This window comes from Amphiura filiformis, chromosome 11 (assembly GCF_039555335.1).
Source record: "Amphiura filiformis chromosome 11, Afil_fr2py, whole genome shotgun sequence".
NCBI classification, from domain to species: domain Eukaryota; kingdom Metazoa; phylum Echinodermata; class Ophiuroidea; order Amphilepidida; family Amphiuridae; genus Amphiura; species Amphiura filiformis.
In genome coordinates, this window is record NC_092638.1 from 5,020,254 (window position 1) to 5,140,512 (window position 120,259).

Sequence of the window (120,259 nt, forward strand, 5' to 3'; positions counted from 1 at the left end):
CAAGCGAGTAGCTGCAACAATTCAGGATGTGGAGCAGGGTACAGTTACGGTAATGGTAGAGTTGTCACAATCCAAGATTGGGTTTCCCCCAGTTGCAGATTAGCAGGTGAACGAAGTTGGTCATGGATGGCGTTGATATGGAAAGACAGGAGCTCTGGTGTCCAGACATATAGGAGCTTCTTCCATGAGGTGTCAGTCTGCATGGCCGAGTCCCATCTCAACCACTATCCTTGTATTAGCACATCCGTAGAGGTAAACTAGCATATCTTCTTCATTCACTTCTTTCATCAGATTAGTGAGGCATTTTCAGTACTCTTTCTGGCTCTTTTGGGTTTTCTTGAAAGGCAGTCCTGCCCGGTCAGTTTGACCTTGACTCATCTCATTAAGATGAGGTGGCGCCCTCTCTGTTCGAGTTCTTTAACCCCATTCCACCTGTTCTTGGTTTTCTTAATTCTTAAATTAACGTATTTTGTTGATTGTATGTTTGTTTATGTGTAAGATATTGTCCAATCATCCTCTACTTTTCATTAAGATTCTAATTTTTGTAAACTCAAACAAACAGTGTGTTTTGTTGTGCTTTCTGAAGTGAATTCGGATAAAAGGTGATTTTGGCCTTGAGTCTTTCCGACTCGTTAAATCTTCAGCGGGGTGTCCGTCTACTTCAAACCTACCAAAACACTTCGCTCGGCACTGGTTGCGCATAAGGACATGGTTCCCCTGGTAAATGTTGGGGGTTGGGATGTTATGATTTTTGTGACTCAAGCCAGTTGCTGAAAGTATTTTAAGCAGCTAATAAGCATTAATTACGATTTTGAGTAATTAGATAGGTATAATTTTGATCACCCTGTATGGTATAAGCAAGCATCGCACTATACATTTTCCGCTGATCATTTTCAACAAGCCCTGTTTGATTTTGAACCCCTCATATTGTGAAAATGCTCCTGAAAAGAAAAAGCAATTTAAAACTATACAACATGTTCATTAAAAAGTTAATTGGTACACCCTGTATATTTTCCTCGCACACCCTGAATATTGATGTCAAGTTTAGGTCCTCGTAATTAGAGAATAAAGGTATTATTTTAGCCGCTGTAAGTAGTTAAGTAAAACAACGAGGCCTCCTTGTTTTACTACAAAATAATGATGTTTCCCGTGTTATATGAGACGATAGATGCACGACAGCGGCTAAGAGCAATACCTTTATTATCATTTCAATTCAAATGAAAAACATTAATCGCGTGCCACATTTACACACAATTTTACAAGGAATTAACTATAATTACCTAACTGTGTTATATCGTATCATATCATACACCTAAGAACCAATAAGATCGCAGGAACAAGTGTTTAAGAATCTGTGTTCTTCATGGTTTCCAGCAATGTTTGTTTGTTTGTTTCGCTCCGTGTGGAGACACGCTTGGGTCCTGATGGGACCAGGCTCAAACAAAATGCTCAAGCCAGGCTAAAAATGTATACTTTTACATACCTGTAATTGGTACATAAAAAGTTATAGCCTTTTATCTCAAAACTGATGTTTTCACCTCCTTTTGACATGAAGTTAACGGCAAAAGTATCATTTTCAATTTCGTTTTTCATTCAAGGAAATTGACAAAAATCACAAAATCAAAGTCTGCTCATCGACATCAAAGAAAGACATTCTTGTGATCAGAACATAACATATCACATTTTATGCATTTTTGTGATTGCATGTCATTTCTTTGTACTCTTCCGAGGATTTCCTATTTTTAGTCGTTCCAGGTAAATTCGGAGGCATTTTCGGTTTCATTATTATTTATTATATAAAGCAGGTTGGGATGTAATGAAATTCATTCCGTTTTGAGTTGACTTCTGATGTTGTTGACAAGGTGTCTTTTATTCAAACTCCACTCCACTCGTCAAAGAATAGCCGTCGCTGATTTGGTAAGTTTATAATGCTTTAAGTTTATTTTTCAACCATCAAATTAAAAAATGGATCAGATTTGGTGTTTTTTTTAAAATAATTTTTGTTCAATGTGTATTTTTGACCGTTAGGCCTATTTTACTTTTATTTGTTCGTGTAATATGCATCGCTTTTTAAAAGATTACTATATTTCACTGTCATGACTCTGCATACGGTATGTGGTATTCTACTGACCCCATTATTATCAATTTGGTTTTTGAATATTATTTAAAGATTTGTTTTTCCTAAATTGAATATTACTTAAAGATTTGTTTTTCCTAAACTGAATATTATTTAAAGATTTGTTTGTCCAAAACTGCAATTCGCAGGGAGCGTTATTCGAAATATTTCTACGAATAGCTCTTTTAGAACAGTTTGTTTAAAGTAGAGATTTTGGTTAGATAACTTTGTTTCATAGTTTAAAGTCAATTGAAATGATGTGTTGAATTTCCAATTAAGACAAGTGTGTGATATGGAATGAAAATGTTAAGGGTAGATGCGGTATTGTTGGCGTAGCTAGGGGTTATGGCGCCCGGGCCAAGAATACATAATGGCGCCCCTCCCCAAATTTTGAAACAATTGCTCGCGGAGCTTGTAAAAATGTGCACTATAATTAATAATAAGGTGAAATAGATTAATTGATATTTTGGCTGCTTCGACCAACAATGAGTTGCGTTCCTCAATGATGCTAAATGATTTATATGGTGTGTCTTTGGCAATATAGCAGTGGCGTAGCTAGGGGTTGTGGCGCCCGGGGCAAAGAATACATAATGGCGTCCTTCCCAATTTTTGAAACACTTGCGCGCGGAGCGCGAGAAACTGTGCAATAATTAATGTTGGTTATAATGAAGTTGAATTTCGGTCTTAAATTAATCTTTCAAATGACTATTGTGTTGAAATGTGCGCAAAGCGCGCGAAAAATCGACTTTCATCGCTTGAAGGGGTCGCATAATTGATGCTGAATTGGTCAATTCTGTGCCCCCTAAGTTGAAGCCCAGGGCACGTGCCCCCTGCCCCCATCGCGTAAGCAGAAAGCATAATCTTGGACAACTATCATGACTATCCAGTTACCACGATAGAATAGCTCTATTCCGTGTGGAGGGTAACTGGTTAAGTGACCAAGATTCATGTCGCTGCCTCGCTACGCCACTGCCATAGAGTCAGCAAATTAGCAGACAGCGAATTCCTGTAAAGTTTGTGGGTTTATACCTGTACATAGCGCACTATAAATCACTTTCAAATATTTTGTAAAGCTTTATGTTTTCAAATTTGACAGAAGTAAACGTTTGACACCATGGACATGATATCGATGGAGAACGGTATTGGGGATCATTTTAGCAATGTTGCTGGTGGACTTGGTGCTGCAGAAGAGAGTACTGAAGATGTTGAAGGCGTCAAACTCTCAGACAGATTACTGTGTTGCATGCACATCTTTAACTTCATTTACCTGGTAAGGGATTCTTTCTTTCTTTCTTTCCTTCTATCTTTCTTTCTTTCGTTCTTTCGTTCTTTCTTTCTTTCTTTCTTTCTTTCTTTCTTTCTTTCTTTCTTTCTTTCTTTCTTTCTTTCTTTCTTTCTTTCTTTCTTTCTTTCTGTCTGTCTTTCTGTCTGTCTCTCTGTCTGTCTGTCTTCTCTCTTTCTCTCTCTCTCTCTCTCTCTCTCTCTCTCTCTCTCTCTCTCTCTCTCTTTCTCTCTCTCTCTTTCTCTCTTTCTCTCTCTCTTTCTTTTTCTTTCTTTCTTTCTTTCTTTCTTTCTTTCTTTCTTTCTTTCTTTCTTTCTTTCTTTCTTTCTTTCTTTCTTTCTTTCTTTCTTTCTTTCTTTCTTTCTTTCTTTCTTTCTTTCTTTCTTTCTTTCTTTCTTTCTTTCTTTCTTTCTTTCTTTCTTTCTTTCTTTCTTTCTTTCTTTCTTTCTTTCTTTCTTTCTTTCTTTCTTTCTTTCTTTCTTTCTTTCTTTCTTTTTCTTTCTTTCTTTCTTTCTTTCTTTCTTTTGTGGAGAATATGGCGTTGGCCTCTTCAATTAGTTCATTCTATCTTCTATAATTATTTATTTTCAGTTGGATGGCGTGTTATTAGTGGCAGTATCACTGTATGGTGTTTTCAACGTATATTTGAATGACGACCAGAAAATTGCAGCTTATTTATTGATTGTGAATGGGGCGATCATGTCAGTTACCGGTATATTAGCCTGCTGTGCCGCGTGTTGTAAATGCTACAATAACTGTTGCATCGCTATAATGGTATGTAAAACCAGGAGGTTGGTAAAAATCCCAGTGGAAAATTGTTAAAATCATGCTAAATCATCCTATTCACCTATAGTAGACACCCCTATAATATCAAATTCTGGGTCCGCGGTTGAAATTCAGGGTAAAACCCGGGAGTGTAAAAAATTGCAATTTTACAGATAACGAGGCGAATGGTTGTACTTGTAAAACCATTTTTATTTTGTTTATTTGTGCAAATTTTTGAATTTTGTACTGTTTAGCTGAAAATCAAAGTGTTTACCAGGCTAAAAATAAGATGCACTTAGCAAAAATGGTCGATTTCTTCCGAGCTGTCGGAGAGGTCACTTCCCCCACCCCCGAATTCCCGGGGAGCATACCCACCCAAAAATGGATGATGTGCCCTCCGGGCAAAAAATATCTGAGGTAATCAGAAAAATATGAGCTTTCTTTTTCTTTTGATACCAAAATCTCATTTTTGATGAAGAAAAATAGGGGATGCAGCTGTCGATCGGTTCAAAGACCTTTAATTATTTTGTATCTAATATTTAATAGCAGGCTTTTAAGCTGTTAGTTGCACCGACCATATTCGTTTTATTTACTTGGTTTGTAGTTGTTTCATGGAAACTAAAGAAATAATTGCTTCCCAAAATATTCAAACATTATTTACTATTTCCGTTTGTTATATTTTATCTTCTTTTTTCTTCCCGAAAGTACTGCCTGCTGACTACCCTCGTTATCGCAATCAATGGCTACGCAATTTACGCTTTCAACGGAGGGGATATAGAGGCTGCAACCGACACCTCGGGAGACAACACCATCGTCTACCTTGTCGATGTCTTTGTTACAGCAACGTGGCTGTTGAACGTAAGTTACACATGCATATTAAAGATTTATTGACATGTCGAAAGGGGGGGGGGGCGATTTTTGGCAGACTATTTTGAGAATTCACCACCCCGGGGGTACACATGATTACATGATTATTGCACAGCCCCTTAAAGCCACATTATAACATTTGCTGAGGGGGACGCCCTCAATATTATTCAAAATTTTGTTTTTTTACACGATTATATTGTACTTTATTAAACCAACATACCCTGCAAAAATCAAGACCCTAGGTGCTGTAGTTTTGTCAAAATCCGAGGTTTTGAATAAAACGCAGGAACCGTCGTTTTACGATGGAGTCGAACGCATACGCGATGTTCATAACACAGTACGTACATATGGCGTGAGGGACGGTGATCTACAAACAAAGGATCATACCGTAACATGTCCGAAGGAGTGATACGTATTGGTGACATCGGCGCTGGAAGTAAATTCCAATTTTCTTTGCTTTGCCTTAGATGTCCGGCTCAAAATTAAAAATGGGATATATCTGACAGTAAAAGCTAACATTTTATGGCAAAGAAATACTAATCTATTTTGTATGAAAATGTTATAATATGGCTTTAATAAGTTGGTGACGTTCTTGTTTCTTCTTTCTTCTTTACAGGCTTTTGGTTATGCATCTGTCATAAAGACAAACCCCGCGGCGCGTAAATTCATGAAATGCATCTGCTTTTGTTTTGGAGGTGGAGAGGAATAAATAATTCGCATCACTCGCACTTGTAACATCGCGTCGTCATGGCCGTAGCCTTGTCCAATGCCCTCCAAGTTTCCTCCGTTGTATCAGCACTTGAACCCTATCACTACTTGTGACTCACCGTGAGGGCCACTGACTGCGGCTACCAATGAGACTACGAATCCTGACAATTTGTAAAATGTTTGCTTTTGTGTAATCAATGGATCAAAATTTCAGATTTTCAGCGGTACCTCCCTACCCAAACCAAACTTGAGTACCCCCCTCCTGGATGTGTTGTTGGTCGTCTTCTTCGTCTTCTTCGGATTCATCTATCCTTATAGTATAAAGGTCCGTTCATACTACCACCGCATTTGCGATGCGTTGATTTGCGATGCCGATATATTGATTACTTTTGCCACAACTCAACGCAACTCGTCGCATTTTAAAGTTAAAATGTATTTAACTTTATTGCGATATCGCAATGCAGTAGTTTTCAGTACGATGCAGTGCGGCAACGCACCGCATCGCAAATCAACGCATCGCAAATGCGGTGGTAGTATGAACGGACCTTAACACGATTGTCAGCTATCACACTAATATACACATACTTTTTAGCTATTTTTAACATACATTTTGGTTTCTTTAACAAATTATTCATTTTTTCTGCTTTTTCGTGGTAACGTTTAGGCCCACTATTCTATAAACTGTATATTTGTGTGTAAATTGAGGGCGCTATTTACATATATTTTAAATTAATTTAGTCAAATAAAATGAGTTATTCCTTACATTTCATGATGAAGAGTTTTTGAAAATTTCCTTGCTCCTTTTGTGATGTTTTAAAGTCATTATACAAGTGTCTAACCCTTGTAAAGATGCAAACAAGATTAAGGTTAAATAGCGCCATCAGCGTTCACCTTTACTTTCAAATGACTATGGTTTTATATGTCATCAAGCAACCGTGATACAGGCAGGATGAGAGAGTTCTGGAACGGGTTACTAACATCAAATTCCTATAGTAAGAATTCCAATTGAATGAACGTAGCTTTTTACAGCTGCACTCGATCCAACCGCGATCGTATATTGCGTATTTCAAACTACAACGCGAACGCACAACCTTGGATACAATGCTATCCAATCACGAGTGCGTTGGCATGGTTGGATTCACTTCCGCGTTACTCACGCACAGTCGCACACGCTGGCGTACATCGCACAGTGTACGCAAAAAATCGTCACGCTATTGAAAGCTGCGTTCATTCAATTGGAATTCCCACTATAGGTGTTATTATTGATGAATGTTTGACGTGGAAAGCAAAAACCAACTCACGTAATATTGGAGTATGAATAAACTCAAATTCTATCATATTTTGTATTCTCTATGTTGTACTCTTGTTTTACCTTATATCATTTGAATTATGCAAAACTGATATTGGGGGGGTACATGTAAACGCACTTGGATAAAAATATGAAATTACAGAAATGGACTATGGACTCTAGCTGGCACCTATCTTGAATTGAGGGTATTTATGCACAAATACAGTAATAATGAATTACCGGGCGTAATTGATGATTTCTTTAGATTACGTTTCAATATTCATAATTACCAAACGAGAAACGCTGGTTAATTCAATTGAATGAAGAACAATAAAACATTTGCAGACCATGCCATTTGTACTGCTGGTCCAATATTATGAAATTCATTGCCAAAAATTAAATAAAACGGTCAATTCACTGAAACATTTCCGAAAAATATCGTGACTTGATTTCAAAATATGATTAATTCTTGAGCATTGAGGTGGTGACTTCCCCTGGCCTTAATGGCCTTCTGGTCATCCCCTCCATGATTTATTTGTTTGGTTTTGTTTTTGTTTATGTGTGTTATTTTTTTAATTTATACTTGTGTTTATTTGTTGTCAATTAAGTAAAAAAAAATCTTGAATTAATGAATGTAAAAATAACTATTAAAGAAACTAAACACAACAGCACTAGACAGCCATTCGACGATGGCAACGCCTTTAAGTGTTTTATCACCCAGTCAGATGTATTTCACACTGCCAAACAAAAGTCACCTAATTTTGGTGGACGTTAAATGTATACTGATGAATATTGATGGGCAACATTTTCCAATATGTCAGCGCTCAAATCGGACACAATAGATGAATAGACACTGTAGTCCGTTTTCGGGAGCCAAGTAATATGCCACTGGTATATCGACATGCTTGAGCGAACTGCATACAACCACTACACTCGGTCATTTCAAATATTGAGTTTTAGTTTTGGTTTTGGTCACGAGGTTTCCTATTATCCTGCCTAAGCTCTTGAGTGACGTCATTGTCGATATCTTTGTCTATACTCTCTTAAATTGGCCGATTGAAATATTTCAATCTTTTAACGATTGATGATAGGAATCAATCTAAATAGATTGAAAAATAGTAGTTTGAAATGTTTTTTGTTTTGACTCTAACTCTCTTTGTAGACTGATTTCACTATCTAATCAAGTATTACTCAATGTACTGCCAAATGACATGTGTTGCATATGTTTGGAATGAGATTTCAAACTCTTTTGGAGTGAACATTTTCAATCTTTTTTTCAACTGAAAAGGACTTGTCCCTAATTTGGGACAGCAAAAGATTGAAAAACAATGAAAATCAATCCTTTCTACTGAAAATTCAATCGAAAAAGATTTGCCCCTAACTTTAAAGATTGAGAATCACTCTTCTTTGATTGTAACGTTTCAATCGTTTTGATTGAATATTCAATCGGGCAATTTAAGAGAGTACCCTTTGTTAGAAACTTAAAATTTGCAGCAAGCCGTTTCTGTTTTCAATGTTATATAATCGGAAATCAGGTTTGAAGTTCCCTTGATCAAATTATACAAAAAGAAGTTTAAATTTCGAAGTGCAATGTTCACGAGCAGAGAAGTCGAACAAGTCAACCCCGGAAGTGAACCTACATTTGAAAGCGTGATTTAGGGTATTCAATACTTACGTCACTCATGACAGAGTCATTCTCATTAAGTAAAATTCTGTCCTCCACAAGGTAAGACGGGGAAATTCGCATGATAATGCAATAAAACAGGTGATAGGTATAAATGGTTGTGAAATCGATCCAGATAGCTGTCCCTCTGTCATCTTAATGACAGAGAAATGGCCTCCAACATGGCTCCCATTTCAATTGTTATACCGTTCCGCTTTGTTTATTGCATTATACACTTTTCTATTTATATGCGTATCGCATGCATAGGATCGATATGGCCATAGATGAACTCCTGGATGGGGCAGCTTTAATTAGCATGAGGCCACATTGATATGTAAATAGCGTATTGTTATTTAAATTTGTGCCCAGACGTATTGAGGGCGACAGTCATGTTATCCAGACGGAGAATGGCTGCATATGCCGGGCATGTCAATTTGCTGAGTGAAGGCTGATCATCACCTTTCTGTATAGGTAATAAGCTAGTATATTTCGTGTACCAGTTGGTTATAACAAAAAATTAGTATCATATTAAATATATTAAATGTATAAACTTTGAAATTTACATGAATTTGAAGAGCAGAGCTTCGAAATCTAGCTAAGTCAGGTGATGTGAAATGCTGCTGCGTAACCCCCTCTGCGTGGTAGAATTATATTCATAAAACATTGAATTTAACAGATATCATGGGAAGCCAACCACGATTTATCAGCATTTAAAATATATGTTAATTAACAAAGATAAATAATAAAGAGTACAAATGGCAATTAACTAGTAAACAATCCTGAAATCTTAAAATGTTGCCACGTGATTTTCCCGACCACATGATATGTCAACGTGTGACCACTATTCAGATTTACCGTAAATATTTAGAGTATTGTTACACGGCTTGCACATACACTGTGCATTTCTTTACCTCCGTATAAAATCAATAATTCATGCTGGGAGCCAAGTAACATTCTGCCTGCTCAGCGCAGATTGGTATTTTATTTTACTTGAGAGCATAATAGAAATACATAAGACGAATAGGGCGCCATGATCGAAGGTCAGGTCGGGTATCAAAGGTTATTATAACTTAAATACTACTTGTATTTCACACCTTGCCTCTGTCACATTATTTCCTTCATATTATTGACAGCAAGTCCTAATTTTGACTTTGCTATTGCAAAATGTCATTTCATATTAAATTAGTAGACTTTCTTTGAAAAAACATATCACTGTGCTTATACCCGTCCGCCATTTCATTCATTGGATCGTTTTCGCCTGGTTTGTGCCCAGATGTATTGGGGGCGCGCTATACTCTCATTGAACAGGCAAAGTTCGCAAAACTAACAACGTTGTTATTTGCCAAACTCAATTAACATGATCCAAGGGGTCGAACATGAATTATTCATAACGAGCTATAACGGATCGATAACTGGCCTCACTTTGTAGCTAGTAAACCAGCTGAATTTTTCATAGATTTTGCGTTGCTAATAGAACAACCGTGAATTTAGTGTCACCCCCTTGATATGGCTTCTAATATTTAGGTTGGTTTAGATTGACTTTTATTTATTACTAATGACAAGAGAAAGAGAGAGGGGAAACGGGCGGGTGTGTGGGGTGTGTAAGGGGAGTGAGAAAGAGTAACATAGAGGAGAGAGCATCGGAAGTAGGGAGGGGAGAGGAGAGCTCGAGAGTGGAGTGGAATTTAGTGTGTAGGGGAGAGTAGGTTGTGCTTTCCGGGGACAATAAACTAATTCATAATCAAATCATCTCCATCATCATGTAACGTTTATGTTTCATACAAAACAAACAAAGCCCTCCCCCTCAATAAACGCGCATGATTTCTAGGTCGCGGGCCGTAGAACCCGGGCTGTAATTATACGGTGACCATATAACCACAAATAATATCATTTTATACTAATTAACATAATTATTCATGAAACATAATGAAGAATTTGCCCTTTTATCAGCATAATATAATGCACTCGTTTATACTTAAAAATACACATGATATATACTTGTCATTACTTAAAAATGTTGAAAAGATTAAACTCTTTGATAAAGCTTTGGAATATACGATCCAATTTCCATTAAAGAACGCCCTAATATATTGTACGTATCATTTTATATCATGATCACACACCTTGGGCTATTCCAGAAAATAGGTGCACACCCCCTATAGAGGAGTAAATTTTCAATCAAAGAAATGTCCGGATTTCCAAGTTTGTTTTCTGAAAACGACTAGATTTCCAGTTGCCAATGTTACTGGAAAAAGCTTGGAAATCCAACCAAATGAAGGAAAAATCACGGAAATGTTGAAAATGAGCTCTCATATTGAGGATTTCTGATTTTAAACTATTTTTCTGCCGGATTTTTTTGCCTTTGGGCACTTTAAAGTCTGGATTTCCAACAGTCACGACTGGACAAAAAGTCTGGATATCCGAACTCCTCTATAGGGGGTGTGCATCTATTTTCTGGAATAGCCCCTTGCATCAGAATACTATAATATCCCACCTAATTACAAGCACCCCTAATTAGGGCCTCTGTCTGCACTTTACTGAATTAACCACCACTTAGGCCTGGGGCAAGAGGATGGACCCCTACTCCAAAGGCCCCAAAAAGTCCCCTTTTTGACCCCAAAAGTCTCATTTGCCAGTGAAGGGAGCCAAAAAATAAAGCTTTATTTATGCCTTTTGGTATAAAAAGTCCAAATTTTGAAGAAAAAAATCTGCCCTCCCTCCAAGTCCACTTATTCAAAATAGCCCCCAAATAAATCCTGGTTACGGGCCTGTTGCCATCTTCAAGTGTAGGCATACTCCAGGGGCGTTTAATTTTCGCTTTGAGTCAAGTGAACTAAAATTGGGCCAATTAGATAGAGGTCTTTGAACTTTGCCATCATTTTGGCCCATAGTCTACCCACCTTCCAAGTAAAAATATTGAATCTGTAAATAAACACTGAAGATATCTTACTCTTCCCAGAATCCTTTGCAACTTGATATATCACCTCATTTCATCAAATGACACTCCCATTTCTTCGTACAGGTTCCCTTTCTTTTCATTTTGAAGACAGACTGGTTAAATATAGATCGATAGTCAAGAAATAAACATATTTTGCAAAATCTGAATATGCTTTGTTCATTGAGGCGCATGTTGTCTATACACAAATCCGAGAAGCGTTCACTGTATTTGGCCCTCTATTGACGGAAACACAGATGTACCAGAGCGGGAGATTTAAGTCGTAATTCAATACTCATAGTAGGGTCAATTTTGGACCTCCAGTGACCATCATTTCTAAACAGCAATTTTTGATGGATTCTTGTACTTTGGGGTATTTTAAACAAAATAAGCTCCTATGTCCCTCACCAAAGTGTGGGCATTAGCTGGGAGAGGCCAAAATCCAAAATGGCCGCCGGCGGCCATTTTGAAAAAGTGAATTTTCGGTATCTTCTGAACGCTTTGGTCGTTTGAAGTCATTAAGGTGTCATTTTCGACTAATTTTGTGGTGAGAAATCCATTAAAGGCATTATTTTACCCATTTTTTTTTTTCTTTTTCATCAAATCCAAGATGGCCGCCTTTGGCTGTACTAGAAATACATTAAATTATACAGTACATTGAGAAACAACTCATAAAATGTATTACAAGTGCACTTAATTCATCGTTTGTATTATAAATTGAACACCGATTCAATGTTTGTAACATTTATTCACAAATGAGATCGTCTGCTACTGAAAACAATCCAAAATGGCCGCCCATAGCAACCAAAATCCTCATAGCAACGCATTAAAATAACAAAAAATCAACGTTTTTGACATATATGTGCATTTATTATACCTATTCTTAGTATATCAAGGTTGACTGATTGTAAGAAAGTGAAAGAATGGTCATAGGGGGTTGAGGTAAACAAAAAGTTCAAAATGGCTGCCCTTAGCAACCAAAATCATCACAGTAATGCAGTAAAACTACTATAAAATAAGTGATTTTTGACCTTAACATGCTTAATGTGTATGTAATTAGTCTTATCCTAGCAAATCGAGGCCTATTAATTAAATGAAGATACCAGTTTGATCAAAGGAGGTCAAACAAGTCCAAAATGTTCAAAATGGCCGACCAAAGGAGACCATAGCAACCACATTTTACCTAGCAACGCAATAAAATGTCTATAAATCATGCACTTTTTGACCTGGTTGAGTATTCAATGTGTCTTTTTTTAAGTAAATCATATCCTATTGATGGAATGAAGATAACAATTTGGTCAAAGGTGGTCAAACTACTGATAAAATATCCAAAATGGCTGACTAAAGACGGCCATAGCAACCAAATTCCACATAGCAACGCAGTAAAATTACTATAAATCATGTACTTTTTGACCTGGTTGAGTATCAAATGTGTCTTTCCTAATACATGAAAGCACATTGATGGAATGAAGATAGCAATTTGATCAAAGAAGGCCAAACATATCCAAAATATTCAAAATGGTCGAATAAAGGTGACCATAGCAACCAAAATTCAAATAGCAACGCTGTAAAATTAATTAATGAGATTGTCTGCTATACCTCGTAAAATTTAGAAAATGTATATATATATTTTATATTTTAAAAGTCATTGGCCGTTTTGAACCATAAGGGGTTGTTTCTGACTAATTTAGTGATAAAAAATCCATTCCAGGTACTATTGTTAGTGTTGCGTGGCGTAACGCTTCATAAAACTACAATAAATCAGGAGGCAAAGACGACGTGGTTTAGTTGCTATTCTGCCATGATGGAGACTCCAAAGGACCCAAAGAGGGCGTGATTTATTATAACATACCCAGGGTATCGGATCTCGTTACATCTCCTTTCCTTTAGAAAAAATGAGAAAAAAAAATTCTATGCTCAAAGTGATTCTTTTTTTCACTAAGCCTGTTCAATTGTCCATATTGTCAATTTGACTGTCCATGTGGTTGTGATTAAATCAACTGTTCATTAATACCTGCGATTTTTTGTTAAAAGTCATTAAAGTAACACAAGTACGGTATCTCCAGAACAAGGATTACGATTTTTGGATATTTTCCTTCAATGAAAACAATGACTTTGACAAATAAACAATATGCCAAAAGCTCTGTTCTGATAGTACCAGTTCATACTTGAAAAATTATTGTCTCTTTTTTAAACAGATGATTGGCGACAAAGTTTGGTATGCTGTGTAATTCCCAGAAAGTTTGTTCATCGTTGCTGAAGTCTCATTGTTCAAATTGTCCATTAAAAGCGTCGACGAAGTTCAATCATAGAAATGATTTGTTACCGGTATTAGATTATGTCACACATGTTATTTTAAACTTAAAGTTGCTCTATCTGTCATTTTTTTAGCAACAAACTTTTGATCTTCAATTTTGATTTTTGAAATGTTCACAATATAAATGTAATCTGTCCATGTAATGATGTATTTTCCATGCTTGAAGAAGGCAGCAATGACCAGCAAGTCAAGTCCCATTAAAAGCAGATCCTTTCACCTCTAAACAAACAACATCCACTGTGTTGCTGGGCTTCTGTTGATATTTCTTCGAGTCCAGGTGCATCTCATCTCTTGGAGCATCTTGATGACCAACTAAGTCCATTTGCATCCTCACGGTTTTAAGGGTCTTGGATTGCAAAATTTAACCACAATAGTATAGCTTCCTCACGGTTTTAAGGGTCTTGGATAACTATATACATACAGGTTACAGTTCAACTCAAGGCGGTTGAAGATTGACTCGTCATCAACAAAAGTTCAAGTCTGTACAGCTCACTGTCACTTGCCAAATAATCTATTAATGTTTGCAATCTTGCTTACATTAGCTCAGCAAACAGTTTATGATACACGACGACTTACAAACGTCAGTTCTTCCAAGCTGGTGTCCACACTCTAGGACGATTATACAGTAGACATTCTTAAAATTTGGACCAGATTCACATTCATGCATTCGCCGCCGATATGCACTTCCATCAATTCTCTAGAACACAGCCGTAGGCAATTAGGTACGACAGCTCGTCACCTCAACTTTCGGCCAATCGGCTTCTCACGGAAACTGACGAAGTTCGTTCAGAAAGCTTATATTTTACGCCCCGATGACCAGATGAAATCTTGCATTTTCATAGTCTTGACGACGTCCACGGCGACTGGACTCGTTTCTGAACGGGCGGGAGTCCTCCACAATGTCAGAAGACCACTCTGACACCATGTTGCGTGATGTAACGCTTCATAAAACTACAATAAATCAGGAGGCAAAGACGACGTGGTTTAGTTGCTATTCTGCCATGATGGAGACTCCAAAGGACCCAAAGAGGGCGTGATTTATTATAACATACCCAGGGGTATCGGATCCCGTTACAGTTAGGTTTTCTGGCCATCTTCATCATTAAATCCAAGATGGCCGCCATCGGCTGCACTACTAGAAATCCACTGAATTTTGCAGTATGCATTTATTTAAATGAAACCGATAAAACCATGTTTTGAGTGCATCTTATTCACTGTTTTCACTATTAATTCAAAAGCTATTCAATTCTTGCAATATTTATCCACAAATAAGATCGTCTGCTACCTCATCCAAAATGGCTGCCGGCGGCAATTTTGAAATTTGTAAACAATTTTGTATCCTTTGAACGCCCAGACAATTGTCCCAAAATTAGTTTTACCAAATTTTAGAATTTCTAATTAAGAAGTAAATCTTGTAGCCCATTATGAAGATTCTGAGCCAAAAAAGTGTGTTTTTTTACACTTTTTTAATGTAATTTAACGTTTTCAGTGAATTTTGATACTAAAAATAGATTATTTTATTCTCCTCCCTTTTGAGAAATATACTTTTACACACACACTACATTTATAATTAAAATGATCAGCCTTAAAGTTTTACCTTTTAGTGGGTTAAGCCAAACCTAAGTGGATGAAATATAAATCAAAACTTCGGGCACTGATTGGTTTCCGTAGTTGAAATATGGAATACGAGCTTTGTAAAACCTGGAATGCAAGCTGAAAACGTTAATTACATTTAAAAAGTGTAAAAAACACACTTTTTGGCTCAGAATCTTCATAATGGGCTACAAGATTTACGTCTTAATTAGAAATTCTAAAATTTGGTAAAACTAATTTTGGGACAATTGTCTGGGCGTTCAAAAGATACAAAATTGTTTACAAATTTCAAAATTGCCGCCGGCAGGCATTTTGGATGAGGTAGCAGATGATCTTATTTGTGGATAAATATTGCAAGAATTGAATAGCTTTTGAATTAATAGTGAAAACAGTGAATAACATGGTTTTATCGGTTTCATTTAAATAAATGCATACTGCAAAATTCAGTGGATTTCTTGTAGTGCAGCTGATGGCGGCCATCTTGGATTTAATGATGAAGATGGCCAGAAAACCTAACAATAGTACCTGGAATGGATTTTTTATCACTAAATTAGTCAGAAACAACCCCTTATGGTTCAAAACGGCTAATGACTTTTAAAATATAAAAAATATATACATTTTCTAAATTTTACGAGGTATAGCAGACAATCTCATTAATTAATTTTACAGCGTTGCTATTTGAATTTTGGTTGCTATGGTCACCTTTATTCGACCATTTTGAATATTTTGGATATGTTTGGCCTTCTTTGATCAAATTGCTATCTTCATTCCATCAATGTGCTTTCATGTATTAGGAAAGACACATTTGATACTCAACCAGGTCAAAAAGTACATGATTTATAGTAATTTTACTGCGTTGCTATGTGGAATTTGGTTGCTATGGCGTCTTTAGTCAGCCATTTTGGATATTTTATCAGTAGTTTGACCACCTTTGACCAAATTGTTATCTTCATTCCATCAATAGGATATGATTTACTTAAAAAAAGACACATTGAATACTCAACCAGGTCAAAAAGTGCATGATTTATAGACATTTTATTGCGTTGCTAGGTAAAATGTGGTTGCTATGGTCTCCTTTGGTCGGCCATTTTGAACATTTTGGACTTGTTTGACCTCCTTTGATCAAACTGGTATCTTCATTTAATTAATAGGCCTCGATTTGCTAGGATAAGACTAATTACATACACATTAAGCATGTTAAGGTCAAAAATCACTTATTTTATAGTAGTTTTACTGCATTACTGTGATGTTTTGGTTGCTAAGGGCAGCCATTTTGAACTTTTTTTTTTCCTTATCCCCCTATGACCATTCTTTCACTTTCTTACAATCAGTCAACCTTGATATACTAAGAATAGGTATAATAAATGCACATATATGTCAAAAAACGTTGATTTTTTGTTATTTTAATGCGTTGCTATGAGGATTTTGGTTGCTATGGGCGGCCATTTTGGATTGTTTTCAGTAGCAGACGATCTCATTTGTGAATAAATGTTACAAACATTGAATCGGTGTTCAATTTATAATACAAACGATGAATTAAGTGCACTTGTAATACATTTTATGAGTTGTTTCTCAATGTACTGTATAATTTAATGTATTTCTAGTACAGCCAAAGGCGGCCATCTTGGATTTGATGACAAAGATGGCCAAAATGGGTAAAATAATGCCTTTAATGGATTTCTCACCACAAAATTAGTCGAAAATGACACCTTAATGACTTCAAACGACCAAAGCGTTCAGAAGATACCGAAAATTCACTTTTTCAAAATGGCCGCCGGCGGCCATTTTGGATTTTGGCCTCTCCCAGCTAATGCCCACACTTTGGTGAGGGACATAGGAGCTTATTTTGTTTAAAATACCCCAAAGTACAAGAATCCATCAAAAAATTGCTGTTTAGAAATGATGGTCACTGGAGGTCCAAAATTGACCCTACTATCATGATTGTGTATTGAAAATCACTGTTATGTACAATTCCCAGGTACAATTCTGTATAGCACACAATAAATATGGATTGTATGCAGTAATGGCGAAATTGGATCAACCCATGTTGCACTAGATAGCAAATGAGCAGGTCCTACAGAAAATGAAATGGAAGAAATGCATTATGGGTGGAGTGAGGCAAGTGAGATGAAGCACATTTAAAGTCCATGTTCAAATTGATGCAATTTCCTTCATATAACAATGTTATAATTCCTCCATATCCACGCCCCATTGTCTAATAATTGTTATTCTTTTGAATGGTCAAACCTAATGGGTTCTTCAAAACCAACATCTTCATTTTCGTAAAGAGGTTCTAAAACTTCAATCCAGTAGTCGAGTGATTTGCTTTTTCTTATACTGTAGCTGTTGTCAAACTTCACAACATCTGCAGATGAAAGTAAATGTGTCGATTGTCAACCTACTCTCTTAAAGGTAAAAGAATATTTATGCACTCCAAAAGAGTGAAAATCAATCCATAACAGTGAAATTTTCACTCCGAAAGAGATAGAGTAAAATTCTTTTAGGTATGATATAAGAGACAACTCATTTTGGAGATGTCTTATTCACTCTTCTGGAATGCTTTTCACTCTTTTTAGAGTGTATAGGTACACACTCTTTTGTTCACACTTTTACATTAAGAGAGTAGAAATGTGATGATACCAGGAAAGAAAATTGTGTGTTTGACCATAGACTCTATGGTTTGACCTCCCGTGCCGATGCACAGGTTATAAGATACAATGAATGACATACCTCTAGATACATTGTCATCCTGACCACTATCCTCGCCACTATCAACATACAACATCATCATCTTCATGCCCATCACCATCAGTTTCACCACCATCAGCATCACCATTATCATTGATATCATCATTATTATCATGTCCATTATCATCATTGTCACCCCATATTTAATAGAATCACCCATTAATATTGACATCATCACCACCACCATCATCATCTTATTATCATGCCCGGCATCACCACTAACATCACCATCGCCGTTGTCATGATTATTGTCACCATTATTATTTATCATCCTCATCATCTTGACCATCTTCACCAGCACAATATAATCACCCTCACCAGCCACCATCATCCAGCACTTGTCATCATCATAATCATTGTGAGCTCCTCCTTCCATCTTCCTACATCTCCACCTACACCACTACCTTATCAGTAGCATTATCCACTACATGTCCAATCATCTCCTCCTCTTAAGTCTTCATCATCCATCTTCTCCTCCACCTTTTCGTCTTTTTCTTCCTCTTCCTCTTCCCCCGTCTCTTATGTCAAAGTAATCTTCAAATTAGCCTCCTTAAGACTTACATGTGCCAGGTTGTGAGAGAACCAGCTTGCCATCCTCAGGTACACCCAGATAACAATGATACTTTCTTTTCTCCAACACAGGGGTAGCTTTCTTACTACCAGATTCATCTAATTTCTTAACAGTAAATGCTATATCTCGCTCCTGGGTCTTAAACTCATATCTGCAAGAATAAAGAGGTGTATCATTGGTAACTCGAAGGGAAATGAAATTGGTTTTAAATTTATGGAATATATATTTCAAGTGAATATTTTTCTGTCAGAATGTTGCTCATCTGGAGCTGGTGTTATTTAGAAGTTGATGCCGGCAGAAGGACCGGCAGCTGGCGAATACGCCACCGATTACTGGACTTTAAGCAGTTGATTACATTTTCACTCAATTGAAGAAACACTGATATCAGTAATGAGCTAGCTACAATCTCGGTAAAAATCACATGCACACAAATCCCCAAACTCACGCGCATCGCGTTAAGATCACAATGATCAGAGACTTGTAAACCAGAAAATAGGAAAGCTTTTGACCACGCCGCACATCTCTTCGTAGTATTGCACATATCGGTATGGTTCCAAAAGTTTCAAATTTGAGCTAAAGAGCAACAATTGTCGCCGTTTTACTCAAGGTGAGGCTAAAGATCCCCAAAAATGGACCCTTAACCATGCAATCCACATACCCGTACCACCTCCTTTACATGCGAGTACCTCACCTTTCCCGGTACAGGTAGAAAAAACTGGATTTCATGTGAATTCATCAATCTTAAGACCTAATGCAGAATAAACCAACGTTATAATTATACATACAAGAGTAGACTATCAGGTCTGGTTACTTTGTACTGGAATTCCAGACTAACACCCGGTTCTAACACTTTGTTAACTAGGGTTCGAGATGACACCACACGACCTTTCAAGTAATAGGATTCTGGTACTGGAAGTGATGGTTTTACCATGGAAATATTCTCTTATTTCCATGGTTTTACCTAAAAGCAGGGAAGAGATAAATGAAGATCAGAACGCAATTAAAATCTGGTAGATAAACCATATTCACACGTACCTCGGTAAATGGAGTAAATGTTTATGGCTAATGTATTGTTTTTGACCACTATTTATTCTCCCAATCGACCTTTTTGCTCTGGTTTTTGTATTATATATCACTACTACTCAGTGAAATGAATATTGAGATATTGTTTTCATTGCGATTTATTATAAAGTGATATCTTTATTTTTAAATTTATTCTTTCAACATTTTTGGTCATCATGGGACCTCATACTAACATTGTTAAAAATTCCTCTTAACACTAATTTCCCTCACTGTAACGTAAAGAAATCATGCCTAAACTAGTGTTTGAAATCATGTGTACCACAACTTACTAGAGTGCGGCCCGCCCATCGTAGCGTTTGAAATCATGCGATTGAAACAAAAGCTTTGAACATCCTTATACCTAGAACTTTGATAAGTTTCAATGGTATGAAGTGTAAATAGCCCGTCCAATAACAGCTATAAGTTAATACTTCATTTTGAAAAATGAAATTCCATAAATAAACTTACTATATTTGTGCATTGCGGGTCGCCTTTCTCACCCTTAACTTTCCCGCCATAACAGGCTGGCAGTATTTCAGCTGGCACCACGCTAAGCAACGCTTCCTGGTAGTTACCTGAAGAAAACATAATGTTTCTAATTGTTTGTGTGATTCATCATAATTATTAAAAAATTAATCTCTATTATTATCTCCAAACACCCGTTACCCATATACCCGCCCTGACCTTTAAAACTACTATGATATAGGCCTGCGTCTCTTCTTAGTGATCAAGACCCAACTTGGTCCTGATCCTGGTTCTGATCCGATGAGGTGCACCTGTTAGTCACATGCACACTCTAATGCTTTCCGATGCCCGCACTGCGCCCGTCGGTACTTCGCGCACATTCCTGTTGATACTCCGTGTATGCGCTAGCTACGTATGCGATAGCTCCGCGCGTACTCGCTCTGCGAGCACGCGATAGCTCCGCGTACACGGTAGCGCGCGGACAGACGGACAAACTCTCTATGATTAGTATTATGATGATACAATGACAAAAATAATGCATGTTTGTAAACTTTCTATGCATCGGTTGGTTTGTCTATTTTAACCTAATTTTTTGGATGCTGTTGTACATTATTAAACAGTGTTTAACATTGGCTTATGCATAAGCCATGTAAGCTGGGCCGCCGCTATAGGGGAGGTGGTGTGACCCACCCTCCTGCAAGGCCCTGCCTCCCGGCATTCATAGAAGCTCAGATTTGTTGGCACTAGGCAAACAGCTAGTGTTGTCGGCAAAAATCATGCGCTCGTCGGCAAATTGCAATGCGTCGTGAAATGCTCGTTTCAAAGAAGTTACTATTGAATCAAAATAGTGGTCCGCAGATTCCCGGTTTGTAAGCACGGGCGAAAACATGACATTTGGAGTCCGCAATTCACAATTTCAGTCGGCATAGAAGGATTTCAGTTTGCAAAGGAGGCCGTACTACCTCCTTCCGACTGGTCTACCAACTGGCTTGATAAGTAAAAAAAGGTTTTGAAAGATGAAAATGTAGAGGACGTCGAAGTAGATTCTCCCGATTTCTTCATTACCTAATATGGTTCTTAGCTGTCATGCATGGAACCTTAAATGGTTCTACAAAGAACAGAGATGTGTTCTGAAAAGGCTAGAACGAACCATTTTAGACCTGAAAAGGTTTCTGGAGAGGCCAGAAAGAATCGTTTTAGGGTTCTTTCAATTAACAAGAACTTTTTCTCTTGGGGGTTCTATATACAGAACAGCCAATAACCCTTTTTGTAAGAGTGTTAACAATAAATAATTAGTATCTACTTACTACCGACAATGATCATTTTCTGCCGAGTCTGTTCCCTAATGAATGGCTTTACAGCTGCCCATAGTACATAAAACATCTTAGGACAATTGATGAGAACCATCCTACGTAGCAGTTCAGGATAATGCAATTGAAACATACTCAGTACCTATGCAAAGAACAGAAACAATTTAGAGCACGATTGGAACTCAGTGCCAGGTATACAGGGTGTCTCTGAAAGGACTGCATTTTTTTATTATTATTTTTAAATTTAGGCGCATAAATGGAAATTTGTCCCATTAGAGAACCGAAGGGAAACGGCTAAAACAAAAGGGATATTTATAGACAAAAAAGTTCATTGGCATGTTATTTTTTGTTAGTTTTGTTAGTTTCTTAGAGGGGAAATTACATTCATTGACTTCAAGAAAGCCTTTGATTCAATCAACAGGAACATGATCTTTTCTGCTTTGCGGAACTTTGGTATCCAGAGCATCGTAAAGGCAATACCAATTCACAAAGCGCCGTAATGGTAGATGGCAGCATCTCGGATCCCTTAGTGACTACCGGAGTATTGCAGGGGGATGTTTTAGCTCCTATTCATTGTTCTCATCGACCTCCTGATGAAGATGGCTACCGAGAGCGGGCGAGAGGACTGACAGTGGTGTTGAAACACGTCCGCGTCGTTCCAGTCGAAACCATCATGTATGTCACCGATTTTAAATATCTTCGTTCCATGATTTTCCCCTGCACCAGTGACCTCTCCCGAAGAAGGCGCATGCATGGTATGCATTTTGGAAATTGGAGAAACTGTGGAGAAGTTCTCCATTGCAACAATATCACACCACTTGTGTTACAGTATTGCTCCATGTCTGTGAGTCCTGGGTAATACCTACTGACATGGAAAATACGATCAACGCTTCTGCTACATCATTGTTACTGCTGTACATCAAGCCCACTGTCAAATCACGCCAACTACAATTCCTAGGATATATCCTGAGGATGCATGAAGATGAACTCAGCAGAATGCTCTCTACACCTTATTGCATAGTAAAAGAAGACCTGGAAGTCAAAGAACAACTTGTCTTATGTGCCAAAACTGTTGGGAGACTTCAACAACCTTAATACTATAAGATGCCACAACCACCACTTTGGCTTCAAATCGTAGTACATGGAGAAACTTTGTCGTCACATGCTCGCAACCAAATGAAATGAATGAAGGAATGAATAAATGAATGAATGAGAGGAGGGGCTGGATCCGAATCCTCCGCAGGCTTACCAGCTCTTACCTGTTTACCAAAGTCCATGCCTGGTTTCCAGAATCCTTGCTCCTCCATTCCTGCCATATCACTGATGATTACGACACCGTCTACGTCTTTCTTAAACTGAAAGGGATAATATCACAGATGATTAGGACCATCGGTAAATATCCACTCGTACATGACGTGTATATTACCGCATGACTCTGTTTTCTTCGATATGATTCATGCCATATGGAAATCGCTTCCATGTCGTACGGGATCTATGATGATGTTGTTGGTATTACGTAAGTGCCTCCACATAACATAGTTTTTATATTTCTAATAAGGTGTCAATAAAACAATGCAATCATAATAAGGTGGGATCATTATTATTAGTATACAAATATTGAATGTTTGAGTGTATAATGGTAATAATATTTTTAAGAGGTAAAATATGGACTGTTCCATTCAAAGAGGCTTTGCCGAGTTGAATGGAACAGTTCACATTTCACCGAATGAAACATTTTTTTCCATTGAACGAATAAAAACATTCAATATTTGTTTTATATAACTCATATAAAATTCTTTATCTTCCACTTAATTTTATAAATCACCAGGAAAACAAAATAAATTACAAAAAATATTACACAATGTATTTATTTTAGAAGCGACACCCACACCTATAATTGGCGAGTCGAGGTGGTCACCGTCCGCGATATACGCCCTCGTCTGTCAACGTTGCCATGATAGCTGCGCGCCAGTGCAATGGAAAATGGACTATTGTACTGACGCGAAGTGCAATAGTCGTTTTCTTTAAATTGCAAAAATATTCAACAATAAATGACCAATCAAATGATAAAAATCTTTGTATGAGTTATATAAAGCTTTAAAACTTTCAGTGCAACACAATTGTAAAATAGTTTCTTCCGATTGGCTGATAGCTCAGCGCGATGTGGAATTTTGCAATTAACGCGTTGCCACAATTCAGGTGACTGATTGGCTAATTATAGCTCAAAGCGTTGCGGATTTTTTTTTCGCAATACGGAATGCGCATGCGTATAATTAATTAATGAGTACAAAATATTTTGTTACCTTTTTGCAATTTTCCTTTATTCTATTTTCAAATGTCTCGTTCCATCTGAGATATAATTTCATTATGTCTCTGTTGGTAGCAGAGTGCATCAATCCTGTTAAAATATATTAAAGAAATCAGTAAAGATTTTTTATATTTTCTGGAATAAAGGTAATAATGACATTAATTAACTTCGATTTATAAAGTACAGAGATGTTCAGTTGAAGTTGGTGAATGAATCCCTGAAACAAATGTATGAAATCATGTTTTAAAGGAGGATTTCGTGATCCTAGCATCCTCTTTTTATGACATGTTTCAGTAGATATCCACGAAAAAAGCTTATTTCCAAAATTTCAGTTGATTCCGATTTTGCGTTTGCGAGTTATGCATGATTATGTGTATTACACTGCTCCATAGACAATGTGTTGTAATTTCGTTCTGGTGCACCAGAACGAAATTCAAATTTAACGATATCTTTGCTAAACGAATTAATCTGCAAGAAATATTTGGTACATAAACATTATGTAGCCAGAGGTATCCAGTGGTGTAAAAATCTCAACTTTTTTGGGGGAAAGTGGGGGATGAGGCTGTGGATCACGAAATGCCCTTTAACACTAATTATCATAGAAATCGGTACATTTATGTCATGTGACAGTGTTACCTCTCAGATCTCGTTTGCCGTATGGATCTACGTATACTGGCCTTCCGTCGGCGTCATCTCCGATGATACCGCCTCCCCAGTGCTTCGCTAATACCTATTCATGGGAATTTAAGGTTTTTTTTAAAGAACAAAATTATTATATTAGAGTCACGCGGTAGCCGTGACCAGCAAGTTTTTAAAAAAAAGACTGATAAAGAAGACTAATAACAGATGCTCCCGCGAGACTATATTTACACGTAACATTAAAACACTTGACTTCTATTGTTCGATGTTATTTTTCGCTGGGTACAAAATGTATCTAAAACCATGCTAAATGTTATTTACAGTCCCAGGTGTAATATCGTGACAACTCATTAATTCCAAAAGGGCCACCAATCCTACAGTCAATCATTGTTCGTAATAAACAAATATTTCTGCTTCCATTTCACGCGGTATTTCATAGCGAAAATTAGTTGCAAATCATACTGATCCAGAATTTTTGGACACTGCTACAGGTCTACCTGGTTATCACCTTCACACTACTTTTTCAGATTCACTTCCAAATATACCCTAGCAGATTCCTGGATACCCTACATACAAATTCTGAGCCCCATTCGCCAAAAAATCAAGTTTTTCACAATTCTTTTGTTCTTATCGGACGACGCATCCATTTATATAATAAATCCTGTATTTCGACACGGTATTTTACAGCAGAGGTCCGTGGCCTAATGGTTAGTGCGCTTGACTCCAGATACGCTATCCCGAGTTCGAAACCCGGTGACCAACTAATTTTTTTTTTCAATGTTTTATTAAACAATTTATTGTCATTAATCAAGGATAACATAATTTTAAACATCCAGTGCTATTGTGATATTATTTTTTTTATTAAAGCAAGTTTTTGATTTTCATGGAAATTGTTTTTTGTGTTAAGGGCCTATTTAAAAACACAGCATAATGTGATACAACACCATCAAGGATCAAAAGAAATCTGAATAACACAAGAAACCAGATCAGGTATTATAGGGTATGCCTATGCAATACGACGTTACTCATTGTTATTCTCATTTAAATATATTTTGTCCTACCACGGGCAAATTCGCATGATAATAGGACAATGATGATTGTGATATGTATATATGAATGGTTGTTGAATCGATTAAGAGACCTGACTCTCTGTCATCTTCAGCTATCGTAGAACATGACAATTGTCATACCGTCCCGGTAGGTTGATTACAAACACTCTGTAGGTGTGGACAATTGTTCCGCTAGTATGGAAGGCCAGCAGGAAAAAAAAATCCAAATAACATTTATCAAGCATATATAGTACGGAAACGTCTATGTGACACAACTTGGCAAGATAATTATCTTGCCATGTCGACTTATTATCAGCATTATGTCAACATGACGATATAAAATATCTCGCCAAGACAACTGAACAAACAAGTCAATATGGCAAGATAAATTATCATGCTAAGTCGACATACCAAAAATGGATGTCTTCTTCCCGAAATAAATTATTATGCCAAATCAATTTAGCAACAAATTAATGTCTACATAGCAGGATATTTTGTCACGTCCAGTTGACTTAACAAACAATATAAGTCAACATGGTAAGATAAATTATCATACCAAGGAATAGTAATTTTTGACACCGTATAATTTAAATTATTGAAAAGCATCCTCGGGATGTAGAGGAGGGGGCGGCCCGAAATTAAAGGTAAAATTAAATCTCAAAAGACCGCCGACAACCGCCGCTCAGTAGGGATATCCAACTAGATTGCCCCGCAGGGCTACAAAGAACCACAAACCGCGGAATTTCGATATCCAGCTAGATTGTCCCGCAGGACTCAGGAACCACAAATCTTGAAATATGGATATCCTGCAAATTAAAACCACAAACCGCGAAAAACCGCCAACAACTGCCGCTTAATAGAAATATTCAACTACATTGCCCCGCAGGGCTACAAAGAACCACAAACCGGGAAATTGGGATATCCAACTAGATTGCCCCGCAGGGCTATAAAGAACCATAAACCGCGAAATATGGATGTACAACAAGTTTTAACTATAAATTAGCCCTCGATAGAGGGCAAAGCTTGAAGGATTAGGGAAATTATAACCACGAACCGCGAAAGTTGCCTTAACAAACAATATAAGTCAACATGGTAAGATAAGTTATCATACCAAGTAATAGTAATTGTTGACATCGTATAATTTAAATTATTGAAAAGCATCCTCGGGATGTAGAGGAGAGGGCGGCCCGAAATTAAAGGGAAAATCTCAAAAGACCACCGACAACCGCCGCTCAATAGGGATATCCAACTAGATTGCCCCGCAGGGCTACAAAGAACCACAAACCGCGAAATTTGGATATCTAGCTAGATTGCCACGCAGGACTCAGGAACCACAAATCTTGAAATATGGATATCCTACAAATTAAAACCACAAACCGCGAAAAGCTGCCAACAACTGCCGCTCAATAGAAATATCCAACTAGATTAATTTGCAGGGCTATAAAGAACCACACACCGCGAAATATGGATGTCCAACAAGTTTTAACTATAAATTAGCCCTCAATAGAGGGCAAGGCTTGAAGGATAAGGAAAATTATAACCACGAACCGCGAAAGACCTCCAACAACCACCTCAATAGAGATATCCAACTATATTGCCCCGTAGGGCTACAAAGAACCACACACCGCGAAATATGGATTTCCAACAAGCTTAAACAATAAATTAGCCCCGATAGAGGACAGGGCTTGAAGAATAAAGGAATACCACGAACCGCGAAAGACCGCCAACAACCGCCGCTCAATAGAGATATCCAACTAGATTGCCTGCAGGGCTACAAAGAACCACAAACGGCGAAATTTGGATATCCAACTAGATTGCCCCAGTGCTACAAAGAACCACGTACATTTTAGTTATAGCTACATATACTCGTATTTTTTATTGTCATAAATCAAGGATAATATTATTCAAACTTCTATTTTTCGCTTTATTCGTCTTATGGAGTATTTCGTAACCGGATGACTTTTCAAGCTTGGAGCTACTCGGCTTCATTCATAAAAAGAAACGAAATCTACCAAAAAACGTTGACAACGTAAAGAAAGCAGCAAGTTTAAAAAGCCCCCACCTCGGCTCACTTTTTGAAACTTGGTCCCATTTGTAAAATATACTGATTTAAACTTTGTCATAATTATCAACTTAAAACATTTCCAGAAGTGTTATGAATCTTTAATGTGCCGATGCGATATATTACTTAAAAGTTGTTAGCATTCTGGAACGATCAGAAAGGTTATTATGTTGTTCTTGGCCAATATCCTATATATGTTTTGTTTTATAATAATTATTAAGTTCATGATCAATGATTGAATTAAACGAATAACAAGTAGGCATGTTAATGGCAATGATGCTAAAAACACCGATTTGCTGTTGATATTCAAAATGGGACCAAGTTTCAAAAAGTGAGCCGAGGTGGGGGATTTTTAAACTTGCTGCTTTCTTTACGTTGTCAACGTTTTTTTGGTAGATTTAAATATACAGACAACATCTTTTTATTATTTTCTCAAAATCCAGAAATTTAGATTTTTGCGTTTCAAAATGGCCAGTATTCTTAGATCAAATCGTCGCTCGGATGACATACCGACGTATCAGCCATTTTTGACAAAATGAGATAAGTTTCATAATCTATGTAGGCTCTACATTCTGACTAATTTTCAAGACATGTCATTAATTAATTAGACATTATCACTAATCTCACTCAATGGTTAAATTGTGTATAACATTTTGCATGACTAATTACAATTAATTGGTGAATGCCAACAATGTATTTTATACATTAAATGTAACTTTAACATTTTTTTTCATACCCATCCAAAAATGGGAAATTTTAATCGAGGTAATGTGTGACTAACGGATAAAAGTTGCAAAACTTTGGCCATTTTCGTGATACGTCACTATGTCATCCGAGCGACAAAAATGTACAATTTAAAAACTCTTTGGGGAGACCATACAATAAATGTCAGAACCTTACTAAATATCCCGTCCAAATGTCATCTCAAGAAATTATGTCACACGACATGATTCTAAGATACTTAGGGGCTGTGCAATAATTATGAGCCCTGTTGGAGGGTAAAATTTGGGGGTGCAAGGGGGGGAAGCGATTTTTGGGGGGCCGTTCGGAAATTCCCTAGGGGGGTCATAGTTATTGCACAGCCCCCCAAAACAGAAGAAAGTGGCACAAAGGCTAGTATTTATTTTATAGTGTCTACTGTACCTCCGGCATTTCCCAGTCTGTAAGGACTGTATCACTATGCATACTCTTTCTCCAGTCAACATCCTGTAAATAGTGAATATTGTAATACTGTAAAGCGGAGTATATCAATTAAAATTCAAATATTGAGATAACAAGAGAATGTTTATTTGTCTTTGTTAACAGTCTTTGGTATATTTTCCAGTAACAGTGGTCAATGTTGGTCAAGAAACACTTCGTATAAATGCAGATCCAACCGAGGACATCCTCGGGTTGCACTGATAGCCAGAATGGAGTCAAGTGACTCTATAAGTGGAGTAAACTAGCACTGACTCTCCAAAGGAGTCACCTGATTATCACAGGAGAGTCGGTTGACTCTACCTGTGGGGTCAATTGACTCTACATTCAGAGTCGTCGACGGAGTCAAGAAATTTATGACTCTTCAAGGGAGTCAGACTCTGTAATTGCATGGCTCTTGAAGGAAGGAAGGTTTTTATTTCAAACTCTAATGGTGACCCGCAGGTCAAATTGCTAGAATTGTACATTAAACACACCTAAACAGACACAATTCAATTTGCAGGCAGCAGCTTAATCAGCGCCAACAAACAACTATACAAACATCCCATCCAATCCAACCCAACCCCATCCCCCAGTAGGCAATGAGGATAAAGTGCCTTGCCCAAGGACACAATACCATGACACCATGGAATGTATATTCTCCCATTCCAAGAGGAGGGTGGGCAAGCTAAGTTTTCTCCATCGTCTGACAATCGCCTATGGCGTGAAACTCAGAGTAAAGTCTCCTATTCCGGTAGGTCTTTACTTTGAATTTTTATCTTGATATACATCTATGTGTATCATTATTTTGTCTTTTTTTCGGACTGTCGGAGTGACCCTGTAATGGAGTCAGGGTAACTCTATTAATGGAGTCTGGGTTACTCTAGGAGCAGAGTCCAGCCACTACGCGACTCTATGTCTAAAATGACTCTATATTGGGAGTCAAATGACTCCTGTGTAGAGTCATCAACAGTGACTCTTCAGCGGAGTAAAGAAATTTATGACTCTTCAAGGGAGTCAAATGACTCCCAATATGGAGTCATTTTAGACATAGAGTCGCAGAGTGGCTGAACTCTGCTTTTAGAGTCACCTAGACTCCAGTTTGGCTTTCAGTGTGCCAGAAGCCAACACGAGCACGTTAAAAGCCATTTAAGACGATGACAGCACTTGTCGGGTGGGTGTAGAGCTTTTGATTGGATAGTAAAACGTCTGAGACGTCCACGGTTGTTTTCCTAAGCCTTTTTAGAGAGTTTTATTTAAAAGGCGCCCTATTAATGTGTGCCAAAAATTGCTTGCCTCCTCTCTTGGCTTGTCAAGAATTGCTTGCCGCCCCCTTTTTTGCTCGCCAAAAATTTCTTGGCACCCCAATTTTACCCTCCCAAAAGGGCTCATAATTATTGCACAGCCCCTAATTAATTATGCACTAATATGCCAATTGCAGGGGTGGCAGACAATATCATACAACCGTGAAAATCTCTGTAAATGGTAATTTCTTCAAGTTGACCAAATTATGTTTGAAGGAAAACATTATAAGACCCCTCTCCTCCACCCCATCCCGACTTATGGCAACTGTGACCCGACCCATGGCAATCTGTGACCTCCAACCCCCAACATGGCAATCTGTCAAAGGTGTTGAACTTACCTCTCTGAACATCAGCTCCGACTTCTCCAAATCAAAGTCGCGAGCTATAAACAAACACATAGAAACAGACAATGAAATAAGATCAAAGTTTAATTTATTGTCACTATTTTGAATAAACGATACAACGTTTACAGCTAAATTGGAAAGCTTATACCAAGCCTAAAACATAGCACTTAGCCTTTTTACCAAATGTATCTGAGACAGGCCTTTATTAGCGATCCGCTGGGCTCTTTTGACCAATGAGCGTAATCGTACATTCGTTGCAAGAAGAAAACAGTGATGGTAGTAAAGACTTTATCATGTTTATTGGATACTCAATCACTCATTTATCATGATTACGCAGCATGAAATAAAAAATATGAATTCTTCAAGCCATCACACAGTTTTGGCATGATTTCAGCCCTTTTTTTTCTTTTCACGCTTCCGAACATTTATTCCTGCACAGTTACCATGATGGTCACCATGGCAACTCGTAAATAGCATTTTATTACTCATTTAGTCAATACATTAAAAGTAACAAATTAACCCAAACTTACCTCGTAAAAATCGAAGCAGCAATTTATCATCATGTCGCTCCTGTAACACATCTTTCAAAACTACTTTGAACTGCACAAAAAATAATCAAAAATAATATTTGATCAAATTTAAAAGGAAACCCTTAAGTCTTGGGTGCATGTATCTTATCAGAAATTATCAAAAATAATAATACTTGATCATATTAATAGAAAACCTTGATTTCTCAATACTACTTTACTTAATAATGTGATTTGAAATGTGCACAATTAATTTTTTCTCTATCGAATTGCGTGTAATACCGTTATATTGACAAACTAAAAAATATTGTCACGTGTTCCTATGTAATAGCATGGTAATATTCGTATTGCGCGGACTTGGATGTCGACCTTTTCCCATGATACATCACGATTACAGCGCAAACCGCTGGCGGCGCCCTTATTGTGAATAGCGAGAATTAAATATACACTATGCCCTATGTAAAATCGGTATAAGCTTTTCCTCCTGTGAATGTTTATCTTGATCAGTTTGTCTGTCTGTCTGTCTGTTTGTTTGTGTCTTTGTGTGTCCAGTTTGCTGTTAATCGCGCATCATCACATTATTATACAATTCATTCAAAACATCTGATACTATAGTAAATGCGAGTATCATAACATAAACATGCAATATTGACGTTCACCGCAAGCGAGAACACTCCTACATACATACCATTACACAAATCTGTATGATGTACATGTTTTGAGTGTTTTTTAGATAATTTGGCTTCTTTCGATACACGTACCTTTTTCAATGCCTCCTTCTGCTCTTTACTTAAATCTCCAAGTCGGCCACTCATTTTAATATCCTTATAAAAATGCTTGGAAAATAATAATCTTCATACAAATCACACCACCACTGTGGCTGTGACAGCTCTGCTGCATTATGCCTTGTTACCTCATTTTTATTAGAGAGCTTGAAATGACGTTACGTTAACTCTTTAACTTTAGATCTTCTAGATTATAGAGGATTATGTATTCAAAACCAAGATGGGTTTGAATACATAATCCTCTATAATCCTCTAGAAGTTAAAGTTAAAGTTAACGTAACGTCATTTCGCAAGCTCTCTACTATCTCTAGTTTCACCACCAGGTAGTCACCGAATAATAATTATATATTATTACATCGGTCAGTGCGTGTTATGAATGGGTATATTGTGGAACGGAATTTCAATGTCAATGTCCCCGTTGTCTGTCACAATGAACGTGAATTTTGAGTGGTTCAATACAACTCGCTTTGATATAGTTATGAAAATGGCAAAACAAGTGCGCATATTTTAGCTTACATAATTTGTGTCCCATCACTTTTAGTCTCACCACATTCACTCACAAGTCTTAATGTCCACTAAACTATTATTTGCCTAGCATCTGGCATTTTTGAATGTCAACACAAGTTTAAGAGAAAACGTTTAAAACTCGGGTTATAATAAAGGTATAAACGTTTTATAGGTGGTATGACACCCCTTGATAAATTTAGATTATTTTGCATTTTGCTCAAAAATAATAACACTGGTAACAAAAGTTATGTATATATAGGGGCAAGGAATTCATTTACTACACTGGAATTTCAGTGACTTAAGGCAGGCGGTACGTTATTTATGATAAGAAAAGAGGTACCGCTGATTATGTACCTCATTTCTTAACATATAATAATGAACCACTTGTCTTGAATCACTGAAATTTCAGTGAAGTAATTGGATTCGCTGCCCCGATAATATACATAACTTTTCTTACCAGTGTGTACCGGTAGTTATTTTTTGAGAAAAATGCAAAATTAGTCACAACATTTATCAGGGGGTGTAGTAGCACCTTAATAACCTTTATATAAGCCGACATTTAATCCTATTAAAACGTTTTTACTAAAACAATACCCCAAAATATAACCCATTTAAAACGTTTTAAAAACGTTTTGTATTTGTTGGGTATTGACTTCTTTTATTACCTGTAATGGAAGGTTCCATAATGTTAATTGGGATTTTCCAACTGGTTTAATAAAAGGTGTAAAAATTCCAAAATAAACTTTCTCGATCATCCCCTTTTTAGAATTAGAAAGATATTTTTTCTGTAACTGTTTCCTTTTGGTATTTTGAGTAGATAGCAAGCTGCTAAAAGTTTGAAAAAATGGTATGAAAATTCCAAAATAAACTTTCTTTGGTCACGCACCCACACACGCACATGCCCCATCCATGACCATTTTATCGGTTTTAATTCAAGAACTTGTAGGAATCGATCTACGGTATGTTTTGCATGTGGTTTTCATTAGAATGTTTTGCATGAAGTTTGTGTTGAGTTCTTCCCAGATTTATAGTCAACGCCAGCAGTAAGGGTTATCTGGCGCCATCTAGATATAAAAAAAAGGACCACGCACTCGTTTGTCTGAGACCACAAATGCAAAGAGCGCCTGCATTACATGATTACCTGATTATATTGATCATTCAAACTCAAAAAGTTTGTGTTTAACCGTCGATCTACCTTTATATACCAAAATACGACATTCTGCAAATGGCGCACTTTTATGTCACATGTTTTATATGTTAACCATTTAATACCACAAAACCCACATTATGTTGGCTGCTACTTTGACAAAATGGCTTTAAGAAGTCAGTTGCAGAGGCCTTTTACACTATTCTCGTTGTTTCTTTCACAAAATTGAACTTTTTAATAATGTATGTATGTAATTTGTAATATTTTTTTATAAGTACAAGGAAAGAAAGGATTTCACTCGCGTTCGCAATTTTAAAGGAAAGAAAATCTTCATTGTTGTACCAGCGGTGTATGTATGCGCGCAACAACGCATGGCGTTGCGTAGTTTCGCAAATTGTTTTAACAATTTGCGAAACTAATTAAAATGCACAGATACACGATGCTTATCTGCATATATGCGGTACAACAAATGGAAACACTGACTTCACAAAAACATATTTTTGAGTAATATTAGTCATGTTTCAATGAGTTCGGTTGGATACATTCTTGACAACGCATCGGTATGTATACACATGACCAATTCTTCAGTTCAACCAATAATTTGGTTCAGTCAGGTTCACCTCAAGTTCGGTAGTGACGTCAATGCTTTTTCGCGGTTTATGCCATGCCTCAAGCGTGCCAAGTACGCGTATGATGTACGCTCAGCGTCTTAAACTTTACACGTGCGATTTGATACTCCTGTGAGCGAAATACGCACGTACGTCAATACCGAACTTGATGTGCACCAAATTATTACTGTATTGAGAATTTCTTTGGTCTTAAGGTTGTAGTACTTGACTTCACCCCTTGATAAATTTGTGACCATTTTTGCATTTTTCTCAAAAACTAATAACACACTGGTAACAAAACTGGAATTCAGTGACTCAAGACAAGCGGTACGTTATTTATGATAAGAAAAGAGGTACCGCTAGAATTTACCGCATTTCGTAATGGACCACTTGTCTTGATTCACTGAAATTTCAGTGAAGTAATTGGATTCCTTGCCCCTGTAACATACATAACTTTTCTTACCAGTGCGTAGTTATTTTTTGAGAAAAAAATGCAAAATGCACCCGACTGACTGACAAAAGTGTGGGCGCACTATTTACAGCTTTATTATTTCCTAACCCTCCCATGTACCTTTTCTGTATGAACGAACACGCACACAAAAATGTTGCTTTTCGGTTCATCAAACTAGACATCAATTAATCAAACCACAGTGTTAAAGTTGGGCATACGATTAATCATATTCAAACTCAAAATCAAATTGCATAAAGTTAATTTAACCGTAATGACCACGTTCTAGTTTGCATGTAACACTATGGACCACAATGGCCTCATCCTAATGGCATAGTAAAGTTGCAGAGTATGAGTTTTTATACCCAAATTTTCTAAGGTCATTCAATGAATGTACAAATGTATTGGGGTTAAAATTGAAGAACTTTGTCCTGATAGATGAGCATGTTGTGGATCTAATGTTAACCAAGTTTTAAACATAACGCGGTTCTGCCCACAAAACTGAATTGCACTATGTATATTAACCTTCACGATGCTAAACTATACTAGCAGGCCTATGACAAGATCCCATTAAATGTGTAACAAAATATTGGTTTTTTTTTTGGTTTTTTTTGGAAAATCAATATATAATACATTTCAAAAATGTCAGATGCTAGGCAAATAGTAGTTTAGTGGACACTGAGACTTGAGAGTGAATGTGATGAGACTAAAAGTGATGTGACACAAATTATGTAAGCTAAAAATATGCGCACTTGTTTTGCCATTTTCATAACTATATCAAAGCGAGTTGTATATTGTGCCACCTCCATTGTTTGGCGCACTGAAATTCACGTTCATTGTGACAGACAACAGAGACGTTAAAATTTCTTTCCACAATATATACCCATTCATAACACGCACTAGACGATGAAATACTATATATTATTCTGTGACTATCTGGTGGAGATAGTAGATTGGGCTAACAAGGCATAATGCAGCAGACCTGTGGTGGTGTGATTTGTATGAAGATTATTATTTTCCAAGCATTTTTATAAGGATTTAAAATGAGTGGCCGACTTGGAGATTTAAGTAAAGAGCAGAAGGAGGCATTGAAAAAGGTACGTGTATTTTTTTAAAATAAATAGGCCATCGAAAGAGGTCAAATTATCTACAAAAAACCCAAAACATGTACATCATACACAGATTTGTGTAATGGTATAATACATGTGTATACTCTCGCTTACGGCGAACATGAACATCATTAATATTGCATGTTTACATTATAATACTCGCATTTACTATATAGTATCAGATGTTTTGAATGAATTGTTTAATACTATGATGATGCGCGATTAACAGCTAACTGGACACACACACAAACAAACAAACAAACAGACAGAAAAACAAATAAATATAAACATTCGCAGGAGGAAAAGCTAATACCGATTTTACATAGGGCATAATGTATGTTTAATTGTTTCAATATAACACATCTGCGCATTTATGAGTTATGGCACAGCAATGCTGTGTCATAACTCATAACTGCATAACAGCAATAAACGCGAACACCACTCAACCCAAACACCCCCCACACACACACCCACCCCACCCACACCCTACGCCCCACCCACACGAAATGTTTCAAATGGACAAATCATACACTAGTATCTAAAATCTTTTCTGCCATGTTGTCAAATTTGTAACCCGCGCGTTCTATTCCATTTCCACGCCTTTAAAAGATTTCTGTTTTTACCCAAAAAATGTGGCATTTTAACTAGCTATTTCTTTAAAACTAAATGGAGTAGAAACTTCATATTTATAATTTGGTGTGCAAAACACATGACAAATAGATGTCTAATATATAATGAATAAAATCATCTGTTAATTCAATACATTTGATTAATGGTGAAAATTGTATGATTTTGGACTCTCTTTCCACAGAAAATGATAACCGCTTATAAACAGCGGGAAAAGTTGTGTTAACGCACCCCAACGCAGGTAAATCGCATTAAAATGAGCGTTTTCCAAATTCCACAATTCATTTGACACAATTGATTTTGAAGTTAGTTTGTCATAATACAGAAATATTTGACAAGTTCAAATCAGGTGATTTTCCCTGAAATATCAAACCAAAGAATTTAAGTTTGAATACCAAAGTTAATACAACAAAACGCCGAGGCAAGGAGTGTAAACCGTGTACTGTTACAGTTCAATGGGACTTGTTTCATTTAATCCAGTTTCATCTAAACTGCTATGTATCAGGACTAAAAAACGTTAATGAATAAACATCATCCAGTTTATTATTATTACATTAAATTTGTACCTCTTGGTAATTCTTGGCCACTGTGGAGGCGTCATTTTCTTGTTTGACCAAGTTTTTCAATGCTCTATTCAGCAATCCTAAATATGATCAAAATTCAGTTTTTGCACATTTTGTTAGTAGTGTACATGGTGCATAGCCTCAGTGGTTAAGCCGAATGCAGTATTGTATGTAAGATAATATATACCGCTGTTTTCCTATGTTTTTTACCAAATTTTTATTTCAAAAACACCCAATGACAATTTTAATGACTTATACATAATTTTAATTGTTTTTACACTTTTGCTGGGATCACTAAATAAGCCTTTAACTTGAGCAATAATTTAAGGTATAACCAAAGAGCGGCATCTATTAGGCACAAAATGCATTATTATGAATTGAATATGGTGAATTATACGAATCTGGGCCGGATTAATTTGGGTTATAATGGTGTAAGTGAAACCCCGATGTGGAAAATATAGTACGCTGGAACTTGGGCCACGTCCATGGGCTATTATATTGACCGCTAGGACGGACAAATCCCTACATTCAATAATACTTTCATTTCAAAATAAACATTGAAGAAAAAAAAAATCAATATTTTGACACTGATTTTTTCAACAAAAATGGTCTCAAATTGTCACACATTCATGGGGCGCATTTTGAATAAAACACTCTAAAAAGGCTTTGGAAAACAGTATGGAAACGCATAAATGATATTTTCCTCCTCCCTGCCCTCGCAATTAATCTCGGCAAATTAAGTTTTGCAGATTGCGAGCCCAAAAATATGGCAAGTGCAAAGGGGGTGGTGGGGGACAAGCTGAGAAGCGGGGGGGAGTGGTGGGGGTGGGGCAAGTGATTTATGGCAGGCCGAGAGAGGGGAGAAAGCATTTTGGCACGTCATTTGGACATTTTACTCCCCCATATTCAGAATTATTACACAGTCCCATCGTTGTCTATTGAATAATTTCAATGTTCTCCTATAAATGTGAGGTTATGAGATTAATATACCCCAAAACTAAGGGTTTCCTATTAATTTGATCAAATATTATTATTTTTGATAATTTCTGATAAGATACAAATGCACCCAAACTAAGGGTTTCCTATTAATTTGATCAAATATTATTATTTTTGATAATTTCTGATAAGATACAAATGCACCCAAACTAAGGGTTTCCTATTAATTTGATCAAATATTATTATTTTTGATAATTTCTGATAAGATACAAATGCACCCAAACTATGGGCTTCCTATTAAAATTTGATCAAAATGTTATAACTTTTTGATTATTTCCAATAAGATAAGAATGTCTTAAAGGGGCATTTCGTGATCCACAGCCTCATCCCCCCTCTTTTCCCCAAAAAAGTTGAGATTTTTACACCACTGGATACCTCTCTCTGAAACTTGTAACATAACATGTGGAATGCCACAAGGGTCAATCGATGGCCCACTTGCCGTTCTTATTTATATTAATGACTTACCCAATTATGTCACACACTGTAAAGTTAATATGTATGCTGATGATACTATAATTTATTTTGCTTCCAACTCAACTACTGATATAATTAATTGTATAAATAAGGATCTTGAAATAATCAATAATTGGCTTCAAAGCAACAAACTTAGCCTTAACATAAAGAAAACAGAATTCATGATCATAGGTTCCAGGCAACGGTTGTATTCTGTTAAAGATGCTATCGAAAATGCTTCTGTAAATATAAATGGTATTAATATTAAGAAAGTTTATGAATGTAAACATTTAGGGGTCCTCATTGATGATACATTGTCTTGGACCCAGCAAATTGAACTAGTTAGGAAAAATCTCTTAAAGGTATGTTTATGTTAAAGAAATGTAAATCTAACTTTATTTCTAAAGATATTTTGAACATGGTATATAATACAATCATACTTCCTCACCTAGAATATTGTAATGCAGTTTGGGGAAATTGTGGTATGACTGTTGTAAATAGATTGCAAATAATCCAAAACAGAGCTGCTCGCATTATCTGTGGAGCCCCCTGGGATACCTCCAGTGCAATTGTTCTTGATCAGCTTAATTGGAAGCCACTTTCGTATAGGCATCAATATAACATCTCAATTTGGATTTTCAAAATTTTAAACAACCTTGCACCTCCTTACCTTCTTACTGTGTCAGCTTTTTCAAATAAAAAATACAATTTTCGGCAAAGTGCTCACAACATCTTTATTCCACAACCTCGTACTGACTTTAAAAAACGAAGCTTATCCTACAGAGGTGCAATCATTTGGAATAACCTTGATAACAATGTCAGGAATTCTCCAAATTTAAATATTTTCAAAAATAAGCTGAAGGAGGTTTTGTTCTAATTTATTATTTTAGTTTAAATTTATATATTATATAAATTTAGTTTTCTCTGAAAATAATGTAAATAATTAAGTCCTCACATATGTGAATCTGTATTTAAGTAAGTTTTTGTAAAATGTGTATATTCTATGCATGTATTGTATTTATGTCCACGGCCCCAAGGAAGAACAACCTTTGGGTTGATTTGGGCCCTCCGTGGTTAAATAAAGTTGAATCTGAATCTGAAATCTGAATCTGGCTACATAATGTTTATGTACCAAATATTGCTTGCAGATTTATTCGTTTAGCAAAAATATCGCCAAATTTGAATTTCGTTCTGGAGCACCAGAACGATTATTACAACACATTGTCTATGGAGCAGTGTAATACACATAATCATGCATAACTCGCAAACGCAAAATCGGAATCAACTGACATTTTGTAAATAAGCTTTTTTTCGTGGATATCTACTGAAAAATGTCATAAAAAGAGGATGCTAGGATCACGAAATCCTCCTTTAAGACTTAAGGTTATTAATTATTTTAAACTGTTGTGATTTGGTAGTTCACAGCATCTTACGAATGGTAGTGAGCTTTGGCAAAAACTGCATTGCCCAATTCATAGCGAGTGTGTAGAAGAATTAAAATATCACATATATACTTTTATAGGTGCTGCGGTTCTTGAGTTACGTTGTAAAGAGGGCAGAAACAACAACACTTTTGTAAAACGTACATAACTCATTAACAACAATAAATTAAGCAAGTTTGCAAAGTATACGATTTGTAGAATGAACTTTGCAAAACATCAAGGTATTGATTTTCAATAATATATTGATCTAGATGATGAAAATCGATTTTTAGGTTGCTTCGACCAACAATACCTCGTCTACCCTTAATAAGGGTTTTCTATTATTTTGATTATTTTTGTGCAGTTCAAAGTAGTTTTGAAAGACGTGTTGCAGGAACGACATGATGATAAATTGCTGCTTCGGTTTTTACGAGGTAAGTTTGGATTAATTTGTTACTTTTAATGTATTGACTAAATGTGTAATGAAATGCTGTTTACGAGTTGCCATGGTAACCATCATGGTAACTGTGCAGGAATAAAAGAAGTTGAAAAGCGTGAAAAGAAAGGGCTATGTTTGTGTGCATTATTCAGATTTCAATAATATCAATCATGCCGAGGCTGTGTGATGGTTTGAAGAATTCATATTTTATATTTTATGCTGCGTAAGCATACTAAATGAGCGATTCAGTATCCAATAAACATGAGAAAGTGGGTCCTTTTTGTGACTAATTCACACTGGTTACAAAAGTTATGTTTATTTATAGGGGCAAGGAATCTAATTACTTCACTGAAATTTCAGTGATTCAAGACAAGTGATTCATTATATAATTATGTTAAGAAATGAGGTACATTCTATCATAAATAACGTACCACTTGTCTTGCATTGTTGTCTTGAGTCACTGAAATTCCAGTGTACTAACTGGATTACTCGCCCCTATAATACACATAACTTTTGTTACCAGTGTGTTATTATTTTTTGAGAAAAATTAAAAAATAGTCACAAATTTATTAAGGCGTAGTACCCCCTTAACACCAATGCTTTCTTCTTGCAATGAATGTACGATTACGCTCATTGGCCAAAAAAGCCCAGCGGGTCGCTAACCACAAGCGATTCTGATTATAAGTAATATTAATTTGAGGCAAAATGTACAATATTTGATATATGGCAAAGGTTAAGGGTAAAGTGGGTCAAATTAAAGCCCAACGATAATAACGACAAATTGTAGCAATTTTTTATTAACATTTACAACAATTGTACCAATTTTCCCTTTGTGAAGCAATAACAATAATTTTTATTTCAATGCATTGTAAATTGCACGTGTAAATATCTTGTGCCGTTGTTTATTTGCCATAAATGTATATGTCGTTAAGTGTCTTATTGCTCGGTGAAATCGAATATTGGGCTATTCCAGAAAATAAATGCACACCCGCTATAGAGGAGTAACTTTTCAATCAAAGAAATATCCGGATTTCCAAGTCTGCTTTCTGAAAACGACTGAAATTCCAGTTGCCAATGTTACTTGAAAAAGCTTTGAAATCGAATGAAATGAAGAAAAAATCACGGAAATATCCAAAATGAATTCTCAAATTGAGAATTTCTGATTTTGAACTATTTTTCTGCCGGTTGTTGGCACCTTTGGACACTTTAAATGTCTGGATTTTCAACAGTCACGACTGGATAAAAAGTCCGGAAATTCGAACTCCTCTATAGGGGGTTTGCATCTATTTTTCTGGAATAGTCCATTATTGAACTGCCAAGCTGAAACTTTTTTCCCAAAGAAAAAGCTTTAAAAATGTGAAATGGCAATTTCTCAATGTTAGGACATTGTTAAAATAAGCGGTGCTATTTCTATTGTTATTTCTATATCTTTTCATCTTTTGTACAAAATAACGTGACTTTGGTAAAGCATCAAAATACCATAGGCTTACCAATTCAACAGAAAAGCTGTATTGTTCATGACAATAGACAATAAATTAAACTTTGATCTTATTTCATTGTCTGTTTCTGTGTCTTTGTTTTATAGCTCGCGAGTTTGATTTGGAGAAGTCGGAGCTAATGTTCAGAGAGGTAAGTTAAACACCTTTCACAGATTGCCATAGGTCGGGTGGGGTGGGGTCAAAGATTACTATAGGACGGGATGGAGGTGGAGGGGTCTTATAATGTTTTCCATCAAACATAATTTAGTCAACTTGAAGAAATGGCCATTTACAGAGATTCTCACACATGGTGGTCAAAGTCAAGAGGGCAGGGAAGCAATTTTTGTCACACATTCATGGGGCGCCTTTTAAATGAAACGCTCTAAAAAGGATTAGGAAAACAGTACGGAAACGCTTAAATATGCAAATTTCCTTTCAGGTCATATTACTCATTAACTACATTGATTATTGGAAAAACAGTATACAAAAACAATTAAAATGACCCACGAAGACCGTATGTCCGATCAGCTTCAAAGAAAAGGCGTATAATTGATCCGTGTACCTGTTTAAAACATGTTTGAGCATTACTTTTTACGTGCTTGCCTTCCGGTAATCCGAGGAAGTCCTCGGTTGGATTATGTATGCATTTGTACGAAGTGTATTTTGGTCAACGTTGGCTACTGTTGCAGGAAAATATACAGACTTGACATTTAGTATGGAATATTTTTTCGCAAAATTCCAAGACTGGTCTGGAAGGGGTCTGCATAAACCGCACGGGCTCAATATTAATTGGGGTGTGTCGGAAGATAATGTAAAATAATTGTTTGATAGAAATATGCTTTCCATGAGTTTACATTATGGTGCGCATACCGTAGCGAATTTGCCTAAAAATGCGGATTTAGGGAGGCTGTGTTTGAGCTTTGTGGGGGACAAAGCTCAAACACTGTTATTATCAAATTTATAGGGGTTTGAGATGATATTTCTTAAACTTCGTCAGCAATTGGCATTTATCACAGCTGAAATACACTTGCAATGTACCAATTTTATGAACATGGGAGGATATTAAGAAAAGTGGCACCCCAGCAAACACAAAACGTTTCCGACATCATTCGCAAAAGGTTATAAAAGGTTGTCAGAAAACGTTTAAATGTCGGGTTGTATAAAGGGTATATTAAGAGTATAAAATGTTTTCATAACCTTAAAAAACATTTTTTTGATAATCTACTGCTCAGCAAATAAAAATGTTTTACAGAAAACGTTTAAATGTCGGGTTATATAAAGGGTATAAAAACGTTTTAATAACATTCCAAAAACATTCTTGAAAACTTGATACAAAACATTCTAAACAGAATGTTATTTGGGGAGTTAAAAAATATTTTGCGAAAAATGTTTGCCCAAAATATTTTCAATAACGTTTTAAAAACGTTTTCATGACCTTTATATAACCCGACATTTAAATGTTATTAAAAGGTTTGGAAAAAAACATTTTAAGAACATTTCTGTGTTTGCTGGGTTATAACATTTTAACATAATGTTATTTAAGTATTGACACAATATTTGGCAAAAATGTTTAGTTTACAATAACATTTTTTGAAAACATTTAAAAATATTGTTGTAATGTGTTTTCATACAAAACGTTTTAAAACGTTATCATGACCTTTATATAACCCGACATTTTAATGTTATTAAAACGTTTTTACCTAAACCAAAAGCCAAAATATAACTTATTTAAAACGTTTTTAGAACGTTTTTGTGTTTGCTGGGACGTTTAAGTTTAAAATGGCCCCACTGAGGTCAGATGTTATAAATTTAAGGGAAAAAACAACTGCATGGATTCTTGGTTGACCAATGAACTCACACTGTTTCTTTGTGTACAGTCAGGGGGCCATTCAAACTTTTTGAGTGCGTACCACTTTTCAGAGCCATATTTTTTTAAAGCTCCTCCCACTTTCAAAACTTGTAGTTGTATAGATTACAAGTGCATTTCAGTTCTGACAAACACTTATTGGTGATTAGGTTCGATAAATATCACCTTAAACCTCAATAAATTTGATAATATTAAGAATAATGTTGCTCAAATTCAGAAATTTTACCCCCACAAAAATCAAATTCAGTCTCCTTAAATCCGCCATTTTAGGCTAACCCACTACATTATGAGCGCCATAATGTAAACTAAAGGAAAGCGCATTTTCTGTCAAACAATTACTTTATCAACCCCGTGCGGTTTATGCAGACCCCTTCCAGACCAGTTTTGGAATTTTGCGAATATTGGAAAATATTCCATACTAAATGTCAAGTCTGTACCAACGCCTGTATGTAAACAAAGACAAATAAACATTCTCTTGTTATCTGAATATTTAAATTTTAATTGGTATACTCTGCTTTAAATATTACAATATTCACTATTTACAGGATGTTGACTGGAGAAAGAGCATGCATAGTGATACACTCCTCACAGACTGGGAAATGCCCGAGGTACAGGAGTCTCTATAAAATATCTTAGATAGCGAGAGCCAATCAGAGCAAACGTTAGAAAAATGCGAACCATGCATTGATTGTGTCTATATAACTATTGGTCACACTTAAAACCATTATTATGTTTTGACGAGTCCAAGTGTGTGAAAATATTGGATCCAACACATAATAATGATAAAATTGGATGCTTTACGCCCAATATTTATTGGTCTCGCTATGAGTTTGAAAATATTGGACGAGACGTCGAGTCCAATATTTTAAAACTCATAGCTCGACCAATAAATATGGGCTCAATCGATCCAATTTTATATCATATTGTGTGATTTGTATAGAGAATAGAATCCTATTTAAATGTTAGTTATCACTGAGAACTACTGATCACATTGTCCCCTTATAATTTCGAGCCAAACAAATGAGGTAAAACGAAGATAATAGCTGCTTAATTCCAATGCCTAAAATGATGATTAGCTCGCCGATCGTAATTATTATTATTATGTTTATTGGTGACGCAGCTGAAGACGAATAGCGACATGTACACAGTTTATACGTCAAGACGTAAGATGAATAGCGATATGCACACAGTTTATACGTCACTGATTCAATGATACAATATTCACGCAATGTTTTAGCTATATCACTCGATTGGTGAACTCGGAATAAAACCGGAGATCTCCGGATTTAATATGAAACTTAAATTTTCCTGTAATTAAAGCACCTCAGGCTTAGTCTTTCACGTGGTATTTTGGTACACCATTGGGCATTACAATCATGTAAAAAGTAGAAATTTGAGAAAAATTGAGGGCGTCGCTGCGGAGCAAACCACACATTATGGTTTTAAGAAAGTTCCTGCAATGCTACTGTATTTTTGTCTTTATACCACGGTTGTTTGATAGCATGTAAAACTGCGTCATTTTAAAGAAAGGGTGAACACTGATGGCGCTATTTATCTTAAATCGCGTTTTCATCTTTACAAAGGGTACATTTTTTGTAGACACTGGTATAATGGCATTAAAACATCATAAAAAGAGTAATAAATAACAACGAAATTTTCAAAAAACATTTGATCATGAAATTTTAGGAATAACTTATATTATTTGACTAAATTAAAAAAAAAATATAATTAATAGCGCCCTCAATTTGCACACAAATATATAGATTATAGAATAAAAAATGCCACAAAAAAGCAGAAAAAGATTAATAAGTTGGAAAAGACAGGCAAATTTATGTTAAAAACGAGCTGGACATGTACATATTATTGTGATAGTTATTTGGTATTTTCCCGGTCTAGAATTGTGTAATGTTTTGTTAAAAAATGCAACAAATTATCACATCAAACAACCGTGATATACGTCATACTGAAATACATTTATCTTTTTTTTAAACCCTTTTAATTCCTGTGAATAGGTATTAGCCAAGCACTGGGGAGGTGGTATCATCGGAGATGACGCCGATGGAAGGCCAGTCTACCTAGACCCATATGGCAAACGAGATAACAGAGGTACGCCATTATCATGTACGATGACTCGGTGCTGCGTGCAATATCACATACTTTTGCAAAATGGATATTTTGCATATTTGCATATAGGCAAAATTAAGTGTTAAAACAAGATTGACTAAATTTGTTTCAGTGATCCATTCACTAATTTGACCTTGACCTAAGGCTTCGGCACGGGTGAATCACTCTGCCTTGCCATCTGTGTCATGATGCTTTGCCAGGTTGTTCTTTGTGTTGCTAGCCTTCCAGCTTCCACCAGGGATGTCAAGTTAATGGTTGAGGAGTCTGTTGATGCAATCCGTCCATCTCTTTGCGGGTCTTCCTTTTGGTCGTTGTGGAAGTATGCTTGCTTCCAGGAGGATTTTTGGATACCTTGTGTTTGGCATTCTTCGGATGTGTCCAAAGAATCGCAGTCGTTTCTGAGTTACTCTGTTTAAGATGGTGTGGTTCATATCTAGTGATTGACGGATGGTTGAGTTTCTAATTTTGTCTAGTCGAGATACTCCCAAGATTTTTCTCAGACACATCATCTCAAAGACAAGCAGACGATTCTCGTCTTCCTTTTTAGCTCTTTTTCAAGGTCCAGGTTTCTGCCCCATATAGCAGGATGGAGAGAACTGTACTTTATACAGTTCAACTTTGGTTGAGCGGCGAATATCCTTTGCATTCCAGATTGGCTGTAGTCTTTGAACTGCACCCAGCGCTTTGCCTATGCATGTATGCTGTGTTTGACATCCTCCTTGCATGTTCCTCTGCCAGATATTTTGCCCTGAGGTAGATGAACTCATTTACTTGATTTAGATTTTGTCCATTAATATTGATGTTGAGCTGGGTTTCTTGTCTACTAATGACTTGAACGTCAGTTTTGGAGATGTTGATCTTGAGCCCTAGGTTGGAGCTATTATTTGAATACTTTGTCCACAAATGTTTGGAGGTCCCTGGGTGTTTCTGCTATGAGAACAATGTCGTCGGCGAAGCGGAGATTTGAAATAAGCTGGCCTTGGATATGTGCTCCTGTGGCGATGTTGTGAGTTGCATAAAGTATTTACTAATTAAAACTTTACATATATGTACTTAGAATCGAAGTTAATTAATGATATTATTACTATATTAATATAAAATCTATACTGATTTCTGTTGTTCTTGAACAGGATTGATGCATTCTGCTACCAACAGAGACATAATGAAATTATGGCTCAGATTAAACGAGACACTTGAAAATAGAATAAAGGAAAATTGCAAAAAGGTAACAAAATAGTTTGTACTCATTAATTAATTAACACGCATTCCTTATTGGAAAAAATCCGTAACGCTTTAGCCATAATTACTAAATCAGTCACCTGGATTGTGGCAACGCGTTAATTGCAAAATATCCACATCGCGTTGAGATATATCAGCCAATCAGAACCAAGTATTTCTACAACGTGTTGCATTGAAAATTAGGCCTAACCCAGCAAACACAAAAACGTTTTAAAAACATTTTAAATAAGTTATATTTTGGGTTTTGGTTTAGGTAAAAACTTTTTAATAACATTAAAATGTCGGGTTATATAAAGGTCATGAAATCGTTTTAAAACGTTTTGTATGAAACACACTACAGCAATATTTTTAAATGTTTTCAAAAAATGTTATTGTAAACTATTTTTGCAAACATTTCTGCCAAATATTGTGTCAATACTTAAATAACATTATGTTAAAATATTTGAACCCAGCAAACACAGAAATGTTCTTAAAATGTATTTTTTTTCAAAACCTTTTAATAACATTTAAATGTCGGGTTATATAAAGGTCATGAAAACGTTTTTAAAACGTTTTTGAAAATATTTTGGGCAAACATTTTTTCGCAAAATATTTTTCAACCCCAAAATAACATTCTGTTTAGAATGTTTTGTATCAAGTTTTCAAGAATGTTTTTGGAATGTTATTAAAACGTTTTATACCCTTTATATAACCCGACATTTAAACGTTTTCTGTAAAACATTTTTTGTTTGCTGAGCAGTAGATTGTCAAAAAATGTTTTTTAAGGTTAAGAAAACGTTTTATACTCTTAATATACCCTTTATATAACCCGACATTTAAACGTTTTCTGACAACCTTTTATAACCTTTTGCGAATGATGTCGAAAACGTTTTGTGTTTGCTGGGAAGTACGTAACGCATTGGATCTGGATCTCTGGATCGGGACGAATACTGGTCAACGCTTCTAGTGGAGCCAAACGATCAGGGTTGTTGTGCGCAGTTATGTTGATTAGTCGAACTTCTGGAGATGGTTGCATACTTGATACTTGTGGTATTTCCACAATTAAATGCAGATTTTACAGGTTATGAAGCTAGCCAGGCTCACATCTCACACTATAGGTGGCGCTATTCGTCCATAGGGAAGTGGAATGTGCCTGTACGGTCCAAAAATGGCTTTACTGTGGGGCTCAATGGAAAAAATTACTAAAAATTAATTTTGACAACCAAAACCTAAGTGATGTTGACTTATGTTGGTACTGGGATAATAATGGATTCATAAACTATCACATAGTGCAATCCATGTTCCACCAAGTCGACACTCGATTTAGCTCAAAAGCAATTTGTGTGTAAATCAAGACCATCCAAAACAGCTTTCTTACAGTAAAGAATAGGAGGTCATCTGGGGTCACATACAGTAGTGTACATTGTACATGTGCCTGCTGTCACAATTTCACACACAAAATTTTGGACAATTTGGTGACACTATTTTTGTCTGTAACTTCAAAAGTATATGCACTAGAAACATGATTGACCCCTTATTGTTTAGGTAATTTGATTCTCTTTCAAATGAAAGAACTTTCAGCTAAAAATATTGAACTTCAAAATTTTATGAACATACCTAATGAAGCTCATAATAATTATCCCAGCAAACACAAAACGTTTCGACATCATTCGCAAAAGGTTATAAAAGGTTATCAGAAAACGTTTAAATGTCGGGTTATATAAAGGGTATATTAAGAGTATAAATCGTTTTCATAACCTTAAAAACTTTTTTTTTTAAATCTACTGCTCAGCAAACAAAAATGTTTTACAGAAAACGTTTAAATGTCGGGTTATGTAAAGGGTATAAAAGCGTTTTAATAACATTCCAAAAACATTCTTGAAAATGTGATAAAAAACATTCTAAACAGAATGTTATTTTGGGGTTGAATAAATATTTTGAGAAAAATGTTTGCCCAAAATATTTTCAATAACGTTTTAAAAACGTTTTCATGACCTTTATAAAACCCGACATTTAAATGTTATTAAAAGGTTTTGAAAAAAAACCAAACATTTTAAGAACATTTCTGTGTTTGCTGGGTTCAAATATTTTAATATACCTAAGTATTGACACAATATTTGGCAAAAATGTTTGCAAAAATAGTTTACAATAACATTTTTTGAAAACATTTTAAAAATATTGTTGTAGTGTGTTTTCATACCAAACGTTTAAAACGTTATCATGACCTTTATATAACCCGACATTTTAATGTTATTAAAACGTTTTTACCTAAACCAAAAGCCAAAATATAACTGATTTAAAACGTTTTTAAAACGTTTTTGTGTTTGCTGGGATGACCCACCTTATTATGATTGCATTGCTTTATTGACACCTTATAAAAATTAAGTAATGCGGAGGAACTTACGTACTACCACAACACCATCATAGCTTGTCCCGTATGACATGAACGCGATTTTCACAATTATAGTAAATGTCTTAATCATATCGAAGATAAAAATTCCTTTAAAAAAGGAATGTGGCGCCCAATGTGAGCTGGACGGGATATGGTGAATTCCATGGTGATTAGATTTGGTATTATAATGATTTTTTTAGGGAAGAGTAGAAGATGATCAAATACGAGAGAAATGCTTCATGGAATGAAGCTTTCGTGTCAATTTGCGATTATGTGGGGTGGGAGTTCTGTTTTGGGGGCCGTTGTAGTGAGGATATTGCTTTGGATATTGAATATTGTTGAATTTCGTTATCAGGGCCTAGGGTATATGATGGATAACTAGAAGACACAAATAAGTAAGCTTCCCCCTAGTCATCTATACACTCATTCTTGTCACACGACGAATTTCGACAAAGTCATGTAAACGTAATTTCGTTTTTCACCCGACCTCCGTCCAGAAACAATCCTGAAATGTTGAAAACTTGGGGTCGGCGCACTCATGCCAGTTTATAAGGTATAGGCTACTCTGTGTCTTTTGTAGCCAACCATGTGGCTAAGAGAGGCTAGGAAATACTTAAACTAATACAAAACAATCATACCCTCCTTTCATATCAAACAATACCAAGAAATTGACAGGCCTGTTAAATCAAGGGTAAGATCGATCGTTATTCTTCATGAAACAGGCACAGCCCATTTTTATGTTATTAATTCTGCTAAAAATTAATTAATAAATAACAAAATTACGTCATAATTATGACTTTAAGTCGGCCATAGAACTCTATTTTAAACAGACAAAATAGCCATTGGGGTTTCTTTCACTTTACCTTGCTAGGAACCCATCCCAGCAGTTAGGCATATTACAATAAATATTATTTTTGCAAATAAACTTCTGACCTTCAACACAGTCATGTCTTCAAAATTTATTCCTTTCTCTGCTGACCAGGGTTGATTTTCGTTAATTAATGTTTTGTTTTTTATCAGAGATAGTCACCACAAAGATACTGAGCTGTATTCAAGCACATAAACCATTAGTGATTTCATGTTTGGTCAGTGGTTGTGTTGGTCAACTATAATTAATTGGTGTTTGTTTAAGGATTAGGTGCACTGTGTGCAATCACTATATTATCAATAACCTCAATTAAACAATCATAGTGCAAAATTTGACCTTAATTTGCAAAGTATGAGTTTTGTACTCACATTTTCAAAGGTCATTCAATGAATGCACAAATGTATTGGGGTTAAAGAACTGTGCCCTGATAGATGAGCATGTTGTAGATTCTTCACACTGTAAACAACTAGTTCATGTGCAAACATGTTCAAAACATACATAATTAGAATGGTCAAATGTCACCGTCTATCGGGTTCTAAGAGGCGGTAAACTGGTTTAAACCATACAAAGGTCACGGGTTATTTGGTGTTTTTATAAGTCCATTAATTTTGTATTTTAAACAAAGAATATACACACATCATTTTATCCCGTGCATATCAGAAAACAATAATAAAATAAAATCCTTGCATATTGTGGTTTTATTTCTGAGCTGGGCATAATTTTAGCAAAACAATTAAGGAGTAAATCTAGCAAGACTGAAATTAGAAGATTTCACAAAGTACATGCCTATATGTGGCCCCTCCGTAGAGGGCGCCACAAAAACTGAGTCAGGCGGTATTGTATTATACGTCATGTACGAGTGGATATTTACCGATGGTCCTGATCAGCAAGCCTATAAACATATAGAAGTACTGAAGTAGAGGCCATATACTAGTATAATGTATGATCTGAACTTTAAAATACTGATATAAAACGTATCCCTTTCAGTTTAAGAAAGACGTAGATGGTATAGTAATCATCTGTGATATGGCAGGAATGGAGGAGCAAGGATTCTGGAAACCAGGCATGGACTTTGGTAAACAGGTAAGACCTGGCAAGCCTGCCGAGGATTCGGATCAAGCCCCCTCCTCTCATTCATTGATTCATTCATTGATTCATTCATTGATTCATTCATTGATTCATTCATTGATTCATTGATTGATTCATTCATTCATTCATTCTTGGCGACGTGGTAATTTCTCTTACTCTGGAGCCAAAACAACACCTTGGATTCATTCATTCATTCATTCATTCATTCATTCATTCATTCATTCATTCATTCATTCATTCATTCATTCATTCATTCATTCATTCATTCATACATTCATTTCATTTGCTTGCGAAGCAGGTGGCTACAAAGTTTCTCCATGTACTACGATTTGAGGCATCTGGCAGTAAAAAGTTGTTGAAGTCCCCAACAGTTTTTGCACATAAAAACAGTAAATAAAATCCCGGTTGCATCATTTTGACCCGGTATAATAGTTGGGATATACACATATACCGTTTTTTTAGGGAAGAGACTGCAATTGCATAAATTATTCATTCTTGTTTGGTTCAGGAATTACAGTGCTAAACAAATACAATTTTGACGGTACAGTTCTTTCAGAGACACCCTGTATATACCAGGCACTGCCACTGAGTTCCAATCGTTTACGCTCTAAAATGTTTCTGTTCTTTGCCACATTACAGGTACTGAGTATGTTTCAATTACATTATCCTGAACTGCTACGTAGGATGGTTCTCATCAATTGTCCTAAGATGTTTTATGTACTATGGGCAGCTGTAAAGCCATTCATTAGGGAACAGACTCGGCAGAAAATGATCATCGTCGGTAGTAAGTAGATACTAATTATTTATTGTTAACACTCTTACAAAAGGGGTTCTTGGTCGTCCTGTATATAGAACCCCAAAGACAAAAGGGTTTCTGAAAATTGAAAGAACTCCAAAATGGTTCTTTCTGGCCTGTGCAGAACCCTTTTCAGGTCTAAAATGGTTCGTTCCAGCCTTTCCAGAACCCTTTTCTGTTCTTTGTAGAACCATTTAAGGTTCCACATACAGGACAGCTAGGAACCATATTAGGTTGTACTTTAGGTTCTACTTACAACCGTTTTTCTTAAGTAGTGAAGAAATCGGGAGAATCTACTTCCGACGTCCTCTGCATTTTCATCTTTCAAAACATTTATATTTATCAGGCTGGTCGGTCCCGGTGGTCGGAAGGGGGTACGGTCGTTTTGGCCGACTGAAATCCTTCTATGCCAACTAAAATTGTGATTGGTTTAACACTATCTTCTTCAGGTAACTATCAGGAAGCACTGCTTAGCGCGGTGCCAGCTGAAATACTGCCAGTCTGTTACGGAGGGAAAGTTAAGGGTGAGAAGGGTGACCCGCAATGCACAAATATAGTAAGTCTGTTTATGGAATTTAATCATTTAAAATGAGGTATTAATTATTTACACTTCAAACCATTGAAAGTTATCAAGTTTTAGGTATAAAGATGTTCAAAGATTTTGTTTCTAACGCATATGATTTCAAACGCTACGATTGGCGGGCCGCAGTCTGGCAAGTTGTAGTACACATGATTTCTTTACGTTACAGTATTAAGGGAAATTAGTGTCGAGAGGAATATTTAACAATATTCCGTTCTGTGGCAAAACTGTTAATGAGTTTCCATGACAACCTTAAATGTTGAAAAGCAGGGGCGTAGCAAGAGCCTCGGGGCCCATGGACGGGAGCAAAACAGGGCCCTTTTAACATCTCCTTTATTACCCTTATCCAAACCTTCGTAAGGGAACAACCCAAGAGTTCGATGAAGTCCTATAAAACGAAAGTGTTTTCGTTAGGAGACTGAACCTCTCCTTTCCCTCTAAGGTAAGTGTGAAACATCGAAAATTCCAGTATTTCTAGGCAACTAAGAATGTAAGTGGCCCAAAATTATATGGTTTAATTAACCATAAATTGGCAAATGGCCATTTGCGACTCACTTTTCTATACTTAACTTTAATATAATGAATTTTAAGACCGCTGTCAAACAGATTAACCAGTCACACTATATACCAGATAACATTAAGTAATTAACACAGGGGAAACAAGAAGCAAACATTTTGAATCTTGGTTGTTGGTTTTATATAAAAGTTACATAAATCATTCCCTGTCAACAATTGACATATTATCTGTCCGTTTAATTTTCTATAGAAAATATTTGACATTGAAATAGGGAACAATAAGACTACAATAATTGCGATTACATCACAAAGTACACTCCTACGTACATGGCTCCTTTCACCATGCACTTTCACGTTTTAATAATATTAATAGTAGTGTTAATATACGATTTCGGTCAAATTTTAATTTGATTATTCTTTGCCAAAAAGTTCTCCAATATTATTAGTCTGTCAGGAAAGTTTTCTGGTCATTTTAAGCCAAACTAATGTGGTAAAGTGACAGAACACTTACTATCTCAGCCGCTTAACTGCGGTGTACTAATGGGGGATTCAAAGTCATAATAATTCAAATTTGCTTTTGTAATTCGGTTGAGTCCAATTACGTGTAAGTTGGGACTGGCGTGTACGTTTGTAAACATTACAAGTTATGGCAAAAAATCAGTTGTGAAAAAAAAATCGTTTTAAAAGATCGTATATTATGGCTAATAGCTTAATTTTTACTAACGTAATCGGCCTTTTTGACCCACTCCCTCTATAACAACTTTCGTGTATGACTTCAAACTTTTGTGTTGTTTCAATAAAGTTTATATTTCAAATTTCTACACAGCAAGAGTACTATACTTCCTTGTGTTGAGATTCATCATAATATATCCGTATTAAGGGCTGGGGTATGAACGTTTGGACAGTATTTATTCTGGGACATTAGAGCACATCAGACATATCGAATTGCATTCTGAATACGAAGAATGTCATTCTGATATCAAATAATTTTGATTTTTGAAATTCGCAATTTAATACACATTTTATGGCAAATCATTAAAATTGATATTTTGATATTTAACAATACTTGAAGTAAACTTTATAAATCTGATGATTTATACTTAAAGTGTATGTATGTGGGATGAAAAGCCGACGATCAATTGAAAATTTTGACCTTTCGTATTGAAGATATGGATTTTTTTCCCAAAACACCAAAAAAAATTAGGTCTTTTTGGGGAAAAATCCATATCTTCAATATGAAAGGTCAAAATTTTCAATTGACCGTCGGCTTTTCCTCCCTGCTACATACACTTTAAGAATATATCATTAGATTTATATAATTTACTTCGAGGACTGTTATATATCAAAATTTGAAAAATATCAAATTTTTATAATTTGTCATAAAATTTGTATTATATTGTGATTTTCAAAAATGAAAATTATTTGATATCAGAAAGACATGCTTCGTATTCAGAATGCAATTCGATAGGTCTGAGGTGCTCGCATGTCCCACAAAAAATACTGTCGAAACGCAATAAACGCTCATTTTAGATCCCTTAACTGTCTCACATTCGTCTTTATTACAGTCATGACAATAACAAAAATGTCAAACTTGAATACATTAGGCCCCTCAACAACCCGCACCTTCATAGATTCTGTCGAGATTGTTTATAGTATTACGCCTGATGAAGGCAATTTATTAAATCGTTTTTTCTATAATTATGTTGACCATGGCAACACAATTTTCATATATTTATCGACATACTAGGGCCTCTTACTACCAATATTGTTAATACCACAAACATGGAAATGTTAAATTTGAAGAGTATTAATTTGGAGTATAATTTTTATTAAACTGCCTTATAGCGAATCTTACAGGGGCCCATCAAGATATGGTACAATAGGACAAACCACCCTACCACTTTAGTGTTGACAATACACTACACTTACATATAATAAAGTGAAAGTATGGTCAGTGTTACAATTTCAGCCATGACGGCTCTACTTTCCTCCATCTAAACCTCAAGCTGAACCTCTTATTTCATTTTCGATTTGTTGGTGCCCCTGAACCCTCGGGCCCATGGGAACTTCGTCCACCCTGTCCATTTGCTTGCTACGCCCCTGTTGAAAAGAATAAATTAAAAATAAAGATTCACTTTATAATATATCGCAATGATAACAAAGATCTCAATAATTATTTCACTAATATAGGGGTTAGTAGTGATATGTAATACAAAAACCAGAGCAACATGACCGATTGGGAGAAAAGAAGAAAGTGAGCAAAAACAATCCCTTAGCCATAAACATTTACTCCATTTACGAGGTACATGTAAGAATGGTTTATCTACCAGTTTTTAATTACGTTGTTTAATTCCTCATTTATTTCTTCCCTGCATTTAGGTAAAACCAGCACTTCCAGTACCAGAATCCTATTACATGAAAGGCCGTGTGGTGTCATCTCGAACCCTAGTTAACAAAGTGCTAGAACCGGGTGTTAGTCTGGAATTCCAGTACAAAGTAACCAGACCTGATAGTTTGCTCTTGTATGTATAATTATAACGTTGGTTTATTCTGCATTAGGTCATAAGATTGATGAATTCACTTGAAATCCAGTTTTTCTACCTTTACATGGAGGGGTGGGGGGGCGGTGGCGTGGTACGAGTATATGTGGAGTGGTTAAGGGTCCCGTTTTCAGGTTCCATGATGCAGTCATGTCTACAGTAGAATTCATCTCGACCTTTGCAGGACTTAAACCCCATTAAAAGCTATTAAACCAAGATAACACTCATTGAAGCAGCTCAACTGATTAAATCAGATCTTCTCTGGTTGTGCACAAGTGTCTGTTTTCAATGTGCGACATCGCAATAAAGCTGGTATTATAGCTTCAGTTGGGTAACCCATTATAAAGGAAACGAAAGGAAACAATGGTATGTGTACCTTTGTTCACGAAATGAGACAAAGGCCTGCTTTTTGTTAACCAGCATTCTTCAAAATGAGCAACATAATGATTGTTGACTTAACACGGTTTGGAAATAATTTCTTCATATTTTTGGTGTTATCTGTCGTTTACATATCCTTCCTAAAACACAAAAGTGCGACCCTCTCCAAACATCTAAATTAGCTAAAAATTTAGGACATGTTACAAAACTATATTTTCTAGAACCTATTTAGAATAGTTTAAATGTAGCTTTTACCGTTTTTTTGTGGCATCCTTCAGAAGTGAGCGGTCCGATACCAATATTTTCGGTCAAATCTCAATTCAATTAACACGGGGAGTTGGCTAGCTATGCCTTGCCCTCACTCATATTTTACAAAAGTGCGACCATTTCTAAACATCTAACCTAGCTGTAATTTTAGGTCATGTTAGAGAAATATATTTGCTAGAAGTTTTGGAGAATAAATAAAATATTGGCTGGTTATTTTTCACACAGTGATGTTAACTAGGCAAGTGTCCATTCTTCAACATGCATCATTTGTAGAGGTCACGCGTCAATGGTGAGAGCACTGTGTATTGTGTATAGGAAAACGGACAGTAACTGCAGTATGCTCCGGCAGTTCTGAAGTCCCACATTTGGGGATCATGCTATAGTTCTTTAGCCTCAATTGGCTATACCAATATGAATATGCATTATTACGGAAGAGATGTGCAGCGTTGTCAAAAGCTTTCCTCTTATCTAGTTTACAAGTCTCTGATCATTGTGATCTTACGCGATGCGCGTGTGTTTGGGGATTGGTGTGCACGTGACCTTGAATGCCTATGATGTGACGTACAGAAAAACATCCCAAGAACTTTTACCGAGATTGTAGCAAGCTCACAACTGATTATCTTTGTTTCTTCAATCGGGTGAATACGTAACCGACTGTTTAAAATCCGTAGCCGGTGGCGTATTCGCCAGCTGCCGGTACTCCCGCCGGTACTTTGAGACATCTCTGTAGTATACCTGGCATTCACATATGAAACTAGCATCTTGCCATCATCTTTTTTTTAATCTTTATCTATTTCTTCTCAAGTTTTTTGTCTTTCATCCTGCTTAAAACAAAAAACAAACAAAAAATCTTTTCATGATACATAATAAAATCCTGAAAGAAATCAACCTAGGATGGAAAGCTCAGACCTTTAAACTAAAATCTTAAACATTATGCCTATTCTGCAGCATCTAAATATATAATTTTTCACAAATTAATAGCATGACCCCAGCTCACTTGAAACGTAAACAATTACGATAAATTAAAAAAAAAACCCATTTCATTTGCCTTATACACCTCTTTATTCTTGCAGATATGAGTTTAAGACCCAGGAGCGAGACATAGCATTTACAGTTAAGAAATTAGATGAATCTGGCACTAAGAAAGCTACCCCCGTGTTGGAGAAAAGAAAGTATCATTGTTATCTGGGTGTACCTGAAGATGGCAAGCTGGTTCTCTCACAACCTGGCACATGTAAGTCTTAAGGAGGCTAAGTTGAAGATTACTTTCACATAAGAGATGGAGAGAGAGAGAGGGGACGAAGAAGACGAAAAGGAGGAGGTGGAGGATGAAGACTGAAGAGGACATGTGGTGGATGCTGCTGATAAGGTAGTGGTGTAGGTGGAGATGTAGGAAGGTGGAAGGAGGAGCTTACAATGATAAGGATGAAGACAGTGCTGATGGTGAGGGCGATTGCTATGTTGGTAGAGATGGTTAAGATGATGATGATAATAATGGCGACAATAATGGTGACAACTGCAATGGTGATGTTAGTGGTGATGGCGGGAATGATGATATGATGATGATGATGGTGATGATGTCAATTATAATGGGGTGACAATGATGATGTGCATGACGATATGATGATGATGTCAATGATAATGGTGATGCTGATGAAACTGATATTGATGGGCATGAAGATGATGATGGTGGTGATAGTGGTCAGGATGTATCTAGAGGTATGTTGTTCATTGTATTTTATAATCTGTGCATCGGGAAATGACAGGAGGTCAAACACAGAATTTTCTTTCCAGTATCATCACATTTTTACTCTCTTAGTGTAAAAGCAGAGGATGATTTAAGCACTTCCCAGAAGTAAGTTGCGGTTAGCACAGCTGTGTGAGTGAACATGACACCACTGCACGCCCACTGCATACACACTTGCATGGTTAAATTTGAATTTGGACAGATATATTTACAATAAAAACACCTTCATAAGGTTGGTCGATTTCGCATTTTATGTTATCTACAGAAGGTGTGAAGTATCCTTCATGCATACATCACTTTAGATCTAAAATCGACCAAGTAATGACGACACACGGGCAATTCTAAAACAACATCTTTTGCACAGAGTTCAATGGGATTTAAAAAGTAAAGTGGCAGTTGAAACTCTAGTGATAACACTTTTACGGTGCATGATGGGGCTTCCTTAAATCATCCTCTGGTGTAAAAGTGTGAACCAAAAGTGTGAGTATCTATGCACTCCTTTTTCCAAAAGAGTGAAATTGTCACTCTAGAAGCCATATAAGAGTGAGTTGTCTCTTATATCATACTAAAAGAATTTTACTCTTTCTCTTTTAGAGTGATTGATTTTCACTCTTTTGGAGTACATAAATACTCAATTTAATGGAGTATTTTGTGATCCTAGCATCCTCTTTTTATGACATTTTTCAGTAGATATCCACGAAAAAAGCTTATTCCCAAAATTTCAGTTGATTCCGATTTTGCGTTTGCGAGTTATGCATGATTATTGTGTATTACACTGCATCATGTAATTTCGTTCTGGTATACCACGAAATTCAAATTTCACGATATCTTTGCTAAACGAATTAATCCGCAAGAAATATTTTGTACATAAACAAATGTAGCCAGAGGTTTCCAGTGATATAATTTTTGTTTGTTGAGAAAAGTGGGGCGATGATGCTGTGGATCACGAATGCCCTTTTAAGAGAGTAGGTTGAAACAATTGACACATTTACTTTTCTCTGCAGATATTGTGAAGTTTGACAACAGCTACAGTATCAGAAAAAGCAAAACACTCGACTACTGGATTGAAGTTTTAGAACCTCTTCACGAAAATGAAGACGTTGGTTTTCAAGAACCTATGAAGTTTGACCATTCAAAAGAATAACAATTATTAGACAATAATTGGCATGGATATGGAGGAATTATAACTTTGGTGTCTGTAGTAAATTGTACCACTTCGAACATGGACTTACCCTTTAAAGGTGCTTCACCTCACTTGCCTCACTCCACCCAGATGAAATGGGGAGCTGTTAGGAGATTACAATTTAAGGGTTGAGAGGAGCTGTACTTCCTTATTGCAGTGAATGACAGGCAATGTGTTTTTATAGTTTATTGGTACCATGTATGTTTCAAGTGCATGTTAAATCACAAGCAAGCATTTCAAAATCGGTCAGAAGTCCGAAATATTGATTTTGAGATATAGCAAAACAAAGGAAGTATTTCCTTTTCTTTCCAGTTGTTTTGGAAACTCTCTAACTGCTCACATCTTTTGAACTGGTTGTCCAGATTCAATGGGGTTTTCTGCAAAATGTATCTTTGCAAATGCTGTTTACAATCAAATAAAAAACTGAAAATTGAATATGTTCTACTTCAGACTGACTTTGCTTGATCACACCACATATTTTGGGAGCAGACCTCGCCCCCTGGTTATAGGCCTGGGTGCTTGTAATTAGGTTGGATATTATAGTACTCTGATGCAAGGTGTGTGATCATGATATAAAATGATGTGTAAAATATATTAGGGCTTTCTTTATTGGAATTGGATTGCATATTTCAAAAGCTTTATTAAAAATTCCAAGTTTAATGTTGAATCTTTTCAACATTTTTAATGACAAGTATACATCATGTGTATTCTTAAGTATAAACGAGTGCATTATATTATGCTGATAAAAGGGCATAATTCTTCATAATGTTTCATGAATATGTTAATCAGTATAATAATGATATTATATGGTCAGCTAATGGTTATAGGTATCGGCTAGGGCTCTATGTTTCTTAATAACACTAGTATTAGCATATTCATGATACAGTGTATGAAGGAATAGCCAATAAATATATAGCAACACAAACAAAATGAAATGTGGTGCAGGTCAGGAGTAATACTCGAACAACCATTTGCATAACACTATGTCAAAAATTCATGTTTGGTGATACTTAAACATTTGAATTTTTCTGTAAAAAAATCCCAATAAAAACAATAGTTTTCTAATTCTTCTTGAAACAATACTTAAATATAAGTTGCTTATTTCAAAAGATATTATTTTGTGATGATTTGCATTATACCCTAAAAATGATACTGCATTATACGTATTTTCTCCCTATTACTTATGTACTTTATATTTTAAATTTTATATTGTATTCCTTGGGTTTTGTATTCCATAATATTGATATTGTATAATTTTGTAATTCAAAATAGAGCCCCAGGGGTGACCAGCTCAAGGGCTAGTTGCGTATTTGCTGTGTATAAGGCCAAAAAAAAGGTTTGTCTCAAAGCTCGCGCGCGCATTTGTAAAATCGTGAGATTTGGAAAAAAAGAAATGCAGAATTTTTTTTTATTTCAAAACAAAATTTTTTTTAATAGTTTTTCCAGAAAAATTCGGCGAAAATCAGATTTTTTTCTCCAAATACCATTTGTTTTCAAACCACTCGTGAGCTTTGAGACAAACCATTTTTTTTTGGCCTAAGTAAAACTGAAATAGGCTATTCCATTTGAAATCAACACACCCCCTGTTGGAAGATTTCATTACCATCACAATTCCAATTCCAGTTTCAATTCCTGTTGAAAATTATTGAAATTTTAAAAATCCGGTTGAATTTCACACAATTTGGCATAAACTTTAACTCAGTCACATCCTTTCCATGAAAATGGTTGAATCTAGAAAACTATTGTGGTTGGAATTCCAAAATCTTTCACAGGGGGTGAGTGGATTTTAAATGGAATAGCCCAATGGACAAAACCAATTATGGCTCTAAGCCTAAGAATTTTGATCAAAAGAATACACAAAACATATCATTATAAATTAATTGCATATTATTATCTGTGTAAATTTAATGTAGCTAAGAATTCTATGTGTGAAATACCCAGGAATTTTTTTTTGTGGCAACCTTATAATAAATGATAACCTAATAAGAAAAGTTCTTTGCATGCAACACTAATGTACTCCACATTCCAGAATAAAATGCTTTTTTGGGATTAAAAAATATTATCCTGTTTTGCCAAATGAAACATAGTTACATCTCCGAAAAGGTTCAAGTCTTTCACAGCTGCAGCTGTATGATCACTATTCCTTACATAATAACTTCACAACTTATTACAATTGGGCTCTAACCTTAACACAATATCCTTTGAAAGCTACCACAAAAGTACAATTAGTAACTTTTGTGGGACTTTTCATTGTTTGAATTTTTTGACATGGGTAAGGGGGCAAGGTCACTTTATACACATTTCACCAAACACTTACAATATCAGAATTGTATTGCAACAAAAGGGAGCAAGCAAAATAACAATGGTGGCTAATTTCATATTAAGTATGTTAAAGTTAGTCTTATCCTTGGAATTCTGGAAACTTTTGGGCCTCAAAACTGTTAATCGGTGGTCTAAAAAATAAAGAGTATTGGTATACATAATTAGAATGGTAAAGACTTGACGAATCCATCTGGGACGTCAAATTTTGGCATAAATGCTCAGTGCCAATGCACTGGCATATTTTGACTTGGCAATTGAAGGAACCACAAACCACCAAATAACTTTCCATTTTACAAGATAAAGTCTTGCATATGAGGATTTCATTTCAGTGAGTCATTTTCACATTTGACATAGCTGTATCTCTATTTAATTTACACTTGTAGAGCAACATTTCATTTCACTCTCACTTTGTGGTTCTTTGTCATTCAAGCTTACTGAAATGGGCAGGGCAAATGACACAACTTCATGTTATTTTAACTCTTGCGGTAATGCTGCATTGAAAGAAGCTAACACAATACAAACACCAATTTCATGTCAGTTTTTCGTAAGGCCATCCTACTACTTTTGTGGGAATTTTCCACACAAAGATTGGCGGCCAAACCACAATAACACCGTTAATGCTCTGCATGCTAGCCAAGCACTTCAATGGAAAAAGATCAAGTTTTAAAATATTTTCTCAAAATATCAAGAGCTATCTTTAAAAGAACTACTGAATAAATACTAGGCTTGTTTGTACTCATTTTAATGCAGTTTTCATACTGATTCAAAATGTGGCCATGAAAATTTACATTTCTGAAATTTTTGAATTTTGAATTAAAAAAACAAAATTGTCGTCTGCAGTCGATACCTGCGTGAAGAGAGTTAAGTTATTTATGGTGACTGGACAAATACAAATCCACTTCTTATTTTTAAATTTTTACATCAAAAGGTGTAATCATAACAAAAACACACTACCTGCTATGGTATTCAACTTAATTAATTAGTTTAGATTAGGATTATTGGAACCTAACATAACAAAAAGTAATTTATATTAAATTATGCCATTGTACATGGATCGCAGGACAAAAACAAACCTTTGCTTGGTACAGGTGTTATGTTGTTTTTAGTATAACAATTAATTAAAGTTGTGTTCACATCTGATCCTAAACCTTGGAGGTAGTTCCAAGGATCAAAAGCCAAAGAGTTTTAGCCAGGGGTTTAGGCAGCCTATACAGACTCGGTTAACACTTTGAGGCATATGTATGGGTTTCAACATAGCTTAAATATCACAAAATTAATTAATGGAATTATTTTTTATATATACTGTAAAAATTTGTTAATAAGCATAATGCCTATTAATGCGTTGCTAGCACAAGAACATATTTTTAGGGTAGTTTATTTAACTTTGGATATTTTTCTTTTAATTTACAAATATTTGTAACACAGATATTTTTAATTAAAAGAAAAAAAATATAAAGTTAAGCAAACTACCGTAAAATTTGCTCTCATGGGAGCAACTCATTTAATATACTTATTAACAAATTTTTACGTTACCTAGTGGAATGAGCCAGAATGGATGGAAATGGGTCAAAACGCATCAAAATGTATTAGAATGGATCAAAATATGTAAAGAATGAGTCAAAATGAGTCAAATTATTGGGGTACATGGTAAATGGTACAGGGATTAAGATTATCACCAATACTACTCGTCACTAAGGAAGTACAGGTTTTGCTTTTAGCTATCATGCAAAACATGTAAGCTTTTATCATTTTGTTTCTTGTTTCTACCACAAATTCTTAACATGTCTTGAACCGTTCTGATACATTTTAATGCCTTTTGATCTATTTCCAGTCAATTTTGCTATGAAGTATTAAATTCTCATTTAACTATAGTTTAAACTCTGGATGAACTCAAGAGATACAGTTAATCAGAACTACAGGCTTTGTGCGGTAACGTGGTGTAATCATCCGAATATAGTTCACCAACACAAAAGACACAACTTGAACAATCTGTACATAGCTTACTGATCACAAATATAGCAACCATAACAATAACACAAATTCTATCACACCACATGCATGGGTCAATAGCCAAAAATGAAATTTTAACTTTTAGTGGGAACTTTCTCTTGTAAGGGGGCAAACTTTTGACACTACCTAACACACCAAGCTTGACTTATTAACAATGGCAAGGACCGGTAAACCCCCAAGGATAAAAATCCTGCCAACAACCACAATGCAGGGCTGTCAACTTTTTGGAATTGCTTGGCGTGAGACAGAGGCGTGCAGGATTTGCCGACTCAATGTTCATTTTGTACCATGATTATTTGAGCCACGGCGCTCGAGACAGTGAAAAGCGGGGGGGTAGGAGTAACAAATTATTCATGACGATGCGTGAGATTTTACTCATTTTGCGTGAGATTTACTACCTAGGCGTGAGATTATACTACCTTGGCGTGAGACCGTGAGAAAGTGCCCCAATGCGTGAGACTCACGGCCAATGCGTGAGAGTTGACAGCCCTGAATGGCTGTAGGGTTTGTTGTCAGCAGTGAGTGACTTAAACAGGAGCAGAGATCTGCATTGATCCACAACAATTTGTACTTCTGCAGTGGCATGCGCAAAGGGGGGGCACAGCCCCCACTTTTGTTGGTCATTCGGGGGAAATCGGGGGGAAATCAGTCATTTCCCCCGAAATGACTGATTTCGCCCGCACCTTACACTCCTAATCAGACTCCATTCGGGGGAACCAAACAACCTGGCCCCCAACTGCGCACGCTACTGTACTTCTGTGATCCGATCTGGAAATGATCGCAAGCATATTGAGTGCATTACTTGTAAGTGGGCAATTATTGTGTGCTTGTGTCGTTGAGGGCGCTGTTGTGATGTCGTCTGCGTGTGCAAAGGAAGTCCTCATTGATCCACACTGATGTGGATCATATCTCCCATATGAACTCACCCATTTGTTACACAGGAACAAATGGGAGGTCAAGTGCAATGGACCATTACAACAAAACTGTATTTTGTTGCTCTAAAAATTAAAGAATAACAATATTTAAAAGGTAATATTACGATGAATACCTCTTCAAATTTAATCTGCTTTTCTATGCTGACCTCTACAAATACATGTGTATGCATAAGAATTAATTTTACCAACAAATGTTATTTTATTTTATTAAACACTTCATTTTAAAAAGATAATGATATTTCATTGTGCTGGTAAAAATATATATTTCTCATAAAAATGTTACAAAATAGAAGTGCACCATAATTTTTTTTTCTAAATCAATTTCCAGTTCTTATAAACATACTGTTATTTGTCTTTGACCCCTACTTTTAAGCTAAAGTATTCACATTTTCACTACAAGTCTCTTCAACCTCAATTAATAATACACATTTTTGTCAAATTGATCTCAAAATCATGATTATAATTTAATGGTATTTAGCTACATGTGAAAATATTACTGACAAAATACAATACAAGATGCGGCATTTTGTTCACCTTAGGCTATATTTATACTTATTATGTGTCATTGCACAAAAACTGAATGGCTTAAGATGAAAGAATAGCAAAGGTATGCTGACAATTTACAACTTATTATTAAGGTGACATTGACCTTTTTTGGTTGAATTTATTCTCTTGTTGTCTTTCTTCTCGGCTGACTTTATCAGGAGTGTGTGCAAAACTTGTCAATAATTCTAATTTAGCCCATAATCAAGGTAAATGATGGTCTTGAAAGGCTCTAAAAGGTACAAATGTTGCAATTTTGTAGTTAATTCTGAAATGAACTGCAAAGTGCTTCAATTGGGCCTTCACATTGAAATTTTTCAATTTTTTAAAGTAACATTTTACACAATAATAGTGTAAAAAGTGTTCACCAAATGCCTTGGCGCTCATTTTGTAAAATTTTCCCCCTCAGACACCCCTGCGTCAAATGGTGGGGTTGGGGTAGTTATCATGCATAGTGGTAAACCATAAAGACAGCCTAAACTGCTGTAACCCAATGATCCTGTTATTGTAAAATTTATTTACTGTAAGACCACATTCTTTTCTCACATACCTAACTTTCATTGATTTTTTCACCCAAAGACCTCAAATTGCAATATTTCTGAAAAAAGGATCAAACAACATTATACCTTGACACATAAGTCAATGAAAAGCATAATATCTAAAGGTATTTATTAAGGTGTTTTGCAGATAGTGTTGGTGACATTTACATGTGGTCAGCATCACCTTAACTGAGGTTTAAAAGTTAACAAAACAGGACCAACAGACCACAACAAATTGTGTTAGCCTTAAAATAAAATTTTACGTTGCTTGTAATTTTGTAACTAAATTTTGTCCACCCAGCTAACGGAAAAAAAAAGGTTTTTTTGAAATGTTATAAAAAATGTGTTATATAGACATGTTTTAGTTTTGGTCAAAATGTTTTCATAACATTTACAGCATTAGGGTTAATGTAGGCCTCAATGAAGGAAAATAGAGGTTTATTAACCCTAACACTGGAAGGGGTTTTGGTGCATGGAAAGGAATGAAGGAAATTTGAAAGAAATAAGATGAACAAGGATGTTGTTCCTTTCCCTCTGGATTCAAATCCGAGACCCCTCAGGTGCCAAAAACTGGATCAGTGACTGGTAGCCACGGGTGCTTTGCTGGCCCAGCCAATGACACCGTGTGTATAATGACTTATGGTGATTGAATCATTGCATCAAGTGGGGATGTATGCATGCACAGTGGCTTCATTTTGTAAGATTTTAGGCCAAAGAAAATAATAGTTTTGTCTCATGTTCCCTGCGTACATTTGATTTATGCTGAATTGTTTTTACATATATTTTAATATTATAAAATATCCAAAATTGGTGTTGTTCAATTTATAAAAAAAAAAAAAAAAAAAAATAAAACGCATACTGCATTATATTTCATACTCCATGAGACAAAACTATTATTTTGTTTGGCTTTACAGCGTTAAGGTGAAATAAAGGCCATGAAAACATTTTATAGTGTTTTGCACAACAAAAACAATACAGCATCATTTTGAATATGTTGTCTTAACATTATTGTAAATATTTATTGGCTAACATTTTTGCTAAATTATATTTGTCAACACTTAAAGGAGGATTTCGTGATCCTAGCATCCTCTTTTTATGACATTTTTCAGTAGATATTCACGAAAAAAGCTTATTCCCAAAATTTCAGATGATTCCAATTTTGTTGTTAATGTTTGTAATTTCGTTCTGGTATACCAGAACAAAATTCAAATTTGACTATATTTTTGCTAAACGAATTAATCTCCAAAAAAAAATTTGGTACATAAACATAATGTAGCCAGAGGTTTCAGGTGGTATAAAAATCTCTCAACCTTTTTTGAAAAAAGTGTGGGATGAAGCTGTGGATCACGCAATGCCCTTTTAACTAACATTATTTTTTAGATTTTTTGCAGCAACTTTTCAAATAATTATGTGTTTGCATGTTATATGTGTATCACTTGTTGCGAATGAAATTGAACAAAATAATGCACACATACTGAGATGCTGATGTGTCTAATGCACAAGCCCTGCAGGGGGAGTCAATTAGACGCATCAACATCTCAGTACAAGTGCATTATTTTGTACAATTTCTCAAGCAACAAGTGATACAGTTTTTAATCTATTTTATACACTAGGAAAAATCCTGTGATATTTGCGATTATCTTTTAGTTGATAACAATTCTGTAATCTCATTGGTCAAACACTATTTGTATAAAAATCCGTATTACCTGCGTATTCCTCATTAATATACCGGCAGGTAATATTTCCCCTATTATCTGCATATTCCTAACATGACTTATGCAATATCCTAAGACTCTCGCGCATACTTCACGCACGGCATAACTGCGTTGTTAAAAAGAAACTGGCCTACTTTTCATTAAGATTATCAAACTAAATTCCTTCAGCAAAGTTTATGAACAAGATGTAAGATAATATAAGTAATGTTCACTAAAGGATAAAATTGTTACCCCCTGTTTGTTCTCACGAAATATGTGAAAATATCTACGGTCTGGTGCTGTAATCCATTCAGCCTGTTCAAGGGCCACAAGTACATGGGAGGTGTTTCCTGCCCAATGATGATTTTGCAAATCTAGACCACCAACTATACCCCCCAGGGTCTGAGCTGGTTCTTGGCAGCCCTGGAAGTATTTCACATACAAAAATCAATATATTGAGTTCAACAGTTAGGATAATATTTTTGCACATTAAATGACACTAGTTTTATTTTGAATACTTATTATTAAGTAAAAAATATATCATTGTAAAGCTTTGATGAGTAAAATGTTAAAACTTTCAAACATTAAAAAGTACTGTTATTGTCCAACATCTTATCTTACATCAGTCTATAATATCAAATTGATTAATTCGAATTAGACAATTGAATAAATTTGGTATTATAGACTGTACATGTATATGTTATCATTATAAAATACAAATGAACTTGGTTAAAAAAAAATGTAGTACTTATGTTATGATCAGGCAAGAAATTGGGTATTCCAGTTGAAATCCATAGACCCCCTATGGAAGACATGACCTTAATCTCCCACACAGCAGGTGTAGATTCAAATGAGGGTTAGTCCGGTTACCAATTCAGGTAACCCCATTCGAAATTCACACTTCCTGTGTGAAAGATTAAGGTCATGTCTTCCACAGCAGATGTATGGATTTCAACTGGAATGTTTAAGGATACGATACATGATTTACCGACAAGTGACTCATTTCGGAATGCGATCCTGAATTTTGAAGAAAAAAAAGGTTCCACAGACTTCATTGGGATTCGAACCAGCGATTCGGAACATCCTTGGGGCTTTACCGCTCGGCCAGGGTGGCAGTTGAATGGAGGAGTGTAATGATAAATGATAAATCTCATTATGCCATCTTTAGCCTTTTGTTTACTAAAAAAAGATGCCTTTTGTAAAGATAGATTAGCCGTTTTATGCATAAAGAGCACGAACGTTTGGGAAAGGTTTCAAACAAATAATAAAGACACTGATGTGATGATGAAATTGCGTGAAGTCGGGAAATATTTGCGTCGCAATGTTTTGTTTGGTTTTAGGAATTTGACCTTAAAATTTACGACTTCATGACATTATCATTCGAAATCAACAAAAGATATTTCAACAGTATATTTTTTCTCTAGAATGTTTTGTACATGAATGTGAAATAGCTTCAACAATGGTTCGCTGCATAATGGTAAAAACAGCCTTGACCTAAAGAAGGGCGAGAGGTACCAAATTTACCGATTCAGGCTAAATTTAAAATTGATATAAAATGTTTGTTTTTTGATCGATTACAAAAATTAATTTTTGTCATATAAAGAAATTGTGTCTGGCGTGAATTACACTACAGTTTTTTTATTCTTAGGGCTCTTTAACTTCTTCAAATAATTTTTTAAATGATAGAGTGAATCCCCTGGCCCTCTATAAGTACGCACAAAAGATTGAGTCCCCTTAAGGCAACAACTAGTTAATATGATCTTGTATGACCTAAAATATCTGTCTTAGAATTTTTTCTGGCAATAAGTCTTCTTTACCTTTTTAATGCCTCCATACATCATGTGATTTACTAAATGGTGAAGCTTACATATTTATAAGCTTGAGATCAACAATATAAAAGAAGTTCGGGTACTTGTGGTATACCTTACATTACCACATATTTGGTTGTCTTGGAAACATAAAATATTAAAAATACTGAATATGTTTTTAATAATAGTTATAAATACATTATTATTAATTTAGTAACATTTAAAATTTATTGTGTCCTTTAAGGGGCTTCATATTAAACATGTCTATGAAAATATGAAATATGAGACATGAGTGCATATCTACTAATACACTGTGCACAACTTCTAAGTTCCCCCTAATACTTTTTAAAATAAGTCGAAAAATATTTTACGAAATGTCAAAATGTAAAATGGTATGTATAGCCTAATTTGTTTTGCCCCTGTGGACCAATTTTTAGCGTCACACATCATTGCGTTCAGTCACAATGGTTAAATATGTAATAAAAAAGGCCGTTTTAAAAGTTGCACCTGAGCCCATAGCAGTCAGGTTTTCTTTAACAGACACATGAATAGGCCTGGCCTGCTGTATTGTTTGAGAGTTGACTCCTATGGACTCAGATACAACTTTTATATAATGAACCATTGTGTCTGAACGCAATGATGTGTGTTGCTATAATTTGTTCGCATTTCGTCAAATATTTTTCGATTTATCTTAAAAAGTATTTAGGGGGGAACTTATCAGTTGTGCACCCTGTATGTCATTATTCAAAAGCATATTTGGCATAATCACTATAAATATCATGATAAACTATAAAGTAAATAAATATATGAAATTCTACACAATAATTTACAATGCAAGTCATTGAAATATATAATATCAATCTGTATCACAAAGTTTACAGAAAAAGTTTTTAGAGTTGAATTCTTACAACTTGGGCAAAACAACCCCATATATTACAGGTAATCTTATAGCCTTAAAAAGCTTCAGGTGTTTTAACATCTTGATCACTCTCAGCACACTTCACCTAGTGGTGGCGGAAGCATTCAAATTTAGGAGGGGACAAGCAGATTTTGGTTGCTGTTATTCAATTCCAGCCTATTTTAGCCACAAATGCCAAATGCACACAAAGTTATGCAATTTCACCATATTTTGGTGTAAAACGTAGTGTTTATTGGGCTAAAAAAGATGAAGCACAATGTTCATCCCAGTAGATGGAGCATTGTTTTTTTTTCTCTTAAGATTTTCTGGAGAACGTCCCCCATGTAAAAACGTTACAGGGAAATCCCCCCTCCGATTCCGCCGCCTATGCACTTCACAAGAATATGCTACCCCCATATCGAGGTTAGAACACAAGAGTACAAACTCTCATGTTTTCTTGTTGCTCATGTGAACTGGAAAATAGTGTAGTATTTTCTCCTTTGCTCCCAGGAAGCACTACTATTACGTGTGTGCGTGCTTACAATATGTGTGTAATACACTGTGCTGTAATCGCACACTAAAAACTACATGAGCTTCAATGCTGGAAAAATTGTTGGCACACTTTGGCCTGTCTTTTGGTATATCTCTGCCCCACTTTCCCAATTCAATGTTCTCGGCAGGGTTGTGAGACCCTCCAATATTGAAAGATGGGGAGTAAAGAAGGGTGAAATACATGAGAAATATGTGCTTTACATAACTGCATGCCTGTTTTACTCGCCTCTCCAATTTTGATAGTGCATGCATTTACAATGCTTTGTGTGAAACTATTTTTTTACAGAATTGTATTGATCGCACACTAAGCAGTATATGAGCTAATAACACACCAAAAACACCATTAACTTGAAAATGCCAATTGTTACTTTATTCAGGCTTTCGTCAAAAATGCTATGTAGTACACTATTTTGGCACCAAATATGTGATGCTGCACATTAAAAGAAGGGACTTTGCAGGTGAAGTCAACTTGGAGTTCAGTATTTCTGTTTTGAAAGCATTTTGCTTTAAAATGGCAACTCAATTGTTAAAATTAATCAAGGCATTCAAATTTTGTAGGTGAAAAAGCCTCCCATTATTTTGGTTAATTAAAAAAAAATTCTTGAAAACCCTTTGTTTCAAAGTCCCCCCTTTTGATGTGCGACATCACATATATGGTAGATTCCCCATAGCATATACACATGGACTTTGCAGATTTCAGATTCTCCTAATCTAATCTCGGCAATCTTGGAAATAAATCTTGGAACGCTTGCGTGTAAATAAAGGAAAACTGTCACCTCCTTTCCCTGTGCAATGTTGGAAAATGGCAATGTTTTCAGCGGTTTCCCAATGTGTACCAACATTGATGGGGAGAGGGGAAGGGTAACTCATTGTTTTAGATGTCATGTTTGTTCCCAAACACAATATACATCATTTCCATGATCATAAGAAATGCTGTACAGAATTTCGACAGAGTGTTCCAAGTGTTCCAAGAACTGTTTTCAAAGATTGTGGTTACCACTGGTTAAATCAAATAAAAACATGTATATGATATAATTTATTACATCTATATTTACATATCTGACCACAAAATATACAATGCACTGATCACTAGTTCTGTACTGTTATCGTCATAGTTAGCCCAGGGGGCCACTGGCTATTGACTAGTGGGCATCATCCATGAACACAGATCGACATAAAAAAGGGTGATTTTCAAGATCAAAGCATGTATGTAATGCAAATAGCATATCTAAAACAAGCAGATTTGAGAGAATTCTTGCTCATGACCATACATATTAAGAATCCTTGGAGAAAAAAGTTTTATGAAATCAAATACATTTTCTGACCTTATGAGTTTTTCCAGTTGTATAATCATGGATTTGTGTCTCAAACCAGGCCATAATGGGCTATTACAGTTGAAATCCCTACACCCCCCATGGAAAACATGCCCTTAATCTTCTACACAGGGAGTGTGAATTTCAAATGGGGTTACCGGATGGTGACTCCATTTGAAATCTACACCCCTTTGTCATGTTTGTGGGAGACTTGGCATTTCTTCTACAGGAGGTATATAGATTTCAACTGGAATAGCCTAATGTATAGTTAAGAGTTGAAAGAATGGATAATTTACTTACTTTAAGAGTAAAATAATGCCAATACTGGTTTAGGATATAGGCCTATATATAACACTTGCCATACTTGTTCCGGGGTGCATTTTCAGAGCAATGCTTTGACATGTCTACACTGCTTGAAAGTCCATGTTCACAGATGACAACCCCTTGTCAATGTCATGTGGCCCCCCTAGGGGTAGTTAGACTTGTAATAAATTAGGCACCACTTTATAATAACATTTTGATTCGCATTGATACTTGCTGACAATTGCATGATTTTTTAGTAGCAAAATAGGAAGATTTAGGAGGAAGAATTTCTTCATATTACACACATTTTTGAGGCATGAAGACTAACAATAAAACAAACATACATACATATACATTACACTTATTAAAAATTATTTCAGTGTTGACCTGACAAAAGTAACTGCATTGAATTTTGCTGACAAAGCAATCACAGAAGCAGGTGATGTGGGACTGTAGGTAATCTGCAGTTTGTACAAAATTTTAGTGATTTTAATACCAGTGATGACAATCCAATCTACAATAGATCTGAATCATTTTGGTTGTAAATTGGCTGATCCAATCTGTACAATACCAAACATGACACGTTCTACACTCCTTGAGAAAGAGAAGGGTGCCCTTTATAATCGGCGATTGTCAACTTGTCAAAAGCCAGTTTAAACCACCAACATCAAATTTTGATGTGTTAGCTAAATACTGTTATTTTGCTCGAAAATAATTATTAATCAGTTCATTAGATCGATAAAATGAGCCCAAAATCAAACCAATTCAGAAATGACTGATTGGATCGGTTCATCACTTTTAATCACTTTTAAAACAAAGGAAGTTCAATAATGTGTTACAGTATTTCAGTTTTTCAATCCTTCCTGGGGATCACAAATGAGGGGGGGGGGCACAAATGACCATGCGAAGAATGAACATGCCACAAATAAGGGTCTCATTTTTCGGGCCTCTGGTATAACAATGGCCCCTTTTTTACGTCAATTTTGGTAATCTTTATAAGTTAGTCAACTAACTGGAACCCACATTTGGCTACTATTATGTTTTGATAAATCCAAGTGTGTACAAATATTGGACCTAAAACATGATAATGATAAAATTGGATGCTTTACACTCAATATTTATTGGTCTCGCTATGAGTTTTAAAATATTATTGAGTCCATAATGAGGCCAATAAATATGGACTCAAATTGATCCAATTTTATATTAAACATTTGGGCCTCAGGTATAAAAATGGGTCCAATTTATTTGGAAAATTGACATAAATATGGGTCCACTTTCAAATTCCCCAATTAGCCAGATCTCTACCCAAACCAAACTTGAGTAGCCCCCCCCCCCCGTCTTCAATTAAACAATCTGGTTATACCTGCCAAGAACGTCACCAAACGTCATCTGTCCAAAATAAGTAACATCATGCACAGTCTTGACACAACACTTCTTTACATATCCTAGTCATTTGTTACCTTGGTTACCACCATCTTCCTCCTCATTGTCATTACATCCGTGTGGTCTTGTCTCACTACTTGATGAGGCTTTATCATCGTTACCATTCACATCAATAATATTAGATGCCACGACCGCAGCACTGAATGCAGCAGCTGCAATAGCACCTTGAGTCTGATTTCCGGGAAGATTTTCAGTTCTATCTTCCTCCTCATGGGCCTTTACACCATTTTTACATTCATCATTCTCACCGTTAATGTCTCCTAAAGATAAGCGCTTTCTTTGGCGCGACGCTGCGTTTGTGAAATATTCCGGATCTGAATCTTTGCGTAAACCACTGTCCGCTAACAATGGAGCCGTTTTGTCTGGGAAAAGTTCCATGCGGACCTCCTCTGCGTCTTCTACTTCAAGATCGTTGATGGCTGACAGCCTTCCAGAGGGCGTACTTGTCTCGTAACAATCTGCCTCTGTTGAAATGATTAGGTCATGGTTTGTGGGGTCAAGGACCTCCCATTTGCCATCTTGGTAGCCTGGACTTGGTTTCTTCTGTGGAGAGAGTTTCTTCAAGATGCCACTAAAGCTGTAAAAGAAACAAAAACATGATACTTTTTAGAAACAGGCTGAAATGTGATATACTGTATTTGACCTAATTAGTACCCTGGTGCTTAAGCTGAAACTAAACTCAACAACTTAGATGATATTATACAGGTTACAAAAACAAGGAACAAAAAACAAAGAAAGACAAACAGTGCACTATGCACAGGCATAAACCAACAAGCCTAGCACACTTTACAGGAATTCACTGTATACTGTAGCCATATAAATAGACGCACTCTTTTAGATCGTTGATTGATGCAGCTCCATCATACAGACACAAAACTTTAATCAGGCTACATTATAATTATCACAGCCAGGATCAGCTTCCCCAGTTTCGTACAGGTTGACCTTGACAATTAGCAGTTAGTTCCTTGTCCAGGGGAACTGTTCCATGAGAACAGAGTAATGATACTGCAGGGGTGTGAACTCATATCACCATACACCAAAGTCTAGGGCCTTACCATATGAGCTAACTTGACTGCATATTAGTACAAAATCACAGCCCAGAGGCTAAATTACATTGAACAAACGATAAGAAGGTAACATTTGCATAAAAACACAAATAATAAACTTTGGGGATTCAATCATGTTTCACCGTTGTTCAACACAGGGGTAGCATTAACCCCCAATCGGGGTTGAATGACACCCTAAATTTAAAAAAATATGAATTTTTCACCCTCTATATTGGGAATATGTGCAAGCTCGGGGGTGAACTCTGACCCTCTACTTTTGGACCTTACTCCTACCTCTGACTACACTGCAAAATATTTTTCACCCCCGAGATTTAATTTTCACCCCATGTATTTGGATTTTCTGCAAGCTCGGGAGTGAAAAACACGGAAAATCAACCCCCGACTTTCGGGGCTTAATGCTACCCCTGGTTCAACACCATTTAACAATGATGCGTCCACATCACCAGCATAGTTGACTTCGTGAGGGCCCATTACTGCCTCAGACGCGAGTTGTTAAACGGTGATGAACAACGGTGAAACAAGATTGAATCCCTTCCAACAACAAAAACAATCTAAATATTGTCTTAATTCACTAGATTATTTCATGAGGAATGTCAGTTAGTTATACTTCCAAAATACCTCTGCGCTGATCGCTTCTTTGATGCGTAATCGGGCAATCAGATTACCGGCCTGTTGGTATGATTGTCAGACGATTGAATCAGTCAGAATTCATAAGTCTTAATGTTTTGAATGTTAAATACAAGGATAAAAATACCAGATATTTGCACACAATCCCAATGCAAGGTAATGGTCAACTGTGTCACATGTGTACAATTTCAGATATACCAAGGTCAGAAACCCCATTGGGTTATGGGAATGTCTTTAAACATCCTCTGTGCATGTTTATACTGTGTACACACACTCCCTATGGAAGAGATACAGGGGTGTATATTTCAAATAGTTACCCAGTCAAGTAACCTCATTTGAAATTCAAACTCCCTTTGAGAAAGATTAAGGTCATGTCTTCCTTAAGGAAATTTCAACTGGAATACAGCGTACACAGCATAAACACACAAGTGGGGTTCTGATTGGCCAATTCAACCGTCTGACAATCATAACAACAAACCGGTAATCTGATTAGCCGATTCGATTACGCGTCATAGAAGTGATTGGCACAGAGGGATGTTCATTAAAATCCGGCCAATGTCGCTCATTAAAAGGACATGATTGTCAATCAGAGCAAGACAGTGCAGTACTTCTGATGTGATATATAATTATACTAACAATATAAATACAAACAAAAATACACAAGGCAGTTTTTTGATATCATATTTTGCATGTGATCTCTTCATTTTAGTGGTGGCATAGCAGTAACTTATTTTGACAAATTGCAGAAAAAAGCCTCATGCTTATTTGAATTGCTTAAAACCATTCACTTTTATCATGCAACTGCAACACACATTCAAAGATTTGTGATTGCCAACCTGCAATTTGTCCATACTTGACACTGCTGCATCCACAATTGTAAACATATAGATGAAATCATTCCTGAAATAAACAAGCCACAAATGAGTGTGCTAACAGACATTGTTGTGGTTGTATCGATCATGCTAAGGCTAAAAAGGAAGTGCTACTGTTGTTTTATGAAATAGTATACAAATATTAACTGTCTATGAGTGTGATGGTGAAATATAATCACGAGGTGAAAGATGGATTGTTCCATTCCACGAGCCGGAACGGCGAGTAGAATGGAGCAATACATCTTTCACCGAGTTATTATATTTCGACCATTACACAAATTTAAGACAGTTAATATTTGTTTTATATCACTCATGCATAAATTCTATTACTAAAATACTATTTAAGGTAGGAAATACATGTTTTCATCAACATAACACCATGTTTTGCCGTGATATACTTCACATTTTGGGATCCAACCCATAACTAAATCGGCGAGTCTAAGAGCCAGCGCACGGCTTGGCGCAGGCGCACTACGGCAGACACTGTGATGGTAAAGACTATCACATGGAGAGGGTGATAGTAAAAATGATAAATGGTAATCAACCAATGAACTGTCTAGAATTTATGTATGAGTGATATAATATGAAATATAATAAACATAATTTTCACCAGGTTCCCCATCACAAATAATGAAGGAAACAAATGGAAAAATGATCCCACCTGGGAATCAAACTCAGGATAAGGTCATTAATTTGATTATGCCACTGTTTTCCATGTAGTATGAAATATTATGGTAAAACTGATTTAATCATGCTAATTGATTAACTTGTGAAGAAGTTAAATCAGGGAATAAATAAAGATTGGGAAGCGTCACTCGAAGATAAATGTAATAAAACTATGGATGCTGCCATTACCCTGCCATCGCGTAGGCCTGGAACACTACCGCGATTTCTACCGGCTGCATCGCGTCCGTGCTCCGCGTTCAAGAAATAAAATTACCCGTGAAAATCACGGCTTGCTGCAACCAATGTTAGACCTTTTCAAGCCTGCAACAGCGTATTTTTTCAAATGTTGAATAGCTGTTTTTAATACTTTTAATAATATTTTTAGCGCATCCATTAACTTAATTTATTAAATACATCAAATCGACCAACAATCCCACTCTCCAGGCCAAGATTTATACAAGAAAAATACTGTTTCAATCACAAAAATTAACCTTAATTTCGCGCCTACACGTAAGACTTGGCAATAGTCTATTCAGATATCGTTGTCAAACTCGAGGTGATTGACCCTTGATGATTGACAGTCGGGAACGCGTACTGTTACGCGTAGTCATGGTGCTGGGAGCTGCTGGGCGCGTTCGGGGTGCTGGCGACCGTCGACCCCCTTTTCCCAAGATGGCGGCGCCCATACTAGTACCAAATTTGTGATTCCCGGCAATTTCTGTATAGCATACCGTAGCGTGCAAATTTGGAGAATCGGCGAATCACTGTCAACCCCTTGGTTAAATACAATAAATCTTTGAATGTCACTTAAAGCAAATATTAAACATGCAAATAACAATAAACATTATAATTTGCTTTATAACTTGTGCACAAATCCAAAAAATATTTCTGTTTAAGATGTTAAACATACCACAATGATGTTTCATAATATACTACAACAAAGTACTTTCTCATATTGACCAGGGTTGCCAAAAAATTTCAGAGCGAATTGTGGGTCAAATAATCAAAAAGTCACCCAATTTTTCTCTTAACCATTGGTTTCTATGGGGCAGGAAACTATCATAAGTCGCATGAGCTAATGTTGAAAAAGTCGCCCAATTTTTTTTTCTTAACCATTGGTTTCTATGGGACAGGAAATTGTCAGAAGTCATGGGGAAAATCTTCAAAAGGCACCCAATTGGGCTACCAAATCACGGGTTTGGCAACCCTGATGTTGACTGATCAACTCTCCCACTCCTGCATCTGTTTCCTGTTGGAACTTGCTGTAGGTGGCATTTTGGAGTGGAGTAACTGGTCATAATTGTAGGGTAGGAAATGGTTGCCCTCATCTCAGTTAAATGTGTTGGCCCCCATTTTTCGGATCATTGAGGTATAATGTTTAACTGTTAACATCTTTATACCAAAATACTTTTTATACAAGAACTTTTGCAAATTATGAATTATGGACAATGGACTAATTTATTTATTTACGGAACAATAAACATTTATAAATTATAAGGTATTCAGTGAAGGCAATAAGCAGGCATTTGTGCATGTTTGGCTCCAGTAGGCCATCATCAGTCACCTTAGGCTATTTAAAAAATAAAAGGCACTTAATTTAATGCCCACATGACCAGATGGGTGCTGACATTATAGCTAGTGGTCAAGAAGTCTGGAAAAGTGACCTCTGGCACAGCGGGTGGTCTTCCTGTGTATTTCAATTGGAAACGTGGGATGCATGTCCAAATTTTCTATCAAATTTGTTGTTTTTTTGCAACTTTGTAGCATTATTGTAAGAGTATCCATAGAGAACTTTTTTTCCATCTGTGAAAACTTTCAAAAATTAGTTCTTGAAAACATACTAGAAAAGCAGAATCCCCCAATGTGTAATGAATTAGCTGATTACATTTGTAGTAATTTTGATGATATTTGTCTGAAATGTTCATATCTGTTAGCATTATAGCACATCTACTGATCACCTGATGGTCTTGTTATGGTGGTGCCAATGGGTCATGTGGGCATTAAATTAAGTGCCTTTTATTAAATAGCCTAAGATGACTGATCATGCAGACATTTATGTCCATGTCCCAACATTGTTGCTTGACATATACAGATGGGAAAAAGGTCAAATAACACTCATTTGAAATTCATACACCCTGTGTGGGAGATGAAGGTCACTTCGTCCATAGGGTAGGATTTCGACTGGAATAGCCCAATTAGCAAAACAAAACAAAAATACAGTGAACACAAATTTAATTATACATGCACGTGTTAGCTTTCTTACAATACCTGTTTCTAGAAACACCCTTCTTATTAATGAGCAGTAGTTATTGGTAGGTGTAAGTACAGCACCTATGTACAGTGTGCAGCAGATAGGGTTCAGTGGTTCCTAGATGCCAAGAATTTAGTAAGAATACATGTGATGATTAAAGTTAAATACAGTTATAGTGATTCATGTTAAAGTGCAGGGAAATTTAGTACAGTGTACATTATACAGGGTGTCCCAGAATGATTTGTACCGTGTTTGCAAAAATAACTAAAAATAGAAGACGGGCAGTGTATCTATTTTTGATAACTGCATTATATTGCTGGACATGTCTCCTACTTATTCTGCTAATTTCTGCACGCTACCTTTATTTGTTTTGGCGTGGCATGCAATAATGTAAAATCGATAAAAAACCTGCTTTTCATTTTCAGCGCAAACGACTCGCATACCCTTGAAAATGGCACGATACGATTAAATTAAGAACGTGGGATGTTTGGCACAGCATTTACAAGACAACTACTGTTAGGGTTGCGCCTTAAAGCTTGCCGGACAGCTGCAATGTTCGATCTAGTTCTTACAGTCTTACGAGCACCTGAAGCTTCACTCTGCCGATTCCTGACAGTTCTGTGCTCGTCAAACTTCTTTACGTTATACACTATCGCTCCTTTGACTGGAACGCGTGCTCATGGAAATCGTCTAATGAATCTTCTTTGCGTCTCAACATAGCTGCCGGTTTGCCAGTAAGTTTTTGAAAGAAATCCATGTTGCTGTACAATAAATTGAGGAGCCAACTTTTCTGTACCACAACCAGTTCGACCTCTGCAAGCATTTCAAATGACATGGATCTCACACCACAATAACTAAAACTACCGCCAAAGAGAGAATGGGATTAGGCTGCAAATCCTTAATTCCATATAATGATAGCTTCAGTAACGTCATAAATAATTAGAGAATAAATGATAGGATTTTGTCTTTTGCCCATCCAATATCATGTCATAATGGATGGCCTGGCCAAGATTTGGATTAGTGGATGCCGGCGTATCCACTACGATAAAAATATTGGCCAGCCCATCCATTATGACACGATATTGATAGGCAAAAGACAAAATCCTATCTTTTATTCTCATTCTTATTCAGTTTTAATGTAATTTTTGCGAGAAAAACTGCCTTTTTTCAGACAAAAATAACGTTACTTTTGTGAGGACATCCCCGTTGTTTTAAATGAACGAAACCATCACGAACATCTAAGCCGCCGAATCCCGTTCTTAGTTCTCGCACGTGTGTTACGCGAACGCATTATCACGTGATCATTGAGGAGCAACAAGCGTGCCGCCGTTGTGTGGCGGCGCGCGCCCTGACTAATATCACTATCAACTATTGTGAGATATTATACACCAGAAAACCAATCAAATTACATGAATTCTTTACAAGACGCATCCATTGAATAAGAATAGATAGATATCGGCTATTTAGTGGAAATATGAACAGGGTACAACTAAAATACCTGCATAACTTTTTCCAAATAACTTTGTGCTGAACGGTTAGTAATGTTACATATTTTCAAAATAGGTTGCGTTGTCAAAACTTAGAATTCGCCATTTTTACGCAATCTTCTATAACTTCTACTAGAAACGTCCAATACTTAAAATCTAAAAAATCTGAGAAAGCTAAATATATGTAAAACTTAAAATGTAAAACAATATGACCATTTAACATGCCCTTCATACCTAAAAAATTCCATCTTTCCCGGTATAGATCATTCTGGGACACCCTGTATATTATGACATACCAACATAATAGATATATTATAGAATGTAAACTCTCTGTAAGTTTGAAAGTTGTGATGTAAAGTCTGCACAAAAAGTAACGCAGCTGTTATAAATATGCTTATAGCTTCAGAACTAATAATTGTTTTCACAATATTTTCACAATTTTGATACCCAATTTGTTCAATATTAACAATACAGCAGTGTTTTGAAAGAAAAATACCCGAATTTAAAAGTTGCAGCTATTTGTATTGATTTGAAGTAAGCGCAAAGATAATGATGTGCTTTACGTGCTACAGTGTTGGCATAATAACCCGATTGATCACTGTAAACTGCAACTTTTGAGCAAAATTTGAGTAGTTTTCTTTAAAAGCACTATCGTGTTGTTAATATTGAATGACATATTTGCCAAATGGGGTATCAACATGCGCATAAATAAATCATCCTTCTCGCTATGTTGAAATATTGTGAAAACAATTATTAGTTCTGAAGCTATAATAGGCATATTTATAACAGCTGTGTTACTTTTTGTGCAGACTTTATAATGACAACACACCATATCATGTGAAGATGAAAGATGTCTAGCACAGTCAGTGTTGTAACGGTGAAGTCACTTCATGGTTGAGTCAAGTCATATCTAGCAATAGCTCAAGTTGAGTTGAGTCAAATACTCGAGTCACCGTACAATCTCAATGGGGACAATTTTTAAAATCCCAGTCATTTCATTTTTGAAAAGTCAAGTCTTGAGTCATGACTTGTTACAAGTCTGAGCCACAAGTTTAACCAGATGAGGATTAAAGTGCTACAATTATACTGCTAAGAATGTCTACCTACCTAAGCTTTGACCATTTTTGACAGATCTTCTCAACACTTTGACTGTGGAAGGAGTCTTTGAATAGGGGGCTATTATATAAGTAGGGGCCATTTATAAGTATGGTGCCAAAAATGGTTTTTAGTCTTTTCAGCTCAACTGAAAAGGTGAAGGAAACAGTGATTCAAAAATGTGGATTTTAATAGTGCAACTTGTGGAATGCACAACTAAAGAATAAAAGAACTTTGGATTTGTAGATGGATGCATTTTTCATAAATTTGGTCAATTTTTCCAGTAAATAGTCCAATTTTGCCCTTACTCAAGGGCACAACACGCATGGCCACAGCGGGGCTCAAACCCACAATCTCACAATCATGTGCTCTACGGCAACACCACACATGCCCTCATGTAACCAGTATACAGAGATGCCAGTCAGTGGTGTCAAGAAATGTACTTTGCCTATACATTTGTACAGGATCATCCAAGTAAAATTGTCTGAAATCAGGAAATTTCCTGAAGACTGGTAACACTGAGTATAAAAATTCCCAATGACCAGACTGAATGACAGACTTGAAATGCACCTGCAGAAGAACAAAGCTTATCTTCAGCCAGGGCTGTCAACTCTCACGCATTGGGCATGAGTCTCACGGTCTCACGCCAAGGTAGTATAATCTCACGCCCAGGTAGTAAATCTCACGCAAAAAGCTGGAAAATGAGTAAAATCTCACGCATCGTCATGAATAATTTGTTGTTCCTACCCCCCCTGCTTTTCACATTCTCGAGCACCGTGGCTCAAATAATCATGGTTCAAAATGAACACCAGAGTCGACTAATCCCGGTACGCCTCTGTCTCACGCCAAGCAATTCCAAAAAGTTGACAGCCCTATCTTCAGCTGAAATTTGCACCAAAGAATGGAGAAAGACTATTGGTTGTAGAGGAAAAACATATGCAAAACATTAGCTTATAAACTGCCCCTATCACACACTTGACATTTGATACTTACAATCTTTTGATTCCAGAGGAGTCAGATCTTTCTCTTGTGCTCTCTATTAGTTTTTTGTCTGGTGTTGACAGTTCCAGAGATTTCTCTTTGGGGCTGTAAAATATAACAAATGATGAGATATGATGGTAATTGTATGTGGTCTAAAACTATATGAGTATGAGTACATGAATATAAGGAAGGAAGGAACACCATTGCCACACTGACTTTGAAGCATTTTGGATTTGAAAAACTAGTCACATTTCAAGTTTCTAATTTTAGGGGCTGTTAAACATGATCCATGTTAAAATCATGTACATGTGTAGTCAAAAAGTTGCACATACATGACATTGTGCTCAGGTCTCCCATATTTTTGTGACACAAACTAGAGATGATGTATAAGGGAGGCGTGAGACTGTTAATTTAAAGTAAAATCACCCTGTTTAGACTTACCAACAGAATACCACAATGGGGTTTGAACCTGGGATGGGTGTGATGCACAACTACGCAAGTTGCAGCTCTAGTTACCTTTCAGGGAAAGGTCAGTGCTTGTATGTTATCATGTCATGCATGCCATACATGTATATGTTCGCCATGACATCCAGTCAGATTTCAGATAAAATATGACCCATCACATCAAAACAGACAGAAAAAAACCAGGCAGAAATGCAAATGGGGATTTAAACTGCTGTATTTTAGCTTACTTGTTGAAATCAGATACAATAAAAATGTTTTATGAGGCAAAACAAGCTCAAATTTCTTTTTATTTTCTTAATATTTTCTCTTCTTCTCTCATTATTATCTGCTAAGCCAGCCGCGAGGTGGTCAGTTTTGATGTGATGGGTCACAAATATGTCCATAGTTCCATGGCAAATTATAATTTTTGTCACTTGTTGTCACTTTCAGCCTCTATTATTTATGATAGAGAATATTTTCAATTATCAGAAATTCTTTATTAAGTTTACAGGGAATGACAGAAATGATTTTTAAATACAATTTAAATCAACGATCATCAATTCTCTAAAAAATCCTTAATATCTCTCCTTTACTTATATATTTGCAATGAAGGGCAGACTATGAGGAATATAAATTTCTTTCTTAAAGTATCCACATGTGCCATCCCATCCAAGCAGCAGGTCCTTCACACATTATACACTTTTCAAAATACTCTCTATAAAAGCATTAGAAATATTTCCAATTCTAGAGTGCAAATCGATTACTGTGGGCGGTCTCACAAATCTCATCAAAGACATCTTACATCTACTCTACAACCCCAATAACAAATTATCAAAGATCAATTAATAAACTAAACCAATACCCTTGTATCGCTTCTATTTCATCTTCTAATTCCATGATTCTCATCTTAATATTATCTCGTTCTTCCAACACATGTGCCATCTCCTTGAGAGTAAATCTGGGTCTGTTTGGATCCTTCTTGTCTATGATCATCTTTCCTTCTAGGTTCACCTACAAAACAAAAATAAATAAATATAGTTAGGTACAGGTTAATTGGGCCATACTGGGCCAATCTTTCCCTGTAAACCTTTGATTAGAGCTTATGTGACGAGAATAAGGGAACTTGGTAAAGTTCATATGGTTAACGTTCTGTATAATTTTCATTTCTTTGTCTTCTCTATCTAATCTCAGGATCTAAACTACAAACCCAACTTCTGTACATACAATAACCTGTTGCAATGTACAATATAACACTAAACTTGTTTAGTGCAATCAATCAATTGAGTAAATCAGATTAAGTCATATTATTATGATAGTTAAATCAAGTAACATTTTACCCATTGCATATTTTTCCTGTCCACATCTGTTCCTTCACTTTGACGTGAAGAAGTTGAAGCGCACACCAGTGTCTCCTTCCCCTTGACCGTGACGTCTGCAGTGACTTCACCTTCTCCTTGTCCTTGTACCTCTGCATTGGCAAGCTCCCTAGCTGTCGTTGTCTGGTCTTGTTCTAAACCAGCAATTTGGGATTGAAGCTGGGATTTCTCATGAATGAGGTTCTTGGCGTACTCTTGATGTAGTTGGTTTTTGCGATGGAGGTCTGAGTTGATTTTGAAGTACCTTTCTACTTGTTGCTGGAGCTGAAATAATATAATTTCATCCGATTTATTAGGTTTGTGGGAAATCATGTATGGATGGCTTGGAACTTGAGGCAGGTCAAAGAGGAGCATGATCTAGTGGCGTTTGCACTCAAACATTGAAAGGTGACACACAAGAAGAATGGGTTCTATAAAGGAGATCCCAAGGTTTGATATAAGGGTGTCATTTGAGGAGCAGGAAAATGCCCAAATCTCAACCACCACAAGACATGAAAACATAAATGTGATAATTGGCTTCCTTGACTAAATTAATATTAAAACAATGTACCATATTAATAATATTAAGGGCTGGGGTATGAACGTTTGGACAGTATTTATTGTGGGACATTAGAGCACATCAGACATATCGCATTGCATTCTGAATACGAAGAATGTCATTCTGATATCAAATAATTTTGATTTTTTGAAATTCGCAATTTAATACACATTTTATGGCAAATCATTAAAAATTGATATTTTTGATATTTAACAGTACTTGAAGTAAACTTTATAATCTGATGATTTATACTTAAAGTGTATGTAGGTGGGATGAAAAGACGATGATCAATTGAACATTTTGACCTTTCTTATTGAAGATATGGATTTTTTTCCCCAAAACACAAACAAAAATTAGGTCTTTTCGGGGAAAAAATCCATATCTTCAATATGAAAGGTCAAAATTTTCAATTGACCGTCGGCTTTTCCTCCCTTCTACATACACTTTAAGAATATGTCATTAGATTTATATAATTTACTTCGAGGACTGTTATATATCAAAATTTGAAAAATATCAAATTTTTATAATTTGTCATAAAATTTGTATTATATTGTGATTTTCAAAAATGAAAATTATTTGATATCAGAAAGACATGCTTCAGTATTCAGAATGCAATTCGATAGGTCTGAGGTGCTCTCTTGTCCCACAAAAAAAAAACGCTCATTTTAGATCCCTTAAGTACAAGTGCAGTTTTTTAGTGAAATGGCTAAAACTGGAAAAATATTTCACATGCCTTACATTGTAAAATGACCAAAGTGAGAACTAAATCAATAACATTTTATGCACAGGTTTTCAATTTTTATAGCACATGAAATGAGAAAAAAAACACTATTGAAATATTATATGTATATGTGCAGAGGTTCATACTGACTAAGACTGGGGCATGATTTTATTTTTAGCACAGGAAAATTTAGCACAGGAAATAAAGAATTTGCAGTTCAATTTGCTACTATTATAGGCTTGATGTGTGATACATTTCTACAAATCAGTTCACACACCCTTGAAGTAACTTCCTACATATGACATAACTTTGACCCTAAACTCTACTCACAGCTTCCAATTCTTCCGTCTTTGCCCTGAGCTCAGCATTTTGCCTCCTCAAATCATCTCTCTGTTTGTCCACTGTCTCTTTCATTTGATTCAACACCTTGATAGTTTCTTGTTCTTGCACTGAAACAAAGGAAATAATTCAAGGCGTTATAATTTATTGTGATTGTGATTTATTTTTGCAGAAAAAATTTGACCTTTTTATTCAGGTTGGCATAGGGTGCATTGCATCCCCAGCTCTTACCCATTTCTGATGCAACAAGTTTATGTTTCTTCTGGATTTTATCTGCTGCATTTGTATCTTTTTTTTCTTACCCATTTCTGATGCAACAAGTTTATGTTTCTTAGTAAGGTGTTCCTTTAAGGGATCTGGAATGAGCGTTTTGAGCGGTTCGACAGTATTTTTATAGAACATGAGAGCACCTCAGACATATCAAATTGCATTCTGAATACGAAGCATATCTTTCTGTTATCAAATAATTTTCATTTTTTGAAAATCACGCTATAATACAAATTTTATGACAAATTATAAAAATTTGATATTTTTCAAATTTTTGATATATAACAGTCCTCGAAGCAAATTTTATAAATCTAATGATATATTCTTAAAGTGTATGTAGCTGGGAGAAAAAACCGACGATCAATTGAAAATTTTGACCTTTTATATTGAAGATATGGATTAAAAAAAAAAAAAGACCTATTTTTTTGGGTGTTTTGGGAAAAAAATCCATATCTTCAATACGAAAGGTCAAAATTTTCAATTGATCATCGACTTTTCATCCCACCTACATACACGTTAAGTATAAATCATCAGATTTATAAAGTTTACTTCGAGTACTGCTAAATATCAAAAATATCAATTTTCAATGATTTGCCATAAAATGTGTATTACATTGCAAATTTCAAAAAATCAAAATTATTTGATATCAGAATGACATTCTTCGTATTCAGAATGCAATTTGATATGTTTGATATGCTCTAATGTCCCACAATAAATACTGTCCAAACGTTCATGCCCCTTCCCTTAATTGATGGACCTCCTTGATTTTATCTGCTGCATTTTATACTATGTATCTCTTGTCTCTTACCCATTTCTGATGCAACAAGTTTATGTTTCTCAGTAAGCTGTTCCTTTAATTGCCGGTTCTCCCTCTGTATTTTATCAGCCGTATTCATCAAGTCAATCTCTTCACTCTTAATTAACTCCTCCAACTGTTGGATATCCTTGAAAATCATTAAAAACATTCCAAATATTATTTTCTGTTTCATTTCGGTTATCTGGTTCTACCTTCACATGATCAAGCAAAATCAGTCGGAAGTTGGAAATATTGATTTTGAGATATAGCCAAACAAAGGCCTTTTGTTTTGGAAACTCTTTAAATGCTCATATCTTTTGAACTGGTTATCCATATTCAATGGGGTTTTCTGCAAATGTAGCATTGCAAATGCTGTTTACAATCCTACAAGAAACTGAAAATTGAATATGTCCGACTTCAGAGTGATTTTGCTTGATCACATCACATGTAACAGGCACGAGACTGAAAAAACTGAAAATGTGTGTGAATTTGGGCAAAAAGTACCCAAAACAGGCTGAAATTAAATAAAAATTGTGGAACTTTTGACTAAAAAAACTGAATTCAGTTTTAAAACTGAAAATTCTCATGCCTGATATAAGGATTATCAAGAATTCTAAGGTTATTTAGGGTTTAAAGTTTGAATTAGGGTTAGAGTTTAGCCCCCCCCCCCAAAAAAAGAATCAAATTTCAAATCATCTTACTGTCTGAAGTTTCAAGTTATCCTCATTCTTTCTGATTCCATCACTTCTTAGGAATACAATATCTTCTTCCAGTCTCTCAATCAGCACTTTGTCCTGTTCTTTTTGTGTCACTAGCGCTTCAAGTTGTTCAAGTACTCTGTATAAGTATGTACAAGCATGAATAAATGAACATGTTAAAAGTATATTTTTAGGCTTTGGCAAAATCTGTGATTTAATAGTCCTCGTGGAAATAAGATTAATAGCGCATTATCACACATGCTTTGTTTCAGCATCTGTTGGCTACTGTCTCATCTGGATATCCCGTAACAGGGAAGTTTTACAAGGGATGGGAGGTTTGGCAGGGAATTCATCCTTATCCAGGCAAGACTCATGTCCTCCATGGTACCGACCTTGATTATGAGTTGGCTTAGGCATTGGGTTAAGGTGGTACTACACCCCTTGATAAATTTGTGACTATTTTTAAATTTTTCGCAAAAACTAATAAAACACTGGTAAAAAAAGTTATATATATTTTATAGGGGCAAGAAATCCAGTTACTACACTGGAATTTCATTGGCTCAAGACAAGTAGTTATTAATTTATTGATCAAATATTGGTTTTCCCTCATTTTAGAGGGAACTCCACAACTGTTGTCTGGGCTGAAATAAAATTTTCAGTGCAGTAGTTGTAGTCCTTGCCCCTGTATACATATCTTACTTGTCACCAATGCACTTTAAATTTTGAGAAAAGTGCAAAAATAGGCACAAAATTGGCCAGGGGTACCACCTTAAGCCCCTGAATAACACATCAGGCAGAAATATCAATTAATTTTGAACAATTTTATTCTAGAAGCTTCATGTACACACACTTTGTTGATGCTTTTATAGGGGGTGAGGGGTGTAATTGTTATTTGTTATATTGTTTTGAAACAAGGGAAGAGGCCCACGCATCAAACACTGGAACATAGAAATATTCAAACATTATTACCAACCAGCGCACAAGATCAAATTAATGATGCTTAATCATATATCAATATACAATGTACAGGGGGGAAAAGAACCATGGCCCTGGCATGGTAGATGGAAATTAAGGGCCCTAGTTTTTGAAAAATGATATTTCTACCAAACGGGTCCTCCAAAAATGTAAATAGGCTAATTTTTGGCTGCTATGTGTGATTATGTGTCTCTTGGTATTGTGCCCCTCAAAGCTCCGGCACCGAAGGAAATTCCCTTACATCCTCTATGGCGAAGGTACTATTTATTGATTTGATTTATTTATACAAAATTTGTAAGGATATGTGATACATTATTTTCTGTCACCAGACTATCCTGCCAAATTTTATACTTTAAATTTTACCTTAATTCTGAAATTAATTGCTCTTTTTCTAGTGTAATCTATAATAATAAATCAATAAATCTACCTGTGTGTTACGAATAGTGATCTACCAAATCTAGGTTATCAATGGTAGTATTTGTTGAATCTTGTTTCAAAGTCCATAGACATGATGCAATTATACAACATCAAATTATCTGATAACTTCAGGCTACATTAGTTACATCCAGATACCCAGCAAACACAAATGTTTCAAACAAAACATTGAAATGTCTGGTTATAGAGGGTATTCAACATTTTAATAACATTCAGAATACTTGATGCACAGCGTAAGCATAATTTGATTACTCGTTGACAAAATATTTTGCAAAATTGTTTGCCAAATATTATTTTACAATAGCATTTTGACAACATTTTAAAAATGTTCTTTTATAATTTTACCCCATTATGTTTTAGAAATTTTCATGACTTTTATATTACCCAATATTTAATTGTTACTAAAACGTTTTGACCAAAACCAAAACATGTTTATAACACATGACGTTTTAAAACATTTTTGTGATTGCTGGGTAATTTTAAATGAGTTTCAAATGTGTCACAATAGTTACTACATGTAAGTACTGGAATTTCAGATCATGACAATAATAAGTTTAACCCTCACAAATATATACCAAAGGCTTGAACTTTTTATGCAGATTTTAAAAACATGTGATCAGCAAGAAGATATGATGTTTGATTCCTAGAATAGATTGGCTTAGAACAAACAAAATGAATATTAATGCATACATCATGATAAATTATTGTGCAACATTTTCTATTATTACAATTTATTACAAGCCATTATAATCGTGATGATGTACGGTATCTGAGGGTGTAGAATACAACGCATTCAGAGACATTATCTTACACTTCCCATAATGCATTTCTCCCTTTTCGATTTTCTGTACTGATATTTACTATCTAGTGCAACATGGGTCGATAGTGACGAAATGTACCTCAATGAATTGAGCACAATGCAAAAATGTTGTTTATTTCTTGAATATTGATCCATGTTTAGCCAGTATATAATTTTCAAAATAAAAACAAAGGGAACCTGTACAAAGTACTGGGAGAATCACTTGATGAAAATGAGGTGATATATCATGTTGCAAAGGATTCTGGGAAGGGTAAGATATCTTGTCTACAACACATTGTAATTCAGCAGCAAAGTGAATTTCTTTTCAGTACCCGGTACTTCATTACAGACCAAAAAGGCTGGTGAGCCTATAGGTGCCGTGAATAAGTTAGAGATTTAGGGGCATCACGGCAAGTGTCAAGGGCACCCACGGCATTTTGCCGTCGGTGACTTTGCAGCCTGGGCTGGTCTCTATTTTTATTCCTTGAAAAAGAAAAGTTTGGTCTTTTCATAACATTTAAACTTTGTTTATACCATTTGTGTTATTCCCCCATTGGACGTTGTGTCACATTTTCCCTGTTCTTAATTTTAGAGCAAAAGGATCAGACTCATCTCTTGATGCACCATAATATTTCTGAAACGGGTTGAAGTTGCGTGCTATTTTTTGCATGTAGTGTTTATCATATCCATACATGCAGTCTTAAGGCATGCTAGAAATGCTTTTTATCCAAACCTTAAGAGGGTGGCACATGAGCAGTCTTGAGTGTGGATGATGATGAGATCATGAGAATATAACATTTTCTATGGCCACATGGTTGATCAACAGCAAGATCCAGGGCAGCCTGCCAATCCAGGTGTTTCAGCTAAATCACATTGTACAAATTGGTACAAATTGAAGGTTTCAACGGCTCCTTATCGGACAAATATAAAATGTTGAGCTTTCACCAGGATTAACTCAGACTTCTTCAGAAAAAAGAAACTATTATCCCATGTTTACAGATTATCATGTGGGCTGCCCAATGAGATAGTACATAGCCCCTTATTACTAAAGCGATGGTGGCTCTGAAAAGAGTCGTTCTAGTAGTGCCTCTTTCCTACTGAAAATTCAGTGGCTCTTAAAAGAGCCGTACATCACAGTAGTACCTTATTATCTTTTATGCAGTGGGGCCTATACCACTTTTGAGGTGCAGGATCAGGTGGATCCAAAAGACACCACTGATCCAGGGCAGCCTGGTTGCTTTATTATAAAAGCAAGATTCTTTTGTGATCTGAATTATGTTCTGGCAACCTAACAAAAAGGGGTATTGAGTTTTTACATTTCTTAATCCGAGTATTCATGAAATGTATTTTAATGTAGCCATTCATAAAATACACACACGGAGAATAAATTTTTGAAAATGTATTAATTATTTTCATAAGAATGGACATCAGAAAACATTTTTGATTTGTTTCTTCTACCTTGTTCTCTTCTTCATTTATTAAACAGTTTTTAACACAATCACTATTATTTAATATTACAATCAGTATAGACCTAATGAATATTGTTTATGACATTTTCAAATTTGAACCATCCCAATTATAAAATGGCCACTTCTTGGAAATATTTTACAAGGTTTATGTGCAAGTGGTCAATCAGTTGGCAATCATTCTGTAATTACTTAACGATGAAAAATACATTTGATCGGGTCAGGCCTGGCTGGGGGGCTGAATCGGCAAGAAGGTCCAAAATCAGGCGACACTAAATTACAGATTCCGGTAGTGAATTGCCAAATCATTCTCTCTGTAAATATTATTCATATAGTTTTTCTTTACCCTTTCCTCATTTTTGTCAGATGCAAGTGAAAAATCAAGTGATTGCAGATTTGCAGTGCTATCTCTGACACTAAAATTGTTCGCCGACCAAGTGATGGCTAAACACATCGCATTGAATCGGTGACATACGTTTTATAAACTGTGTGCACATCGCTATTCGTCTGATGTCTTGACATGTAAACTGTTGATGCATATATCACAATTTGTCTTACATCTTGTTTGTACATCCAAGGTGTGTGAAGCTCCGCCAATAATCAAGATCATACTACATTGTAATACAATCAGTGAGCTAATACACACATTGTAGGTGCTGGAATGAAATAGCAAATTTTTTCTTGGTTTCACCTCATTTGTTTGGCTCTAAATTAAAAGGGGACAATGTGATCAGTGAAAAGTAATATTTCAATAGGAATCTATTTTTGTGCTGATAGATTATTGCTTTAACTGCATTACAAGTCAATTTGAAGAATTACTGAGGCAAACTTGCGCAAATTTTGGGGGGAAATTCTTCATTTGACGCACCCAATTTCAAGAGAGAGTAAACACTAGTGGGACATGAAGGAAAGGTACTCATCACCATAGCAACATCAAGATAGTCAGATCCAAATCTCCCACAAACTATCATGGACAATGGGAGCATCTTTCAGGGTTGCAGAAAAAATTTCAGCCCCAATCGCGGGTAAAATAATCGAAAAGTCACCAATTTTTCTGTTTTAAACCATTGGTTTCTATGGGGCAGGACACTACTAAGAAGCCTGAGCTAATACTGAAAAGTCACCCAATTTTGTTACTGATCTTATTTGTGATAATTTCTGACTCTCGTGAACTGATCCACTTCAGGGCCCTAGTGTAGTCCTGCCCGACTGTAGCAAGACTTCAGTCTCTACCATAAACATAATAACATCACATACAGACATGTAAGACTGCTGGAGTACCTCCTACTGTGTATAGGAAACTGAAAGAACTTGACCTTTGTGCTGTAAAACCTACCAGAAGAGCATACCTGCCAACATTGTAAAAATAAAAATCTGTACAGGGTGCGCGATCCGGGCGCTGAAGCACACGCTCACCCGAACGGCACATGCTTGCCAACCTTTGGAACTAAGGTTGGTGTATGATTAGCGTGAAGCAAGAAGGGAAACAAAACTTTGGAAAACAGAAGTTACATACATTCAAGGTTGGGAAAAAATTTAAAAAATTTTTTTTTTCTAATTTTTTTTTTTTAATTCAATGTTTGTGGCAACTTTAGAGAACCACTGGACCTATTCTGAAGTGCTAAGATCATTCACAGGTAATTTGAAAAAAATTAGAAAAAAAAAATTACAAAAGAATTAGTTTGTTATCCTTAATATGTGACTCCTCGCCACAACTGAGCCCGGATGTCGCCAGTGCCACTATTGAGATATGCTCCATCGAACTTAACAATAAACAATAGGAAAGAAAGGATTTATTGACTGTTTTATTGATTTTTCACTACTTAAATGTCAAGTACTATAGACATGATATTCATCATTTTAAAGCTAATTTCAAGCAGAATATTTTGGTTGAATATCTCAAAAATGATGATTGGCGACATCCGGGCTCAGTTGTGGCGATGAGTCACATATATGTAAACCATTAACTAGTGTTTACCTCTTCATGTATCACATATTATAGATGCATTGGTTTTGCATGCATTTATAACATGTGCTACATGAAGAGGTAAATATTGGTTAATGGTTTGCATATTAAAAATAACAAACTGTAATTTGTTTGTAATTTTTTCCAATTTTTTTTTTAATTAACTGTGAATGATACTTATGATCCTAGCACTTCAGAATAGGTCCAGTGGTTCTCCAAAGTCGGCAAAAACTTTGAAAAAAAAATCTTAAAAAAAAAAAAAAAAAAAAAAAAATGTTTTTTTTTTTTTTTGCATTTTCAAAAATCGGATTCGTTCCGATTTTTGAGGTCAAAGGTCACAAAAATCGGAACGAATCCGATTAAATCGGAACGGTTGGCAGGCATGGAATAGGCACAAGATCTACAAATAAATCGCGGAATACACATTATATTGACAGAGCTACTGACCAATCGGACCTGGAGCATGCCAACTCAGGCCGTGAGGTTAAACCATCCCCAACCCCCGCATCTGTGACTATTGGAACTTTTAACGCCTGAACTCTGATACAAGATTAGCGTCTATATGAGCTGGCTAAATTGGCCAAAAACCAGAAATATGACATTATTGGAATCCAAGAGCACCGCAGAACTCTCACCACACCAATTACATGCATTGACGTTGGTGCTGGATGGAAGGCATACCTTGCCACTGCCCGCGATGGAGGTCACGGGGGTGTAGGTTTTCTGGTTGCTCCCAGGCAATGTTTTGCTAAGCGTTGAACCTTTGCATCACCGAATCATTACAAGGACAGTTGAATTGAATGGAAAAAGAATGCACATCATCAATTGCCACATGCCAACCGCTTGTGCTGCTGATATCGCGGAAACGCATGATTGCATTGACATCATCGGACAGTACCTCTCATCAAGACCAAAACGGAACCTATCAGTTTTTATAGGAGACCTCAATGATGACCTGCCCCCTGATGGACATGCAATAAAGAACAGACATCAATATCATGCTAAAACACGCGCAACTCCACACTCAGAAGCTGTGAAAGATTTCATCACCAGTACGAATCTAGTGTAACGGCGTGATGTGGCAATGCCAATCCAGCTTGCTGACATTCTTTGGACCGTGAAAACGCAAATGTCGCCTGGATTACATCTTTGTTGACGAGAAATGGACACGTCTAATACGAAAGGTGTGCAATATCAGACAACAAAGCGTCCGCTCTGATCACACTCTGCTGACATGCACTCTCAGTCTTTGACTTTGGAGGCCAACAAAACACGTCAAGAAAGAACGCCCGCCATTGTGGTCTGCATTACAAGAGCCTGATACGTGTGACCGTTTTGTTCATGAAGCTCTAAGGAAGCTGGACAAGACCGAATATTTGCCATTTGCGGAAGCCGTCGCATATGCAGCTAAGAATGTATTGCCAAAGCGTCGCCCTGCCCAGAAGATGTGTCTGTGGGATGCTGATCCGGAGGTTTGTAGGGCCAGAAACCAGCTCCTCTCTGCTCGTCGAGCAAACCCTTCAGCAGTGTTGACACATCTGGAAGCTGAGCTGCAGGAGACATATTCATGGCAGAGGGAGAAAACAATCCATGAAATGGCCAACAAAATCTCACAACATCACAAGGCAGGACGTAGCCAGGCCGTCTGGAAATCCATTGACATAATCTAGGCACCGGAGTTTCGTGCGATCGCGCAAAAAGCGCAAACAATCACGATTTTGGGGGTCCATCGCGATTTTGGTGGTCCATCGTGAATTTTGAGAATTTTGCCAAACACTACTTTTCAATGTAAATTCACCAATATTCCATTTGATGCAGGCCCAGCGCCTGTTTACATGAGTCCAGACCAGCACAATATCCTCCCCGGAAGCCCTTCTGTGATATGCAAATGTCAGATTTTTCCATGACGTGTTGCCATGTGTGGTAGTTAATTCTTTACATCGATCGTATGTATGAGTGACGTCATTAATCATATGCATAATTGATTGAGCGAAGAAGGGTAGGATATAAGTCACAGAGCGCACGCGAGATATACGAATCAGTTCATGACAAAAACAACATTTGGACGCCAAAAAAGTACAGTTATGCATTAAAATGTTTATTGTACAGTACAGAAGTAGCTTTTCACATAAAATTTGCATTGTTCACATAATGTATCAAGAGAAAAACATCGGGACTAGCACGTGTGAAATAGGTGCAGAATTCGGCATACTTGATTTACTTTGAATTGCGTGTGACTTCATCAATGGATACAAAAAGTGGTGGAAAACGCATTTTCGCGCTTTTTGACTTGAATTTTCGCGCATTTTCGCGCTTTATAAAAAACCGGCCGCGCATTTTGCTGTTTTAAATCGCGCGAAACTCCGGTGCCTAACATAATCACAGGTCGGAAAAAGCGTCTAAATACCTTCGTTGCTGCAGAATCTATGGAAGCAAAGAAGATTGAAACTGCTAACTACTTCCGCGGACTCCTAAATGTGCCGTCTGTTGACCTCGACCTTATTCCTTTAGATGGCCTTCCACAGGCACCTGAGGTGAACACAGACCCGATAACTCTAGAAGAGCTCCGCAAATCAGCTCTAAAGACACTGTTGGTATTCTTCAACTTACAGCACGCATTCTCCCTATCATGAATGACATACTCGCTGGCAAGGAGCCTCCGCAGATATGGCGACACTCAATCATAGTCGCGATCCCCAAAGGAAATAGCGCTCTCCTAACCAACCAACACGGACTTTAGCCTTATGCGTGCCAATGCCAAGTTATTCAATCGCATACTTCTGATACGACTGCGGGAACGCATGGATAGGGACAGGCACATCTGAGTGAGGGCGCTATTTATTTTACTTGATAATAAAGCCCTATGTAAATCTGTGCCATTTTGTGCCACTGAAAACACCATTTTTGGAGAAAATGATGAATAAAACCAAAATTAATCTGTTTCAGATGCTCTAGTTTGCATTGACAACAGATTCAAAGCTTTAGGAAGCAGAATGCAACATTGACTTCACTTTTGAATATTTTTTTCTGTGAGATATGCCTTGGTGAAAATCACTGTTTTGGTCAAAAAGGGGTCAAAAAGGGGCATTTTTGGGAAAAATTCTATTTTGACCCAAAATTCATCTTCTGACAAAGGGAAACATGGTTTGACAAAAACTTTCATCCTTTTCACATAACAATTCCAGTTTACTTATTTGCTGGGAGAAAGCACTTTTTTGTTATCGCTTGGGAAAAATCATTGTTTTTGCCTAAAATGGGCCCAAAATGGCCGAAAAATGGCAAAATTTTACCAAACTTTTTACCACCTTAAAATTTGAATTTTCATACAAAATTTCACAGATGTGTTGAAAATGATAACATACATAATATTCAACAAAAATTAGATTAAATTACATTGAAAACAAAAAAATTGACAGGGGGCACAAAATTATCAAGTCCCCCATGCACTCCTATGGTAAGTCTTATCAGAGAAAATGGCCCAATGTTCCGACAGTAATTTCAGTCATAACTTCACTTAACAATACAGTAGAAGATTGGTTTTGGTGTCAAATTGTTTCTGAGAAGTTCTCTCTTCCAATAAACAACAATTCATGTTAATAGAATTAATTTGAAATTTTTATGCCTGTCCCTAGCATGGAGATGCTACTTTCACCTTGGCAGGCAGGATTCCGACCCGAACGGAGTACAGTTATTATGCTGCATTCTCTTGGTCGGGCTGACGTTCCCCTTTCTCGAGCTGGTTGCTATGCATGCGCGCTCTTGTGAAAAGGGGACGAAGGGGACAATGTTCCCGGATGTCCGACCGAGTGAATACATGACATGTCGAAAGCAGAAGCGATAACGGCCAGGGGGTGTCTGCGGGGGGATAGGCCCCCTCAGAAATTAGAAACTTTGGCAAAATGAAGACCTAATTGAAGCTGCGGATCACGAAATGCCCTTTTAAAAGAGGTTTGCCTACTCATGATGATCATGATCATAAAATCACACTGAATCAACTAGTGCCGTACTATTACGCTGACTTTCCTATTCGGAGAGGATGTCAATTTCGACATCCTCGTCTGTTTACAAACAGAGAGGTAGACAAAAGACCGTTCCGCTTGTCCAAACACACAAGTATCAGAAAGATGGTCCACAATAGCGTGATTCACGTAACATGAATAGGGATTAAAAACTGTCAAGTAGAACCATGTGCTTCTTTTGTCCAATTTGCCATCAAGATTTCATATGGAAACAGTTCAGACCCAGAACACGATCATGTCAGAAATTAATAATTTGTTCTGGGACTGATTATTCGGACTATGAATCAACTTGAACTGAAGTTGAACTTACTTGATCACATGGGTCATAAGACTTGCTATCGCGTCGCTGCCACATTCAGCAATAACAACCTCCACCTCTCTGCCAATAACGGCTGCAGTCTCATACACATTCAATACTGATAAATCTCCCATGATTTATGTCTTTATTGTGCGAAAAAAACATTAATTTTAGTTCACTTTTCTCGAACGAATTGCACCCGTGTTTATTTACATTATCGCTATATAATGACCTTTGACCCGTTAATTGGCACTTACGAAGTTGCACAGGGTTTATGGCCTCACGTTTATTTTCCCCTAGGGTTGGGCTCATTTTTAATTGCACAAGTATGGCGTAAGAACGGTACCTGGCATCAATAGCTGTTAAATTTCCTTGTGACCCACAGCCTCATCCCCCCACAAGGGGTGGGGGTAGGATGGGCACTACCACTTTGAAGGTGACGCTTATGTAGGTTGTTCAGCATTGCTGTCACCCAAAGACCATGATATTTGTTCGGACACATGCTCATGGTCACTAGTAGGAGCTAGTAGGCCTACGCCTAGGCTTTTCTACCTGTCACCCAAAGACCATAATTTTTCAATTTGACAGCAACTTTCATTTTTGTGAAGAGTAAAGTCATTTGAAGACATTTACAACTAGAAATTCAGTATTCGAGGCTTCTTTTAATTTTTTGAGCTTTTTTGCTCTTACCCACTGAAGATCCCATAGGCAAAAAGCTACAAAAAATGAGCCAGTCTGACCCAATGCCCCTTATGCTTATTTGCGGGTCCAAACGGTCCGTCTCCCACTCAAGCTCACTGAATAGTGACCCCATATGTGTACATTTTGCTCTCACCCAATGCCAGAAAATCGTGATCTCCTACCCATATTTTTCATTTTGCGCATCGAATGCCCTAGTCCTAATGTCCTGAGAGCCTGGTGTCAGCTACACTAGCCTATTAATAGGCCTATCCATTTTATATTGAAATAAGCCCCCCGGCCCCATAACCCCGGACCCCCACATCACACATGATTCCAGATCATTCCACCATGACGGGCTGTGCAGTGTACCCCCGGGTGGTGAATTTTCAAAATGGTCTGCCAAAAATCGCTTGCCCCCCCTTTGACGCAGTGCCAAAAAAACACTTTGCCCCCGGCCCTTTTGACGTGCCAAAAAACTTTGCTCTCCTATTTTGACGTGCCAAAAATTCTTTGCCCCCCCCACCTTTAATGCAAGATTTTGGGAAACCCGAATTTAAAACCTCCTTATAAATAAGGGGTGGTGCAATAATTATGTGTACCCCGGGGTGGTGAATTATAGGGGGGGCAAAGATTTTTTGGCAGGCCAAAAGGGGGGGGGGGCAAGCATTTTTGGCAGGGCGAAAGGGGGGTCAAGCGATTTTGGCAGGTCGAAAGGGGGGCAAGCAATTTTGGCACAGCATGATATTTTGGGCACCGTTTCTAAATTACGCCCTAAAAAGGCGTAGGAAAACGTTTACTGCTCGCTGCGCTCGCATAGTCGCATTATATGGTATAGACAATTTAAGGTTTTAAATTCGGGTTCCCCAAAATCTTGCATGTGTAAGGGGGGAAAAGATTTTTTGGGCACACCAAAAGGGGGGCAAAAGTGTTGGCATATCAAAAGGTGGGGGCAAAGATTTTTTGGCACAGCCAAAGGGGGGTAAGCGATTTTTGGCAGACCGTTTTGAGAATTCACCACCCCGGGGTACACATAATTATTGCACCACCTCTAACTTATCATATAAATGCGAGCGACGAGCAGGAAATTTTGCATATTTGAATGTGTTCCTAACGTTTTCCTACACCTTTTAAGGGTGTAGCCTAATATAGAAATGGTGTCCAAAATATCTGTGCCAAAAATGCCCCCTACCCCCCTTTTGCACAAGTTTTGTTAAAAATGACCGCGATGAGCGTAAATTTTTACAAAATGAGGGCCCCGGGATGAGCGCCAACTGATACCAAAAATATCCGCCAAAACGTAGGGAGGGGGAATTTGATATTAATTGTATCCCCTCTCCCCCTCCACCCCCTAAGACGCCCACTAGTGCCGGGGCCGGGGCCCGTCGGCAATTTCGCGGCTGGTGATGCATAAAGTGCAATTAAATATAGCGATGTACTTGAAATTGATGAAGTCTATTCAATGTACAATGTACAATGATCCCCCTGAGGATCAAGGGTAGGCCTACCACCTCACTGGCCGCTCGGGTTCCTGTTGATGCCCGGGGGGGGGGGGGCACTTCAATATGAAATGGACATAGGTGTAGGGCTGGCACTTTCGCACTAAGGGGCATTCGGTGAGAGCAAAATGTAAAATGGGGTCATTGCATGGGTGAGAGCATGATTTTTGGCATTGTGCAAAATGTGAATATGGGGTCATTGGGTGAGAGAACATGACTCTTTTTTTTAAATGGAATCTTTGGGTGAGAGCCGAAACAGCGCCACAGAAACCTCGAAAATCAAATTTCTAGTTCTAAATGGCTTCAAATTTCTTTGTTTTTTTCAAATAAGTAACAAAATCAGTGATAAATGAAAATTGCTATTCAAATTGAACTCATGGTCCGGGCTCATCTTTGCCGACAGATCAAATGAAAAAATAGGGGGTCTTTGGGTGACAGGGCATGTAGGGTAACTTGGGGCAAATTGGGACACAGGGTAATTTGGGACAGTGATTTCGGAAATACTTTTATACCTTAAAATAGTCACATTTTGCCCATTTTTGCAAGAAAATAACTTTGATATAATGTCTATTTATATTTCAAACCGTTTAAAAGTACCATTCTTCATTAAACAGGAACTTCTGAGGGCCGTAAGCTTAACACATCAAAATAAGTATTCCATTTTTTTTGTCATGTCTAAGCAGAGGTCACGACTTGTGGCTCAATATCTGAATCAATGGTCCGGATTAGTGTTTCTCAAATTGAAAAATAACTTCTAAGCTACCCTTTCAATTAAATATGACAACAATTGTAACTTTTTTCTTCGAAAATTATAAGAAAAGCTTTCTTTTAGAAATATGCCAAATTGGGGTAAAATGGGACGCCATTGATTTACTGTGTGCTAACTCAAACTGTCCCATTTTGCCCCAACAAAAAAAAAAGTCCCATAGTAAATCAATGGCGTCCCATTTTACCCCAGCTGTCCCATCATTTACCCCAGCCTCTGTTACAGAAAAATCTTGCAGTGGGGTAAAATGGGACGCCTTAAAGACACCTTAATAAAATAATGAAGCCGGAGGCCGACCGGCACCAATTTTTGTGAAACGTAAGTCTACTAGACACTTGGTGATGTACCTTTTGTTTTGTAGTGGTCACTTGTCGCAAGTTGTCGGGTATTAGTAATTAGTATTATAGCCGAGTAAAATCTGGTGGGGCAAAATGGGACATTAGGTGGACCAATTTGCCCCACTTCCCCCTATTCGTAAAAAAAATATGGGGTCTTTGGGTGACAGCGATGCTGAAAAGAGGGGTCTTAACAGCCCTACATACGCGTCGGAGTCACCTCCAAAGTCGGAGTGCCCCCCGGCCCCGGGATATGGATGTGGCGACGGGCGGGCCCAAAAATTTACGTATCGCCCACGCTAGAATAAATATAATTGTGACTGGCATTTAGACTACGAAACGAACCGTGTATAATGAGTATTTAAGCACAGTGTATTTATCAGGGGTTGCGCTGTTTGTCTAAAACGGGACCTATTAAAAGCAGAAAATGCGCAAACTATTAATTAACGTCCCATTCAAGAGTCAAGACAATAAAAAAAATAAAAAAATAAATTAATTAATTAATTAAAAAAACAAAAAAACACCATCATCATGTCATCTGATCATCATCATCATCATCATCACCATCGTTTATCTAAAACTATTTTTTTTTATTTCAATCAGAGTCAATTTCATCCTTTCTTTCTTTCCTTTTTAGTTTTTTTGTGTCTTTCTTTCTTTCTTTCTTTCTTTCTTTCTTTCTTTCTTTCTTTCTTTCTTTCTTTCTTTCTTTCTTTCTTTCTTTCTTTCTTTCTTTCTTTCTTTCTTTCTTTCTTTCTTTCTTTCTTTCTTTCTTTCTTTCTTTCTTTCTTTCTTTCTTTCTTTCTTTCTTCCTTCCTTCCTTCCTTCCTTCCTTCCTTCCTTCCTTCTTTGAAGTTCTTTCTTTCTTTTGTCTTTCTTTCCGTTTCTTTCTTTCTTTCTTTCTTTCTTTCTTTCTTTCTCAGCTATGTCACGATTTAGGGGGAATTTAGTATGAGGTTTTCATTTCTAATATTTTTCCTCATAATACAATGAAAAACAAAAGCAATAGCATTACACACCCTACAAAGTCAAACATAAGAATACTTAAAAAGAATAAAAATATATTTCTTTTGTTTTTAATTGTATTATGAGGAAAATTATTAGAATTGAAAATAAGCATCTAAAAAGTCATTCTTATGTTTGACTTTGTTTTATTAGGATATATAGGCCTAAATATATTTCTTTTGTCTTTCATTGAATTATGAGGAAAATTATGAGAATTGAAAATGAGCATCTAGAAAAAAGTTATTCTTATGTTTGACTTTGTTTTATTAGGCTTTGAAAATCTATTTGTTTTGTTTTACATTGTATTATGAGGAAAATGATTAGAATTGAAAATAAGCATCTAAAAAAGTCATTCTTATGTTTGACTTTGTTTTATTAGGATCTGTAAATATATTTCTTTTGTTTTTCATTATATTATGAGAATTGAAAATAAGCATCTAGAAAAAAGTCATTCTTATGTTTGACTTTGTTTTATTAGGATCTGTAAATCCATTTCTTTTGTTTTTTATTGTATTATGAGGAAAATTATGAGAATGGAAAATAAGAATTGAAGAGAAGCATCTAGAAAGTCTTATGTTTGACTTTGTTTTATTAGGGTTTGTAAATCTAAACAAAATATGAGAATTACAAATTTATTGAAAAGTTAGAATCTTAGTATTTTGTCTTTTACTTTATCCCGCATTATAGCCTACGGTATATTGTTTAGTGTCTCAAATGAGTATGAGGTATTAGGGTTTCTTTTCAAAACATGTCCGTTTTTTTTCCGACCCTAAATCGTGCCGTACGGTCTACCGTATCTATTCTTTCTTTCTTTCTTTCTTTCTTTCTTCTTTAATCTTTCTTTCTTTCTTGCTTGCTTGCTTGTTTTTTTAAGAAAATTATTTACATTTTTAATTATTGAATTTTATTTAACAGGCCTCTGTTCTGTTCTGAAACTTTATTTTATTTTATTTTAATATTAAACAAAATCGCTGGAGACATCGAGTTCTCCTAACATTTGACCCGTGCGTGTCTACTACTGAGTACCCCCGGGAAACAAGGAAACGGCACGGTCGGACAGGGAAAACACCATAGATAGATCACCAGGCAGAGAACATGGCAGCGACAAGGAGACTCACAAAGGTAATGAAAACAGGATTATGATGATAATTGAATATAATATTTCTTACCAAATGAGTATCTAATAAAAATAATTTAACATATTATCCGGATTTGCGTCTGTGATCCACACCTTTGCGCTGTATGCGATTAACAAACCGACCACAATACCGGGCGATGCCATGATGATGATGGCCATGCCAGCCGACCAGTCAATCTGAATTATGGCTATGCATCATCATGATCATGGACATAATTGGTTTCATCTATGTCTGCTTGCACACAGCTAGCAGCTAGTTCTAGTAACTGTATGTAACTCCATAGATGTCATTATGTTTATGTTTATGATAAAGACTGAAGTCTTGCTAGTAGCGAGGACAACACTTTTTAGGTTTATTCTATTCTAGGAACATATTCAAATTTGGTATCTTACTATAAATAGGGGAATGTTGTATCTATCTGGGTTAATCAAAGGCTCCGTCAATTTCGATCCAAATGTCGCCAAATTCGTACGGGAAATCGAGGAATATACCGAGACGGTTATAAGAAAATTTGGTTGGAGACGGTCAAGAATTGGCCTCAAAATCAGTGAAAAGTGGGTTTTTCGGGCAAATTTATAGCAGTTGTTTGTTTACGGCCTATGCCAACCAACGCGTCCACATGTCTAGCATAAACCGCGCCGTTAAGCGCATCGGCGATGACGACGCAGCCGCCACTTGACTTGCACGCACGCGGGCGCGGCGTCATGATAGCCAACTTGGCGCCGGGTTACTGGCATTTGTCTGGGGTTACTGGTGCGTGGTGTACGGGATATGGGATAACGGGATTAGGCCTACGAAGACATAAATATCGTCAGGGTACGGGAGGGGAAAAAGAAAAGAAAGGACTTAAAAAGGTAGGCCTACTTTGGATGGCTTACGGGTACGGGGGTTGTGGTTTAACGGGATGAGGTTACGAGATTACCAAGATGATAAAAATCGTAAGGATTTGGAAGGAATTTGGAATTTTCAATGAGTCTACCTGTATAGTAATTCCTCCCGTTTTAGTGAACGCTTCCGTTTACTCATCTAGCGGGGACCCGCGCGAAGCGCGGGTGTCCCGCTAGTCACTGTAAAGAGCATTAAGAAACTTAGACAATGGTACCAAAAACAGCTCTATAGCTCAAAGTATGGGGGAGTTATACCTATTTGAAGTTGTGAAGGGTAGCGGAATTTGTCTGTAATTTTTTGTTTATGGTACCCTGGATTTATTTGTCTAGCACTTAAATATTTTTACAAGTAACACTTACAAATCTGGTATCAATGTAAAGGGCATTAAAAAAGAAAGACAATGGTGCCAGAATCAGCTCTATAACTTAAAATATGGGGAGGTTATGCCTATTTAAAGTCATGTGAAGTTTACTGGGTTTTTTGTGAGTCAATTTTTTATGCATAATAAATACAGCATTATTTTAGAGACGATGATATTGCCTCCAAGAAATAAATAAATAAATAGCTATAAATATTGCAAGTAAATAAACAAGTAAATTTAGGAATGAATGAATAAAGGAATAAATAAAAATAAATAAACAAATGAATATGTAATCATAATCTAATATGACCCATGCAACACATGAACATGTTCTGCCAGTGCCAGTTACTTGTCAACCTCATCTCATCTGACACTGCACTACTCAACTTTAGTATTGAAAAAAAAATACAAAGGAAGTGAAAAAAAATTGAAAAAAAATTATACAAATTCTTAAAGTATCATAGAGTTGATTAAAAGTAGTAACAAAAATAATATCACTTGAATTAAGTGTGCATTTTGCATTTTACCACATACGACATGACCCGATATGCGCTACATCTCCCACCCCGGCGTCAGCCCGATCAGGAACAACACGTGCACCGCCACCTCACCACTTCTCCCCGTATTGTCGTATTTTCACGGCCAATTGCAAATACGGGTCATCACAGTAATTCCCTTTGCGCATCTATGCGCGATGGATTTCTGCAGAAGAATGACCACAAACATCTTTAAAATACTCTAAAATTTCATATTATATGGGTGTAATATAGGTGTAATGACCTCCTTCTGCTCCATTTCAACAACTTTTTACGCCAAAAACCATGAAAATCTTACCAAAAAAATAGACCTAAAAAAACTGAAAAATTAGGGGCTTTCCCCAAAACAAACCCCGTCGTGTTTGGTATGAGTGCAAAGGTCACAAAATTCCCTATAAAATGATGACATCATCCAGATAAGTCTCACGGAGTCTCGTGGATAAATCCAAATCGAGATTTCGTGAATTTAAAAAAAAAAAAAAAATGGCGTCCCGTCGATCGAGTCGCTACGGTCGTAACTCCTGAACTTCAACAAGTTCATGACATTAAAAAACATGCTTAATGTTCTTTTTGGGGGGAAAACTTTATATAATCGGAAAATTCCATCTTTAAACTCTGTAAAAATAATTTCCTATTGTATTTGGAGTTTTGAAACGATGAGAAATGGTGAGTTGTTTTCACGAAGTTTCACACACTAACAGATACAAATGCGTAAATAATCGTATGCGCTGATCTCGCTATTGCTAGCTAGGACTAGCACACACACAGCCCGCTTCATCACTCATGCACTCATTCATTCATCATGACATGTTATTAGCCTAGGTAATAAGGTATGCCAGGCAAACACATTTGCTAGTCAGCCAAATTCGCCGACAATGTCAATGCATTTTACATAGAAATTTAAAACTTGTGCCCGAAGAAAGAAACCTACATAAATATGTTTTCTATACTTCACTTGACCCAAATATATGATTTTTATGGTGATAAGTCACTCGCACATGGAATTTTAGAGGGATTTGGATAGCAGTAAAAAAAAAAAAAGCTGCTATCATTATGAGACTAAGATAATATAGAAACACCCCCGAAATGCCATTTTGGGGAATTTTGCTAGCTGAATCTTTTTGACATTGTTTGATGAAAGTCAATCTTTGACAAGATGTAACTTTGCTACGGAAAGTGCTAAAAAAAAAAGGTTTTCAGTTTCGGCTTTGACTTTGTTTACTCAAGGGCTTTAATTTGATATATAAAATGATGCAGTATGATGGCAAATTTGAATTCACCTAGCATTCACTCGGTCGGACATCCGGGAACATTGTCCCTTCGTCCCCTTTGCACAAGCGCCCATAGCAACCAGCTCGAGAAATGGGAACTGCACATGCGATGCACATGCGCACACTGGTTTTACAAGGCTATTTCCCCTTTGTGACGTCAGCCCGACCAAGAGAATACCTAATGTTATGATGATCACACACATTTGGCATAAATTGACCTTTTATTTATTTATTGGTTGATTTTCCCTTATCATAAAATAAAAGTAAATAATAACATGAACAGAGCTCTAGTCTAGATAACCTGTGTTATGCACTTTCAATTTCCCATGCGTTTGAATGGTTCAAATTATTTTGCCTAGAAGTCTCGCCAAGTGCTGTACTGACAAGTACATTTCAACGTTTGGGGAGCACATTTCTTCAATATTTTGACAAGTTGACACAGGGGTGTGAGATTTCAGATTAAAATCTGAATTCAGATTTTTTTATCTCGATTTTTATCTCTTTTTCTGCACTTCCTCTATACAATAAGTATAGGAGCTTTCCAAATTTCAGATTTTTTCAGACTTTTTTTATCTGTGGTCACTCACTCACACACCCCTGTTGACATCAAATGTTCTATTCTATATTGTTTGGTAATAATGTCCGAGTGCCAATAGTATGTCCAAAGTTGTAATTTTGTGTTTTTGATCGCAAAGATCAGATATTTTTATTCCAGAATTCCAGAATTCGGAAGATCTTTTACGATAATTTTGCCTTTTTGGACACTAAAATTAAATGCATTCGATCCTTAATTTTGTTTCAACCGAGTCTTAAATTAGCAAGCACAATAAAGCCCTTCACACTTATTAGTTTCCTGTTGAAGATTTTGAAAAAGGGACGAGGTGACTTTTAATTATTAATTATTAATTATCTTTTATTTTCTTTATTTAGTTTGAACTATATTACAAGCAACTATTGACTCGCTTTTGACTAGAGCGGCATTTAATTATTTCACAACAATATTTGATTTTATAAATAAGTGAAGGTGGAGTTGTACTTCTTGTTCATTCATCATTATTGTTGATATTATTAAAGTCAGAAAATGGCAAGTAGAAAAAGTTGAAAGTTATTTTAAAGGAAAAAATTAGAAATAAAAATAAAAATAATTAATTATTTTGAGATTTTCAATTTTGGACGCGGGCGGTAAACATGAAACTAATAATCAAGTGCGAAGGGCCTAAGGTGGGTACCAATTTTATATACGGTAGGCCTACTACTGTTGATTAAATTTTGAAGAAATTTTTTGAATATCTGACCTGCGCAAACCGTTAAGGGGGTAGTACACCCCTGGCCAATTTTGTGCCTATTTTTGCATTTTTCTCAAAAATTATAGCACATTGGTGACAAATAAGGGCTGTGCAATAATTATGAGCCCTGGGGAGGGTAAAATGGGGGCAAGACATTTTTGGTGCTACCAAAAGGGGGGGTAAGCAATTTTTGGCAAGCCGAGAGGGGGGGCAAGCGATTTTTGCACAAATTCACGGGCGCCTTTTTAATAAAAAGCTTAGGAAAACGTACGGAAACGCTTAAATATGCAAATTTTCCTGCTCGCTGCACTCGCAACACACATCTAGACCATTTAAAGTTTGGAATTTGGGATCCCAAAAATTTGGCATATGTTCAAGGGGGGGCAAAGAATTTCTGGCGGGCCGAGAGGGGGGGGGGAAGCAATTTTTGGCGGGCCGAGAGGGGGGGCAAGCAATTTTTGGCGAGGGGGCTGATAATTATTGCACAGCCCCTAAGATGATATAGGGGCAAGGACTACAACTACTGTACTGAAAATTCAGCAACTCAAAGCAAGTACCGGGGTAGTTAAATTGATTTATTGAACAAATATTGGTTTTCCCTCATTTTTGACTGGAACTCCACAACTGTTGTCTGTGCTAAAATAAAATTGCCAGTGCAGTAATTGTAGTCCTTGCCCCTATAATATACATACATTGTATCTTACTTTACCCCTATATGCGCTATAATTTTTGAGAAAAATGCAAAAATAGGCACAAAATTGGGCAGGGGTGTAGTACCCCTTAAGGTAGACTATGCCATAGTCGAATTTTATTTAAAATATATGTTATTATTAGTCATGATGAACCCATTTCGTTGAACTCAAAATTATACTGATGTTTATTAAAATGAAAGTGTTCAATAGTAAAATGGTCATAAAGAGTTAAAAATATCAGACGATTAGTGACAATAAAAGTAATTGAATGCAACATTATCTTGCATAATTATAACGGCTCACTTTAATACTGAACAATTCTGATTTTGGAATCTACCAGTTTATTGATAGCGAACCCGAAATTTCGACTATGAACTTTGAATTGTAAGCAGAACTTTACCCCTGGACTTTGCTCTCTAAAAACACACTGTCAAGCATACTTGTTTATCAGTACATTAACCACAAGTGCGCGCTAGATGTTTGATGAGAGATTAACTTTCAGCGTCAACACAAAAGCGCCGCAAATACCACAGACAGTTGTTTACGGTGTAGTTAATGGTAATGGCACGGGCCCAGACGATTTAAACCATAGCGAGGTATGGGCGACCAATCACAAGGCAGATCCATTTAAAGATGCATTACATCATAGCCAATTTTAGTTAGAGCAGAAATTGGCCTAACTCTCCATAGAGTCCCGTGTTAAAAATCTTAACCGCAAGGCAATGTCAGTAGTCCACTTGGGAAGCTAACAAACAGAGGGAGTAGGGTGACTGATCAGATGTGAAAATCTATCAATTGTGCACACATTAATTAAATCAGAGTTTTAAGCTTAAATACAATATCCAGAGTATGCACAATGGGCAAGTGGACTACGGGGTAGTCTACCCTTAAGGGGGTATACTACTACACCCCTGGCCTATTTTTTGCATTTTTCTCAAAAATTATAGCGCATTGGTGACAAGTAAGATATGTAGGCCTATATTATAGGGGCAAGGACTTCAACTACTGCACTGAAAATTCAGCAACTCAAGGCAAATTGATTTATTGATCAAATATTGGTTTTCCCTCATTTTTGACTGTAACTCCACAACTGTTGTCTGTGCTGAAATAAAATTTCCAGTGCAGTAGAATGCAAAAATAGGCACAAAATTGGGCAGGGGTGTAGTACCCCCTTAGTGTGTATTTCCGATCTAACAAAATGGTGTGAGCCAATCCGTAGGTACGGTGTATCATAGGACTTGCGAGCGAGTCTAGCTCTAGACCTACAACAATAATTTCGTAACACAGACTCATTCACAGAACATACACAAAATGTACATACATGATAAACAGTAAATGTATGTACGTACATGTAAAGGCAAATTCAAATTTGTCATCAAACCACATCATTTTATTTGCTTGAGAAGTCTAGCCAAGAATTTGCTCACTGATAGCTTCGCATTCTAGAAGACCAATTTGCATTCAAAATCTAGTCGGATTGACTGAAGCATGACACCGTGTAAAGCAATGGAAGTTCAGAAGTAAACACAGCCGATCACGACAGGCGATCGCATCAAAAATGTTGCTAAAATTACACACAGTTTTCAGCAAAATTTTAGACTGTCCAAAGTAGGCAAATCTTGCTTAAAAGATACAGAACGTGACTTATGTGTGGCTCACGTAAGCATTTACATAGTATTGCTGCATGGTAAAGCAAGTCTATCTCGTAACTGTGAAATAATGGCCGTTTTTTACTCTGTTCAAAATTAAACGTGACATGTAAAATACAGCCCCCGATGTCACGGTATGACCATGTAACATTTACATCCTTAATTATCCTAAATACAATGTACACTCAAATAATGTGTCATGACTCAGAGGCAGTAAAAACTTAAATAATGAGTGATGAGGTGCGGCTGAAAGACCTGTTTTTGGACCACGCAGCTCAGAAAGACCCCTGAATATTACCAATTTTATATAGAGTGCTAAAAGCCCCTGATTTGGAAAATTTCAGTTCTAAAAGATCCCTTAATTGCTCATTCCTCACAATTCTGAACCAGAAAGCCAAGAAAGGCCCTTGATTTTGACCATTCACAGCACTGAAAGACCCCCTTTAACCGGTAAGCCTTTAGCACCCAAAGACCCACTATTTCTGAATTCCTGGGAGCATACCTACCAAAAAGTTGATGATGTGCCCCCTGGTGCCCAAGACAATTGACCTTTGTAACCAAACATTGTATGGTTTTGAAGTTTATTTCTAGCTGAAATACCAAGGAAGGCAATAGTAACCGGTATCATATTTTTCTTCTTTTGCAGGAATTAAGCGATCTAAGGAAAGCAAAGATGAGATGTTTTCAAGATATAAGAGTTGATGAAAGTAACATTCTATCATGGGAAGGATTAATAGTACCAGTAAGTGATGTAAAGTTTTGCTGTTTGTTTGTTTGTTTGTTTGTTTACCCAGGTTGGTCCGTGAGGGACACATGATATGCTAATCCATGGGAAATCCATGGACCGTTCCAAGCTCATACAATAAAAATGCACAAGCCTGGATAGCCAGTGTAGGCTAATAAGATGCATGCTGGCCCAGATAGCTTTGATAAACAAAGCAAGAAATGGAAGAATATATAGCAAGGAAAAGGAGAAAGGAGAGAAAGCCACTCCCAAACACAATTGTACAATTTTACTTTTAGCTCTTACTTCGTGAGAAAGGAAATTGGAATTCCAATCTCAAGCCCCGATGCAAAGGCTGAACTTAACCAGATTGTTTGGTTATAGCCTACAGAGCAAAGACTCAAATTTAGTCTAAAGGGTCATTAGTCTGAAAATCCAATAAAACCCTTATATCCTAACCCTTACCCTAAGCCAAAACATCACCCTAACCTAAACCTTAATCCTAACCCTAAACCTTAATCCTAACCCTAAACCTAACCTTAAGCATAACCCTGACTCTGATGCTAATCCATACCGTACAGAATTCAACAACCTGTACAAATAACCTTTTTCCTCAAACTAGTCCCACAAAATTGATAACACCACTCAACTACTTATTTATTTCATTCCCATTTTTTATTTAAAATTTAGTTTTTATGAATCATAGTTGCCACTGCCTACCCCTCTGATATTCATCCTAGGTATTTTGAAACAGATGTTGGCTAGGCCTACATAACTTGTGCTACTTAACATTTTCATTGTGATCAATCTTGATAAGGGCTCATATTGAAATTCCCTTACACAGGAAGGTGTGCGCCATCCTGCAGCTTTCCTGTGCTAGCCTTCTTTTGTTAAAATCCTGGGCAGGGTGTATCACTGATGCATATAATCCATCCGTTTTATGACCAAGCTTTCCTTAGCGAGGGGAGTCCTGCCTTCTTTCTGTGTGAAAACATGGTAGGGTATTTCAATATGAGCCCTAAGTGTCCTTCCACTGTCGTAGCTACTTAGTAGTGTTGATGATATCTGTGATGTTTCTTTTTCTTCGACATCCACGATAAACCCAGTTTGTTCACTGTACCTACATGTACCTAGTGTTGATGGCATTTGTGATGTTTCTTTTTCCTTTGACAGGACAAAGCCCCCTTCAACAAGGGTGCCTTTAAAGTATGTTTTACGTTCCCAGCTGAGTACCCATTTAAGCCGCCAAAGGTGATTTTCAAGACAAAAATATATCATCCGAATGTTGACGAGAAGGGTCAAGTGTGTCTGCCAATTATTAGTCCTGAGAACTGGAAACCAGCCACAAAGACAGACCAAGGTTAGTGATTCTGCCAGAGGTTAGAATAAAAGAGAACGGACTCACATGTTTATCATGCACACGGCTATTAAACTTATTACATTAGTGCATCATGTTTGTGTTAAATACATAAATGCATCTAATGTATTGTCCTGATAACTACATGTTCAAACCTTTGTACTTATTGTTTGATTTCTGGCTTTCCCGATAAATGCCAGGATGCTCTATTTTGGCGCACCATCGTAACAATAAAGATTCCATATACTTGTAAGTGGCGATCAAATAGCGATTTTTTTAAACTTACGTGCTTTGTCATACACATGTACATCCATGGAAAATGGTTTTCTGTAACAGGTTACAGAGGTTTATAGTTTAATAGGTATGTGCCACACAGGTTTGTCAAAAGTATGGTCATAGGAGTTGATTTCCTCCCCCTAAAAGTGTCCTTGGAGGTGCAACTTTGAATTGAAATTGTTTTGAAAAAAGTACAAGATAGCAATGCCAGCTGAAAACAGGTCAAAGGTCAGAGTGGGAGAGTTGCCTGAAACAGGGGGTCATAAATTTTCGCAAGGGTTTTATTTTCACGATTGGCGTTATGTCACAAATTTAACAACAGGCGAATATGAACTTTTGTCGTTTAATAAATTTTGTTGGAGCACAATTTTTTGTGAAAATACCAACACACACAAATAAAAGGCATTCTTTGTTGGAAATAGGAATAAATTCTGTACATAAAAAATGATCACTTGTACAGTACAGTCAGTACCCATACTTCCTAACATGGGGGGGTTGGACACATGGCTAGCTAAGATACAAGATACTGCTTAGTACACCTACAGTATTTAAACCACATTAATTTTATACTTCCATTGTTTTTCCTTGTTTCAGTTATTCAAGCATTAGCAGCTTTAGTAGATGACCCAGAACCTGAGCATCCGTTGCGAGCAGATCTGGCCGAAGAGTACTCCAAAGACAATAAAAAATTTCTAAAGACCGCAGAAGATTACACGAAAAAATATGCGGAAAAGCGCCCAGTGGACGATTGACGTCGTTTGTGCGCGGCGTTCGGCAGCACAGCCAAGTACTGTGTGTGTTGTAGGTGTGAAGAGGCTAAGTGTGAAACAGTGGGTTTCACATTTTCTATGTATTTAGTATGAGACGGACACAGTTTACTTGTTTTATTTGGAACTGAAGTGTTCAGACGCAAAATGGGCTAATCAATTTTAAATCCATACGCCCTGTGTGGAAGACATGACCTCAATCTCCCACATAGGGAGTGTATATTTCAAATCGAGTCACTCATTTAGGTAACCCCATTTGGAGTTCACACTCCCTGTGTGAAAGATTAAGATCATGTGTTCTGTAGGGGGAGTATGGATTTTAACTGGAACAGCCCAATGTGATATGTACCATGTACTGCCTTATGTTCAATACTATTATTTTTAGTGTTATTTTATATTTGATTGTAGGCCGACATATTTTTTCTTTTGAATGGACATGATTTTAATCAGTATTCATCCTAACTAGCAAGGCGGTAACAATTTCATTTCTGAGTAACTTGTTACGTTTTACTTCTCTCATCGTATCAATGCTAAAGCAAATCCAGATTATGGTTGTGCCAAATGGTGATGGCAGAACATACTACGGCCCTGCTAATTAGCGATTATGAATGTATCTTATTACTATTATATAAAATAAAAATATTAATATAAAAAAATATAAGGCAGCCTTTTAAGATATCGTCGTCGGGCAGGAAAAGCCTCCTTTGTGTCATTGGCCCCTGAACATGTTTAAAGCAAAACCTTATACGTGACCTCTTGACAGTTTTGTTTTAAACATGTTCAAGGGCCACAAGTATAGAACCTTTTATGTACTGTGGCCATTGAACATGTTTATAACAAAACTGCCAATAGGTTACATAGGAGATTTTGTTTTAAACATGTTCAGGGGCCAGGTGTTTTTTCCTGGCAGACGACGCTATATCGCATTTTGCATCTGAACTCTTCAAAATAAAAGTGGTATTTGTATATGAAACACAAAAACAACCCCACAAACAAAGTAGAATATCGGCTATCAAAACATTATAATACATAAATATAACAGGCTATGGGCTATTCCAGTCGAAACCCATACACCCGCTGTGGAAGATATGACTTCAATGTCTCACACAGGGAGCGTAGATTTCAAATGAGGTACATGTATTTATGGGTGACTCCATTTTTAATCTCCCAAACAGAGTGTAGATTTCAAATGGGGTACTAATGGGTGACTCCATTTGAAGTCTACACCCCCTGTGTGGGAGATTAAAATCATGTCTAACATAGGGAGTATAGGTTTCAACAGGAATAGCCCACTGTCTCTCTCATCTGCTGGTTAAGCCAGCTGAAAAGATATTTAAGAAAAACATTTTGATATTTTGTAGCTTGTAAAATAATTGGATAAGCGTTAATATTAATTTGCTGTCGAAGAACTATATTGTTATTATGTTTTTCCTTCCTAGAGTATGTCACACTTACCAAAAGTAAACAAACCAAATGCTAAGCATTTTTTACAGAGGTGTGAGAAGGCTTTAGGAGGGGAACAGTGCAAGTAAAAAAAGAAAAAGAAAAAAAAATAGAAAAAATATTCAAAATACGATCTATTGTAGGAGGTATTGTAATTACGACATTACGTGCATTTTTTTTTAAGAAAAAAATTTCAGCGGTGGAATTTTGACTAAATATAGGAAACTTCGCTCTCAGAGGGTGAAGTGTTGAACCTTGATCTTGGGTTTTTTGATTGGGTTAAATGGGTTTACAAGGAAAGCATTTGGTTGGATTTCACTATGGTATACAATGCAACTACATCTATTGCATGTGGCAAACCATAGTAACTCGTGCATAGGCTTATATATGTAGAGTTATGATAGGTTTGAATTTTTTACAATGGGATAAAAGCACAGCAGCTGATAGGTGTATCCCATCATGCTCTGCAGTACCATAATAAAACTGTGCCATAGAAAGTGTACACAAAATCCCTCACTTCAACTTTCAATTACTCGCTTATATCAGGGGAGCTTAGACTTTTGTTTGAAAAAATATGATCTCTAAAGTATTGTGAATCTATCCATAGCTCTCAATATCTAAGCGGCTCCTGTTTATATTTTGTATATATTTGCTATGGAGCAAGCAGATATACTGTAATGCATGATGGGATACTCCCTTGAGCTGCTGTGGGACAAAAGGCAGAGAAGATATCTTGCACTTCCCACAATGCATTGCTTCCAATTTTCTGTACTGATTTGCTCTCCAGTGTAACATGGGTTGTTAGTAACCAAAGGTACCCCAATGAACGGAGCACATCCAGAATCTTGCAAATTATGTTTAGTTTATGACTATCGAGCCATGTTTAGTCAGTTTATTCTCAACATGAAAATAAAAGTAACCTGTATGTATCATTTGATGTAATAAGGTGAGGATTCTGAGAAGGGTAAGATATCTTCTTTGGGTTAAAGTGATGCATAACAGCTGTTGATAAAAGCTATTACGGAGCCAATTGTTTCAGCTGAGATGAATATACGTACAGTATGAAAAAAGGCATGTAGTCTTTACATGCATGCGCACCATAAGGTTTGTCAGCTGCATGCAGATGACACTCCCAACTGGAGGTGAAGCAAGGTCAACTTGGTTTATGGTGAGAGGTACCGTAATGCAATGCAGTCATAAGAATGGGCTATTCCATTTGAAAGCCATACACCCCTTACGGAAGATGTGACCTTGATCTCAAACAGGGGGTTGTAGGTTTTAAATGGAGTCGCCCATTCAGGTAACCCCATTTGAAATTCACACTACCTGTGTGGACGATTAAGTTCATGTGTTCCATAGGGGAGTGTGGATTTCAACTGTAATAGCCCAATCTGCCAATCAAATAGCCCCTGTTTAGCATCCATACTTGTAACTTAAATTAATGATTTTTTGTTTGTTTAAAGTAACAAAGTAACCACGGTTCGAAAAAACATTTTGAAGATTTCATAATATAAGTATATTAGTAATGTGGTTTGATAATGACTGTTTTTATCTACCAATTTATGTGTTTCAGAAATTGATTTATTGCCAAAAAAAATTCGTGCAAAAACCTAAAATGTTATTGAAAGAAATGTCAACACCTTACACTGTCATGTTAGTGCAAGTCTTTGGGGTAGTGGTCCTTGGTGTGCTTCCTGGAGCATTTAGTCACCTTTCAACCCCATGGGCACTGCTACCTTCTTACAGTGCCTCTGATTGGTTAATTATATGATATAATCATCTCAGTAACCAATCAAAATATAGCTTTTAGATCTCTTGACTCTACTGACTTTACTTACACATCTCTGATTGGCTTAATATATGATATAGATAGCCCTTGTTGTATCCACTCAAAATATCTCTAAGAGGCCGACAATTCGGCAAGTAGTGTCCGTGGGGTTCAACAATGGTATAGGTGGGGGAAGAGTGCAGATTGCAACACAAATGGGAATTTTAAAAAGTAAACTTAAGACAGTGAAAATATATTAGTGTATGATATCATGATCCATCTAGTAATATTTAAGTATGAATGAACATGAATGGGATAATAAATTTGTTGTTTCACAGGGTTTGTAGTGGGTGAACACCGAGTCTGGCTCTGCGCTAGTCTCCGCTGATTCCACTTACTCCACACAAACTGTCTACCAATTATGTATGAGCCCTTTTTGATTGGCCTACAATCTTATCCACAACGTTAAGCATGTAAGGAAGAACATACATGAAATAACGCTTTCAATATGTTAATCTGCTAATTAATATTCATGAGTCATGACAATAGTCACATAGAGTGATTGTATTTATCAAACTTGGACGTTATAATAGTCCGTCAAGAAAGAACCAACAAGTGCGTTATCACCACAATCAGGTGTGGATTGTTGTGCTGTCTAGATGGACTAGATTTTGATGTGATATGTGTTACAATTTGTGTGGAGCAAATGACATCAAGCTGGCGGCTTTAAGAGACTAGCTCTGCACCTGCCTGTCAATTAAAAAGGTCGTTGATATAAATAATGAGTTAAGATACCAAAAAAAAAGTGATTTTATGTGATAAAATGCAATATCAAAATCATACAAACAGCTCTATTGACATGTATATCTTGGTCCAGTTTCATCCTCACATGAAGCTTTGGTTGGCAAATTGTTATTGCACAAACTAAATTCTCATTTGGCTATACCAGTCAAAATCCATATGCCCTATGGAAGACATGACCTTAATCTTACAAACTAGGGGTGTAGACTTCAAATGAAGTCACCCATTCAGGTAACCCCATTTGAAATACACACTCCCTGTGTGGGGGATAAAGTAATGTCTTCTGTAAGGGGTGTATGGGTTTCAACTAGAATAGCCCATTTCATGTCTGTGATGAGTTCAGGTTAGTAAAATAAATAATTCAAGAAAAAATAATCCTTACCTGTTTCACAACATTGTTTTCATGTGTTTGCTGTTGAGTGTCCCACCAATCAACTACCGTATTTCATCAAATAAACGTCCCTGGGGACGTTACATTTTCCCAAAGGGGGGGCGTTTATTCAAGGTCAATTTTAGAACGATAATTCCTGTTAAAATAATTAGGTAAACTTAAAACTCGCGTTAAAATGATGGCGAACTATGAACTAGAAACACTGACTTGTGGTTCACTTCCGGGTTTCTGATCTAGATTTTTGCCAATTATTGACGTTATTATCAACCAACCACTTGGTAAGCTTACTACACAATATAACATGGAAATATCGGCATTTTTGAAACATCTTGGTAGAAAAAAGTGGTGGGGGCGTTTATTTGAGGGGGGGCGACTATTTGACAAAATACGGTATTCAACTTGAAAATTGCATTGTGGGATGACAATTTACACTTCGGAGCTTATTCCCAGTAAACACAAAAATGTTCTTAAAATGTTTTGATAAGATTTAAATGTCAAGTTATATAAAGGTCATGAATATGTTTTTAAAACGTTACTGATAAATATTTTGGGCAAACAAAATATTTTGTTAGCAGGTAAATAAGAATGTTATTAGAATGTTTTGCATTATTTTTTTCCAAAATGTTTTCTGAATATTATTAAAACATGTTTATCCTTTATATAACCCAACATTTAAACATTTTCTGTAAATCGTGTGTTTGCTGATTATTATCAGAGTCAATGGTCAGGGTCTGAAGTAGGTTTAGTCAGAGCTGTAATAATTTCAGTGTCTGGTTCTAATCTAGGGTTGATCAAGAAACTGGAATGTAAATATTTTCTCTGAAGCATCTTTAAATGTTGTGAGGGGAGAAGGAGGTATTTTAGAGTTGCTCAGGAAAATGTAACTAGGCATATTGTTTTTGTTAGGATAGTGGCAGTTATTGTACTTGTTGCGGTATCCTACAGTAAACACAGTAAGTCTGTGGCAAGTTAACAGGAAGGAAGTGCTCAATGGGGATTCCAGTTGAAATCCATACACCCCCTATTATAGAAGACATGACCTTAATCTTCCATACAAGGGAGTAGATTTAAAAATGGAGTCGCCCATTCAGGTAACCCTTTTCGAAATTCACACTCACTATGTGGAAGATTAAGGTCATGTCTTCCATATAGGGTGTATGGATTGCAACTGAAATAGCCTCATAGAACAGTATTTGTGACATAGAGCTGGGTCGGGAGAAACGGAAGTTATGTTATGTGAAATATTTATGCACAAAGTGTTATGCTGGGCAGAGTTGAAGGGTAAGTTCAGTCAAGTGAAAGACAGGTGGTGTATGACGTGCAGTCCCTAAATTCAGTAAATTTTCATCGTCAACCGTGTAATTGAATGGGATTATTTTGAAATTTTAAAACGCCTGAAATAGCACAAACAAATAAGCCTATGTTGATAAATAATATAAATACAAGCTAAAACCGTTGGGGTTCGATAATGAACCCCACAAAACTAACCGAGTATATGGAAAATGCCATACGGCCGGGCGGTTTCACGAGTTGCCGGCTCGATCATGTCATCCGCCGCCTGGTGAAAGACATGGCATAATGATGACCCACAGGGTCATAACTAGAGCGAGACAGAGGAAGACTGCCCCCCCCCCTCGGAAAAACATTTAGGTACAATCGGGGACGGAAAAAATGTGACTTTCTGTTGATCCTCTTTCCCTTCTTATCGGGACAACCTTCTCAGTGACTGACTGGGCTTTTATTCCCCTAGTAATGCCAAGGTTGGTTATGTGCATAATGTGATACCATTGTGATGCAGGTCCTGACAAAGAGGTTATCGTACCAAGTTTAGGAATGTCGTGTTGGATGAAGCGACATGTTGAATTCATGTACAAGACTAAGAGTATCATGATTTCCTGTTACCATGTCAATGTTAACCTGATGAAAGAGAAATTCATACCACTAGAAAAAACCCATATAATTTAAAGGATTCTGATTGAGAAACTGTTGAGAAATCATCAAAACTATACACCAATCCGAGAAGCGTTTTCTGTATTTGGCCCTCTATTGACGGTAACACAGATGTACCAGAGCGGGAGATTTAATTCGTAATTCAATACTTATGATCGTGTATTGAATATCACTGTTGTGTACAATTCCCGGATACAATTCTGTGTAGCACGCAATAAATAATGGGTGGAACCCCCGACCTCGGGACACCGCAGTTTTACATCGGGGACACCGCAGTAATGGCGAAGTCGGATTGGTGTATACCTTTCAACTTTTTAACATGAGTCTAACCTGATACCAAAAAATATACCCATTGATGGTCTCTTACATTTTATCACGGGTGACAGACTTCTTAACGTGATAAGAAAAATTATCCATCATTTTTGATTTTCGAATATATATATATTCTTACCAATGCGGTAATTGAGTAATGAAAGTATAAAAATCTGATACTAATTGTAGTGAAGAAATCTCAAATTTTGATGATGCTAATTTAGTTGTCAAGAGATGGAAAGAATGCACTAAAAGTGTGGTTAATGGAGTAAAACAAATGTTTTTTAAATGTAAACCAGGAGTGTGTTTTTTGTACTTAATATGTTAGATTTAAGTTTTAAGCACTCTACTGTTCCTATGATTTTGGTCAAATTGAAACCAGAGGATGATTGGGAAGTTCAGTGCAAGACGGCCTCCTATCTATTTTGGCAATTTTGAGAAAAGTTTGTGTAAAGAACTGTGGTCTCATGGCCCTTTGTATTTAAGGCTATGTTTGACTGCTCTATGGCTTATGATTGGAAATGGACATATGTTTTTGTTGTCACAGGAAAACCTGTTATTTTTCAAAAATTTTGGA

General features: G+C 36.4%; 5 protein-coding genes and 1 long non-coding RNA gene across 6 annotated transcripts; 3 read left to right on the plus strand and 3 right to left on the minus strand.

Moving 5' to 3' along the window:
* Positions 1-1,837: 1,837 nt before the first annotated feature.
* LOC140163902 (uncharacterized) lies at positions 1,838-6,722 on the plus strand. Its single transcript, XM_072187210.1, has 5 exons — positions 1,838-1,917; positions 3,213-3,386; positions 3,990-4,172; positions 4,869-5,021; positions 5,647-6,722. Exons 2-5 carry the CDS (start codon positions 3,231-3,233, stop codon positions 5,737-5,739), a joined length of 585 nt encoding a protein of 194 aa, XP_072043311.1. The 5' UTR covers positions 1,838-1,917; positions 3,213-3,230; the 3' UTR covers positions 5,740-6,722.
* A 10,753-nt stretch (positions 6,723-17,475) lies between these two features.
* LOC140163903 (uncharacterized) lies at positions 17,476-19,778 on the minus strand. The gene is made up of 3 exons (XR_011860429.1): positions 19,639-19,778; positions 18,844-19,004; positions 17,476-17,899 (listed from the first exon to the last, which is right to left on the minus strand). It is a non-coding gene; the product is annotated as an uncharacterized lncRNA (long non-coding RNA).
* Positions 19,779-19,796: 18 nt separating this feature from the next.
* On the minus strand, positions 19,797-32,010 carry LOC140164613 (SEC14-like protein 2). The gene is made up of 10 exons (XM_072187941.1): positions 31,861-32,010; positions 31,103-31,172; positions 30,567-30,610; positions 28,892-28,954; positions 24,635-24,728; positions 23,994-24,088; positions 22,950-23,045; positions 21,688-21,832; positions 20,384-20,490; positions 19,797-19,814 (listed from the first exon to the last, which is right to left on the minus strand). The coding sequence occupies exons 1-10, from the start codon at positions 31,912-31,914 to the stop codon at positions 19,797-19,799; spliced, it is 786 nt and encodes a 261-aa protein (XP_072044042.1). The 5' UTR covers positions 31,915-32,010.
* Positions 32,011-35,433: 3,423 nt separating this feature from the next.
* LOC140164248 (SEC14-like protein 2) lies at positions 35,434-60,266 on the plus strand. Its single transcript, XM_072187517.1, has 12 exons — positions 35,434-35,691; positions 40,128-40,197; positions 41,788-41,831; positions 44,093-44,155; positions 45,560-45,653; positions 46,802-46,896; positions 51,137-51,232; positions 51,878-52,022; positions 52,484-52,590; positions 55,510-55,652; positions 57,389-57,549; positions 59,067-60,266. The coding sequence occupies exons 1-12, from the start codon at positions 35,638-35,640 to the stop codon at positions 59,204-59,206; spliced, it is 1,212 nt and encodes a 403-aa protein (XP_072043618.1). The 5' UTR covers positions 35,434-35,637; the 3' UTR covers positions 59,207-60,266.
* A 13,136-nt stretch (positions 60,267-73,402) lies between these two features.
* Positions 73,403-98,073, minus strand: LOC140163904 (RILP-like protein 1). Its single transcript, XM_072187211.1, has 8 exons — positions 97,801-98,073; positions 87,834-87,969; positions 87,145-87,280; positions 86,061-86,179; positions 84,433-84,735; positions 83,958-84,106; positions 82,664-82,756; positions 73,403-74,182 (listed from the first exon to the last, which is right to left on the minus strand). The coding sequence occupies exons 1-8, from the start codon at positions 97,920-97,922 to the stop codon at positions 73,612-73,614; spliced, it is 1,629 nt and encodes a 542-aa protein (XP_072043312.1). The 5' UTR covers positions 97,923-98,073; the 3' UTR covers positions 73,403-73,611.
* A 4,990-nt stretch (positions 98,074-103,063) lies between these two features.
* LOC140164251 (ubiquitin-conjugating enzyme E2 L3-like) lies at positions 103,064-117,400 on the plus strand. Its single transcript, XM_072187520.1, has 4 exons — positions 103,064-103,193; positions 110,540-110,635; positions 111,791-111,977; positions 112,845-117,400. Exons 1-4 carry the CDS (start codon positions 103,167-103,169, stop codon positions 113,000-113,002), a joined length of 468 nt encoding a protein of 155 aa, XP_072043621.1. The 5' UTR covers positions 103,064-103,166; the 3' UTR covers positions 113,003-117,400.
* Positions 117,401-120,259: the final 2,859 nt, after the last annotated feature.

What these genes read in the sequence shown, in the direction of transcription:
- LOC140164251 (XM_072187520.1), top strand. Translation starts at nt 103,167, where the DNA reads ATGGCAGCGACAAGGAGACTCACAAAG. An exon ending in CGACAAGGAGACTCACAAAG is followed by an intron (nt 103,194 to 110,539) that starts GTAATGAAAACA and finishes CTTCTTTTGCAG; the next exon opens with GAATTAAGCGATCTAAGGAA. An exon ending in AGCCACAAAGACAGACCAAG is followed by an intron (nt 111,978 to 112,844) that starts GTTAGTGATTCT and finishes TCCTTGTTTCAG; the next exon opens with TTATTCAAGCATTAGCAGCT.
- LOC140163904 (XM_072187211.1), bottom strand. Translation starts at nt 97,922, where the DNA reads ATGGGAGATTTATCAGTATTGAATGTGTATGAGACTGCAGCCGTTATT. An exon ending in CTTATGACCCATGTGATCAA is followed by an intron (nt 87,970 to 97,800) that starts GTAAGTTCAACT and finishes ATACTTATACAG; the next exon opens with AGTACTTGAACAACTTGAAG. An exon ending in GAAATAGAAGCGATACAAGG is followed by an intron (nt 82,757 to 83,957) that starts GTATTGGTTTAG and finishes TATATTTTACAG; the next exon opens with CCCCAAAGAGAAATCTCTGG.
- LOC140164248 (XM_072187517.1), top strand. Translation starts at nt 35,638, where the DNA reads ATGAGTGGCCGACTTGGAGATTTAAGTAAAGAGCAGAAGGAGGCATTG. An exon ending in GCTGCTTCGGTTTTTACGAG is followed by an intron (nt 40,198 to 41,787) that starts GTAAGTTTGGAT and finishes TTTGTTTTATAG; the next exon opens with CTCGCGAGTTTGATTTGGAG. An exon ending in GAAAATGATCATCGTCGGTA is followed by an intron (nt 52,023 to 52,483) that starts GTAAGTAGATAC and finishes TATCTTCTTCAG; the next exon opens with GTAACTATCAGGAAGCACTG.
- LOC140164613 (XM_072187941.1), bottom strand. Translation starts at nt 31,914, where the DNA reads ATGAGTGGCCGACTTGGAGATTTAAGTAAAGAGCAGAAGGAGGCATTG. An exon ending in CGGAGCTGATGTTCAGAGAG is followed by an intron (nt 28,955 to 30,566) that starts GTAAGTTCAACA and finishes CACTATTTACAG; the next exon opens with GATGTTGACTGGAGAAAGAG. An exon ending in TAAAGGAAAATTGCAAAAAG is followed by an intron (nt 23,046 to 23,993) that starts GTAACAAAATAT and finishes TATCCCTTTCAG; the next exon opens with TTTAAGAAAGACGTAGACGG.
- LOC140163902 (XM_072187210.1), top strand. Translation starts at nt 3,231, where the DNA reads ATGGACATGATATCGATGGAGAACGGTATTGGGGATCATTTTAGCAAT. An exon ending in TCTTTAACTTCATTTACCTG is followed by an intron (nt 3,387 to 3,989) that starts GTAAGGGATTCT and finishes ATTTATTTTCAG; the next exon opens with TTGGATGGCGTGTTATTAGT. An exon ending in CAGCAACGTGGCTGTTGAAC is followed by an intron (nt 5,022 to 5,646) that starts GTAAGTTACACA and finishes TCTTCTTTACAG; the next exon opens with GCTTTTGGTTATGCATCTGT.